The sequence below is a fragment of the Melospiza georgiana genome, chromosome 4 (assembly GCF_028018845.1).
Source record: "Melospiza georgiana isolate bMelGeo1 chromosome 4, bMelGeo1.pri, whole genome shotgun sequence".
NCBI classification, from domain to species: Eukaryota; Metazoa; Chordata; class Aves; order Passeriformes; family Passerellidae; genus Melospiza; species Melospiza georgiana.
Window position 1 is genome coordinate 57,320,667 of NC_080433.1, and position 144,179 is coordinate 57,464,845.

General features: G+C 40.1%; 2 protein-coding genes and 1 long non-coding RNA gene across 7 annotated transcripts; 2 read left to right on the forward strand and 1 right to left on the reverse strand.

Moving 5' to 3' along the window:
• Positions 1 to 11,490: 11,490 nt before the first annotated feature.
• Positions 11,491 to 15,797, forward strand: LSM8 (LSM8 homolog, U6 small nuclear RNA associated). Its single transcript, XM_058023497.1, has 4 exons — positions 11,491 to 11,589; positions 12,402 to 12,442; positions 13,812 to 13,939; positions 15,541 to 15,797. Exons 1-4 carry the CDS (start codon positions 11,559 to 11,561, stop codon positions 15,629 to 15,631), a joined length of 291 nt encoding a protein of 96 aa, XP_057879480.1. The 5' UTR covers positions 11,491 to 11,558; the 3' UTR covers positions 15,632 to 15,797.
• A 6,907-nt stretch (positions 15,798 to 22,704) lies between these two features.
• On the reverse strand, positions 22,705 to 70,387 carry LOC131083129 (ankyrin repeat domain-containing protein 26-like). Of its 5 annotated transcripts, XM_058023491.1 has the most exons (39): positions 70,043 to 70,387; positions 68,189 to 68,303; positions 67,780 to 67,953; positions 67,546 to 67,652; positions 66,896 to 67,033; positions 65,966 to 66,117; positions 63,055 to 63,105; positions 60,237 to 60,270; positions 60,086 to 60,158; positions 58,822 to 58,882; positions 57,443 to 58,461; positions 56,788 to 56,917; positions 55,205 to 55,266; positions 54,003 to 54,114; positions 52,482 to 52,510; positions 52,315 to 52,381; positions 52,186 to 52,230; positions 50,000 to 50,082; positions 47,283 to 48,266; positions 46,251 to 46,459; positions 45,538 to 45,687; positions 44,563 to 44,596; positions 44,272 to 44,410; positions 43,631 to 43,844; positions 43,156 to 43,339; positions 42,610 to 42,756; positions 40,526 to 41,479; positions 38,833 to 38,985; positions 37,703 to 37,878; positions 37,413 to 37,506; positions 36,237 to 36,311; positions 34,950 to 35,084; positions 33,936 to 34,048; positions 32,773 to 32,914; positions 31,901 to 32,182; positions 30,949 to 31,184; positions 29,971 to 30,217; positions 25,259 to 25,304; positions 22,705 to 24,183 (listed from the first exon to the last, which is right to left on the reverse strand). In XM_058023491.1, the coding sequence occupies exons 1-39, from the start codon at positions 70,243 to 70,245 to the stop codon at positions 24,062 to 24,064; spliced, it is 7,491 nt and encodes a 2,496-aa protein (XP_057879474.1). In that variant the 5' UTR covers positions 70,246 to 70,387; the 3' UTR covers positions 22,705 to 24,061. The 5 variants fall into 5 exon arrangements, with proteins under 5 accessions (XP_057879474.1, XP_057879477.1, XP_057879475.1 ...); XM_058023494.1 differs by lacking the exon at positions 63,055 to 63,105 and having other exon boundaries at positions 60,086 to 60,155; XM_058023492.1 differs by lacking the exon at positions 63,055 to 63,105.
• Positions 70,388 to 70,546: 159 nt separating this feature from the next.
• LOC131082845 (uncharacterized) lies at positions 70,547 to 72,906 on the forward strand. The gene is made up of 2 exons (XR_009114383.1): positions 70,547 to 71,144; positions 72,678 to 72,906. It is a non-coding gene; the product is annotated as an uncharacterized LOC131082845 (long non-coding RNA).
• The last annotated feature ends 71,273 nt before the right edge of the window (positions 72,907 to 144,179 follow it).

Sequence of the window (144,179 nt, forward strand, 5' to 3'; positions counted from 1 at the left end):
CCATCTAAACCATCACAGCAAGGAAACTTGGGAATTGCTACTTTAATGAAGTGACCAAAAAGTAAGAATGACCTCTAATCTTAGTTTAAATACTGATTCAATGTAGTGCCCTCAGCAAGGAATTGGTTAGATAGAATTAATTACATCTATCTACCTATTTCAAAGCACTGCTGCAAGGATTAATTAGTCATTGTTTGCAGATTTCTTTGAAGATGAAAATGCAAAACTGTATAACGAAATGAAATCATTAATCATAAAGTTATGTGACTTTGATGTTTTCAAAAAATACATAAATTAATACCATAACATCTACTTCCATTTCATTCTAAGGCATATTTGTAATCCTGGATAAGAATTAATAGTGCCTGTAAAACATTACTACACAGTGTTAACATGAATGAATTCCATTTTCAAAATAAGGCTAGATTAAATTAAAAAGTTTAAAGCCATAAGACTTAGGTTTATATATAAAGCTTCCTGTTGATATTCAAAGACTTAGTGAATCTGCTGTTTTAAACTATTGTTTCATCTATAGAAATCAAATTTCTGGTTGCTTTCCAACAGTCAGGAATTGTAGCTGATATTCCTCACAATAGCAGTGAAACCCCACTGAAGAAAGGGAATTACTGATATACATGTGATAAGGATCACAGTCTAGCCTTGGAGTTGTGCCTCCTGGGGTGACACAACAGCCAATGTGCACACATCTCACTGTCTTCTCCTGGACAAGCTGGGGCCACAGCACACAGGGAAGGGTGATAGGTCTCCCCATCTGACACTGAATGAACTGAAAGACAGTGACACTCTGTTTGGCACACAGCTTCAGAAAGCATCAACTATGAAAGACCTACTAAGTTAAGCTGCACAATTTTATGTCATCATCTCAGGCTAGATGGGGTAATACCTTTGACATTCAGTGAGGTGTTTTTGGGTTCTGCACACCTATTCACACAAGTATAACAGAAGTTCCTGTGTTTTTTCACCATAGTATCACAGTTCTATCATTGTGATATCACACTGAGTCACTTTATACCTATGAAGTCACAGTTTCTGCTGATATTTGAATTTTTCAACATAAATTACACTGAAACCATCGTGGAAAGCTGCTGTGGAAAGTTTCTAGGCTAGACTTGTTACCAAAGAAATTTTACTTTTTTATAATGGAACTCTATGAAATGTTTCTGAAAGGGCACACCAGCTTCTCCACTGTTTGCTTCACTGTAGGTGTTACTTAGCATTCATATAACTACAATGACACACCAAGTTTTGTTTTGAATTGGCTGTTTTCCAAACAGCCAGTGTTTTTGTGCACTGGTTTATTGAAGCTGACAGGCAGGAAGAAGTGAAAGGGAGTGTTAAGATTCCTTCAGGGTCCAATCATCCTACCTAACTTTTCACATCTTCTGGTATCCATACCACCCCCGAGAGGGCCCATCTGCTGGTAGGAAATTATGCCTAGGGCACTATACTTCTCACTTAACATTGCTGAATAGAAACAGAAGTTACCAAAATGACTGAATACAAACAAAAGATGACTGTTTTTACTTACCTATCTTTAGATCACATGCAGCCAGCTTCCTTTGTTATGTCAAACCAGTGCCTTGACCACGAAGCTCAGAATTATGTCCTTATTTAATTCCATCATATCCTATGGAAGCAAATCTAAAGAAGATCTCAGCCAGAGAGAAAGTACTTCCTCCTTACCTTAGGACCTGTAGGGATTAACTCTCACCTCTATTGTTTTGTCCTTCTCACCTTGACTCCTGCTCTCCATCAAGAAACGTATTGATTCTTAATTTATTCAGGAGATAACATCAGTACTCACTCCTCTCAAAACTTCATTGCTTTCACCTCATCAAACACACCTTTATAACACAATCGTGTTATGTTTGTATTTCAAGACTTTCAGAAAGTCTTGAAATGTGTTTTAAAAATCACTGTCTGGCAGATTCTTGGAACAAAATTTTCTTAACCAATGGCAATGTGCTGTTTTTCCATACCAAATGCATTTTGGATATTAACAATATGATGAAGTTTTAATAAAAGATCCCCATTATTTATGAAAGTTGCTATTCAAACAACACTGCTCATTTAATCTAAGTAATCACAGCTCCTAGAGTGAAATTGGGAAGTCATGTTGTACAACATCTGAACGAGATGAGACCATATACGTGCAAGAACTTTGCAATTTAATAGCATGCTTGCATTTCTAACAGTGATAATGCTTCCGAGGTACAGAACAGAAATCAGACTCAAATCATCACGGGTATGTACATGAACATAATGAACACTGAGTATGTTCTTTGAGAAATAAACATAACATCCTCTTGCCAAAAAATAGCAACGCTTTTTAAAATGATTTCCTCTTTAACACAGCCCATTTTCCATGTGCAGAACAGATCATCTCCTGTTTAAATACCGCAATCGTGACTACAAAATACCAGAGTCAGCCAAAACTAAAAACACTTACATGCTGTATATGTTCATAATAAAGAGCAAAAACACGAAAGCACTTGCAGAAACAGATTGTGCACATTAGCTTCAGGGCAGCAGAGACCTGCACAGTGACAGCCTTATCTTGCTGCTGATTTAATTTGCAGTGGCCTTCTCTGCCTAAGAATGGTACCTGCCCCATCACTTATTTGGCATTAAGAAATCGCAAACCATTTTGAAAGATTTATAAAGACCCTAAAATGTCATGCCAGTATCACCAGGAATGGCAATGAATATTCTTTCCATTCTAATTATTTCTTTCAGATGCCTGTAATTATCTTTTTGTTTGTTTGTTTAATTATTTAAAGTCACACAAGTAGGTGAGGCAGATGATAATAGTTACTAATGTCACATGTAGCATCCACATTCCACTCTGAAACTTCTCTTTGAGGCTGAAAGAGGATGAAGGTGATTAGCAAAGTCCTGAAGTCTCTGGAAAGGACACGAGAAGGGGCAAGATGGGAAATGATCTTACATATTCTGTATCAAATTACATGTTGAGGGAGAAGCAGAAGAGCCTTCATCAAAAGACCATAAGGGTGTTGTAAAATAAACTACTAGAAATTGCCTAGAACATAGTTCAGAAATTTGATTTGTTTTCTATGGGTAGAACAGAGCAGCCCTAGGCAAATTATTTGTTTTGCATTCTCTCTGTAAAATACTATAGAATAAAACAGAATAGATTATTTTCAGGTGGAAGGGAGTTTTAATGATCATGTAGTCTGTCTAACTACTCCTGGGCCAAACAAAAGTTAAGGCTTAAAAATGGAGACATTAACACCTTCTTCCCTTTCTCTTGACTATTCACTATGCAAAGTACTCATAGCCAGAACTTTTTCTCTCTTTTCACATGCCTGTGTAGAGAGTTTACTGTTATCATCATATTGCAAAGCTCTCCTACCTTCTTGGTGATTTCTCATGGGCAGCTCATCACAGCACAGGCACCTCCCTCTTCACAACACAATCAACAAACCCCACCTCTCCCCTCACCCAGCTACCCCACTCTTTTCTAGCACTCGTCTTCTCATTGGGCACAGCTGTGCCCCATTAAGGGCAGGCCTGTTCCTAATCCTTGGTGATTGGTACAGCTGCAACTCCTCAGGTGTGAGACTGCCTTCTGCACTATTTTTATGTTCTTACATTCTATCCCTCCACAGTTTACCATAATGAGGCCCTAATATTGACTGATGCCTTCTGGAGTCATTGTAATACCAATATTTCAAAAATAGCTAATTTCTATTTATAGTTCCACCACTGAATTCAAGAGAAATTCTGCTATTTCAGTGAACATCTATGTAGTTCAACTTGCAGATTAGTACATGATTAGAGTAATATTTACTAATCATTTTGAGATATGGTAATGCTCAAATAAATGGAAAGAATAATTTTACCCTCTACAATAAATGAAGCATGTGAGTCTTCAGAACATTAACAGCAGCACCATATCCAGCAGAAATTGAGTAAAAATACATAAAATAACCATTCTATTTGGAAATTTTATGCTTTCAGGATGGGTTCAACATTCAGTGACATAGATATTTTTGTCAATGACTATAAAGGGAGTGCTTATGAATTGTATTTCACTCATTCCTCTTGCTATTCAATTAGATGTGGCTGATATATTAAGTGTTTTTCAGTAAGAACATGAGAGACCAGCATGGATGGCTTTCAACAGCATTAATCAATAATGCAATAGCACAGTGGAGGATAATGAAAAGGCAGAAGTTACCAGTGGTTAGCACTGTGCTCTCTGGGACATGCTCTTCTCTCATGTGAGACACTGTGCAGTGATGGTAACCCCTCCACACCAGAGCCAGGTGAGACTCCAACAGAAGGACACTTCTCAAAGCCTTTTGTCATTGCCCCCCTCAGCTCTGACAGCACTACAGAGCTGCAAAACTTGAGTAGTACTTTCAGGTCAGGTGTTAGTGTACCAATTCAAATAGCCCAAAAAATTCACAGAGTTTATCTGCGCCACCCATCACTCCAGAGTTACAATCAGGCCTTGGACATGTGATCATGGTAATCTAAGAACAATTTTTTTTCCTGCAATTAAAAGGGGGAAAAATCCTTAGCAGTGTGCAACTTGCCATGAAGCTGATCTGCCTCAAACAAAAAGCTTTACCCATGACACTATTTCTTCAAACAAGAAGTTACAACAAAATTCCATCTTGTTGTGATCCCAAGCCCCGGTTTGTTTTTTTGGGATTTTTTTGTTTATTTACAAAGGTGTTCCCCAATTTAGACCAACTGTACAAACAGAAAGCCAACCAAAAGGAGTTTTCCTGCTGTCACTTGCTTTTACATCTATTAATCTCTGCAATCACAGCTCCTCCTTCCCCTCCAGATCCCCCTGTGCTGGCTGCAGCACAGTGTCCAAGGTGCAGCACGTAGAGTTCTCTTTCTCCCACCAAAGGCCTCAGTGCTGAGCCTGCCATTGGTGTCAGCTGCCCACCTGAGTGAACCATGAGCTACCACAGCTGGGACAAGCAAGGTCCTCAGTAAAGCTCAAATATCTCACTGAAGCTGCTTTTTCTCCCCATCCATTAACCAACCTCAGTATCTCAACAATAGCAGCTAAAAAGACTCATCACTAGAAGGTGTCTCAGGTGCCAGCTGAAACATGAACCAGAGGACATGAAGAGAGTGCCTAAAAGTACAAGCACCTACTCTGGCAGTGAACAAGGATGCCAGCTGTGATTACCACGGAGATCATGGAAGTAATAAGAGAAAATACCCAGCTGAAGCAGGAGCTTGTAAAATCCTAGGCTAGAAATAATGACAAAACAGACAGCCTGCCTCAAGGCTCTGAAGAAAGAATAGCATCTGCCATCCTTGTGTGCCACCTCTCTTCATTCTGTTGGTGAAATTCCGTTTCTTGTTCTTCAAGGTTTGCTTTTCACAGCATTGCCTACTGATAAGAAAAATAGCCTTCTGCTGCCCTCTGGCCTTATGCCTTTTATCAGAAAAAACACAGTGCCTATTAAAGGAGAGCGTGTAGTCCTATTTATCTTCTGCTCCTGTTGATCATTTTTCATTGGGGTTTCCAACAAGGATTCCAACACAGCTTCTAGGCAGGACAAAATCTGCAGTATAATCTTTCTCCACTTTCACAATTGGTTCAAAGGTCCTGGTGCCAAAAGACTGCTCTGTGGTACAATGGATAACCTACTTCAAAAAATAATGATGCTATATAAATTACAAAGCAGAAATATATTGATTTTTTAGTGCAATCTACATTATATCTGGCAGCAGGCAAAATGTAAGTCACCTCTGAACAGAGCCCTTTGACAATGTGCTGTTCCTTTTACATGGTGATTATGTGCCACAGAGCATATGAAACAAGAAGTGGAATGGGGTCAAATGGGCATCTCTGCAGAGTATTAAGATAAAGGGCTTTATAATTAAAACTGGAAGATCTAGTCATCTTAACGCAGACTAAAGATTAGGATCAGTGCTTGTACAGGAAGATGAATTGTACTCTGAGGAACAGGGAATCTATCAGAAGGAAAAGCCTGCTTCATGAAAGCAATTTAGCAAATGCAATTTCAGCTATAACTGTAAAAATGATTCTATGACATGCTAGTAAATGTCAGTGACTTGAAGCTTATTATTTATTCAAAGTTCAACAGAATTGTCTTTATGTTCTGCTTAGAGCAACTGAAAACAAGAATCCATTAGCTCTGTTATTTTGTAGTAGGTACACAACCCATTACCAATGGCATTTTTCCTACCACTAGTTTGTAACATCCCCTAAAATGATTAGCTAAGAGGATAATGGTACTGAACTTCTACAGCTGTTATCCATTTCTTCAGTAAACAAAAAAAAAAAAAAAGGAGGAAAATGGAAAAGAGTTTGTTTTCCTGCCAACAGAAACATGCAAAGTTATTTTTTATGCTAACGCATAAAGTAGGGATATTCTCATTAAGATTGCTATGGTATTTTGAATATTTTAGCAAAAATTGTTGGGGAAAATATGCACTTTCTCATATAAAGGAGCACTTGGAATAAATTTTTCTAATGTTTCCCATAGCAGCAGTTGCTATCATAACAAAATTTAGATCAGGTGTTTGTTAATGAATTTCTAAAGATAAATAAAAAGTACTTTGAGACCTCATGCTACAGATTTGTTTCTAATGCATTGTAACACATTCAGTCTACCAACCCTTTTCAGACTGCTAACTTTCTATATTTTCCAGTTGTTTAATTGCAAACCCGTCATTTGATATAATAATATACATAAAACACATCTCAGCTTAGATTGCAGCTAGTCATGCATGAGATGAGTGAGATTGCTACTTTTCTCCAGCTACCAGAAAAAAACAAATCTATGTCCTTGCATTGCTGATAATGGGCTCTAAAGTATCTACAGATTCAGAGGAATAAAGTGGAGGTGAAGGGATGTTCCTGTTTTTCCTGAACACATAACCAATCATGTTTGCCAGCTTGGGTGTGTATAAACTAAAGACAAGCTAAAGGCTTAAGCTCTTTCTATGAAGTGATATTCTGGGCATCTGTAGGTGAAAACCAGAGATTTAAAACTTTGAGTCTCAGAAAGTACTAGAAAGGTTATCAGATTAAGTAAATTAAATATGTGGGATTTGGGGATGCTTAGTTTTCTTGCCTGATTCTTCTTCTTCAGTATGCACCACTCCATTATTTCCTACCTTGGGTGCTATTTTTCTCTTGGGCAGCAATCAAGGGATGCAATTCTTGTTGAGCAAGCTGACAGATGTTACTAATTTGGGGAGTTTTGTTAAATTAAATTCTTTAAACCTCCTATTCCCACAGTCATGAGGTGATTATACTAGATTTTCAGATTCCAAGGAAGCTGGAGGAATAAGTCTTGCATCTTTCTCAATCTGATTTGACAGGGACATGGTTTGACATGCCATAGCACAGCAGTGGCAGTCAGGGCCACTCTTCTCATGAGGCCATCACAAAGCCATTTCACCCTTCAGCATGGCAGGCTCTATAAAACCTGGCTGCTTCTGAGTAACTAAGGAAAGCACAGCCAGCAGCAGCTAGCATGGTTTAAAAGATGTAAAACTGATAAGCATTATAGTGACTAGCAACAAAACTTTTACTGAGGCATTCTACCAGCCTTAGGCTAGATAACAATGCTGCACACAGCTGCTTGCACACACACCTTACAAGTACCATTGCAGGGCTTCCTCCCTGCCCTGGCAGACTTCAAGGAAAGTGTGGAAAGCAGAAAGTGTGCAGGCACTACAGGCCATGATTAGTTGGTCACATATTCTGCAGAAAGCATAACGTGGAGCAATCACTTGCCATAGCAACCTTAACGTTTGGAGAATCAACTGCAGAAATAAATTGATTCTAATTACTGGAGCAAATGTAATTAGCAAGTAAGCTATATCTAAACAATGCAAGAGAAAAGGAAGCTTTTTTAAAAGGGTCTTTTGTTTCTTCAACTGAGAGCTTAATGGGCATTATTAATACTTAGTATGTCCCCAAGGCCAGTTCTGCAGCAACTGAAGAGAAGGAAGGGGCAAAGCGTCGCTAGCTAGTTTTCTGATCCCAAATGTTGCTAATGTTACATAGTCACCAGAAATAAAATGTGTCTGGTCTAATGCAAGCTTGAACCTGTGAAACGTCCCTATGTGAGTTACTCACAGTAAGCTCGCTATGTAAGCACCGGAGAAACCCAGGCATCTTTAGCGGGCAACGCAGCTCATTCTCGGGCAGAGCAGGGCTTTTCTGCGTGGAGGAGGCGGAGGTGCCTTGCCCAGGCTGCAGCCGGTGGATGCGAGGCGCGGGGCCGCTCGCTGCCCGCCCTCCCCTCAGCGCCCTCCCCTCAGCGCACGGGCCGCGCGCGGGGCGCCCCCTGCTGGGCACGCGGCCGAACCACAGCCCCGGCCCTCCCTCACGGATCCGCGCGCTCCCCGCACCGGCCACGACTTCCGCAAAATTACGCAACTTGTGCCTCCAAGTCGTAATTTAGCCTGCCAAACCTTGCTCCTGAAGGGGAGAGGCAGTATATTTTTTTCCCTCCCCAAAAGATACGGGTTTAAATTAGAGCTCTCCATCTCCTCTGTGTGTGGGGGTGTTTTATAAGAAGAGATTAAGAGTGATGGTGGCTTCAAACAGAGGACAGAACCTCAGTCACGGCTGTGGGAAGAAGGGCCGAGCCGCCTGTCTTCAGGGAGAGCCTAAGAGTAAACGAAGCCAGGAATTCTCTTTTCAGAGTTCCTTTATACTGAGGGTGCAAACTGCTTTTAAGCACCTGGTTTGGCAAAGCCTGGGCACCAGACTTCAGGAGTCTGGCCTTACTCTTTGGATTTTAATATTCCTTTGTAAAATAAAAACAGTTTTTTAAAAAGCCCTTCTCTGGTTTTCAGGGACACTTGTAATATAAACAGGTGGATCAGAGATCCTTGACATCAGGTCTTGTGGCAATGTTCTGCAAGTATTTTAAAATTTCATCCTACATCCTTGTATCCCAATGATCTCATGCTCTTGGCCTTTGAGAATGTCTCTTGACAGAGAGAAAGAAGAGTATGAAAAGGAAAATGTCAATCTCCCCCCAAAAAACCCTTTAGCCTCTTACATGAAATACAGAATAATTATTGCAGTCCTGGTCTAACCATTAGTGGAAATTGTTAAGCTTCTTATAATAAAAGCTTAAGAGGATGAGAATTATGTAATGCCCAATTCCAAAAGTATTTTGTTCTCTCACATCTCTTGTCATGTTTCTGATAAAGGCTGAGCCATTGGACAAATTCTTCAGAGACTATTTTGGTGTAGGTACCTTCATAGGTGCCAAAGAACTTCTTTTTTTTTTTTTTTTTTTTCTGGCTAATTTACCTTAAAAAAAATTTTGCTTTCCCTGTGGTTCAGATGGCTAAAGAATGCAAGAAAAAAATTGGCATGTTAGGAGAATAAACAGAATTCTGTTCCCTGCAGAATTAAACCACGGGCTGGACACCAAGTCCTAGTTTGGTCCTCTTGCCAATTTGTCTCTTTTACTGAAATAAAAGGAAGTGGGACTACTGACAGGGACAATCTAAACTGCGAGGTTGGGAGGAGACACAGCTGGGACAGGTGACCCAAACTGACCAAAGGTATATTCTGTACCATGACATCAAGCTCTGTACATAAAGTGGGGAGGAGGAGAAAGGGGGGATGTTCAGAGTGATGGCATTTGACATCCCAAGTCACCATTAGGTGTGATGGGGCTCTACTGGAGATGCTGGAATACCTGCCTGCCCATAGGAAGCAGTGACTTAATTCCTTGTTTTGCTCTGCTTGTGTGCATGGCTTTTGCTTTCCCTATTAAACTGTCTTTATCTTAACCCAAGAGTTTTCCAGCTTTTGTCCTTACAATTCCTTCTCCCATCCCACTGACTGGGAAATGAGCAAGCAGCTGTGGGGGACTTGGTCAGGCCTCCTTCCTGCCTACCTCACACCAGCAGCCCACAGGAAACCAAGGAGGATTACATGGCTCCCACACTAGCAAGACTCATATGAATTTACAGGTTGGAAGGGATCTTCATGATCATCTAATCCCAACCTCTCCTGCAATGAGTGGGGACACCCTCCACTAGATCAGACTGCTAAAGGCCTCACCCAGCCTGACCTTGAAGGCTGCCAGGGCTGGGGTATCCACAGCCTCCCTGGGCAACCTGTTCCAGTATCTCACCACCCTCACAGTAAAGAATTTCTTCCTAATACCTAACTTAAATTTATCCTCTTTCAGTTTGTCCTGTCACTAAAGTTCCTGAAAAGCAGTCCCTCTCTGGCTTCCCTGTAGAACCCCTTTGGATACTGGAAGGCTGTCATGAGGCCTCCATGCAACCTTCTCTTCTCCAGGCTGAACGTTCCCAACTGTTACCCTGTCTTCATAAGGAAGGTGCTCCAGTCCTCTTATCAACTTCATGGCCGCCCCTCTGGACTTGCTCCAACAGTTCCATGTCTTCCTTTTGCTGGTAGAGCCTGGTAGACACAGGTAGGGTCTCACAAGAGGAGAGGGGAACAATCTGCCCACACTGCTTTTGAGGCAGCCCAGGGTATGGCTGGCTTTCTGGGCTGCACTCTGCTGGCCCATGTTGAGTTTTTCATCAACCATGACCCCCCAAGTCTTTCTCTGCAGGGCTGTTCTCAATGAAGTCTCCACTCAGCCTGTAGGTGTGTCTGGGATTGCCCCGAATAGGTGCAGGACCTTGCACTTGGCCTTGTTGAACTTCCTGAGATTCACATGGGACTTCTCTCAAGCCTATCCAGATCCCTCTGGATGGCATCATTTCGATGGCACCACACAGCTTGGCATCATCAGCTATTTTGATGAGAGCAAACTCAGTCCCACTATCCATGTCGCCTATGAAGATGAACAGAGTTGCCCCCAGCACCAGCCCCTGGAAGGACATCACTAGTCACTGATCTCCACGTGGAGAAAGACCGCCTGACCTCAGCTCTTTGCCTGCGGCCACTGAGAGGTCAGTTGCTGCACCAGGCGCTGAAGCCGGGCTCGGCTGCAGGGATGAACCTTCCCGCCCCACACCACACCAAACCGCGGCCGCTCGGCTGCAGGGATGAACCTTCCCGCCCCACACCACACCAAACTCCGCTCCAGCCGCTCGGCTGCAGGGATGAACCTTCCCTTCCCGCCCCACACCACACCCCGGCCGCTCGGCTGCAGGGATGAACCTTCCCGCCCCGCCCCACACCACACCACACCACACCAAACCAAACCCCGCCCCAGCCGCTCGGCTGCAGGGATAAATCTTCCCGCTCCACGCCACAGCCCGGCTCGGCTGCAGGGATGAACCTTCCCGCCCCACACCACACCAAACCCCGCCCCGGCCGCGCCTCCCGGCGTCCCTGCGGGCGGTGCCATGTGCCGCGGAGGGGGCGCCACAGCCCCCCCGCGCGGCTCGTTCCTTGGTACGGCCCTCTCCCACCTCCTGGCCGCCTCCTGCCCCCAGCGCTTGCGCGCTCCCCGCGCTCGCGGCCGGCCCCGCCCCCGGGCTGTGCGCCTGCGCGGCGGGCCGTACGTCAGCGTGGCGCGCCGGCCGTGCGGCGCCCGCGGGGAGAGTCGGCCGCCATGACCTCCGCGCTGGAGAACTACATCAACCGTATCCTCCGCCGCGGGCCCCGCGCCACAGCGCGGCTCTGCTGCTCGGGCCCGACGCTGCGCGCGGTGCCGGCTTCCCTCACGGCAGGTTGGCCTGGCAGGCCGAGGTTCCGCGGAGAATGGGGTCCCCTACAGGCAGCCGGTGCTGCCGCGCTGAGCTGTGCCCGTGAGGAGCGGGGGTCGCGGTGGGCCTGCTCCCTGAAAGGGCTGTTAGATAACAGCTGGGCAGCACTTGCTCAAAACCTGCCAGCTGGGGGTCTTGCAGCGCTTTTGGTGTTAATTTTTCTGTGCTTTTTGTAACCCGTTGACATTTTCAGTTTTATTCACTAACAGTAAGCTAGTAAGCCAGAATTAGTCAAGATGATGAATATGTGATCGTCGAATGGGGATAGTCAGATCTTCAGGAAGAAGGGATGCAGAATACTAGCCTCGAGATCACCACTGCAGAGCTTTTTAAGGACTTTTAAAGTTTTTTAAGGCCTTAAAGTGTTTATGAAACGGTTGTTTCCATTTTGAGGCAGTGTAGTTAGTAATGGGAAGAGAGGTGAGCTCAAATCTGTATTCTGTTTGTAAGGCTTTTTTCATGTTTGTGTATGACTGTCCATATTTAGGTGAAGAGAGACTTTTAAGGAGGTGTTAATGAAAAATACTGCATTGTCACATGTTATTGTCAACCATGCTGCTTTAAAAAAAGTGCTGAGAGGCTTTTGGGGCTCTGAATGGCTCATAAAACCTATATTCCATATGAATGCTTCAAAAATGTTAATGGTTCTATTCCAGATATGACTAAATGTTTCCTTAATGAAATACCAGGTACTGTTGCAGTAATTACTTCTGATGGAAGAATGATTGTGGTAAGACTTATTTTTTTTTTTAACATTTTATTTTCCCCCATAAAGACTTCCCATCATGGCAATAAAGAATCTCTGTTAGGATAGTCTCACGTATTCACACAACCTAACTATATAGTATAGAATAATTGCCATAAAGCTTAAAAAAATAATTTTATGACTACTTACTGTTTCTTGCATGTCATGTCAGCTTTTTGCCATTGATAAATTTGTGTCTGCAGATGCTCTGGCCTTTTTATCAAATGGCTTTTCCTGTGGGGATGCACCAGAAAACACATTCCTCTTCTGTTCAGTAATTTAGTTTCTGTCTAAAATGCCCACTTTTTTCTGTATGCTCTTCAACTTTCCTGCTAAAACCATTTCTTCCCTATGGTAGAAAAACATCAGCTGGAGAAGTGTTGTGGGCTTCTGTTTGTACCTGAAAACCTGAGGATAGGCTAACTTAATACATTAGACTGTATAATATTTTTGGGTTTACTGCTTCTGTGTTCTGGGGCTTTTTTTCTTGCATTGCTTCCCCCCATCTTTTATTCTTTTGTGTTTTGAGTGTAACTTAGTATGATTGTTGCAGCAGGATTGTATCTCTCTGTCTGCACTTAGCTTTGTGCAGCCTCTGGAAAGAGAGAGCAGAAATCTGTTGGCTTCACCAAATCTGCTTGGCTGAAGTCAGTGTGGGTCAACTTTGTGTGTGTGCTACAAGATACTTCCTATCAATAAAGATTTGAATGGAGTTGGTGTTTAGGACTCATTGTTAGATGATACAAATGCAGATTATGGCTGTTTGAAGGGCTGTTTTATGTGAGTTTGAGTTTCTTAAGTAGTGATGGCAAATTTATGTTAAGAATTTTCCAAACATGTACTTAAGTGCCACAAAATACTGTATTTTTAAAATTATTTTTTATATAATTTAGTAAACACAAGGTAATCTTCTTCAAAGAGATACCACTTTAAATTGCTTGTTAGGAATGGTTTCAATATTGTTGACCACAAGAATCCAACTTTTCTGTTCTTTGTTTATTTAATTTTTTTTAATTTCTGGAAACATCCATACAAAAAAAAACAGTGTAGAAATATTAAAATTGGTTGTCTTGAGGATCATTGATAAAATGAAAATTTATTTTTTTAATAATAAAGCTTAAGCTTATTGTCTTTTAGCATGAACACACAGTAACACATGGGTGCTTTTCTTAAATTGGTTATTGCTTTTAAAATTGCATTCTTTAGCTTTTGTGTTTAAGCCCAAGAGTAAAACCTGAATAGAACATCTGTTCTCCAGTACCTTTATTTTGCCACTCTGTTTATGATATCCTTGGCAGCAAAGAGGCAGTTTTTAAGGGCAATGGCAGTGTGCTTTTTTTGTGGTTTTTTTCAGGGAACACTCAAAGGTTTTGACCAGACCATAAACTTGATTTTGGATGAAAGCCATGAACGAGTATTCAGTTCTTCACAAGGAGTTGAGCAAGTGGTGCTGGGCTTGTACATTGTGAGGGGTGATAACGTGTGAGTATGGCATGCTCTTGTTTAAATCCTTCCATGCAGACTTTGTGTGTGGGTGCACATGTGTTTGTGTGTATTTATATATCCATAATCTGTATAAATTGTGATTGCCCTGCACACCTTGCATCTTTGTGGGTGGCACTGAAAGTATTGTCAAAGCTGAAGGTGCTAAAACGATGTATGGAGGTGACACTTGGGGACATGGCTTAGTGGTGGACTTGGCAGTGTTAGGGCAGTGGTTGGACCTGATCTTTCCTAACACACAGCTGTGATTCTGTATTAAATAGCAAATGTCTACACTTCTTTTACAGTAGTGATTGCCTTGCAATGTTGAGATTGAAGATGATCTCAGTGCTGGAGCATCTCCCCTACAAGGACAGGCTGGGAGATGATAAAGGAAAAGACAGAATAATCACTAAAAAATGAGCTAGAACTTGTGTCTGCAAAAAGTCAGCAATCTGGTATACAAAGTTGACTTGCAACAGTTTTGGTTTTGTTGGTTTTTTTTTTTTTTTACTTTAGAGCAGATGTTCACAGAGAGCACTTTATAATCTGGAAAATCCTTGAAGGTTCTGACTTGACAGTGTAGCAAGTGTTGAAGCCAATGTAGTGATGTGTCAAGTATATGAGTTGGTGTTTGATGCAAAATTCCTTTACAAAATGAGGGTGAAAGCTCAGTGAATGCAGAGGGAAGTAGCTGCTGTGCCAAACCCATGGGAGGGTTACAGGAGAAGTGGAAGAAGGCCTGGTAAGTGGGCCAGCTAGAAGATTACTTTTGCAGCAGCATTGTGAAACCAATGGCAAGAGTAAGGTTATTTTTTTATCACAGCTGGAAAAAGAGTGTGTTGCAGTGACCAACACATGAGCCTGGATGGGAATTTTCATCTTTAATTCTAATGGATGCTTCTGTACAACAAAATGCCAAGGCTTAAATTGATATCTAGGTGCATTTATCTAATATTGAGAAATTGGATCATTCTGAATGCTTTCATCACTTTGGACTTAAAATTTTAAGAAAAACTAATTGGACACATTGTATGCCACTCTACCAGTAGCTTTTCATTCAGATACTAAAAATGTGTCTAAAACAGCAGATAATTGTTTATTACTTCACTCTGTGATCATACAGTTGAAATGTATGATGAAAGATATCATCATACAGCCACACTACTGAAATATATTCAGAATATGCTTCTGTGATGCAGAATTGTTTTTGCAGTCTTAACAAATTCAAGCATATTTAATACAAGTAATAATTATGTATTCATGCAGCTCTTCAACATGCTGAAATTCAGTGTCCTTATAGGAAGAAGTAAAAGGAATCAACAGCTAAGTAACAGTAACTTCAAAATAGGGGATTCTCATGAAATAGGGAAGCTGTTGAAAAATAAAAGGAAAGAAAGAGTACATGGTACAAAGCACTTTGAGCATTCCAGTGTGCAGTGTGCATCACTAGAGGCTTTCATGGAATAAACAGCATCTATCAGAAGTTGGTATAGTTCAACAGGATGTAGGGCTTGTTAGAAGATAAAATACAGCTTCTGTTTTAAAACTGTGTGATTTGATTTCTACAATAATAACCTGATTTTTTTTTTTAATTGCAGTGCTGTGATTGGTGAAATTGATGAAGAGACAGATTCTGCTCTTGACTTGGGGAATATTCGAGCAGAACCTTTAAACTCAGTTGTGCACTGAAAAGATAAAAATGCACTGGGACTTTGTAAATCTTTGGTTGTACAGACCTATTTAGCAATGTGGACAGTTTTTACAAATTGTGTTTAATTTGTTTAGTCACCAGTTTTTTTTATTATGAACATGTTGTAGTTTTGCATGTAAATTAAAGTTTCTACATTTTGCTAAAGATACTTTCATTGCATTTCTTTTGAATTTCAGGCTGCATAATTTCACTGGGAAATGCAATCAGTATCAGTGATGGTCCTGGTACTGTGTATATATACCTTGTTCTTAAAATAAGATCTCATTCCTAAAGGTAAACCAAGGTTTTTTTCAAGTTAACCCAGGATTATTTGAAGGTAGATGTGTGCCAGTCAGTTTAACCATCTCTAAATGCAGTTGTGGCTGTATGTAGAAAAGTGTTCTTTGTAATTTTTTTTGTCTATGTGTGTAGTGCAGAAAGGAAGAATGTTAAAAGCTTTCACAGTCTAATTAATGGCACATGCACATAGTACTTTTTTTTTTTGTGGTGTCAGACCTTGACTCCACTGGAGGTGCAGGAGTTTGTAATGCCTTAATCCTTGCAGACAAATTGGAGAAACAGACTTTTGAGCAGGAACAAAAAACCCAAATGCATGATTTATTTGAAGCCCATTAAATTCCAGACCAACTAATTCTCTAGCTTTACCTTTCAGCAGCTGTTGTGTTGCTCAAAATTTGGGTAAGACCTACAGAAAGAGAATTGTGTGTTTGCTAATGTGTAACCATTGTCTTAAAATGTAGTTTAGAAGATGCAGAAGTACTTTTGGTAGGAAAATTACTTATTTTGAAAGAAATTTGGCTTAATATTGGATCTAAGGATCCCAAGTAACAATGGTCACATACAGACCTCTTATACCAAGCTGAGTGGGACAAGCTTTGTGCAGCATGGTGTGTTTGATGCCATATCAGCATGAAATCTGTACTCTTGAACAAAGCTCTTGTATTCCCCAGTGTCCCACAGGTCCAGTATTTTCCCCCTGTCTATAAATGTGCTGTCAAAACAAACAAAAAGGAATTTCAATGTGCATATTAGGGGGTTTTATACTAATTTTACTATTAGATGGGATTTTTTTCATTGCAAGTTCACTGTTTGGAAACCAAATACATTGAAGATATTTGTTTTCCATAAAATGTCTCTCAAGTCTTGTAGTTTCCACCTTGTTTTCTAAGATTGTTCTTGGTGGAGCATGTGAAGCCCAGCAAACCTTTTTTTGCCTTTATTCATCTGGTGATCTAGTACTGTGTTGTGTTCTGCCCACATTTTTTTTTGGAACTGCCAAGCAAACATTGAATAAGTCAAATAATGTTTTTCCTGTGATTACCAGAAGTCAGTACTAATCCTGGCCATAATTGATTATGTCGAGAGAATCAGTTTCATTTAACAGGCAAGAAAAAAGCTACTGAATTGCTGATACCTTCACAAGAGAAGAGAAAGTGTAGGAACTGAATTGTATTGATAAAGAAAAAGCAGGTTATTAAATTAGGTATTTCAGAGCTCAGCAAAAAGTGCAGAGGCAGAGTGGAGTCAGGATGCACTAATGCACTACTTTTTGTTGGATGTATTAGGAGAGTTATAGTTGAAGTACATGGGTTGAATACTTGTAGTAGCACTGGAAAAACTATGGAAATATGTTGTCTTATAGCTGAGAAATTATGTTTGAAGATTAGTTATGGAATGCTAATGCATTATGGGGACCATTTACCTCAAACACATCATTTGCAATGGTGAAGGGATCAAAGCCAGGAGACCTAGTCAGAAGATATTTATTAAAATCAAATGTAGGACTTGATAATTCTTTAAAAATTTTAAGATGCAGTTAAAGCTTTCTGAACTTTCAGGGACTCGAAGCTATAGTGGCTAACTAGGTACCTGTAAGTATAGAGAAATCACTCAGTAAAATAGTATTTAATGTATGAAGTTGAATTATAACCAGTCTGAAAGAGTATTTTCATTTAATCAAGACTGTAGCACAGTAGACTAAAAAACAGATCACCAATGAGAGTAATTTATGTCATTGTTTTCATAAATGAAAAAAGATGGGGAAAATCAGTGCAATTGAAACCACAAAGTGGCCATAGACCGATGGCCTAGTAGTAGTGATTCTGAAGAGAGTGTTAGTCCCCAGAGGAAGAGTCGGGTGGAAGCTCAGCACAGGTAAAGCCTGTGTATGTGTTTCACACTAGGGGAACTCTGCAGTCAGTGTTGCAAGCACATTGAAGGTAGTAAAAAGGTACAACAGAGCAAATAAAGCAGAGTTGAATTTTAGAGAGCAAAACCCAGATGCTGAAGAGGTGTGAAAGGACTAAATGGAATGAGAAAAGAGCACCACAGGTTCTCCTGTGTTGAGAAGGGGTATGTTTGCTGTGTGCAGCTGGCTGGGTTGAAGGTTCTCCTGTTTAACACTGATTGCAGAGATGCAGCAAAGCAAATTTCTCCTGGGAGATAAGTAGTATTGTCTGCAAAAAGCCTTTGATTTATTCTTCCTGGAGAGAAAAGTACTCTCAACAAAGAAGAGTAACTCTTTCTGGAACTGAAGGTGCTCCCTAAGAGTTCTGACTGCTGGTGCCTTACGGCTGTCAGCTGGTTGCATGGGGTACATGAAGAGCCCTGCTGAGATCATGAATACTTTCTTCCTGAAACTGTCTCCCTGCAGTGAGCCTAGATTAAATATTCAGTAAATAACAAGGATATTCAATAAAATCTAGTGAGTCCTTGCAGAGTAATAAACATGCTATACAAAAATGAGAAGGGCAGAAAAAGGTGATACTAAGGCCAAAAGGAAGTAATGCTGAATTGGAGGTAATTGGCATATGCCATTAAATTTCCTGCATTGTCATAGGTTGGTCACTTCCTCCTTTTGTTTGGTTAATCGAGATCTTGGAGTGAAAGGACAACTCTTGACTAGTGAAAAAATCTTGCAGTGAAATGAATGAGCTGGTTTATGAGGAGATTAAGTGGTGTGCATGAAGAAACAGAGAAACTACCTTCTGTGGTCCAAGGGCAATTTCTCTAACTGCAATCCACATCAAAGTGCTTCAAATATTGCATGGCCTACAAGTTACTGGCTGTACTGGATTGAACACGGGTACTGGTTTGAGGTTATAATCCCACAGTGGACAATTTCTGTATAACTTCACCTTTCCTATCAACTATAGCCTGTTGTCCTTAGTCCTGGAGGTAGTGTTTATTCTCCACTCCATTTTATAAGTAAACAGCTGAGGTACACATCAAACACTCAGTGCTAGAACTGAAGATGAAAGTGCAGGTCAATGGTATTTATCTCATGGCCACTACTACTTTTGTAGCAGATGTACCAAATCTGTGTGCCTGAGTAGGTGTTTTGTACCCATGGCAACATAATTCCACCAATTGGCCTCTGCTGCACTCTGCTAAGAATTTTATTCTGCAGATGGATATAGAAATTATCCTTAAATACCAGAGTTGTATTCTCCATGCATTGGCATGAAAGGATTTCATTTATTCCATTGTTAATATGACAAATAGTAAGTAATTTGCTGTTGCTCCTTTAGGAATTAAATTACCATGACCACAACAGCACTTCTGAAGGAGAAGCCTCAGTTGAAGAGACTTGGAAACTGTGAGTGCCAGTTAGAACACCAAGGTGTGTTTGCTAGTTATATTTGGTCTATGATACACTGGTGCCAAAAATGTATGCTACTCTACTGATTTTTACTAATGGATTCTTATTTCTACTTTCCACTTGATGGAACTGCAGCTTATTGATAAGAATAATGAAAATTATTTAGTGGATTAAGTGGCACTTGAAGTAGCCAGAAAAACTGTGTCCTATCAATCAGTTTGAACTTCTGTGTTGCTTAAATAATAAGGCATTATAACTTCAAGTATCAGGTATTCATGGACAAATAACTATGAAACCCAGATGTGCCAGAAGTTCAAGATTGTTGAGGTGAGGGAGGGAAAGCTTGTACAACACCTAGGTTGAAAATACATGACAGAAGATAGTAAACAGCCAGGTATTTGTTCTGGAAATCCTGTTCCTGATGGCCTCTCTCAGAGTGCTGTATTTTGCCTTCAGGTCCTTTTCAGGGGCCTTTTTTTTCTGTAACTTTTACAGTAGAGGCAGAAATGCTGACATTTCTTACATCAGTAGCATTTTCCCTGAAGGAAACAAAAGCTCCACTGACGCAGGTGAAAACCAAAGCTAAAAACACAATAGCATTCAGACTTTTGCCAAAACCTGCTTACTAGCCATAAAAGCAGGACTTATCTACTTGTTAATGTTCCTTCCTGGAGCATTGCAGCACGTTCCAGGAGCTCTGGAACTTGCTTGGAACAATGTGCTGCTGCCAGTCAGCCTTACATCAGTAACAGTGCCACCGGATGCCAAAAAATTTCACTCTGCTCAACTTCTTTTCGGCTCCTTGCACTTTTAGATGAAAGGCTTTCATTGTTTTAGAGAGGACAAGCACATGTGCATGTGCTGCTTTTGTCTGCTAAAACCTCTTTAATGGCTTTCCTGCCATACTGTTTTATACTCTAGGTTTATTTTATCTGTAGTGTCGAATCCAGTGATGATTACAGTGCATAGAAATGGGAGTGGAAATTATTCAGTGGAGAAATTGAAGAAGTTGGTCCTGAAGTACTCTAATGCATAAAAAATAGAAATAACTATTTTGGAAACCTGTTGAATGTGAACAATGTTGGGCTTTACAGCAGTGGTCATTGTAGTGAAATTCTCTTAAACACAGGTACAGTTATTGTATCTGTATAAATAATTCATCTTATAAGAAATACTGAGAAATTGTGAGAAACCATTTTCTACTCAGAAGTATTTTAAGGCACTGGAATTTTATATGGAAGCTTCCTATTCTAAAATGGTACTTTTTAGTTATGGTCATTGCTTTTTATTTTTGTGCTTAAATTTTTGGTAATTCTCACTTGTGTAATTTTCAGACTTCAACTCTGTTAGTGATGCAGATGGAAACTGTGTGCACATAAATGCTGTCATGTTTCTGCAAATTGGCCAGAGCTGCAGGGGGTGTATGGCTGGGATCTGCAGCATTCACACTGATGAACATGTGTGATGTAGAGACCTTGGATACAGGGGACAGGCTGTCAAGCCTGTATTCACAGCAGCATGCATGCAAAAGACCAAGAATAAACATGCAGCATTAACCCCCCCAAGCTATCTATAAAAGTTTCAAATTTGGTTTGTAGCATTTCCAATTAATAAAACCATTTCTTCCCAAGTGCCACGTAAATACCACCTCATCTGTACCATTTCATGCATGCAGACCTAAGGTACAACTCTGTTTTGCACTGAGTTACAAGACTGAACAGAAGCCAAGGCAGGAAGTGATTATGGCTAAGGAGCTGAGGCTGATTGAAAATGTGTGATGCTGTGGAGGAAACATCAGACAATAGAACCTCAGTCAGTTTGGAAACAGATTTAAAAACCGGCACTTAGGATGTAAGCAGTCAATAGGACTGGGGCCAGCCTTTCTCCTAACAATCAGATCATTAGCAGTAGGAGCATGCAGAATGATTTCCATGATTGAAGTGCAAGTGCAAAATCCATGAAGGTGTGTGCTCATCAATGCTGAAGGGAAGCAGCCTTCTTGCTTTTTGCTGTGTTTCTTCTACAGGTTATCCTAACTCATCCTGGATACAAGAGTCAGGTGTGAGGTTTAAATCCGGGAAGGGCAACTTCTGATTTCACCATTTTACAAAAGTCCAGCCAATGCAGAAAGGAGTAAGAAAAGCAAACAATATGTTTGTATTAATTTCATCGATGGATAAGACATGTACAGTGTTTTATAACTACACTGTACGTGTCAATAATTTTGAGTTTGGTTCTAATTATGCTGTTTCTGAGTTTCAATGGCAAAGTGCAGATGGCAGCAAAATGGCCCTTAGCTAAAAGGGAATTACTAGGCTACCCTACTGTTAATGCCACTCTTCAACACACAGGTGTGCTTGAGCAATGCCCTGTATTGTCTTGGGTCTTTAGGCAGCAGAACATTAGTTATGAAAGTACTGAAAGGACTGAAGTTCCTATGCTCTCTGCCATGGGCCACCTGAGCCTCAGTAATTTAATAAAGTGAGAAACTTCTAAGAAGCTTCTACCACAGGACACATTTGCCTGGCCTGTGGCTGTTAAGTTCTGACCAGTTATTAAAATTATTAGAGACAAGCCTCTGTCTGACTAAATGTGCAGGCGAGACCATATGCCAAAGGCATTAGTACAGATTTTTATTTATCAGTAAATGTGAGGTAGAGAGAGATAGGAAAAAGACAAGTGGAGGAGAAGAGGGAGAGGAGACTGAAAAACAGAATGAACATCAGAAGCATCACCACCCCGCAGGTTCCAATGACAGCCTCTTGGTTCTCTTGTCTCATTGGCAGCTGCAGTCCTGTTGATGTGGTGGTTGCAGCCTGTACCCATCAAGTGGGCAGCAAAGAGCCCACATAACACCAGGTCCATGGGGTTTATATTAGCTGAGGCCAGGTAGAAAGGCCCCTCTGCTTCCCCTGGATGATGCAGTACTGGATCATGGGACACTCCCTGAGGCATTGACATCTTCTAAGGTGTTGCAGCAGTCTCTTACCCATTGTAGCTCAATTAATCATGGCTCACCAGCTGAGATAAATACATTCATGCTATAGTACTTCAAAGGGGAGTTCTCACAACTGAGCCATTATGTAAGACAAGACCTGGCATGGTAAGAAGGACTGTCCCACTTTGCAGGATTTGCCTGTTATCAGCCTCTTCTGTTATGTGGAATGCCAGTTTGCAGCCTGAGGTGTGCACACCCACCTGCACTGGGGAGGCCACTCTGTGCACCAGTGGCCAAGCACCCAGCTGATTGATTGAGCCAGTCCAGTGTCCTGCAGCACCTGGGCAGTTACTGCACATGGTCCAGTGTCTGAGTCACTCATCTGCAGCAGGCCAGTCTCTTACAGAGGGACAGGCAAGGTGCAGCTGTGAGCACAGGAGAGTTCTGGAGAGTTCTATGAGCAGGGAAGGGGTGGAAAGCAGTGTGAAGAAAAAGGAACAATAAAACAAAGCCATGTTCTAGACTGCAAAGTTTATTAAATATCAAGTTCAATTAAATACAGTGTAATAACTTCACAAAAATGTATTCATATAAAAAGGAAGAGTGTTACAGCAGCATTTAATGCTTTTCTCACTATCTGTTAACTCAAGTCCTCAAAATAGTGGGTAAAATCCTAAAATTCTTTCAGTCTTGATTCATCTCAGTACAATTATTCTTTCTTTTCCAGACCTGTGAATTTTGCAGATGGGAGATGACAACTCACATCTTAATTAAAAACCAGTAAATCTCTGAAATAAGTAAAACTGCGTATATGGTTGCTATCAATTTTCCACCACATCTGTGCTACAGACACCACATCATTAGCTGCTAGCAGCAACAAAAAGATTGGGTATGCTATCACACAAGTTCTGGAGAGTACTGAGGAGTGTTGATGATATTAATGTTCCTTTTTTATCCCTCCCACTGAAGGTGTTTTCAGGTGTACCGTGTTTAAGCAAGAGCTGCAAAAGTCTGAAGCTGCAGCAATTTTTCATACAGAAATCAACACCAATACCGTGAGAGGTACTGAGTTTGAATACCCCTCATGATATTCAAGTGTATTGTGACAGTGACTCATCATGAGGCCAGGTTGCCTATGGAGGCTTTGGAGTCTCCATTTTTTAATTAAAAACTAACACAGATCTGGGAAACTAGCTAAAGGTGGTCCTCCTGGAGCAGGAGGGCTAGAAAACATAGCCTCCAGAGGTCTCTTGCAACCTCACTCATTCTGTGATACAAAATAAAAATACCAAAAAGACCATAAAACAAGTCTTGGCACTACTACACACTCAGTCATTTTAAACTTATGTTGCATAAAGTGACAACAATGTAAAGTGCCCTTTTCTCCAGCCTGAACACCACTACAAGTTAATTAGCAGAACTTAGTACTGCATCAGGATTGAAGCACTGTACTCAAAGAACATCACATGATGTCCTAAGCATTGAAATAACACTGGAGAACTTACATTGGGTGAAAGGAATAAACAGAACAAAGGGAATGCTTTTTAAAAACACAGAACACAAATAATGCTACATAATGAAACTACTGTAAGAGGAAACATTTCTGACAGTTTTGTCAAGCTCAAGGATCCAGATCAGTCAATCTCCTGGTCAGAAAAAAAAAGATGTGGTTCTTAATGTGAGTGCAAAAGAAACCAGCTATGCAGAAAAACCCAACAGATGGGTGCACCGTGCTTGACATCCACTTAATAGAGTTTATATTCAGTCTGCAATGAAAAAGTTTTCACATCTGAACTGGGGAGAAGGGAAACCATAGATGTGCTTTCTATAAAAGCAAAAAGTCTTCAGAGCCTTTCCACAGCACTTCATTCAAATCATGTAATTTTTGGTTAAAACATCACGGTACTCCTCTATTGCTCTGGAAAGGGGATCCTGGTCCACATGAAGGTTTTTGGAAGATCCAGCACTTCCAGTTTCAAGTTCAGCAGTGGCTGAGGGGAAAAGAGACAAGATGGGTTATGTTACTTCTGCAGGAGACATGGAGAAATAAGGCACTGTAAGAGTCGAGGGCCCTGCATAACTCGAGAGTCTGCAAATCTGAACAAGACTTTAACATTTCCAAGGACACCTAATAAGGGAAGAGCTGGGCACAAAGGAAGAAACACATTTTGTGCACATGTGGTTATCAGTCAACAGCATTTCTAAAGCTACTGACAGACATTCCAGAGGCTACACCCTGAAATCTTGTGGGACTCCACACGACTCCAGTGGCCCTTAACAGGGCTTCTTAATGGAGCCCCTGCAGAGCTCTTCAGCCTGAAGTCTTTGCTTTCCTTAAACGTTCAGAGCTGTGCTTGATTACAACACTACAACTGCACAGCTGCAGTCCCTGCAAAGCAGTGACTCTGCAGGACCAGCCATCATGAAGCAAGTGGATTTCCTCTTTGGATGCCTGGCCTCAAGTTACAGAGGGTGTTTTAGGCTCCATGTTGCAAGCATTGAACTCATGTTTGCCTAAACACTACTGAACCATCTCTTCCTAAAGAAATGTTGTCTTTTATCCCTGATCAAGTTCTTCTTAATTATTCAAAACAAGACTGCAACACCTAAGCTACAAAGACAAGCCATGAATCATAGCAAAAAAAAAATCAAGATCTAAGAGTAGAGAATATGTAGGGCATGGTTTAGTACTGAATGCAATCCATGTACAGGGAAGAAAGGGATGGCTGAAGTCTATAAAGGTCTGTAAAAATCTGGGGGCTTCTTTGATGTCTTTGCTGGAGATTAACTCTAGTGAGTAGCAGTTTCATCCTAAGCTCAGTGTTTCTGAGTGGAGCAGTGGATGAATTTTCTTTTTGCTTGTGCATGTTATGTTATGCACTCCAAGGCAAGTGCATAACATTCTATGCAATGTTTTGGAAAGCAGGAATTTTTTGCATTCAAGTCTAAACTGGAGAGCTTGCAGAAAAACTCTGTGCTTAGCAGAAGTTGAAAATAATGGCTTGAAAGCTGTTAGAAATAGACACCTTTTCCCTTAATAACCCTCTAAATTGAATGACACATTACCTTCTTTCAGTTCCTTAGTGATTTTTTCATCCAGTTCCTGTCGTACCTAGAATTATACATCAAAAATATAGTTAAGACATAATATGACCCAAACGCAACTGCTAAAACTTCTAAAACATTCTTAAACCCCATGGACAACATGATTAAACCTAAAAATATCATCCCAAATGGAGGTGATGGCCTGTGATGGCCAAGAAGATGCTGAAGGCCACATGAACTATGTGGAAAGGCTGAGAGAGCTGTGACTGTTTCTTTCCTGGAGCAGACAAAGCTCAGGTGACCCTGTCTGTGTGTATTAACTACCAGGGGTGGAGTAACAGAGATGGAGCCAAACTCTTCTCAGTGGTACCAAAAATCCAACTGCCTCTAAGCTGCAATTTTTTTTTTCAAGTGCAGAAATAAAGCAAACACATGGATTTCTCTGAAAAGGAAGGAAAAGGCCTTTGAATGAAAATACACCTTTGAGGACTGACAATGTCTCCACTGTTCTCCTGCCCCCTCTGGAAAAGTCATGAAGTACCAAGGACTGAACAACAGGCCCTAATGAGGCCTCAACAATAGACCTGGAGGCAAAGTTGACCTTAGATGAACCTTCCAACCAAATGTTATCTATATATATCTGCTCATTAACAAAGTATTGTTATATGTGTACATTTACTGGCAGAACACGTATTTACCTTTCCGCTTCTAGAAACTCATCTGGCCTAACCCCCTAAGGGGGTACAGGATCTAAGACTTGATTCCTCCTTGAGCCCTGGCCAGGCTTTGGGAGAAAGCCAACAGGTGCATGAAATTACACATTATGTCAGCTTGTTTGTTTAACAGTATAAAAGCTGGGCTATTTTCACAGCAAAGCTGGGGGAGCCTGGTGGCCTGCAAGGTGGATGCACCACAGGAGTTCCCAGTTACTTCAGTTCTCCAGTCCTTCACTGTGACACCTTTCCCTGACAGCTGAGGTGTCCCAGACTTGGATTATAGCAAAGTACTGGAGTAACTGGTGATGTATCTTTCTTTATCACTATAGGCATTCTTTTGTAGTAATCATTAGGAGCATTACTTAGCTTGTCCTTTATAATTATTTGCTAATGATTATATGCTTTGCTTAGCTTAGCATATCCTTCCAGAACTCAATGCAGTTTTACATTACAGTAAATTCCACTGCTCCTCAAGTCGGTGTCTGTCTCACTGCTTAGCTCTTCAGGCAGTAACATACTGGGTCACTTGCAGCAGTCACCATCTCAGTAATTCTGTTTCAGGAGGTGATGTTGACTTACTACTTACCTATGGGGCTTCTTGAGCACAGAGTAAGTTGGACCCTCCAAGACTCCATGAGATGATACTCAGGGTCTAGGAACTCAACTTCACAGCAGCACTGCTACCGCACACACAACTGCTGTTGCTACCCAGAACTTCCTGACTGTCAGAACAGGCAAGGGCAGTAAAGAGCCTTCTCCTCTAGTTTAACCAAGTTCCATCAGCAGAGGTGAAATCCATACATACGGTGTCATCTCACAGAAGCTGAGCTACCACAGAAGCCATAACTTCACAAAGACATAAAGCACAGAACTACTGGGCAGGAGTCACTCTTTTACTCAAGAGAAACCAGCAAGTTCAAAGTGTCCCCAGCTTTAGGCCAATGTGAATGCATCAGTAAGTTTGAATCAAACCTAGCAGCATAAATAGACAAAACATTTGCAATAGCAGCCAAGGTTAAATAGTACAGGCTACAAACCTTGTCATATATCTGGCTGCAAAGAAGAGAAAGAAGATTTTTGATTAAGGATCTGAAGAAAGAAAAACAGCCTGAAGTTCAAAGGTCTTCAGTAAGACACAAGAACAAGGCCTACATGTACATGAGGCAAGGAAAAAGTCTCAACAGAAAGATCACTAAAAGTACAAGGAGGCATTTGGAAAATAAAACCAGAAAAGGAACAGAAGTTGAGAGAGAGTGTAGGGAGCTGACATTCCCTCTCTCACATCATGTAGGGAAGCTGGTTTCATAAATCCACCAATTCACACTGGTTGCAGCTAGCAGAGTTCACTATTCTTTTCTACACACCCACATTCATTTGCAGCAGCCTTTGGCACAGCTGTTAGGATGGAAGCTTGACAGTTTGTAAGTATAACAAGTGGCCTCGTGTCCCAGAATCTTCTTGCAATACTTGCAGCAAGTAGTCAGACATTCTCTGCCTTGGGCTATGCACTACATTTCCAAATTCTGGTACACAGACCACTGACAGTACTTCCTATTTATGACTCAGAGAGGGAAGACCAAGTTTTAAGACTTCCCTGAACACATTGAACATTGAGGTACTTGAGGCTACAGGTGGTGCCATGACAGTCTCAGTTGTTCCCTAATTGATGATTTCAGGAAGACTTATCACAATAGAATGTGCAGCTCAATTTAGTATGAAGGCAGATAAATTCACAGCAGGAAATCTGAGTCCCAGACACCACCCTTTTGTTTTAATTGAGTGAAATCTGCCATGCTGAGATTTCCATCTTTCTCTTAAAAGAACCTGGTGGAAATGGTAAGAAATAGGTATGTTTTTAGCAGTTGCTTGTCTCACCTTTATTCAAGGGAGAAAAGCTTCAGAATTTGATACAATATTAGAGTTCAAAGGGAATCCTAAGAAGACAAACTGTGTATAGTGAGAGTAAATTATCCTCAGCTCCTCTGGTGACAACAACCATAGGTTGTGATCAAGAGCAGAGAGACTTCAGGGGACTAAGTCCTATCAACAAAACTGTACTAGGAAGGAAAAATGTTACTATAAAAGAAAGCCCCCAAATTAATAAGAAAATACTGGACATCAGTAATTGAAGACTGGGGAAATGTCATACATAATTGTTCAACAACTTCCTTGAGAGTATGCTCAAAGCTGTGAGACACATGCTCTGGAAAGAAACTCTATGGGTGCTCTTGAAGTCAGGACACAGAGGGAACCGTCTCACCATTCTCAGATCTAATGCAGACTTGTCTTGGAATCAGCTCAAATATTTTTCACAAGTGGATTTGGAAGCATGTTTCAAAAAACACTGAAAAGGCCTGTACAGCAGTTTGAACTATACATCTGTATTTATTAGCAGCTGTATAAAACAATGAGCCACGAAATAGCCTGAAGAAATGTTTAATTTCTGTAATTAAATTTCCCTACTTAGGGGAAGGCAGAAACCCGTGAAGGTGTCTATCTTGATATTGACAAAACTGTGAGATTCTCAGAGAGTTCCAATGTGTTCTGGAAAATGAAAATGGAAAGCACTACCTGAACACTGTTGCTGTAATTGAGTTTTAAGAAGCACTGAGTACTTCCACTTTCTTTCCCTTCATTATCTGTTTTCCTCATTCTTCTCCAAAAAAGCCACAACTGTTAAGCTTTTCCTTGTAACCTACGTCAGCTTTTTTTTGCCAAGAAGAGGAATGATCTCCTCTTTTGCCTTTTTTTAATGTCTTGTTTCCATCTCTCTGTCCTTTCTTTCCCTCTTTTTTTCTGTGCTCCCTACCCTCCTGGTCTTCTCTTTATTTCCCTTTCGCAGTGAGTCCCTGTATTTTCCTTCCTTTCTAGTGCTTGTATGCAGAACAGCCCCTGCAGATGATACAGGATGAATGACTTCATGAGTGCTTCCAGTAATGTCTGTCCACCTCTGCCCTCAAAAGAGTGTTCACAGCTACACAGGCAAGTTCATCTCTGTAACTGCCACAGCTACACATTTCCAATGCTGCTTTGGTTCCATCTGTTGTCTTGGCTTGTTTTTGTAGAACAGGTGCTCTGTGTAGACACATGGTTTAAATGGGTTCTTTCCAATTAGGGGGGACCATCAAGCTGAGATGGACTTAAAAATGAAGAAATACTTGTCACATTTCCTTCACAGCAGAATACAATAGCTCAACAGAGAAACTCAGCCGTGTTAAGTGACTCTCACTGATTACAACTATTGGCATGGGGTTTCCATGGCATAATGTTCAACCTTCTGTGAGGGATGTGCTATCACAGGGACTGCTAATTACATGGCATACTTAGACCAGAGGCATTGCAGAGGTTGCAGCATTGCTGTAAAATAAAAAAGCTGTGAAGACTTGCCAAAGAGCAGGTAATTTTACCATTTCATAGAATAACACATGGCAGAACTACAAGAACAAGTGTCTCCTATGCATAGTATGTATTCTGCAATGAAGTGTGAGAGCAAAGTTATGCCATCTCATTCATATCATCCTATTTTTGAAGCATCCTTTTGTTGGTAGTAACATACTAATGCAAGTTCTGTGAAGAAACTGCTGGAGTGAAGATCAAGGAAGAAAAGTGTCTCAGAGATGTCTGATTGGATTTGTCACTCAACGTGATGTTAGCCACTTTAAATAGGTTGGCCAAACCATACACTGGAATTTCATTATGAGCTTAGCTGGGAGCTCCCTATGCCACAGTACTCCTTGTCACAGTTTCTCTTGTAAAAGAATGTCATGGCACAGTTCACTGCTTTGACTTAAATATTTTATGGCCTTTACCCTCTTGAAAACTTTTACAACCCTGATGGCCAAAAGTCTTCAGCCTTACAACGTACAGCTGTGCACTGTTCTAATGATTAGCAGTTGCTTTGGCCTATTATACAATATGGCATGGAACAATAAATGGATTCTAACTTCAGGCTAAAAGGGAGAACCTTGCATATGGCTGCTCTTCAGCAGGAGTTGAGGAGTATTTCAAAATGCTTACCTTGGCCACAAAGGCTGCAACCCTGTTTCTTGAGGATAATGTGTTCTCAGCTGGGGTGAGGAAGCTTCCTCCTAGACTGAGACTTCTGCTCAGTCCCAAATTGTTGCCAAGCTGTCCCAGTGCAGTTGAATACAGAACTGGAGTTGCAGCCAGACCTCCGCTGACAATGCTGCTTGTGATTAACGATTTGCTTTTATGGCGCTCCCGGAGGAGCTTCGCATTGGCTTCCTCGAGTCTCTCATTGGCTCTGAAACATTTGCAAGCACACAAACAGTTACCTTCAGTAGCAACACCGTCCCAAAGTTACTCTCCGGGTCCTCAACTATTATTTCACTTCTGAGACGAAGAGCCTCCCAAAGCAGTACATCATTTGACCTGAGCTTGTTTGGAGGGCCTGTTTCTAGGACGTCACACTCGGTGCAAGGAGCAGCGTCACCAACGCTTAGGAGTGCTCAGCATGAGGGCTTCAAAGCCTGCTGTGAAAGCCAAGTGTTCACAGAGCTTCTTCTGGAAGGTACATCACCTCTGTCACAACTCTGGGCTGATCCCCTTCCCAAGGAAGGCTCAAAGCTCAGAGCCACTGCTTAAACAGAAGCCAAAACAGATAATTCCTATATTTCCTTCACAGAACAGAAATCTGTTCTCTGAGAGGCCTACTCTTATTCAAACAATAAAGGACATGAAATTATTTTTTTCTGTTGTACAGAGGATGAGATTATAGAAACTGGCAAACAAAGCTGCCAGTTAAAACAACATCAACTTGACAAGTCTCCTGTTCATGCTATGATCAGTTGTGTTCCTGTTGAAACACTAGAGAAATGAAGGCCTGCTAAATGGGAAGGGTCTTAAGGTACTTTTCCTACAAACATGTCATCATAGGCTTTCAGTGCTGGCCAGGTGCAGAAGAGAAATTAACAAGAAATATGCATGAGGAGAAAGGAGTCTCTTATTACTAGTCCAAAGAAAGCACAGACTTACCTTTCCAGCTTCTTTGCTAAGGATCGTCTAGTTTTCACTTCCTCCAGATACAGCTCCTTGTACTTTTCCACTTCTGCCTGTACACATTCTTTTGGAAAAGTATTCTCTTGTTGAGTATTTTTTATCTTGTCCAATTCACATTCAAGATCTCTAATTCTGTCTTTTAGCTGGTTTCTCAGAGAAGCATGATGACTTGCTCTGATGTGTTCTAGTCTGTCCTGGGAGGCTGCCTGTGCCTGAAAGAGACAGTGCACCTTCAACCACCACAAAGACCAAGAGAACTCTCCCCACCTGTCAGTTGCATGCACCCAAGATCATGGGCTCAGCTGAGCTTAGAGAGGCAGCTGTGCCTCTTCATTACCATCAGCAATCAAGGCAGAACCCTGGAGCTACCACGAGGGTAAATAATTCTTTTCACTCAGGATGAAGTCCAAATCAGCACCACTGTTCAAAGCTACTAATGAAAGGGCATTATCTCTGTAGGACAGGGCATGGAGAACAGGATTCCTCGAAGACCTCAGCAGAATGCCTCACCTCCTTCCCCATCTCCACACCTGCAACTTCAGTCACTTATTTTCTGAGCACTGTCCCTTGTACAAGGACAAAACTGGACCTGTAGGTCTGGCTGTGACAGCTGGAAGGTGCAACACCTCTTCAAGCATGAACAGTGAGAAGGAGCAGACCAGTGGACAGAGATAGCCCAAGCACTGCAAAAAGGAAACCTACCTTGGGCAAGCTTTTGATTCAGGGACCTGCCTTCAGGGACATTGCTCGTATGGTGATAAGAACACTCCTGCCCAGCCATATCCCCTTCTCCCACTGCCCTTTGGCACAGACACAAGTACAGCACTGACACACAGAATCAGGCACCCAAAGCAAAACACTAAAAAATGGTGACCACAACCAAAGTCTGTACAGAGTGCCTACAGACACACATCAGAAAGTCACTCACTTGCAAAAACAGATTGACTTCTTGTAGTTTTTGTCTTATTTCTTGGCCTGCTCGTTCATCAACCTCTCTTTTATACTGCTCTATTTGGCTGTGCTCCACCATGTTAGTCTCTAAGTGATGTTGGAGTTTTGCCACTTCTTCTTTCAGCTGGCATTTGCTCTTCTCCAGTTTTTCACAGTTCCCATGCAGGGTAGATAGCTCTTCTCGCAAATCCCGGTTTTGGGCTTCTAGCTGCATGCTTCTTTTAGACTCCATGTCCAGCTGCTGGGAAAGTTCAGCAACCTGTATGTGGGGGAAAAAAAAAAAAAAAAGAAACTCAGAGGCAACTAAAGGCAGTGAATTCTGTTAAAATTGCTAAAGGGGTTGTCCATGGAGACTATTTATCATCTGCACACTCAGCCTTGACCCTCACCCATGGACATGACATCCTGGTAGGACAGCAGAACTGCTGATCCCTAAGGCCCTCCCTGAGGATCTGCACTCTTGGCTGACCCTGCCCTGTCCTGTTCTTCTTGGTGAGTGCCTGGGGGATGGCTCCTTGGCCCATGAGGTCATGGACCCTGCCAGCCTTGCTGCCACTCTTGGCTTGCCCTTCCTCTGCATGACAGTCTGCCCTTCTGGTGCCATTGCAGATGCTGCTTTGCACTTTCAGATTGCATCTTTACCCATACTGAACTACATCACTATTAGTTAATAGTCACCTGCTTCTCTAACTGTAGAAAAACCATTGAGAGAGACCAATCAAATCAAATCAAAAATACAGCCAAGGAAAGCAAATCATCAACACGGCAAGAAAAACTGGCAAAGCTTCACACAGGGTTGAAAAGTAGTAACACCACAACCAAACAAACATCAAATTAAGCAGAGCTCACCTTTGTTCTCAATCTATCAACTTCACTGACCATTTCAGAGTATCTACTCTTCATTTCTCCCTTCAACTTAAGCTCTGATTCCATTTCTCTCTCCTCATACACCTTTATTTTCTTCGTAGCTCTACTGAGAAGTCTCTTCAACCTAAATAGCAAATCAGTTCAGGAAACAACGAAACACAGGAATAAGCAACCTGCTTATATGCTCTCCAGTAAGGCATGCAGAAATAGCTTTCTTCATCTTTAACATACTTGAAAGTACCAAGAATTGATGATGAAAACCTGGTCTTCCTGTGCCACAAACCATCTGGCACATCTAAATTTCAGCTGAAAAGATGAATTGAAGACTATGTTCCCCATCCCCGGAGAACTGCAGGGCCACCTGGATTGGCAATTCTTCTTGCAGCTATAAGTAAGTACAGGCTCATGCACAGAGGTACCTTGCAGGAACTAACAGAAGACTTCAGTTTGCTTGCAGAGTATGTGTACCTGTTCTTACTTTGCATTGTGATTTCAGGATTTACCTCATAACCTCGGGTTCCTCCCATGACAATTCCCTGCCAGGTGTGTCAGTCACCTCTCCTTCCCCCTCCCTTGCCCCCTGCCAAGTACTGTCTGGAAATCCTGGCATTCCAGAAGGGCATGGAGTGATTGGCTGAATTCAAAAGATGCCATCTACCCCTGGGGGTACACTGGGCCATCCAGGTGTCCTTTGTCCCTTGAGACCTCCTATCATGTACCTGGTTGGTGGGATCCCGACCCCTTCCCTCCCCCTGTGCCCAGGGTTAAAAGAGCCAGCAACCACATGGTTCAGGGAATTCTGTTGGAGCTGGATTCAGAGGCCTGTGGGCCAGAACAAAGCTTTGGATTGAAACCCTCCATCAGAACCGACTCCTTTCCTTCACCATTGCCTTAAAGCTTCTCCACCAGAGGTAAACCTGAGCTCCTGCATGCCTGGACTTGTCTCCAGGTGCCCAGCTGCAGCATCCACCCAGCCAAAGGTGTCTCTGGGGTGAAATCACCACAGTTGCCACTATTTGGTCAAGCAGCAAGGACCAGACAAGCTCAGGCACGTCCTGTCCGGCTATATTGCTAATTACTCCAATATTCTTACATTACAGCTCACTAAAACTGCACTTCTATTCAGGGATATCTCTCCACCATACCTCTTTAAGTCTTTCTGCAATTCTACGTTTCGTCTCATTTCTTGGTCCAGACGGAGTTCAACTGGGCGTTTTAACTCGATCAGTTTCTTCACTTTCTTTCTTTCACTCTCACACTTCCAAAACAGAAAAGACACACAACATACACAAAATGTAAAAACAACAGCTATGTGCAATATGTGTCTCTAGCATTCTCCATGGAGAAGCTGCAGTCCATCTCCATTAGCCCAGTTACATGTTAGGTTTCACAGCAAACTGGGCCAATATCGAAGAACAAAAATAGAAGCCTCCACTGAAACAAAGGTGGAGAAGATGCTGGACTACTTCTAAGAGTTCTCAACTCATAGTAAGGATTATTTAGGTATGCTTATCATGGGAGAATACAAACTAATCTAAAGCTTTTACAGAATCTTTATTGATAAGCAGGCAGAGGAATTTGATCTTTGGGAATTTTTTCAATAATCTATTCCCTTCCACCCCTTCTTTGTGGCTACTTATGTGCTAGTTGCTTTTTACTTCCTTTATTCCTCTACAGACAAAGAGGGAAAGACTGCCCCATTGCAACTGTCAGTCATTTCTGATTTCCCAAGCACTAGTTCATTCCCCCACTATGTTTTTCTGCAAGGATTTTAAACGTCCACTACCCTGAAAACATGCTGCTACTACTCCCTGCACTGCACTGGAAAAATGAAATACTTCAACCCTGCCCAGAAAACAAGGGGTCAGAAGATAGCCAGAAGGAATCCAAGAAAGACCTGGGGAACTGAAGCCCTGCTTGATGTGTTCAACTGAGGCAAACCATACTGGGAACTCTTTCAAAGAGAATCACTCCAAAACTTACACAAGATACCCAGATAACTTTCATTTGCTTCCTGGATGATCCACAAATCACGACATATCCAGAGCCTTAATGGCAGGGATAATAAAAAAATGCTCTTCACCTAAGAACTCGACCAAAAGGTTAATGTGGTACTCTCAGGTACTGGCTTAGGTCTCTGGAGAATTTTCTGGATTTACCTGTTCAAAGAGGTCTGCCTTTTCCCTGTCAAGTTGAGCAACACGCTCTTCAAGGTTAGATCTTGACTTAAACTGCTCTTCCCACATGTTCTGCAAGTCCTTTGATGTCAGAGCCAGCATATTCTGCTTTTGCACCTGTAAAAGCAACAATAGCAGAAGAAGAAACTAAGGTGACCGTACAGAATACACTGGAACAGAAAGCTGTAACTTAAATGGAAACTCTCTCCTTCCCATGTCTGTGGTTAGTGTTAATGTGGGATGTAGAACACAGCTTGGGAAACATAACCAAGAAGAGAAACTGAAGATGGTAAAAAGAATGAATGCTATAGGGGTGGTTTAGATGAGGTGAACTTTGGGGAATAACAAACACACACATAAAATCACCCTGTAGCTTTCTTCCAAAGGTTCTCCAGAGTTCATTACATATTTTCTAATGCAGTCTTTTCTAGTGCCCACCACAGAATATACCCTACCCTCATGGCTTCTGTGACAGATGAACATCTCCTCACAGCAAGAAAACATTTTGAAATTGACAATGGTATTGATGGTTCTATCTGAAGGGACAAAGATTTGCCCAACAGATGCATTTGAGTTGAACACAACTTGCTGATTCAGTTCAAGTATAAAGACTGGAAGTTTACTAGAGGCTTTTAGTGGCATTTTTTAAGGAAAAAAAAAAGAAAATTACAAAAGCAAAAAAGGAAAAAACAAGAGATGCTTACTGGCTACAGAAAGTGACAAAATACTTAACACAAAGTCTCAGGTAAAAAAAAAATCCTTAGGGTGTATGGCTTTCACAAGTCCTCACAGAGGAGGTAAAACACTGGGGTCTCACGACAAAAATTAACATGGCCTCAAGACAAGCTCTGACAAACTCACAAAGAAAATATGGATCTGTAAAGTCTGCTCTCCTCTCTCAGCTTTCAACCACAGATCCCCATGCTGTCCACAACACCCACTCTATCAGTCATCTGCTATGGCTTAACCCTGCTAGGCAGCTAAGCACTTCACAGCCACTGGCTCACTCCCTGCAGGTGGCATGGGGAAGGGAATTCATCACATAAATCACACTGATGAACACAACTATCTTGCACACCACTACACATAGAAAACACAGCAGTAGGAAAATGAGGAAATTTACAGTCTTTTCCCTTGAGGGTGCCTTGCCCTAAAACCAGGACATTTAACAGCTGTGTGCTTACACAACCCACATGATCTTTTCATCAATTACCTATACACAAAAAATTCAAAGACTGAAACAGTCGTTCACAGAAGCCCATCATGTACCTGCTTGTGGTGGTCCTCTGCAGCTGCCTGTGCTGTCTGTAAGCTCATTATCAAGTCTTCCAGGCGGTTATGAACCTACAGAAGCATTACAAGAAGCAAGAAGGTACACTATTACTTTCTAGATTGAAGTTACACCTCACTGACAAAAGTATTACACAAAACCTCTTAAGCTCTTTATTCCTACACTATTTACACCCAGCAACAACGATCAGAATGGCCTTAGTCTGATGCCACTGTAAAACTGTTAGCAACCATCACTCTGGCATTTGATGCAGAGTGAGAGAGAGAGAAAAGACCATGTGGGATATAAAGAATCTTCAGGGAAAACTAGCAGGAGTAGCTTTTCTCATCCCCAGTACACTTCAAAATCATGCCCTATTAATCAAAGTAGAAGGATTTGCCCTTGCTTTCCCACTGGTAGTTACAGTATCAGTACATCACAAAGTTTGATTATCACATTTTCAAAATACCTTCAGCTGTAATTGATAACTACAGTCGTAACAAGAACCCTAGTTCAGTGGCTACAATACAAAAAAACAACAATAACAATAAAAAAATCTCTTAATTCAGGCCACAGATGTTAGCACCTTATCAAAGCTAAAATTAACCACTGTGTAGAAGCTGTGGTAAATTCCAAGGCTGAAACTGAGTTTTGCAGATATACCACAAGCAGTCCTCTTCACTGTTTCATGAGAACAGACAAACAGCAAGTAGCCAAAGAAAAAGCAATTCTGCACAGCAAAAGCTCTGGGACATGTAATTTTTGTTTCAGTCTTATGATGTCAGCCAGATCTCAGGCATAAAGGGCTTGGCATCAATATACCCTGTGGAATTTCTACCAGTAAACTTGACGAATACCTTAAATGGAACACACTGCAGTCCCCAAAGCAGCATCTGATGTTACAAAGGGTCTAAAGCAGACAATAGTTACACCAGATATTGCTGTCAAATCCTTACCTTTTTGAGTGTTATGTTTGACTTGCTATAGCATGGAAAAATTTTCAAAGCTGGATGGCTGGAAAGTAGAGCAGGCTGCTTTCTGAGCAGCCTCTATTCAGAAAAAGCAGGCACTGAGCTCCCCTTGGCACTCCAGGAAAACCTCACCATAAAATTTCCCCACAGAAATAGGTAACCAGGCTCAAGAGACACCAAAAGAGAAATTTATGAGCAGCTTACTGAGGCAGAGGCTTGCAGGTCTCTCTGCAGGGCTTCAATCCTATTGCTTTGTTGCTGGACAGTGGCTTCCAATTTGGTGTTTTCAATTTCAAGGCTTAAAAAAAAATACAGGTCTTATTATAAAAAACTGCCAGAGCACAAATTCCCAAAGAACAGTGCAAAATAATAAAAAAGAACATTCTTCATAATCTTCATAAATTGCTGTGACACAACAAAGCTACCTATCTATGCTGTGGTTTCCAGCCAATCCCTGCAAGTGACAGATACCTCGCCCCACTGTGTTCTCTTACTGTTGCACGTGTTCTTCCAGTTGTTTTATAGTAGTGTTAGTCTCAGAAGATGCCAACAGCTGGTCCTGCAGTTTCTGGGCAGAAGCTGTTGCTTCTCTTTCCTTACCATCCAAGGCAGCCTTCAAGTCACGAACACAATGCTCAGACTGAAGATACTTTTCTTCCATCTCCCGCAGCTGTAAAATGACAGAAAGAATCCACAGTCTTCAGTGAGCTTTTATACAGGGCAGTCAGCTGCTGCCCAAGGACTCACCTGCTGCAGATATTGCTCATAACCACTGCTCAAAGAACTGCAATCATCTCAACTTTCAAAGCTTCTACTAGCAAATGAACACAAGCTGTGTTACTTCCTAATCTTCTACAGTGGCCTCTCCCATCCCTCCATGGATTTCCCAGAGCACAGCTCTAAGCACTGACACTGCTGCCCTGACCCTTTTAGGGACTAAGGATGCTCTTTGTAGTCACTCATTTGCTTCTCTGTGAAAACATGAATCAAAAAGTTCATCTGTCTGTAGTGACTTCACAAGTCCCTCATAAGGATCAGATTTTAAATTATTTTCCTTTCAGAACTCCAAGGCCTCTCTACGTCCACACCTTGAAAAAACACTGTGAAAGGTAGTCCCTAACTAAGAAAGAGCTTACACTTCCCTTGCAGGAAAACCACTTAAGGATGGCAAATTATAGCAGGGCCAAAGGGGAAAATGCAGAATAAGTACAAAAGCATTCAAAATTTGACATGTTACCTGGGGGCAGGGGAGGGTGGGGGAGTGGGGGCAAGGGGAAAGCAAAAGCATAAAAATGTCCAAATACAGCAGTCCAATATTTCTACTGAATATTGTAGGAATTCAGAAATCAGACAATCTGCTTGGCTAAACCAAAGGTAACAAGGCATAAATACAGACACAAATTTATTGTGAAAAGCACCTTTGCAAAAAAAAAAATTTGTCCAAGTTAGGGCATAATGTCCACGTGTCAAAGACGTGGACACCAAGTTTATAAAACAATGCAATTGATTCTCACATCATTAAATCTATCCTGTTTAATTTTTTCCTGGGGTTTTAGGATGACATCCAATCCTACATTTAACAGCCACCATAAGATTTATTCATATAATTACAGACATGCTGTACCTTGGTTTTAGCCTTTTCCAATTCCTTTTGCAAGCGCAGCTTGTCTTCCTCCAGGTCACTGCGGTAGCGCGCAGTAACTTCGAGTGAAGCTTCTGACATCGATTGCTTTTTAAGTGCATCTGCAAGCTCCTGCTGCAGCTGTCTGACCGTGCCCTAATGAAACAATTAAATAAGCATGAATAAAGTTGTAAGAACAAGAAAAATGCCTTTACTTTGACTTATTTCATTACAGAGTTAGACTTGTCTTTGGATTGAACTCAAGTGTAATTGTCTGTCACCAGCAGGCATGTGCACAGACAATCACCTCTCCATCTTCTCAGCTGAGCACCCCCAAACTGTCAGCAGCTGTTCATGAGGATTTTTGTTTCCTAACACATAAAAAAGATCCAGATATTGTTCTTCTTGAAACCATGCATAAGCACACACTGCAATCATGGGAATTTTACTAACATAATCCAAACAAATCTGTTGTGATGCAAGAGCCATAATCTGACTGCAGATACTATATTGTTGACCAAAGCCAGGACTTGATATCACATCATTCTTTGCTCTATTCCTACATTTTACAAATATAATTAAATGAATACCTATATCTAAAAGTTCTTTTTTAGATATACTCTAAGAATATGTTGAATCACAACCTCTTACAGCCGTCTTAATAAATATGGTTTATAATAACAACTGCCTTTATACTGACATATTAAGTTTGCTAAAACCTGGTACAGTTAGACAGATCTAGTATTTTCAGAGGGAACCCATTGTTTTTGTATGAAGAATACACAGCAATTCACAGATTAAAATGACTGATAGTATTCCTGGAGTTCTCTCCCCACACACACCTTACAGTAACTGATAAATGAAGAATAAAGCAGTTATCTCACACACGCCTGTATTTATCTCACTCAAAGATTCTGGACTTGTTAGGAAGAAGGAAGTGTAATTTTAAACCACTGTTCAAATCATCAAAGGCAACAAACCATACATCAGTGTGTCTAAATACTGACTTTTATTAGTTCCTATTTTCTAGAAAGTAAGGGAGATTAAACAAAACAGGTAAGGCACTTTTTAAGTCATTACTCTACCTGAAATTGGCCAGAACATTCTATCACAGAGTACCCTACCTACTCCTGGGAACAGATATTGATGCAGTCTCTAGGCAGACCCCTTAGAGCCCCCAGAATATTCATAAATAGCTGGACACTAAAATACTCTTCAATTTTGATAGCAACTTAGGGAGAAGCAATGTTTTTCCTCTGTAGGAACTCAATATAAGTCCATCTCACACAATTCATTCATCTGTATTTTCATTTCTCAACTGTCATATATTAGATCATTCTTCCTTTTACATCACTTACTTGTATCACCAGTGCAATACTAAAAAAAAAAAAAATAAATCATCAAATACCTAAACCAATTCTATAGGGCAAAAAATGGACTAAGGAAAAGAGATGAAGTGCTAGAGAAGAATCACCTTTCTTGATCAAAGCAGACTTGGATACCTTTTTTCTGTTCTCTGCTCAGATCTGAGCAGTAACATCCCATTTACCAAACCCTTCCAGTTTCAAGAGAAACCAACCAGAACAAATAATCATTATTTGGTCCCATGCATATGGCTTTTATCTGATACACTTTAGAAACACAAAATAATTTCAAGAACTGCAAAACTTTAAATTGCTGTAAGTCTGTATTTTACCTCTCTCTCTATTTTGTCAGTCTCATATTTGAAGACTTGTTCTCTTAAATCAATACATTTGGCATTTAATTCCTTGTTTCTCTCTTCCACTAGGTAAACTTGCTTTTCAGTATCAGCTCTGAGTTTGTTGAAAATATCATTAAAGCGATCTTGCACATCAGTAACTACTTTTTCTTTGATGATCCCCTTGTTCTGCAGATCTTCCAGTTGCTGACGGAGCAAAAGGTTTTCACTCTGGAGCTGGGCCAATCGCTCCTGCATGGATTCCTGCTTTATTATAAGTTTGTTTACTTGGTCTTTTTCAAGCTGTCGAGCATGATCATATTCCTTTGCCTGACACTGGCTTTGACTTAATTCTTTTTGTGTCATTTCTAAAAGCAACGTTTTCTCTCTGAGCGTCTGTCCTAACTGGTGAAGCTCATTTTCTAGACTATTAGCTTTGCTTTCAGCTTTACTCAGCTGCTGGGACAAGCTCTTGTTGGCCTCTCGCACATCCGCGAGGTCGTGATGGAGCTTGTCCTGCAGGCGAAGCCACTCATCGCGGTCTCTCTGAAACGCGCGCTCAACGTCGCTTCTCGATGACTGCTGACGCTCAAGCTCCTGAACCGTAGTGTTCAAGCGGGAACGGAATGATTCAATTTCTGTCTCTAGCCTGTCTTTGCTTTCTTTTGTCTGCTCAAGTTTGGAAGTTAGCATTGCAGATTCTGTCTTCAGTAAGTTCAGCTGTCCGTTGTACTGGAAAACCGTTTGCGTTAAGGCTTCCTCGTTCAGCTTAAGTTCTTTTTTGAGATCTTCATTTTTTTCTTTCAAGGTCTCATTTTCCTCTAAATATTTTCCTTCTTCCTCCTGGTGTCTAAGTCTTATTTGATCAAGTTCTAGTCTTAGCCTGGCAATCTCATCTTGCAGTAACTGATTTTTGTACAACAGATCCTTTTCTCTCTCACTGTCGGATTCCTGAAAGACAGAGAACATGAATAAATATCCAGGAGGGAAATAAATCTACAAAACCACTTCAGCAATAAACTGCATTTTAATGTTTCTAACACTGCAACATGACTGCAAAGATGAGAATGAAATTTCAGATAAGACATATGCTACTCTATGAACCAGTGCATGTGTCCAAAGCAGGCATAGAATGAAGGCGTAACACATCCATAAATATACAAGCCAAATACATAATGCCTTTTTTCCTGTAAACTAGCAACTAAATAATAAAATTATTTAAAATATTTCAGGTATAAAGGTTATAAAATAACATTGCTTTCTTATGTGTGCATGCCTTTAAAATATTCCCTTTTAGATTAATTTAGCTGTGTTACTGATCTGATAAAATCTCTGCTTACCAGGCTAAAACAGGTATTTTCCTTTTTAAATGTGTTCCTGACACTTTTTCTGGCATTACTGAAAGTTTGCTATATAGCTGAACCATCCCTGGAATGCAAGAGTCTTGTATAGTGCCTGTTTATTATACAAATTATTTTCCATGTAAACATACTCACCCTCTATTTATTGGGCAGTACAGCCAAGAACAAATAATTCTTCCAAGAATTTCACATTCTTAGTAAATTCATTAAACTTTTCAAGACTTCTTTATTTTTTTTTTTAGTGTCCATGATTCTTTATTCTCCTTCAATTATTTTAACTAGTATTGAGAGTTTTATTGCTGATCTTCCTTCCTAAAACTTTAATATGTGGAGGTGGAACAGAACTTCATACTTCAAGCTTGACAAGGGAATAAATAATTTAAAAAACCCCAAGTAATGGGAACACAGAGTGTCAACTTCCTTCCTGGCCAGTCTGGATGTAGGTAGCTAGGTGTTTCACTGCTAGAAACGTTAAAAAGTGGTGATAACATGTCAAGGAAATAAATAATGTTTTCTTTTAGCTTTCTACTTGCACATACAGCACTGATACTGCTTCCCAAAACTTTTAAAGACATAAGGGAAAACAGAAGAGGTGTTTGCACAATAAAATCACACTGTAAATAATCCATCAAGAAGCAAAAAAAATTTGTAAATTTTATTATAACTATAGAACAAACACAGTGAAATTGAATTAATTAGAAAAAAAAAATATCTCCTTACATCTGAACGTTTTCCTATAGTTCTTCTTGTCTCTTCTTCTAGTTCCTTTTGTCTCCAAAGGTGGTTGTTCAAAATGCCTTCTTGCAGGGCTCTGGCACTCTTTTCCTGAGAGAGCTGTCTCTGTGTTTCATCACGCTCGTCTTCAACCTACAATAATACAATTAAATACCCTGCACCTTCAGAAAAATCAAAGCTAGCAATATTGTTCCACTCTCCCTTTTATTCTTTTAAATATTTTTGCTTTCCAGAGTTACAATAATCCATCTATTTTCTTCTGAAATTTAAGAAGAAATACAGAATCATTTAGTTATTTTAATTATTATTTCGTAATAATTCTGAAAAATAACTCAAAGTTAGGCTTTGAAATACAAACAAAAAAAAGGGAACACACTACTTGGAAACCAGCTGTTTGCAAAATCTGGCAATAGTTACCCAATGCCTCTTGCATGAACAAAGTACCTCTTCTCTAGGCATACTGGAATACAACATCAATTAAAAAGAAGTAGAAAATAAGAAGACAAGTGTTTAAGTCATTATCTAACATACCTGTTTGAAGAGCTTTCTCAGTGTTACTAACTCCATTTCTAAATTCCTTGATTGTAACTCAAGTTGCTGTTTCTCCTCCATCTCTTTACAATATTGCTCTTCTTTCCTTCTGAGTTTTTCTTTTGTTTTCTCATATAGTGTTTCTAGTCTGAGTCTCTTTTCTTCTTCTTGTTTCAAAGTAAACCTGGGAATTAACAGTATAGTTGAGAAACTAAAGCACTAATAAAAAAATTAGATATTCTACACTATGAACTTGCAGAAACAACTCAAACCATAAAAATGTTAAATATTTTCAGATTTTATATTTTTACTCTAATTTTTAACTTTTTAAAGAATTCTATCATCATTCCATTATCTATGGTATCACATTTACAGTACATGGAAATAAACTATTGACTGTTTTATCACTTGTAAGTTTATATAGGTAAATATACTGTTACAAGGTAACACATTATCAGAACACAAGATTACATACTTAAGGCTTTGGATATCACTTTTCCATTCCACTTCTTGATGAGCCAATATGGATTTCAAATCTTGAGTCTCTTCTGCTATTAATTTTGATTCCTCCTTTTCACTTTTCAGTTTTTTTACTTCTCTCCAGACTGCTGCATACCGATTTTTCTCATGCTCTATTATTTGTTCATATTTAAGAAGTATGTTTTGAATTTTCAGTAAAATAGCAGAACCTATTTTGAGATAGAGAAGACAAAGTTGCACATATGCATAAATACTTTCTAATGTGTAAATTATTTGATTTGGTGCAGGTGATAAAAGTTCTGGTAGTGGGAAGATTGAAGGAAGGCAGTGGGAGTTCTCCATGAGAAGAGGCCAGGGCTTGCCCCATTCCAGACACAAGACAATGGATCAAATGCAAGGGCACAACTGAGCCTTTCAGCCATGCTGGTGACACCTCATAAAAATATATTTAGGAGAAGGCAAAACCACCACTGAGGCAAAGGCAAAAAATAGGAAAAACAGCTGCCCTGTACACACATGTCAGCGATGAAGGGGGTGGTGGGGAGGTGCTAACCTAAATATAAATGAACCAAGTGTACTAGGAGTGTACACAAAGAAACTTGTTACATCTGAGGAAAAAGTGACTTTAGAACATACCTGTATGATCCACAGTAAGCTGTTCTAAGAGCAACACAGCCTCTTTGTAGGTGGATGTTGGCAATTTGACGTCCTCTGATGTTGTGTCAGATGAGTGAGTTAAATCGAGGTCATCAGTTACATCCATGTGTATGCTGACCTACAACAATACAGTATTTTCTGTATACAACTATGTAATATTACAGATGCATGAATGACTGATTCTTTCATTCACAGTCCATATCTGATCAATCCCATATGAGTGATTAAAAGCTGATAAAACTATTTATCAAGAAACTAATTTTGCAATACCTTGTTCTTTTCATTCGCTGTCTTTGCTGCAGGTCTGGAAAACAGAAATATATTTCAGTTCTGGAATGTTTATCTTGCATTAAGAGCAATAGCTAAAGTTGCTTTGAAAACGTGATTTCAGTAGGGAATTAAAGTAAAATTTAATACAAGAGTATTTTTAGACGTAGGTGAATACTGGAAAAAATTATAATTCTTACTGGAAGATTATTTTTTTTACAAATATTAAGCAAATGGTTGAAGTAACTGTTCACTTAAAGTGACAGGAATCATATAGCTACAGACATGGAGATATACAGATACATAGTTATGTGCGTTCTCTGTTTAATACTAGAGGTTTCGTTCCCTTCAGTATTTAGACTCTTTCCCTTAAGGTCAAAGAACTGTAATTTTTAGATTCTATAATGTACTTAGGCTGACTGGAGTGGAGTTATTTTTCTTCAGAGCAGCCCACACAATACTGTGTGCTACATTTCTGACCAAAACAGCGCTGACAACACACCAGTGTTTTAGCTATTTCTGAACAGTGCTTGTACCCTGTTGACAATTTCTGTTTCTCATTTTGCCCCTCACTGTTAAGTCTGGGTAGGCAAGAAGTCAAGAAGATACCAGGTGAAGAAAAAAAAATTAAAAGAAAAAACTCAAACCCTAAGATGCATGTGATGAAATAGCAACTTTCTTCTTGCGTAAGTCTCTCTTCTCCCTTCTAAAAAAATATATGTTCACATATGCAGTGACCTTCAGGTACTTTCTCAGCACTTGTGCACATTTGTCTTTATAATGAACTTGGGTAAGATGTTCAAAGCACATAAAGCAAAAAGGTTGTGTTTTGGAACCCAAAAGATATCAAGCCATATTGTCACATGAAGGAACAAAAACCACTGTGCACATCATGCTTACAAAAAAACTTACCTTTAGCCTTAGGTCAATTTTTATCATTAAGTAAGTTTTAGTCATAACAGTTCTTATATTCAGTACCTTCCTTCCTCTTGAGATGTTTCACTGGAAGTGCTATCATCTGGTACTCGAAAATGATTCCCACTGGAAGAGCTCATCTGCTGATTGGCCTTCAGCTTTGAAGTCTGTCCTTTATTATTCTTTGCAACATCATGATTCAGGGAAAGTTCACTGCATTAAACAGAAAAAAAATACCACTTGAGTAACTTTACAGAAAATATTTCTTTGAAACAGACATAAGATGATGTCAGAAACTCAGACCTGTCAGATCTCAGAAATAACTGAGATTAAAAATAGCTCTGATAAAAAACAGACTTAACTCCAAGGATTGTGGAGTATTTAAAAAACCTTGCCCTAGGAATGAGGGGGGAATGTGGAACCTGAACGAGATTCAGGCAGTATCTTATATTCACATTAGAGGAAGTATTAAGAGCAGAGATCTTTGAAGGACAGACAGAAAAACCCTCCTGCTTAGGACTTCATAAAAATATCAATGCCTCCGTCAAACTTTTAATATTCATTTGGTAATATCTTTTCCCTCTTCCTAAAAAATAGTGTTTTTTTTAAATGTTTGTGAAGCAGTGGTGTGCTCAATATTGCTTTCAGCATCAAAGAAACTGCTTCAACTAGTACAGTATTAGAAAATCTGAAATATACATAAGCATTCCTACAAATATGAATTAGAGATCATGTCTTTAGTTTCTACTTTCATTGGCATTTTAATAATTTCTGACCTTTCCTCAGGTGAAAAATTCTTGTTGGCTTTTTCTTCTGTAGTGTTTTCATCCTCCATTTTCAAAGAGTCATTCTTCTTTAGTGTAAGCTTTTCTTTCATTTGCTGATTAGTAATGTTGGCTGGTGGTGTATTTAATTTATCAACATTTTCCTCTTTCCCCACTGTCTGTGTATTGAAACTTCTTTCTTTGTTTTTTTCCTTCTCAACCTACAAAATAAAGTTTCAAGTATTAATCAGTCTTTCCATAAAAGAGAAACACAACATCCAAGACTGAATAATTCAGGGTTTACCTCTGAAGAAGTGTAAAATGAAAAAAAATACAGATAAGTATTTTCACAAAAATTACATTACAAAATGTATTGCTATTGAAAGTCCTTCAAATTCACTCATGATTCTATGATATAACAGAAACACGGTCCTTAGAAAAAAACAACAATGTATCTTAAACCATGAACAACAAAAATACAAAAGCGTTACTGATGGATTAAAGAGTTAGAAGGACTGCACAATGTTTGTTATAAAAACAGAAATAAAAAAAATCAAATGGAAGTGTGCTTGGTTACTGCTTCCTCCATGGAGGGTAGGCAGGGTAGCAGGGAAAAAGATGCCAAACCCACAAGTAGAAACAACTCCACTCACAGCAAACAGGAATTTAAGTGAAGGGCAATGAAGACACACCATGCAGAAATCACAGCAAATGAGAAGTTCAGTCAAGACCCTGTTCAGAAGCTATTTTCATTCTTTGTTTCAGAAACAAAACTGATTTAACTTCTTTTAATGTCAATGAAGTGATAACTTCTTACACTGGAAGTGAGTGCCACATAGTGTTAAAGTGGAACAACAGTGCATTCTGTGTTTTCTGAAAAAGGGGAAAAGGCAACTCTCCACTGCTGTCTTTATTCATAAGTATTGTATTTTCATTCAAACAACTAATTTGCACAAAGCTTCTTCATTTAATGATGAATAGCTGAAGTGAACAGGACCATTGATATGGAGAAAGACAAAGAATAAGGAGTAGCAGGTGAACTACCTCTTTTTGCAGCTGTACCTTCTCTTTCTCCAAAGCCAGGAATACTGCTTGCAGTATTCCTACCTTACTCTTAAATCTTTCCATATCTCTTTTTAGCTCTTCATCAAGACTCCCTTCCAGCACGTCACACGATTCCTGAGCACTAACGAAAAGACTTTCAGTTTCTCCTATATTACTGTTGATACAGCAGTCCTTGGGAGCATCATCATTAAATCCAGAGTGCTTTTTAAGTTTTGTTTCTGTTACAGAATGTACACTTTCATCACTTGCACAAACAGGTCTTATTTGAGGAAGAATATTAGAAATGTCACCCAAAATACTTGATTCTAAGCTATGTCTCAGGCAGTAAGCAGGACCTTCCTCTGCACTTTTACTATTTCCATTATCATTCTCTTCTATTTCCATAGTAGGCATTTTCTTTTTCTCTCCTTTAGCTAGGGACACCTTTCTGTTATTTACATTGTTAATGACAGCTTCTTCATCTGTATTCCAGGTATCTTCTACATTTGTCTTTAAGCTATTTTGATCAGGAAGAACATCATGACTTGGAAATACAATTTCCATTTTGGGTATTTTTCCACCTAGTGTAGTTTTAATATCCCCAAATTCACCTTGGCTTTCTAAATTATTGCTTGATTCTGTCACAGGAGATGAAAAAATGTGAGAACTTCTCAATTCTTCACCAACGTCATCTTCTGGTATTTCTTCCACAAGTGAAGCTGTTTCCCCAGCTTCATTTTCACCAAACAACTGCTTCAGCTCTGCTGTAATGTTTTTGAAATTTGTTTTCAATTCCCTTTTCTCATTTTCAACCCACATTCTTTCATATCTTTCTTCCCAAGGTTTTAGATTTAACTCCTTGTCAGCACTGTGCGATTCCTCATTTTTTGTTAGGGCTTCTTGATGTGAAACTTCTGCTTTGTCAGTCTGATTTTCACATGCTGTTTTTTCTATCAAGTTAGCAGATTCTAAAATATATTTATCCTTAAGTAAACAGGTACAGACAAAAAGATTACCAAGAAAAAGGAAGTTAATCTAGGTAATTTCCATTGCAAACTCATCCTTCACGTAACAGAAATAACAGCATCAAGATATTCTGAAAGCAATTTTTACAATATAAATCAAAGGATACTAAATTAAAGGTTCACTGACTCACCTTTTTCTTAAAAATAAAGGACTTACTAGCTACTAGGACTTATTAGAGATAACAGCTTTTCCAGGATTGGAGTTGTCTAGACGAGGGTTACTTTCACCTTTAGGCCCGCTTGCTTTCTGTAACCAGCGGCCTTTGTTAGCAAGCAATTCATTTTTTCATGTTTGCTGCTTTACTACCACTTTTCTTTGGAACTGCCCATGTTTCCTCACCTTCCTTCCTCCATACTGTCTGGCATTTTACAATCCCCTGCCAGCTAAGCTAATACAGTGTAAATGAACATGACAACCTTTTTACTGTCCACAACATGAACAACTGGGCCTATTTCTTCACCCAAGGCACAGATATGTTAAATTTCATTCCAAGATCCAAAGAAAAGCATTTATGAGGGAAACCTGTCCATTCTTTGCCTCGTCCCAAAAGTCAGGAACCCAAACTTATGTAAAAACCATACCATGGCTCACTCAACCCCCTCCAGTCTCTGACCCCACACTCTGGTGCTCACAGGCTCCTTCCCCATTGCTTCCTAGTGCCTTCCATACAGGCCTGTGCCTCAGGCCCCAGGGGCTAAAACCATTCACCTCCTCTCTCTCTCTCTAAAACCCTCACCAAGCCCTTCTCTGTGCCAAATTGCTGCTTTCAAGACAGGGAAGGAGCACCTCAGCCAGCTCCCATCTGTCTCAGCCTCACCATCCCCCAGGTTCACTGCCCAGCCACCGCCACTTTCAGTAGGCCTCAGTTCCATGCTCTGCCTGTCAATATTAAGCATATTCCTTTGTCATCATACATGGGTGTGGGGTAGAAGTCATTTGTTCCACTGTCCCTTGAGGTGCTACAGAAGACTCCAGACCCCTCTATCCAGCCCTGTCCCTCTCCTGTTGTAGGCCCAACACAAACAGGATGTCTCCCTTATTCCTGTCTGAAATGCCCTCTGAAAAAAACCATTTTGAACACTTACTAACATGGCCAAACAAGCACATATTTTGCAGAGACAGGGAAAGCACTGGTCACAAAATTTAACTTTTTTCTGTTTCTTCTTCTGTTATGAAGTGGAAGGCCAGGCATACTTAATCAAATTGATCAGCATACTGTAGACAAATTCCCTTCTTTACTTGAATGTGCATGTTGCATAGGGAAACAAATAATTTGACTGCGCTTTTTCTCAGCACTGTGCAAAAGGAAAAACACTGAACAAAATCTAAGCAAACCAATCTTGAATGTGCATGTTGCATAGGGAAAGAAAAAATTTGACTGCACTATTTCTCAGCACTGTGCAAAAGGAAGAACACTGAATAAGGTCTAAGCAAACCAGCTGGAAACAAATTAGTGTAACAGCAAGTATACAATATAACAATAAGGATTTTTCCTCATTATAAGAAGACTATTCCATTTTACTTCAGGCTGTTATACAACCTTTATCTACAGAATTCTCCAGAATTACTTACTCCTTGACTGGTAAGTTTCCTTCACTTTACATGTATATAACATATAATTCTTTGCTTTACAGTGTATAATACAATTTACTGTTTCAGGCTCCTAATTCAAAACCTTTGGTGTTACATACCCACACTCCATAGTTTTCAATGGCATCCTTATCTTCTTTTTCAGCTGCTGATGACATATGAAAAGTAGATCCTGAGTACTCACCTACAATGAGAAAACTACATTTTGATAACCAGCATGACCTAATACTACTTACATTTAGAGTGCATCTTGAATCATATTTGTGAGAAAAATCTTAACACAAAATAATGCATTGCCTCTAATTTGTAAACTCTTAAAGACAAAAATTACCCTAAAACAGATTGAAGATGTATCTGTGTACATTGCTTTCCTACAGGGCATTTAAAGGAAACTTGCTGAAAATTGCTGCAAGTGGTGACAAATTAACCAATGCTCTTTCTTAAAGGTGCATTATCTTGATCTTTCTCTTTGAAACACTGTGAGCCATAAAGTAAATAGCTACATGGCTCCAGCAGCTGTAATTCCCCTATGTGTATATGTGCAGTACACAAAAAATCATGAAAAAAAAAAATCACAGCTTTGAAATATTTTAAGGCCCTAGCTTTACTCTGTCCATGAAACAAATCTGTTTCTAGACATGGATCTGGACTGAGTATTTCAAACTGCTACCTTATCTGTTGCCAAATGGAAAACTGAAAGACGGACTTGTGTAATGCTGAGAAACAATCCATGATCTGAACACTTTGCTTATATTGTTGAAAACTGGATTCCACTCTTCCCTCTCTCAGAATTTCTATATAATATGGGCAGGTCACAAACTTCTCAGATGTATTCACTCAGTCTGGCAGCCTACCCTGAATCTCTGTTGCACCAGAGAGCTGCACTCCAGATACTCCCAGACACAATCTAGAAAGAGCACCTCACTGTCATTGTTCTTGTGGAAGTCATATTGTACACTTTCAAGTGACAAGCTTTCAGAAAGAAATGAGTCTTAGCAACTCAACTGGGGAATCTAAAAACAAGAGATGGAGGATTTCACCCATATCACTCTGCACCTCCTGTCTTGCTCCATAAGGTCATGGATTCTACACAATAGCATTTCTATATCCAAAGCTTCACTGCTAAAGAGGGACACAATATCCTTCCTACAAAAAAATGAGCAAGACTGAGAAAAATACATAGGTATCATCATAAAAACACAAAAGGGCACAACCTCACTTCTTGGCATCTTTGCTTTAGGTGAATACTTTTGCAAGCCTTCCTTAAAGAGTTCTTCACATTTGATACAAGCTCAGAGTTACAACTTTATGTCCGAACTCCTCAGTCAGCCAAAGGTCTCAAGAGGTCAATTCTGACCCCAAGTTACACAGTGTGAAGTAACAATCTTTTCCACCTTTTCCTCCCATCTCACTGCTAGGTAAAAATTCTGAGATTTTTTGTAGATTTGATTGTTGGATATTTCAGTACAAGGCATTACACAACAGTCATTAGTGGATTGACAGCACTTCTTTCACAGGGTTGCTATGATGATCTCTTGGTGACTGATGCATTTCAGATAGTCTGATAAATACTAAGGACAATAATAACAGCAATAATTAGGGATCATGTTCTACAAGGAACACAGGCATTTCCCGTTTTCCTTGTTTTTCAGCAAGAGGAGCTTTAGACTTTACTCATGCTTAGAGATATCCCAGTACCAAGCTGTTTGCTGGTACAGATGAAGGCTCTAGCCATCAGTAAAACCAGACAGATGCTGGTGGTCAAGGAACATCTGCAGGTAGCCCCACAGAAATTACTGTGCAGAGGGTATTCTAAGTTACCACTATCAAGACTGCTGTAATCAAAAGCAACTCTAACTCCCATTTAGTCTTGCTCATCAGAGAAGTTTTCAATAGCAACTACGTTGAGTTTGAAGTCTCAGTCTTCAAGAAAGATTTTAGGATCTTTGGAGCCCATAAGATCTGTTTCACATAGTGTTTAACCAATCTTGAAATTTCTGTGTAACTGGCAGAGAGCAAGGGAAAAGACAGGAAAGACACAAGGCATCAATGTTCCTCCATCTTCAGGACTGCCTGAAAAGGGGAATGACAACATGTATGCTGGAGGAAGCCATCATCATGGAAGGGCAGACTGTAGGAGGGAGCAAACATGTACAGGGGCATATTTCACTAGTCCTTCTGCTTCCAGAACACCTTGTTAGCACCATTCATTTAAAATTAAGAAAAGATTTGCGGTTACAATGTGTCTGTCCATGAAAGAACACGACAAAGAGACGGTCATGAATACCTTCAATATCCTCAACATCTTCTATATCAAATTCCTGCAATAGATCTGCAAAACATAAAACAGATGCCTTATTAAATACTCCTAAAAGATTATGAAGCTAAATCCAGAACCACTTAAGGCAAATATTACCTGATTTCTGCTGCCTGTTTTCATGAGAAGTTTTGTTCATTTCCAAAGAAGAAATGGGAGTCTTCAGCTATGAAAGAGAATTCAGTGTTAAAACATCAAATTCAAAGCAACTACTAACTATTTAATGAGCAGAATAAGTAGTCAGTCTTACATGAAGAAATACTTACCTGTGAATTGTTGGGTTTCTCCAAAAAGCCTGGAAGTGAAAAATATTTTATGAAATGTTATTTTCTTAAATTGTGGGTACATTTTAATCCATTCAATATCAGTAGTTTCTACAACTAAGTGTTAGTCACAAGCATTATTTCATCAAGAGTACAATACTGAACATTCCATTTACCTCATCATGCAGCATGTGTCTTAGTATACAAGAAAAGAGCAATGCATACTTCCCATCATACACCTTGGATTTAAAAAATTATTATCACAGAACTAGGACAATATAGGTGAAGCAGTAAGGTCATGCTTGTTAACAGAACAAGATTAAAATATTTAGTCCTTTTGAGGAGCTGAATCCTGCTTTCTAAAAGGATTATTTCAAAAGCCAAAGCTGGTCTGCTGCAATAAATGATCATCAAACAGCCCTATGACTGTGATTATTCTACAAGTGCTTAATATTGAGGAGCATTTTCTTTTCTGTTGCTGGAACTAAGAAAGCATGGGTGCAGACAGAGAAACCTCATATATGTCTAACAAGGTAAAATCAAGGCAGTGCTCATCAGATCGTTGTGGTTTAGCTTGCAGGGGAACAACAGAAACAAATGTTGTCTGGTTTTAATCTACATTTATAGTATAGTTCCAAATATTTTTTAAAATTTTGTTCAACACTAAATAATTTCCAAACCCACACAATCCCACCTATACTTCTCAAATCCTCCGCTTAAGTCATGTTATGGTTTGAGTCCTCTCACTAAAGAAGTATATGGAAGGATACTTAGAATTATTAAGAATGGCTCCATGGCAAGAATTCTATATTTAAATAAAATTGTTTATACTTTATATTTTAAAAAATCCAAACCAGCATTAAAAAACAAACAGTATTCAATTTCAGTAAACCTGGTGGTCCAGCAGTATGGAAAGACCTTAGAAAGATTACCATAACCACCTTTCACCATCTTTTCACACGGATCCTAAACCTGTCTTAGTAGAATTCTTGTCTAAGCAGAATTCCATGACAAATAGTTAACTACATTTGAAACTTCTGGAAGCTTGTAAAGTTTTGCTCAAGACACTCAAGAGACAGTGTCACGAACTCCAGGCAGAAATCCTCAGCAAAAATCCCTGTACTTGTAGTCCTACTTTAGCTCCTAGGCAAAGCACAACATAAAGTTATCAAAATGCTATCAAAGGTTAAGCTAGGGGAACCAAAAATGCTAAGCCAGATCACAGCTGTCTTCTGCTGCATTATCATCTAAGAATGGTCAGTCCTAATAGACATACACTGTCATCACTATGAAACAAGAACCCGAACTAGATACTCACTGGAGGAACACAAGTAATGCAAAGAATTTCCTTTACAAACTGGCCAGCAAGTGCTGTGATTACTGGCATTAGTTAACAAACAATAAAACCTTCATTGGTATGATTCACACTCATATCGTGACAGCATTTCTAGGGCAGACACTGATAAAAGTTTACTTTAAGCTTATAAATGCTTACAGACAAACATTAGCCCACCAGGAAGTTACCATTGTCACTTTCCCCTGAAACAAACTGGGAGCATGTTCCATGTCTCTCTGCAGCTGGGAGCAGCACACCACATGGTATCTTATCTGGCATTTCGGAATCCGCCTGCGTAACCTAAAACACATGAATGAAAATTAGTACAAATGCATTTTCAATGCTTTTCTATATAATAAGTTCCTGCTAAACCAATTCATGTAGCATGGTATGTAAGTATATTCTAGATACAAAAATGTTTTTTAAGGCCCTTGGCAAGAATCCATCAGAACACAGTATATTGGAAAATCACAGCAATTGTATTTGTTTTCAGATCTTAAGCAAAAACTTCATGCCACGCTGACAAACCTGGACAGACTGGATAACCACAAACAAGAATTAACATGGTAACTCAAGATACAGGTTGTGAACCAACAGCTACATGTCTGCAGTGGTCCAACATTAGTACTGAACTTGTATATGACATTCAAGCTGGTACTGACATTCCCTGCAGCAGTGAATGAACACAGTGCTGCTCTCAATTGCAAGAGCCATTTAGATAGAACTAAGATTAGCAAGGCAGAGCTTAAAATTACCTTGAAACCAACAATGTTTGAGCCTTGTATTTTTAAGAAGGGGATGGGAAGAGTTCTTTTTTTTAAAAGAAGAACCAGAGGGATTTAGCTACAGACCTTGCTGATTGTCATGGACAGAAAAAATGAAAAAGGCAAATGGGGCTAGCATGTGCAGTGTGCCTCTGTTAAATATGATTTTAAAGAAGGCCAGAGTAACCTACAAGAGGTGGAGAGGATCTGTTCAGAAGCAGCAAACCATCTAGTTTCTAGAGCCCAAGGGCAACAGCTAACCAGGTCAGCAGACTGGGGCAGTATGGTGAAAAAGCAATAATCCTGCCAGCCTCTGCAAAAAGGTCAGAATATTTTAAGCAGCAAGGAACTTCACTGTTTCAGGACTATACTAGAAACCAAACTCAGCCAGTTGCTGTGACCCAAGCCATCAGCTCACCCTAACTTCATCCCAATCCTAACCAAGTAGCTGGCCTATAGCAGAATTATTTCAAGGGCCCCCAGTTACAAATATACAGCAAAAGGAAGAAAAGAGGAAATAAGCCTTATCAACAGTAGTGTCCAAATGAAAAGGAAGCTCTCAAGTGATTCTGGATCTTTCTTCTACTTCCTGCAGTGGAAACCCTTGTGTCCTTCACAAAAAGTACCTCGGAATCCCAGGGAGATTCAGCATCTTCCTCTTGCTCTGCTCCCACTGTTGGAAGGGCACCTACAAATAAGGTAAGAAGTGAGATGCTTGATTGCTTGTACATCCAAAGATGCAGGTTCCACTGATGAGGACAAACTAAGAAGCAAGTTTTATTCAAGCACTTCTTCCCACCCAGACACATCATGTTATCTCCTCTACACTTCCAGTTTCTTTTGCTTCCTTTCTATCAGAAGATAGCTATGCACAACAGCTAGCAAAGCTACAGGCAATATCCAACATACTTGGGTAACATTCAGGAAGATACTTCAGTATCCTGCAGTTCTGCTGTATACAGAGTTAAGGTCTCCAGCCTACAGCTCCAAAATTTGACATTTGCTATCACTTTCCATTGTACAGGGGGCACCACAGAAACACTATCCAAAACCTCCTCAATCTAACATGCACAAAGTCACCAAGAAACAATCCTCCCTTGGTTGTGCTACTAGGAAAGATCTTCCCTGACAAAGCTGTTACCTGGCCCCTTCCCAGAAGCTATACACCTAAGCATTGTCCTTTAAAAACAGAGGCTCACACCTCAAACACTTAACCTAAACACACAAAAGCCATTTCTGTCTTGGGGGGGTGGAATTAAAACCCAAACCTCTTCCCTACAATTTTAAGGGTCAGTCTCAGGAGGTTACTAGCCAGATTTTACTAAAGTATTTCTATTTGAAGCTACTCCATTAGGAAAAATTGATTCAGGATTTAGGATTCAATTGTGTAGACACATACACACAAAGCAGGAGCAAGGACCTGGATGTCTGTGAGGGCACCCAGTCCAGAAGAGGCAACTGCTGGTTCCAATCTGACCTCTGACTACTTACACTATGCCAGATACATACTTACAGTAAACACAAAGGCAGATGAGCAGGTACAGGCACAGCACGACAGCAGGTTCTGCCAGCGCCCCCTGTGCAGCATCTGAGCAGCAGCTACACATGCTCTAGCAACATCTCTGGAGACAGACAATGGAAATGGTGCTTTGTCTTCCTACTGTCAGACCTCAGGTAAGCACCAAAGTGCTCTACTCTGACTAGGCTGGTAATGTTTTCAAGCACACACATGTGGTGCTGGAGAGACTTTCTACATTTTGAAACTGGACAAGGTGAGGCACTAAACAGCTTTCTCTCAGCATGACTCAAATCCTTCCCTGGCTTCCGCCAAGAGCAATTACAGCCATTCAATGTGACAGTACTCGTGATAAAAGGGAATACTGTTGCCACTCAAGACCTTTTAGTCCTCCTTCTCTTTGTTATCTGTGCATTTTGTTCACATCACTTCAGGAAGAACATAGCAACAAATCAAGAATGGCACTTGCTTCGTACTGCATTGCTTCATGCCCAATGCTTCAATTTCAGTTCTTTAAGAATGAATGAAAAGCAACACAATCTGCTTTCCTTTTCTGCCAATGCCCACTTGAACTCACAGGAAAAAGAAAATTTTGCTATTGTAGGAGACAATCACCATTTTAGCTCATTTACGATGCATTAATATTTGTAGAGGAAGAACTTGGGTCAGGATTTACAAAGTCATTTCCCTCACCAGAATTGTCCATTGAAGCTTTGTGGACTTCGTGCCTATCATTACAAACAGAATTTTTCACATCCTCAGCAACTGTAATTTGTAGCTTTTTGCCAGCACCCTCCTTCTCTTCATGTTCAGATGATTCTTCCTAAAAGAGACCAACCAAAACAGCTGAAAATAACAGTAACACACATTATCTTTGCTGTTCCTCCATAAGCAATTCCTCATGTCAGTCTAACTCCAGCTACATTTAAGTTCCAGCATTCCAGAGCATATTTCTTTTTTTCCTCTACTTAGCTCCATGGAAAATCATTAGTTTCCTGCTCTCAATCTTATACAAAATTCTTTGTTTCCTCACTTTCAGCTATCATAACATGAATTTTCCTAAATGGTAGTAAAACTTCACAGATAAAAGCTGTAACATAGAACTTAGAAAAATCTAACTGATTCCAGAGTGTACTGCCTATTCTTTTTCCATACTATAAATGTATTACCACACCATAGCAAAGAAACTGTTTTGACTCCAAGTAAGACACTAACATCAAAAATGGATGATCAAAAGATGCATATATGTGAAAAATAAGTATTAAGAGAAATCTGGTTTAGTATGTGTTTCTTACTTATCTGACCCTTAGAAAATACCCTTGTGATTGAATCATCCTTATAAACTTACTTCGCTGCTTGAATGAAATGCTGCTCTCAAATTTTCTTCTTGCTTATTTAAGTGCAAAATTTCACCTTCTTTTTTCAGTGGTTTATAGACTTTATTTTCTACTCCTTCATATTCCTCTTCTTCAGTATCTTCACCATCCGTATGTTCAAGTATGACAGACGTTGGTCTTTCCCTTTCAGGTCCCGGGGTTTTTTCTGCTAACCAAGAATTATTGTCACTTTCAGAGCCATCACTGAAGTTTGGCCTTTTCTCCTTAACAGCACAACTATCTGAGAGAGGCTGAGGTATCTCTTTTTTCCAGTCTGTCCCTTCAGAGTTTGGAAAACAGGAGTCAGTGTTTCTGTGAAATTTCTCCTCAATCATGCTTTTTCTGTTGCAGCTTTCTTGCATATCTTGCAGATTATTTAGATTTTGAAAGACAGCTTGTTTAGGTACTGACTTGCAAGATATTTCATTATTCATGACCTTTGGAGAAACTGCTGCTATATTTTCTTGAAACCTTTCACAAGACCCAGCTATGAAAGTCACAGGAGTATCAACAGATTCCTCCAGTTTTTCATCATGCTCTTTATTTATTTCATCATCATCACAGACATTTCCTGTTCCACATCGAGCATCCCCTTCATACTTGGCTTTACTCAAATACTCTAATTTCTGATTAATTTCCCCTTTAGGTTCTGTTTTCTCCTCTTTCAGTATTTCATTAGACTGAGTTTCTTCATCCTTCAACTCCTCCTCCTCCTTTTCATCTTCAGTAAAATCTTCATCATCATCTTCCTCCTCCTCCTCCTCTTCCTCCTCATAATCTTCATCACCATCTTCATTGTCATTTTCATCCTCTTCTTCTTCCTCCTCCTCCTCCTCCAATTCTTCTTCATCCAGGTTGCTTGCAGCTGAGACATCTTGATTAAACAATTCTTCACTGTCCCCTTTGTTCACATTTGCACCTGATGGGATTCTTTGTTTGAGACTTTTCTTTGGTGACTTAGGACTTTCAACTCTAGAACCACCACCATCATCTTAAAGTACAAAAAAAAAAAAAAAAAAGAAAAATGCATGTGATCAGAAAGAATTAGGTAAACAGTAATAGGGATGTTCTCAGATTAATGTACAAGAGAGGAGCCATTTGGGAATGTCTAGAAATAGAGAGGTTGGGCAGGATGGAGGATGAACTTGATGAAGGAAAGGGGCTTAAGAGGTAATTAATATCTTCATTTTAATGACTTATTTTATTCTGAATTATTCAGTGCCATGTTTACAAAACGCTACTTTTCTCATTTACTATTAAAAAAACAAAACACCAAATTAACAAAAAAACCTACTTAGCAAGTCCAGGTTATGTATCAATATATCATTCAACCTTTTGCAAATTAACTTACTGTTTTTCCTGAACTGCTGTGATGCATTCATTAACAGTGTCAGGTTTGGCTTCTGTAGCTTCTGTAAATGAATATTTAAGATTTTTTTTAACAGTAACAACAACAAATCCTTTGTTCACATCAAATCTTGAACAGTAAATACAATCACTGTCCTTATGATAGAAATGTAGGATGGAGCCAGCACTAACTACACAAACACTCCTCTCATATCTAATTCAGTAAGTAAGTGAAGACACACTTCTGCAAATTGTTTCCAAAAATGCTTATGTGCATAACTGTTCTAAAAATCTGTTTCTAACATGTGCAATACTTAAGTAAAATTCAATTATATTTAAAAGTGCATTTTCAGGATGCTTACTTGCAAATGTACACAAGGTAACTGTTAATATCCCCATACTTAATGCATAAATTTAGTCCCTGCAAGTACACTTAAAAAATACCCCTAAATTTCAAAATCATGGCAGATAAATGTATCATTTCTATTTAAATCAGTGCAAGAAAATAAAATCAAGTTAACACTAAACATGCTTGCATCTCCAGCATTACAGAGTGGGTTGAACTACCACACTGGTTCTGCATCACAGCACAATGCCAATGCAACAGATGATGCTCCAGACATCACTCAGTAGTTGATAATTCTACAGATCATTAGTAAAAACAGTAGGCATAAGAGCTTGTAACTAACAAAAAAAGAGTACTACCCAAGCATTAAAAAAAATGAGGAAAAACATGCAGTGTGAGATCACATGCAAGAACTGAATGTCATCTTATAGAAGAAAATAGATGACCCATTTGAGTAACTCATCTGCTCATTGAGTACTCTTGAGGAACCTGCTGAGGAAAGGAGAACTAGGTGATGAGGATTTTTACAGATCTTGATAAATAAATGTCCTTTATCACTTAGGAATCTATCCCCAAATTTACAGAAAACAATAACAATGATTGGACAAGAACAGGATAGGTTATAATAATAAATTACAAATTTTTGAAGTCTGCAAATCTGACTCACATGAACAAGAAAAAATATAAAACTATGTGGTTATCTTGTCATCTACTGCTTTTTGGCTTCAAATTACAAATCTACTGCATATTCTGTCACAGCTACAGGTCCTTTAGGAAAAACAGCAGAAGGAAGGCTGGCAGGCCAAAGATTACTTTAAAGAGAAAATAATATTGGCTAGAGCTGCAGTTTCTTTCAGTTCCAAAGAATTTGCCTTCAAACCCCTTATTTTTACAGGATATTTTTCCTGTAAATGCACCATACCTTGGGGGTAAAATCAAGTTCCTCTTCCTCAGAGGTATGCCAACTGTCATCGCTCCCCTCTTTCTCAGAGCTTCTTTAAAAGCAAAGCAAAATGAGTACCGTGTCTCTCAAGTCATTCCTCAGGTAAGTGTTATTATTTTTAAAGTCTCACCTTATTGAGTCTCCTTGGGAGAAGTCATCTATTGCTGTTCAAACATTAATCAACATGTTGAAATTAAATTTAGCATGCTAAAAATTAACCATTTAAAAATTAAATATTTTACATGGACAACTTTGCACATCATAATAGAACAATGCTTTGGGTAGTAAATTCAGTACAAGGTGGTAAAAATGACTGCATTTCCAAAACAAAATTGCATCTCAAACAACACTGAATTTTAAAAAAATAAAAAAGGAAATAAAAAGACCAGAGCTATATCTCTTTTGGAGTCTTATACCTAGAAGTTTAAAAAGCATAGAAATACCCCTAAACTTAAAAAAAAAACAAAAAAAAAACAAAAAAAAAGCATAACATTAATATCCTACATTAGTAAACAATTAACAAAATGGTGGTGGTTTAGGAAGACATTAAGACTTCCAAAGTTCTCATCTTACACACAAGTACACACCACATGCAGAGATTTATTATTTTATGCAGCATTATGTCTAACATTATGCTAACATTACACTATCCACTGCTCTACCCAGGTACAGATTGTTTTGCAAAGGTATGAAAATCAAGCTCTAAAGCTCAAGTAGAAGAATCACCAACACTTCTGTACACTGCAGCAAAAAGGGAATTCAGTAGACAAGTGGCAAACCCAGGGCACTCTATAGGACACTCCAAGCTTTCATCAGTGTTACAAACACGAACTTGCATGTAGGATAATAGGATAAATCAGGTCAGAAGGAACCTCAGGAAGTCTCTTAGCCAGCCTTCTCAAAGCAGGCTCAGTTATGAGGTCAGAGAAGGTTGTTCAGGGCTTTATCCAGTCTGGTCTTAAACACTTCCAAGGAGGGAGACTGTACAGCCTCTCTGTTTTACTGTTCCCACATCCAATTTGAAACTATTTTGTTGCCATTTACGCCTCTTATATCTCTGCCTCCTGGCAATGTACCACTGGGAAGCACCTGGCTTTGTCTTCTCACATATACCAGAAGCTGCTGCTAGGTCCCCTGCAAATTCACTTCTCTAGGCTGAAAAATTACAGTTTCTTCAACCTGTCCTCAAAGGGCAAATACTCCTGTCCCTGATGAATCTGATGGTTTTCCACTGAGCTTGCTCAATTTTGAAAGACAAATCTCTCTTGAACTGGAGGCTCAAATTACACCCAGAGCACTGGACATAATCCAGAGTACCAAGTAGAGGTGGATAATCACCTTCCTCAATCTCTTGGCTATGCTGCTCTTAATACAACTCAGGACACTGTTGTCAGGGCACCCTGCTGCTGGGTCATTCTCAGCTCACTCTGCCAAGACCCATCAGGCTTCCTCAGCAAGGCATCTCTCCTGCCAGGCAGTGCCAGTATGCTTTTAGCAAGGGGTTGTTCCTTTCCATGTGCAGATTTTCCATTTGCCCAGGCTGAATTTTGATAGAAAGGCCTGAGAGTTCATTTACACAGTATGTCAGAGTAAATGCCTCTCAGTGACAGCATTGCCCTGAAGTGCATCCACTGATCCTCCCAACTCAGGGCTATTTGCAAACTTGTTGAGAGTGCACTCCAGCATATCACTGATCCACTAAAGAAACCTGACCTCTAGGAATCCAGCTTCAAGAGTCCTAGAACCTTCTCAACTATCAACAGCTCAGATCATATAAAAGGGCTCTTCAATTCCCAAAACAGAAGGGGAAAACAAACACAATTTCCACAACTTCCAATAGCACCTATTTCGGCGTTTCTCGATTCTTGATAATTAATTCTGGTCAACTATCACAACAACCAATCCAAGGTCTTAGGCAGAATCATTAAAGGGAAAAGAAAACAAAGGCATATCATATGCCTGAAGATATTTCCTCCACTAGCAGTAAACACAAAAGAGCATGGGAATTTTGTCTGTTTTAAAGACAGGGTATGTCTAGAAATGTTCATGAGTACATCTCCAGACCTGCACTGGGCTTTTGGACAATGAAATACAGTGTGCATGTCATGTAGAGAAAGCCTAGAAACTGAAACAAGGACAAGCTAACAGTTAAAAATACCAACACAGTCTCTAATTTTTACTGTTTCCTTTTGTAAACACACAATATTTAAATAATATTAATTAGTTGTGCATACCACAGTTCCTGTTAACTCAATCAGTACCAGCAGTCTAACCTACCTGCTAATTTCCCAAGCTGGGTAAAAATGCCTTCACCAGTGTGGAGCAGTGAGTTATCATGCCTGATGGGTGACTTCAATTATATTTTCAATTAGTACTCAAGTAATCAAACAAGCTGAGTAAGTTTTCTGAAATTTTGCTGCCAATGAATAGATTAGCTCAGTTGGGTAGAGCTAGTCACTTAACAGCTGGACTTGATGATCTTTGTGGGTCCCTTCTAACTCCAAATATTCTGTCATTCTGTAAACAGTGACTTTAAGCAGTGATCAAGAACAAGTTACATTGTCCTTTAGAAGGCAAGAGAGAAAGTTCATGAGCCACCTCTCAGACAGAACTCTGATTACAGCAGAAATGGGATCTAGAAAAGCAGTCTCTGGGGATTGCTTGTTTCCACTTTAATTCAAGCCCATTTCCATTTCAGAGTAAAAGAAGGGCGTACTGAAAAAAAGATTTACTGTCATGAATGACACAAAGCAAACACTAAATTCAATAATAAAGAACAGGCAAAACATGCAAACAAACAAAAACCACACAAAGCCTGCTCTCAAACATAGTTCATAAAACCAGAAGCATCAAAATAGGAGCCTCCAGGATAATAAACATCATAGATGTCTTGATATCTGTATACTGTACAACAGATTTCATATTCTAAATGCTACTGCACAAAATACCTTTCCTTGATTTTCGTGTTCTTGATGTCTGGTTAGGAGATGTTTGCATTTCTATATCCATTTAGGAAAAGGCATGGAAAGGACAGATGGAACAATGACATCAGAATAAACTGAAATTTCCAGAAACTTGGAAAACACAAGCAGTACATCAAAACAGCTACAGCAATGGGAGAACACACTGTGACTATCAGCCTATTCTACAGTTAGAAGTGCTGGAAACAACCCAACCAGAGTCTAAAGAACTCTGCTCTCAAGGGACAGCGTCAAACAGTAACTTAATGTACTCACTCCAGGTAAAACATCCATATTTCAGTATTTTGAAACACTGAAACATATTTTCAGAAGTATACTCTCCTGACTTTGTATTTCCCTCAATTTGACTACTTGTCTAGCAGAGATGCTAATTCAATTCCTTCATGGTTGTAGAGTGCCTTACACATACAGCACACAAAAGTCCTTATTCTAAGCATCTCAAAAATCCTATGTGTCAAGAACCAAACTTTGGAGACTATCCAGAAGTTTCAAGGAAATCTTGGCTCCCTGTACTCAGACCAGCATGCAACTTTGAGACATTATGTTATTTACACACACTCATCTTAAGTTACAGTTTTAGCATGTTTATATCCCTTGCTGAAAAAGAAACCCAGTAACTTGTTGCCTTAAACCAGCTTATCTTAAAAGTTGTGTCAGTTGGTGCCTGATACAAACATAGGCCACTTCTACCTCAGTTTGAAGAGTCCTGCTTACATTCATTTGACCATGCTGAACCACTCAGACATGACAAGAGAGCAGCATGCTCCCCCAGGGCTATAGAGCAGGCCATAATTGGACTGAAATGGGTGCATTGACTGGTGTATCACACATGTGTTTGTGTGTGTACATGTCTGTGTGTTGTGGAACACTAGCTCAGAATCACTATGCATCTGCTCTACTCATCCCACCTAATAAAATGCAAGAATTCATTCTGTGATTGCAGCTAACTGACACCAAATTCCTTCATGATGCAGTATTTGTGTCAGAACAGAAGGGAGACCTGCTTCTATCGATTTTACCACAGGGAAGGAATGTACTTGTATCAAAACAAGATACATTTAAAGAGTAAAGAAAGGACTGCATCATGGTTTCTCATGTCTTCTACATTTCTCAGCTTTCTGAAGGGATAATACAGGACAGCTTTTACTGAACTTGGGAGACAGAAATCACTGAATTCTTTTCAAAGAGCTCTATGATGGAAACACAACAGTTTCCATAGGGACCCAGGAACACGAAAGGAACAACACATCACACAGTAAGTATCCATATAAACAAAAGCCAACTTTTGAAGTAGGCTGAATTACTCACTAGAGGAGAGTATTTTGAAAAATATTCAACAAGTGCAAAATCAGCAAAAGGAACAAAGACAACACTGAAGATCCCAGAAAAATTGTATAGAAGAGCAACAGAAACAAAATTAATTCCAAAATAGGTTTCTCTGTTCTCCTGAGATCATTCCAAGTTCTCCTCTAAGAGAGGCTTCAAAGTCTGCTACTGCAGCATATGAGAAGAACTCTCATGGTACAGGACCTGTACTTTTTGTGGGCAAGTTAGAGACTGCAGAATTAATGCAGGTGAATATTTTCTTTATGTTACTAATATCTAAGAGATAGTCACAGTGTGCGCTCTTTGGGCAAAAGCAACAAACTACCTGTATCAAAATCTTTAAAGAAGAAAAAGATCTCTGCAAACTATCAAGAAACTTTCCAAATCTCTGACTAGGTCAAATCAAGTGTTCCTAAGTGAAAGCAACAAAGCCTGACTCTAAATTAAATTCCTGTATCTAGGAAAGGTCAGTGAGGAAGAACAGCCCATATTTTGCTCTTTTTTCTAGACATATTTAAATATGGAGTAAGGAAGTGTATTTAAAGGAATAATGAATTGTGCTTGAGCAGTGTCTTCTGTCCATTTGCCACACAGTACCTAAGTAACGCCCTTAAAAATTCGGAAAGAATAAAATCTCCCACTTGTAGGGCTTGCAATGTAAAGAACAAGACACACTATTTCATTTATACTAAGGCATTCATTTTCTAAGATTCCTCTAGGACTCTGAGCTCATAACCATTGACTGAATTTTCAAAACTCACTGAAGGAGTTAATTTTTTGATCACAAGGCAATTTATTTTTTCTGGATCACAAGGTAATAACTATTTTCTTGAAAAAATTCATAAAAATTACTGAAAGTGGAAGAAAAGCATTATTTTTATTGTAAATCAAACTATGCTCTACCCAATGCAGCAGACACTGCATTGTTACTGCCAACAAAGTTACTTTTCCAATATAATATTTGCTAAGTGAGTCTCTACAGCACCTACATGGAAACAGCTATAATTGATTTTGAGAAATAGGCCAAGCAAAAAGGACCTTAGTGCAGACGGAACTATTAACATTAAAATGAAGACACAAACTCCATGAAAATCAACAAGACACATACCTTTCTGCTCATTTCTCTGTTGCTTCCCAAGTACAGAAAGAGGAACAACTACTCAGGTGGAACCCACTGCTTTTGTAACTGGATTTTCACAATCTGAGTTGCCATGTGTAGGTAAAAGTATACACTTGAAAAGTAAACACTTTTGCCTAGTTCCTTCCCTATCCTCCTCTCTCTCTTAAGGAAAACCCAAATAGGTGGACAGTCTGACAGACAGAAAGTAACAGCACTAAGAAGTGAATACAGAGTGCAAACCAAATGCTTTCACAGCCTGACAAGCAGCACTTCCAACTATCATCAAATAAGCACATTGACAAAGCTAGTGCTACTCCATCTGATGCCTCCACTAAAGCCAATGGTGAACACAGGAAGCACTAAGAACACAAACCCCTAAGAAAAAGCCACACTGATTATCCTTGTGAGCTACTCCCTGGTGAGGGGTCTTACCTCCTCTGTCCACAGCAGGTGCACCCAAGGTGAAGCCAGCAGCTGCTGCCCTGTGTGGAGTGCCAAGTGCTGTGATGCCTCGTGCACCACCACCTGCAGAAGCTTCTCCTGTGTTTTCCCAGTCTGCATATTCTGCCAGTTGTTTGCTAAGGCTGTACAGTAAAGAGAGGAAATGCATTAGGTAAAAAATAATCCCATACCTGCATATACCATTTAATAGAAGAGTTAACAGCCAGTACTTATCCAACCTATTCTTATCCTATCCACAGCCATTTAGATTTATATACTCATATGCATTTACTGTGTGACTATTACACACATCAATATTCACTACAGTCATGTTCACTCTACAGCCATATTCAAACCAAAGAAGGTATTAACTCCTGCTTGGTACCTGTCAAGATTCACCTCTGGAAAACTGTGGGATACAGATATATTTTAAAGTTTATATTGCGCAAATGTGAGCTTGGTAATAAAACTTGAAATCTAACAGAGAACTCTGGATAAAAATTTTCCTCAACTTCCAAGTTCACACTAGACACTGGAATGATACATATTAGAAGACAGGAGGACATGACCACAAGTTGTGCTGGGGAAGGTTAAACTGGATATTAGAAAAAATTACTTCAGGGAAAGGGTTATCAGGCATTATAACAGACTGACCAGTGAAGCTGGTGAGTCACTAGCCCTGGAGGTATTTGAAAGATGTTGTAGATTGGCACTTAGGGATGTGGTTTAGTGGTGGGCTTGGCAGTGTTAGGTTGATTCTTAGGGGCCTTCTCCAATTTAAATGATTCTATGAAGACATCACTGAGAGCAGCTTCGACACAAGTCTCAGCACACTATTAAACCTTGGTGCTGTTATCAAAAATTATCAAAAATCACACTAATAAATGACAACTTACTCTAATGATACAGTTTAAAATTTACCTAGAATATCCATGAATAACAGCATAATCCTCAGCTGTCCATCCATTAGTGTCTTTATGGGAAACATCAGCACCATACCGAAGAAGAACCTTTATCACATTAAGCTCTCCACCAGAAGCAGCAGTCATAAGTGGGGTTCTGAAGGATCCAAGAAATATGATATGAAATAGATTGATTTACAGTCACCATAAATATTTTTGTTTCCGTTTGCCCTCAAAAAAGTTTACTTTAAAATGAACAAAAGAAAAAGCATTTTTCATTAAGATAAACAATAAAATGGGAGAGGTCTCAAAACAATTAAATGTTTAATCTTAAAACAAAGCTTTCACACAGACAATACTTAGAAATTCTACTACTATGCAGGAGATGGCTTTTCAATGTGAGGGAATGCCACTGAGCCAGTGGCAGGCTCCCTTCCTGCCAGAAAGGCCATCACACAGAGTAACATTTTGCAACCGTCAATGTGGAAAGCATCGAATGAGATACAACAGCAATCACTGAAGGACAACAATCTTTCACAAGTCACGCAGAAGGAACTGCTCCTGTGGGGCTCCTTGTTCTGTATTTTTTCAAACCTCACTCCCATGTCTCTCTCCAGCCAAGCTGAAGAATATTAAAGAGACCCATGTAAAGTTTTGACAGCCCCTCACCTTTCACATTGATCTCGAGCATGCACGTCAGCTCCTTTTTTAAGGAGAAACTCCATTATTTCTCCATGATGTTCGGAGATAGCAAGAATAAGAGGGGTACATCCCTCCTGAAAGGGCAGATAAAAGTTAAAAATCAAAGTTAAAAAAACAAAGAAACAAAAAAACCCAGCCAAACAAAACTTTATTGTGAATGCAACTTTTGGAAAGCACTTCACTAACAAATATAAAATTTACCTTATTTTGGGCATCAATATTGGCATCATGCTGAAGTAACAGCCCTGCTACAGCAGTACTGCCAGACAGAACAGCCAGGTGAAGGGCAGTGTTGCCATCAGCATCTGCCAGATTGGGGTCAGCACCATGTTCTAGAAGAATAGCCACACATTTTTCTTGCTGGCATTGTACTGCCTGGAAACAAAACACAAAAACCTTCCAGCATTTACAGTTTCACTTTGTAGCAATTCCTCCATCTTCCCAATACAGGGAATTAAGAGCACCTTCAAAGATAGCTAACATATGCCCATTCCACAACAATCACAATATGCGTGATTTTACAAAAGTTCACATAAAGAATACTGAAAAATACACATTTAGTTCAAAATCAATAAGTCTCACTTGCAAGAACATACCATAGTCCACGTACCTTCATCAGTGGTGATCTGTTATCATTGTCAAAAAGATTTAGCTTGCACTTGTTTTCTACTAGAAAGGTAACTACATCCACGTGGCCATTTGCACAAGCAAGATGCAGAGCCGTCCTAAAAATTAAATAAATTGAATTAGCACAGACAGGGATAATTTCAGGTTTTTTTGATAAACAGACATGACCACAAGTTTGACTTTGCAAATCTCAAGCTTAAGAACTCACTCCATTAGCTGCACAAGAGCTGCACACCAAATGCTTGGGAGTTGCTAGCAAATACCTTCCACAGCATCTGCTTAGTAAGGGGACATTTCCTTCAGTGTAGAATATAATCTGCAGAGATTCCTGTGCCCAGGCACTGGGTATTGTCCTCTGTAGTGTGGGACTACACATGTGGCACAGCAACAGAGACCAAAGCCAGGGAATCTGAGCTGGAAAATCAACTTCTAAGTTTTTCTTTGATCATTCATGGGCCAGAAGTGTACTGGAGATGTTAGAGATGGGTTGAATTGCAAGAATATTAGAGCTTCCCCTCACTTTGAGAACTTTTCCTTTTTCTCTAGCTTTTTTACTACTGAAGCAAAACCAAGAACATATTTTCACCAAAGTGCCTCTAACAACATGTAGCAAACCAGAGAGCAGAACACTCTGATCCTGACTACAGGAAAGTTGTTTTTTACTTTCCTGTAATGTTTAACTATCATAGTCATAAAAAGCCTACTACAGATTAAGTCCTCTCCAAGGAGGCAATGCTGTGTTTCCACAATATATAACCAGCACAGGAAAGCTGAACTTTCTTCTTCAATTTAAAGCCTTGCCAGAAGGAAAAGCAGTCCTTCAAACCACATCTTAGGTCTGATGTCAATTAACCAGTCCACCTGTACATAAAGACACAATCACCGTGGAAGTCCCTGCATGTGATTCCTCCTACAAATCTAGTAGGTGTTTTTAGGGCAATAAAACTAGATGAGCTTTATTGCTGCCAGAAGTCCAGCCTGGAAGCTGAGCTACTCTGCTAAAACCAGACCCTCTTCAGAACATCACAAAGGATTTGGCTCTGAGTCTTTTGAAAAAAGGTGATTCCCTTTCGCTTTTGATAGATCACCAGGAACTATGCTGCAGCCCAGGGCTTCTCCTGAAGGTAGAACTGTGAAGTGCTTGCTGTGCTTGACTCAAACCCACACACAACACTTGCCTGAAAGCAACAGCTTCTCCTGCAAGTCACTGACCAGATATTCCAGTCCAAGGCACTGATCAGCTGTACCAAAGCCTCAGAGCAAAAAACTACCTGCCACCTAAAACCACACTGTGGCTTAGGCTGCCATATCACACTCAAAAAAGGCTACTATGCGTGCAGCATCAATAAACAACATGTTTATTTTGCGTTATAAATCCTTCCTAACTGCAGCATCCACCTTTCTTCAAGTTGCTCCCAGCTGAAGCAGCAGATCCTTCGGGCTCAGCTACTGAACCTGCAGGCTGAGCCCTCAGAGGTGCACAGAGATGGAAGCGATTGCACTCAGACCTCAAAGCCTGGCTACAGAATGGCCACAAGACTCCTCTTACAACTCTTGTTTGCCAGGCTAAGAGCTCGCTTCCACCCCCGCGCCCCTGGGCAAGGACACAGGAGTTCGGGAATAAGGGCACTGAAGAAGCCGGGTCAAAAACTGGTAAGGCCGAATTCAAGGGGGTTTTGGCACCCCACAGCCAACCAAGGGCTGCGGCGCTCGCACTCCCACTCCTCACAGCGCCGCTGCCGCTCCGCTCCTGCGCCGGGGAACCCCCGGGGCTCCTACAGCTGCCCCCGGGGCTCCGAGACCTGGGGCTGCCGAGACCCGCGGATCCCGCCCTTACCGCTCCGCCTTGTCCCGCCCGTCGATGCCGTATTTCTTCAGTCCCTGCCGCACCTGGGCCAGGTCGCCGCTGGCGGCCGCGCGGTGTAGCTTGCCCAGGTCCTTCTGCCGAAGCTCGTAGGCACCGCCGGGGGAGGGAAGGGAGGCGCTGCCGGCCGGCGGCTGCCCCTTCCTCTTCCTCCCGAACCCGAAGATCCTCTTCATCTTGCAGCGGGAACGCAGGCACAGTCCCGTCTAAGGAGAGCGACGGCGGGAAGCACGGGCGGGCTGTATCGTGCCTCAAGCAGGGGCAGGGGCGAGGAGCTCCCGGGACCCAGCTCGACTCGGTGCGGCTCCCGCGGAGCGACCCCCGGGCGGGGCGGGACCCGCGGGACCCCCGGGCAGAGCCCGCGCCCACCGCCCCCGGCAGCCCCGTCCCACCACCCGCGCACCGCGAGCTCCGCGCAGGCGCGGGCGAACCCGCGCAGGCGCGGCTGCGGGAGGCGGGGCGTTAGGGAGGGAATAGTGCTCGGACGGAATTAATGGCCCGGAGCGCTCAGTGCTGTGTGGGTGCTGCTATCCGGCTTGGGTCAATGGGTGACGAAACAGACAGCAAGGATTAATGAAAGAAGAAAGGGGATGGAGCTGAGCTTCAGACATCATCTACTTACGTGCCAGATGCTGAGGAATACGTCTGGTCCCGATAGCTGAGATCGCAAGCTGCTGACTGAGATTAAGCAGGTTAAGCTTTGGGTGGGAGTCCGAGACAAGAGACCGTGAGCTGCCAACCTTCGGGATATCCAAGGGCGCGAAGATGGGTGACGCTAGTCATGCGAACAGACTGTGGGAGACCCAGCAGGAGCCTGGAATTGCCGACTTTTTGGGTATCAAAGGAGGTGAAGAGCGCCAGCTAAGTCGTTGAACATGGAGAGTGGGACAAGAGCCGAAGACTGGAGCAGGACTGGCTCAGGGAACGACTGAGGCTGTAGAAACCCGGAGGTTCTTTATGTAGGTGCTCTCCTCAGAGGCACCAGCTCGAGCTGTTTCTGTGTTACTGCACAGGAATAAATTGCTTTATGGAACGAGATATCTGGGACTCTGCTGTGGGAAAGCGGGGTCGAACGGTAAGGAAAGCTGGTGTGACCGTGTGAGGGTCGGGCTGCGGAGAGATGTGTCCGGCGAGGCGCCCTCACCGCGCTGGAGCCGAGCGGGGCCTTTGGCGCTGTGACACCTGCGGGCTGTGACTGTCAGAGCTTGGTGAATGGTCAGACCGGGAAGCTTCCCTAACATCCATGACAGGCTCAGAAAGTTACTTTCTGATAACTTCCCTAACATCCATGACAGGCTCAGAAAGTTACTTTCTGATAGGTTGTTGAAGTGAGGGGAGAACGACCAATCCTTTGATGCATCGAACTCGATTTATTGATCGATCAGCCAGTTTAAATAATAGTGTTAACGAACTTCATGCATATTCCAAAATCCAGGTTTATGATAGGCTAACAGAGAAAACTCTAACCACACCTTTTGTTTTACTACACCGTTGATTGTTTACACAAAACAAAACCAGTGTTCCCACTGTGATATGAACGGTTCCCAAAACTTCCACATCTGTTCTCAGGGTGCCATCTTTTCCCAGAGAGGGTGTTACACTTGTTATGGGAAGACTGCCTGAGAACCTTATTGTTTATAAAGTGATGCCTGAGAGAGTCTAATTGTTTATAGAAGTCAGGCTGGGAACTGCTTTGGAACTGCTTTGCAACTACCTTTTACTTTTCTCTCAATTGTATGGCTTCATGGCCTTTTTCTTTAAGCCATGCTTGAACTAAACTCCCGACAATAGGTGGGGCTAAGTTGGCACCGACACAGAGGTATACAAATATGCATACAGACGGTCTGTATGAAACTGTAGTAGAGAAAGCAAAATATTTGGTAAGTTTGGAATAATTATTGATATTGTACTGCTACAGTGATGCCACTGGGTAGTTCAGATACCATACGATTTGGGGATGATGCCATGGTACAGTATACCCTAGGGTATTTGGCTAATGGAACGCCTTGCCAAAACAATTCTTCATATTTTTAGAAACTACTTTTTGCATATGAATTTCTGAAAAACAGATGGCAAACAAAACCTAATTCAAACAGAGAAATGCATTTCACTATGATAAGCAGTAAAAATATTTATTGGCAACTGGACAGGAATATAGCACCACTTTGTAGGGAGGTGATTCAACCCTTAGAAATAGTTTCTTTTCCTTCATCACTAAAAATGGTACATACACTAAAATCTTTATTTTCCTTTCCAGAATGAATCTTCACAGCTTTATCAAATGTTTGCTTCTGGCAATATTCTCTTCTACTGCGGTGACTGATGTACAGACACTTTCATTAGTTGATTTTCAGTGTATTAGCAGTGTTCTGACTCTAGAAAGAAGACCCAAAATAATAATAACAATAATTTTAAAAAGATGAAAAAATATTCTTTTGCTGAAACCTCAGCTAAGTAGATTCAGGCTGCAAAACCTAACTTTCTATGAGTATTAGGAAATAACTATTAGTAACCATTTTGAGAGTGTCTCTATAATCAGTCTGACCATTTAATGGAAAAATGGGGAGCAAAATGCATTTTTTAAGTGGATATATTTGTTTTCTTCCAGCCATCTTAGAAGAAAGGCAAGTTTTTATTTACAAGATGGCAACATGGGATAAACATGAGTCATCTCTCTGCTCTTCAGGAGGAAGTGTTTAATCTCAACTTTTCAAGTGGACACGTGCTCAGCCACAGATAGTTTTATTTTTACAGGTTACTCCCAGCTAAGACCAGGAAACCCTAATTCTATGTCAAATATTTCAGAATGGTATTAATAAAAACCCCTGTGATTACAATGTCAGTTTCAGTTGGTGACTTTGATAGCTGAATGGGCTAAAATTTGGTTTCATGCTTTTGAAGATAAGGGGATGCAGATGGGGTCATAGAGTCATATGGGTACAACAGGAGCTGTTCATTCCTTACTAGCCAAGAAAGATGCAAAAGAAATAGCTAGTCTGTCACTAAAGCAACTGCCAACTGTTTTATCAATACTACTTCTTTAATTGTATTGGCTTAGGGTGCTGTTGAAGATACCAAAATATATGTTTTTAGTTTTGATCCATTTCTATTTTAAATTTCATTTTTATAGTTATTTTTTGGATTTAGGTTTGGGGTGGTTTTTTGTTTGTTTTTTTTTTTTTTTTTTTTTTTTAATTTTGGTATTTCCTATTCTGTTCAGTGTTCTCTATGCTTATCTGTAGTTTTCTCAGTATCATCTAATAGCAGCTGTTTCTTTTTCTGTCTGCATGAAATGTTTTATTCCTGTTCCTGAATTCTTGTTTCATTACAAGACTTGTGTACCACAGGGAGATTTCCAAATAGGGCTTAAGTGTGACTTAAGTGTTGCATAAGCACTGGTATTTGGATTAGTCTGCTGTAGGTACACCTTTCCTTCAACATGATTCACTGTAGCTGGGTAATTTAGCTCACAATCTTTGTACAGCTGAGGTATAAAATGACAGTCTGAAATTCCCCTTTGCCAATATGGCTAATTCCCCTATTAGACCACCTGGTGCATTTTGTCTACCAGGAAGGAAAAGTGTCAGTAAGGACTTGGGCTGATAACAATATGCTGCTAAGAATCTGGTTTAGTACACCTGCTTTGCAACTGCTGTATTTATAGAAGAGTGGTACAGCTTAGAAAAGCTGCCTGGGAGGATTGCATGTCTCAGTAACACTGACTCTGAGGCTTTGAAGGGGATGGGGTAGTTAGAACACATCCTGCAGACAGTGATTTCAGCAGCTTTTGCTCTAAGGGCAGAGCTGCAGCTGTTGGAATGCTTCTGGTGCTGCCTCTGGTCTGGAGCCTTCCAGAGTCATTGGATAGTTGTGAGTCCAGTGGGGGCAGTTTACTTGCTCCCAGTCCAGCCTTATACACCATATCCCAAGCACATGGTAGGATTAGCAGCTAGCTTTCCATTCAGAATGTAGAAGGGATTTCTTTTGGCTTTGTCTAACTGATGAGCAAGAAAATTAATTTTCTTTTCTATACAGTAGAGGAGTTACTATATGGTGCTAACACCACCAAGGTTATGGGTTCAATCCTTTTATGGGCCATTCACTTAAAAGTTGTACTTGATGATCCATCCTTGTAGGTCCCTTCCAATCCAGAATCTTCTGTGATACTATGATTCAGAAGAGGCTTATTAGAGTATTCAGAACCACAGAAATTCACTGGCTCACACTTTCTGGGCTACCAATATACAGTTATCAATGAATGAACTCTGTGTTATTGTGGAGTCAGGTAGGTCGCAATTGGATTTGTTAGGTTTGGTTCATTTTAGTTGAGAAAAATGCAAAGTAGACCTTTGTCTTCCTTCTTTTTATTAAACTACTTGGAAATTATAAACCACAAGAAAGGGAGAAATGTCTGCTGACAGTAGGACTGCAATGCATTGAGAACTTATTCCAATTCCTAAATGCTGTGGCTTAACCCTAGACCCAAACTGAGGTACCACACAGCTGCATGATCACTATCCCCTGCATACACACCACCATCCCCCCAACCCAGTGGGATGGGGAATAGAATTAGAAAAGGTATCAAAAGAACCCTGACTTGTGGGTTCAGATAAGAACAGTTTAATAATTGATACAAACAAAAAGGTAAGAATTGTAATTTCTAAAAGAGGAAAAATTAAACCCATAAGGAACAAGTGATCCACAATACAGTTACTCACCACCCACTGATTGATGCCCATCCTGTCTAACTTGACCCAGTTTCTATGGTGTGGAATATGCCTTGGGCCAGTTTGGGTAAGCTGTCCTAGCTTACTCCTCCCAGCTTTTTGTGCATCTCCCCACTGGTTGAGACATGAGACATTGAAAACTCCCTGACTTCTGGTAAGCACTGCTCAGCAACAGCCAAAACAGTGTGTTATTGTGCTGGTGGGGCTGTGGTAGAGTTAATTTTCTTCTCAGTGACTGGTATGGGGCTGTGTTTTGGATTTGTTCTGAACACAGTGATGATGATGATGATGTAGAGGTGTTTTTGCCATTGTTGAGCAGTGCTGTTGGGTCCTAAGAGTGAAGTCCTGGGCCACCTGCTCTGAGACAGCCACAAAATGTCAGGTCCTGAGAGCATAGTCACAGAGCACCTACCCAGGTAGAAGATATTTGGGATATCCCTGGGCTAAATTAGGTAGAAAAATGCCAAACAATCAAGTAGAAAGCTTTATTCATGGCAGCAATGATGGCAGAACTAATCTTAATTTCCAGCCTTACTCATTCTGAAAAGTGCTGAATGTTCAGAACCCAACTGCATTAAGGCTGTACATTCCTCTTCAGTGGAGAGTCTATCAGTGATTCCAGTAATGGCAATGAAATAATTTGAGCTGAAATGCTTTGTAGGGTTAGACCTATGTTTGGGTTTGGTGCATCCAGACAGTGAACTTAACACATCAATTATTCTGAGTCTTCAGTGCAAATATCAGCCCTGCCCAGAGCTGTGCTTGAGTACAGAGACTGTGTGAGAAACATTTTGATGCAGAGGTATGGGAGCCTTCATCCTTCCAGCAGTGAACAACTAATAAGAGAGTAGGCAGAAAGTTAATGATGACATTATTCACTTTGTTGTCTGATGAAATGTTTTGTTGTCCTTACAGTTTGTGCCAGCTGTGTCTAAGATACTGATAAATTTGAGTTTAGAATAGGCTTAGACATGGTTTTCAACAGACACTGAGGGAGAGAACCATGATTGTTCCCAGAAAAAGCTTCCCTGAAAGCTTCGGTTGATAAATGATTTTTCTGTGACCCTCACATACTGATTATTAGGCTTTTTTTCAAATTCAAGTTAGTTTCAATTTCTTGAAAGACTGAGACTTTATGAAATAATTATGCATACTTGGTGTTTAAAATCAAGCCAGCATCAAACAAAAAGAAATTAGTGCTAAATCAAAACACACATGCAGTGATCAAGCTGCTAAATAGCCAGATTTCATCAGCTTACATGGCATCACAGAGTTTACTGCTGCTTCTTACATCATGTGCCTTTACTTAAAGTTTACAGTACTGTTGCTGCTCTCCTCCTCTGAGCAGAGGTCTCATTATCAATTATGTGAAGAACTCATGCAATGTACTGTTTAATTAAAATTGTTAGCCTCCAAAGGGCATTTAGGATTTACAACCCATACATTTGCTAATAAACGTAACTTTCACAGGGATCACTTGGAGAGGAGGTGGAACATTATTTTAATGCACATTTTGCCAAGTGTACTTTGGTGTATGTGTGGAGAGTGATGTCTCAGAGTTCTAATGCCTGCCTTCATGAATTTGAGGATATGAGGAGTGGTGAGGTGGACTTCCATAGATGTCTACTTCCCAGCAAGACCTGGGAATGGTTTTACTTCTTGACTTCCGGGTCTCAAACATGTCTCTAAGCATTAAAATAACACTGGAAACATTCCAAACACATTAAGGGAAAGGATGAGAAAGAATAAAGGGAAACTTTGGTTTAACTTTTGTTTAAAAAAACCAGAACATGAATAATGCAATATAATGAAGCTACTGTAAGAGGAAACATTTCTGACAGTTTTGTCAAGCTCAAGGATCCAGATCAGTCAATCTCCTGGTCAGAAAAAAAGAGATGTGGTTCTTATTGTGAGTGCAAAAGAAACCAGCTATGCAGAAAAACCCAACAGATGGGTGCACCGTGCTTGACATCCACTTAATAGAGTTTATATTCAGTCTGCAATGAAAAAGTTTTCACATCTGAACTGGGGAGAAGGGAAACCATAGATGTGCGTTCTATAAAAGCAAAAAGTCTTCAGAGCCTTTCCACAGCACTTCATTCAAATCATGTAATTTTTGGTTAAAACATCACGGTACTCCTCTATTGCTCTGGAAAGGGGATCCTGGTCCACATGAAGGTTTTTGGAAGATCCAGCACTTCCAGTTTCAAGTTCAGCAGTGGCTGAGGGGAAAAGAGACAAGATGGGTTATGTTACTTCTGCAGGAGACATGGAGAAATGAGGCACTGTAAGAGTCGAGGGCCCTGCATAACTCGAGAGTCTGCAAATCTGAACAAGACTTTAACATTTCCAAGGACACCTAATAAGGGAAGAGCTGGGCACAAAGGAAGAAACACATTTTGTGCACATGTGGTTATCAGTCAACAGCATTTCTAAAGCTACTGACAGACATTCCAGAGGCTACACCCTGAAATCTTGTGGGACTCCACATGACTCCAGTGGCCCTTAACAGGGCTTCTTAATGGAGCCCCTGCAGAGCTCTTCAACCTGAAGTCTTTGCTTTCCTTAAACGTTCAGAGCTGTGCTTGATTACAACACTACAACTGCACAGCTGCAGTCCCTGCAAAGCAGTGACTCTGCAGGACCAGCCATCATGAAGCAAGTGGATTTCCTCTTTGGATGCCTGGCCTCAAGTTACAGAGGGTGTTTTAGGCTCCATGTTGCAAGCATTGAACTCATGTTTGCCTAAACACTACTGAACCATCTCTTCCTAAAGAAATGTTGTCTTTTATCCCTGATCAAGTTCTTCTTAATTATTCAAAACAAGACTGCAACACCTAAGCTACAAAGAGAAGTCATGAATCATAGCAAAATAAAAAAAAAACAAGATCTAAGAGCAGAGAATATGTAGGGCATGGTTTAGTACTGAATGCAATCCATGTACAGGGAAGAAAGGGATGGCTATAAAGATCTATAAAAATCTGGGGGCTTCTTTGATGTTTTTGCTGGAGATTAACTCTAGTGAATAGCAGCTTAATCCTAAGCTCAGTGTTTCTGAGTGGAGCAGTGGATGAATTTTCTTTTTGCTTGTTTTTTCCTAGGCAAGTGCATAACTTTCTATGCAGTATTTTGGGAAGCAGGAGTTTTTCACATTCATGTCTATACTGGAGAGCTTTCAGAAAAAAATCTCTGTGCTTAGCAGAAGAAGTTGAAAATAATGGCTTGAAAGATGTCAAGACTTAGAAATAACTCCTTTTCCCTTAATAACCCTCTAAATTGAATGACACATTACCTTCTTTCAGTTCCTTAGTGATTTTTTCATGCAGTTCCTGTTGTGCCTAGAATTATGCATCAAATGTAGTTAAGACATAATATGACCCAAATGTAACTGCTAAAACTTCTAAAACATTCTTACACCCCATGGACAACATGATTAAACCTAAAAATATCATCCCAAATGGAGGTGATGGCCAAGAAGATGCTGAAGGCCACATGAACTATGGGGAAAGGCTGAGAGAGCTGTGACTGTTTCTCTCCTGGAGCAGACAAAGCTCAGGTGACCCTGTCTGTGTGTATTAACTACCAGGGGTGGAGTAACAGAGATGGAGCCAAACTCTTCTCAGTGGTACCAAAAATCCAACTGCCTCCGAGCTGCACATATTTTTCAAGCATGGACAATAAAATCCTAGGGAAGAGGGATCCCTCCAGAACATGAAATTAGACATGGATAGTGGAAGGAAGCAGGAAATCTCAGGCCTAGACCAAAAGATGACCTAAACAGGCCTAATCCTAAGCAAAGCCATAGAAGTTGAGCTGTTGGAAGAAAGCACTTTCCCCAGTTTATGAAGCCTTCACAATGACCAGAAGAGGTCCACAGGACCCTCTGCTATATGTGCAGATTAATCAAGAGAAGAAAAAGGTCTTTTTTGCCTCTTATTTATTTTAGTAACCAGCAAGTTCAAAGTGTCTCCAGCTTTAGACCAATGTGAATGCATCAGTAAGTTTGAATCAAACCTAGCAGCATAAATAGATAAAACATTTGCAATAGCACCCAAGGTTAAACAGTTCAAGCTACAAACCTTGTCATATATCTGGCTGCAAAGAAGATAGAGATTTTTGATTAACAGTCTGAAGAAGAAAGAAAAACAGCCTGAAGTTCAAAGGTCTTCAGTGAGACACATGGCCTACATGTACATGAGGCAAGGAAAAAAGCTCACAATAGAAAAACCACTAAAATACAAGAAAGCAGGAAAATAAAACCAGAAAAGGAACAAAAGTTGAGAGAGTGTGTAGGGAGCTGACATTCCCTTTCTAACATTTTGTAGGGAAGCTGGTTTCATAAATCCACCAATTCACACTGGTTACAGCTAGCAGAGTTCACTATTCTTTTCTAGACACCCATATTCATTTGCAGCAGCCTTTGGCACAGCTGTTAGGATAGAAGCTTGACAGTTTGCAAATATAACAAGTGGCCTTGAGTTCCAAAATCATCTTGAAATACTTGCTGCAGAGACACTCTCTGCCTAAGGCCCCATCTTTCAAATTCTGGTACACAGACCACTGACAGTACTTCCTATTTATGACTCAGAGAGGCTTTAAGAGTTTAAAATTTTTACAACCCTGATGACCAAAAATCTTCAGCCTTACAACATACAGCTGTGCACTGTTCTGAGGATTAGCAATTGCTTTGGCCTATTATACAATATGGCATGGAACAATAAATGGATTCTAACTTAAGGCTAATAGGGAGAACCTTGCATTTGGCTACTCTTCAGCAGGAGTCAAGAATGGTATTTCAGAATGCTTACCTTGGCCATAGAGGCTGCAAACCTCCTTCTTGATGATAAGATCATCTCACATTGGCTTAGGAAGCTTCCCCCTAAAATAAGACTTCTGTCCTGTCCCAAATTGTTGCCAAGCTGTCCCAGTGCAGTTGAATACAGAACTGGAGTTGCAGCCAGACCTCCGCTGACAATGCTGCTTGTGATTAACGATTTGCTTTTATGGCGCTCCCGGAGGAGCTTCGCATTGGCTTCCTCGAGTCTCTCATTGGCTCTGAAACATTTGCAAGCACACAAACAGTTACCTTCAGTAGCAACACCGTCCCAAAGTTACTCTCCGGGTCCTCAACTATTATTTCACTTCTGAGATGAAGAGCCTCCCAAAGCAGTACATCGTTTGACCTGAGCTTGTTTGGAGGGCCTGTTTCTAGGACGTCACACTTGGCGCAAGGAGCAGCGTCACCAACGCTTAGGAGTGCTCAGCATGAGGGCTTCAAAGCCTGCTGTGAAAGCCAAGTGTTCACAGAGCTTCTTCTGGAAGGTACATCACCTCTGTCACAACTCTGGGCTGATCCCCTTCCCAAAGAAAGCTCAAAGCTCAGAGCCACTGCTTAAACAGAAGCCAAAAATTCCTATATTTCCTTCACAGAATCCAATTCTGTTCTGCCTATTCATATTCAAAGAGTAATGGACATCAAATTAATCTTTTGTGTGGTCCACAGGATGAAGAGATTATAGAAACTGGCAAAAAAAGCTGCCAGTTAAAAAATCATCAACTTGAAAAGTATCCTATTCATGGCATAATGTTGCTACTGTGGTGTTGCTGTTGGAACACTAAAGAGAAATGAAGAGAAGGCTGATGAAGAGCAAGGTCTTTCACCAGAATTATGCCATCTCATGCTTCCACACAGGACTCTAAGCAGGTGGAGAAGAGTGATTTGGAATGAAGATGCAGGAGGAAACAAGAGCCACTTTTATTACCACTACAAAAAATATGGACTTGCCTTTCCAGTTCCATTGCTTGCCATTTGCTAATATTCACTTCCTTCAGATACAGCTTCTTGTACTTTTCCACTTCTGCCTGTATACATTGTTTTTGAAAAGTACTCTCTTGTTCAGTATCTTTTATCCTGTCCAATTCACATTCAAGATCTCTAATTCTGTCTTTTAGCTGGTTGGTCAGTGAGTCATGATTGGCTCTGCTCTGTTTTATGAACTCCTGGGAGGCTGCCTGTGCCTGAAAGAGACAGTGCACCTTCAACCACCACAAAGAAAAAGATAACTCTCCCCACCTGTCAGTTGCATGCACCCAAGTTCAAGGGCCCAGCCTGGCTCACAGAGGCAGCTGTGCCTTCTCACTACCATCAGCAGTTAAGGCAGAACCCCGGGGCCAATACCCTAAGTCTTTTCACTCAGGATGAAGCCCAAATTAGTACTACTGTTCAAATCTCCTAATGAAAGGGCACGATCTCTGTAGGACAGGGCATAGAGAACACTCAAAGGCCACTTGCTATGAAAGACAGATAGGACCTCAGCTGCTTTCTGAGGAGCCTCTATTCAGCAGAATGCAGGAACTGAGCTCCCCTTGGCTCTCTGGGAAAACCACACTACAAAATTTCCCTATACAAATAAGTAACTAGTCTCAGGATTCATCAGTAGGGAAATGTATGAGCAGCTTACAGAGGTAGTGGCTTGCAGGTCTCTCTGCAGGGCTTCAATTTTGTGGCTTTGTTGCTGGACAGTGGTTTCCAAACTGGTATTTTCAAATCCAAGGCTTAAAAAGAAATATAATTCTTACTATAAAAATCTGCCACAGTACCAATTCAAAAAGAACAGAGTAAAATATTGAAAATCAAGTACATCATTCAAAACCATAATGATTTCCTCTGATGCAACAAGGGCTCTATTCTGTGGTTTCCACCCAACTTCTGCCATCACCAGACACTTTGTCCCACTGTGTTGTTCTCTTACCGTTGCACGTGTTCTTCAAGTTGTTTCACAGTCTCCAAATATGCTGACAGCTGGTCCTGCAGCGCCTGGACAGAAGCTGTTGTTTCCCTTTCTTTCTCATCTGAGGTAGCCATCAGGTTCTGAACACAAGCCTCAGAATTTTGGTATTTTTCTTCCATCTCCCGCAGCTGTAAAATGACAGAAAGAGTCCACAGTCTTCAGTGAGCTTTTATACAGGGCAGTCAGCTGCTGCCCAAGGACTCACCTGCTGCAGATATCTGCCCATGCCCACTGCTCAAAGAACTGCAATCATCTCAAGTACCTTCAAAGCTTCTATAGCAAATGAACACAAGCTGTGTTACTTCCTAATCTTCTACAGCAGCCTCTCCCATCCCTCCATGGATTTCCCAGAGCACAGCTCTAAGCACTGACACTGCTGCTCTGACCCTTTTGGGGACCTGTGCTGACGCTCTTTGTATTCACTTTATTTGCTACTGCAGGAAAGCATAAACTGAAATGCTTTTAGTCATAAAGAAGGAAGGAGTCTTGCAAGTGTCAGAGGAAAACTGCTCCAGTGGACCTACTCTGGAGCATAGCATGGCACCAGGGAGAGTTTTCTGAAGTGGCAGAGACCTCAAATGCAGCACTGAGAGAGGTGCCCAGCTCCCACTGAGCGGGAAGCAGTGGATTCCTGAGGAATGGCAGCTCTCCTCTGTGTGGTAGGGCTGGGAGGGATGGCAGCAGTTCTATCCTGGTGAGCACCATTTCTGCAAAGGCTCCAGGTGAACTAAGCCATCAGACCTGCTCTGGAGTTGGGAATCATGCCAAGGTGCTTGGAGAGTGCTCTTAAACAAGGAAGACCTCGAATGTAAAGCAGAGAGAGGAATCCCACACCTCTGAGTGAGGAGTGTGGAAACCATGAGGAGAGGCAGCTCTACCTCCCCATGGTTAGAGGAGGAGGCAGGAGGGACAAAGGCACATCAAAGCTCAATGTAACCACCACTTCCTAGGTCCCTCTCCTTCCCCCTGGAATACCATCTTGCTCTTTTTCAAGATGTATTGGAAGAGAGAGGCATGCACAGCTTGATTCTAAAGGCACAGGCTTTCCCTAACTCTGCTCAAACCCTAGCCAACTCCTTATGCAAGTACAGGCTGCCCTTCTCCAAGTCAGCCTCAAGGCTCTGACAGTAACTGACAGTGAAGCTTTGGATGTAGATTGCTCTAGAACTGCACTGGCAACCTTCTGCTGCAGGTGTGAAACGGAGTCCTAAGGAAAATGTGTTCCACAAGCATGAAGTTTTTGCTGAGCATATCATGGGTGCTTTGACTTCTTCAGTTGCAGAATTACACCTGTCTTCAGAGCGAATTCAATTAAGAAATGCTGCTGGCCACCAGTAGGTAGCCAAAAAAACCTAATGAACTCTCACTTCTCTTTTTCCAGACAAGCAGCCCAATGCTGCAAGGCAAAACAGAGAAAACTTCACTGCTTCTATTCAAGAAGAATAGAACTGCCACTCAAAGGCCACTTGCTATGAATGCCAGGTGCTCAGCTGGCTTCTGAGAAGCTTGCATTCAGGAGAATAAGAACACAGAGCTTCCCTCAGCTCTTCAGGAGTAGTCCACAATATAATTTCCCCATGGAAATGGGTAACCGGGTTCAGGAGTCTTCAAGAGAGAAATTTATGAGCAGCTTACTGAGGCAGAAGCTTGCAGGTCTCTCTGCAGGGCTTCAATCCTGTCGTTTTGTTGCTGGACAGTGGCTTCCAACTTGGTATTTTGAATTTCAAGGCTTTAAAATAAATAGAGGTCTTACTGCCAGAAAATGCACCAGTACAAGCATCAGTCCCAGCATGAAGTAACAGAACTGAAAAGTGCCCTTTACAATCAGAGAATCTATTCTGTGGTTTCTGCTCAGCCCCTGCAAGCAACACACACCTCACCCCACTGTATTGTTCCCTTACCATTGCACATGTTCTGTCAGTCCTTTCACAGTAGTCTGGTTCTCCAAATATGCCAACAGCTGGTCCTGCAGTGCCTGGACAGCAGACAGCTCTTCTCTATCCTCCTCATCTGAGGTAGCCATCAGGTTCTGAACACAAGACTCAGAATTTTGGTATTTTTCTTCCATCTCCTGCAGCTGTAAAATGACAGAGTCCACAGTCGTCAGTGAGCTTTTATACAGGGCAGTCAGCTGCTGCCCAAGGACTCACCTGCTGCAGATATCTGCCCATGCCCACTGCTCAAAGAACTGCAATCATCTCAAGTACCTTCAAAGCTTCTATAGCAAATGAACACAAGCTGTGTTACTTCCTAATCTTCTACAGCAGCCTCTCCCATCCCTCCATGGATTTCCCAGAGCACAGCTCTAAGCACTGACACTGCTGCTCTGACCCTTTTGGGGACCTGTGCTGACGCTCTTTGTATTCACTTTATTTGCTACTGCAGGAAAGCATAAACTGAAATGCTTTTAGTCATAAAGAAGGAAGGAGTCTTGCAAGTGTCAGATGAAAACTGCTCCACAGGACCTGCTCTGGAGCACAACATTGTGCCATGGGAGCACAGGGAGTTTTCTGAAGTGGCAGAGACCTCAAATGCAGCACTGAGAGAGGTGCCCAGCTCCCACTGAGCGGGAAGCAGTGGATTCCTGAGGAATGGCAGCTCTGCCTCTGTGTGGTAGGGCTGGGAGGGATGGCAGCAGTTCTATCCTGGTGAGCACCATTTCTGCAAAGGCTCCAGGTGAACTAAGCCATAGGCCTGCTCTGGAGTTGGGAATCATGCCAGGGTGCTTGGGGAGTGCTCTTAAACAAGGAAGACCTCGAATGTAAAGCAGAGAGAGGAATCCCACGCCTCTGAGTGAGGAGTGTGGAAACCATGAGGAGAGGCAGCTCTACCTCTCCATGGTTAGAGGAGGAGGCAGGAGGGACAAAGGCACATCAAAGCTCAATGTAACCACCACTTCCTAGGTCCCTCTCCTTCCCCTGGGAATACTGTCTTGCTCTTTTTCAAGATGTATTGGAAGAGAGAGGCATGCACAGCTTGATTCTAAAGGCACAGGCTTTCCCTAACTCTGCTCAAACCCTAGCCAACTCCTTATGCAAGTACAGGCTGCCCTTCTCCAAGTCAGCCTCAAGGCTCTGACAGTAACTGACAGTGAAGCTTTGGATGTAGATTGCTCTAGAACTGCACTGGCAACCTTCTGCTGCAGGTGTGAAACGGAGTCCTAAGGAAATGGTGTTCCACAAGCATGAAGTTTTTGCTGAGCATATCATGGGTGCTTTGACTTCTTCAGTTGCAGAATTACACCTGTCTTCAGAGCGAATTCAATTAAGAAATGCTGCTGGCCACCAGTAGGTAGCCAAAAAAACCCAATGAACTCTCACTTCTCTTTTTCCAGACAAGCAGCCCAATGCTGCAAGGCAAAACAGAGAAAACTTCACTGCTTCTATTCAAGAAGAATAGAACTGCCACTCAAAGGCCACTTGCTATGAATGCCAGGTGCTCAGCTGGCTTCTGAGAAGCTTGCATTCAGGAGAATAAGAACACAGAGCTTCCCTCAGCTCTTCAGGAGTAGTCCACAATATAATTTCCCCATGGAAATGGGTAACCGGGTTCAGGAGTCTTCAAGAGAGAAATTTATGAGCAGCTTACTGAGGCAGAAGCTTGCAGGTCTCTCTGCAGTGCTTCAATCCTGTCGTTTTGTTGCTGGACAGTGGCTTCCAACTTGGTATTTTGAATTTCAAGGCTTTAGGAGAAATAGAGGTCTTATTGAAGAAAATTCTACAAGGAGAGATCCAATTCTAGATAAACAGTGTGAAGTAACAGAATCAGAAACAAGAATGTATTTCAAAATGAGAGACTGTGTGCTGTGGAAGCCCCTGTCCCAGCCCCTGCAAGCAACACACACATCATCTCACTGTATTGTTCCCTTACCATTGCACATGTTCTGTCAGTCCTTTCACAGTAGTCTGGTTCTCCAAATATGCCAACAGCTGGTCCTGCAGTGCCTGGACAGCAGACAGCTCTTCTCTATCCTTCTCATCCAATGCAATCTTCAAGTCACGAACACAATGCTTAGACTTAAGATAGTTTTCTTCCATCTCCTGCAGCTATAAAATGACAGAAAGAGTCCACAGTCGTCAGTGAGCTTTTATACAGGGCAGTCAGCTGCTGCCCAAGGACTCACCTGCTGCAGATATCTGCCCATGCCCACTGCCCAAAGAACTGTAATAATCTCAATGACCTTCAAACCTTCTACTAGCAAATGAACACAAGCTGTGTTACTTCCTAATCTTCTACAGCAGCCTCTCCCATCCCTCCATGGATTTCCCAGAGCACAGCTCTAAGCACTGACACTGCTGCTCTGACCCTTCCGGGGACCTGTGCTGATGCTCTTTGTATTCACTTTATTTGCTACTGCAGGAAAGCATAAACTGAAATGCTTTTAGTCATAAAGAAGGAAGGAGTCTTGCAAGTGTCAGAGGAAAACTGCTCCACAGGACCTGCTCTGGAGCACAGCATTGTGCCATGGGAGCACAGGGAGAGTTTTCTGAAGTGGCAGAGACCTCAAATGCAGCACTGAGAGAGGTGCCAAGCTCCCACTGAGCGGGAAGCAGTGGATTCCTGAGGAATGGCAGCTCTGCCTCTGTGTGGTAGGGCTGGGAGGGATGGCAGCAGTTCTATCCTGGTGAGCACCATTTCTGCAAAGGCTCCAGGTCAACTAAGCCATCAGACTTGCTCTGGAGTTGGGAATCATGCCAGGGTGCTTGGGGAGTGTTCTTAAACCAGGAAGACCTCGAATGTAAAGCAGAGAGAGGAATCCCACGCCCCTGACTGGGAAGTGGTGAAACTCTGAAGAGAGGCAGCTCTACTTCAGCATGGTAGGGCGCAAAGGCAGAAGGGACTGCGGAAGATCAAAGCCCAATGTAACCACTACTTGCTTAGGTCTCTTTTCTTCTGGTCCACAGGATACTCTTTTGTTCTTTTTCGTGATGGACAGGAAAGCTTCAAGCACCCCATGTTTTATTCCTGTAGGAACAGGCTTTCCATACCTCTGCTTCAACCCTCTCCAACTCCTCCTGCAGGCGCAGATTGTCTTCATCCTCATCAGCCTCATGTCTTGTAGTAACAGCAAGAGCAGCCCTAAAGCATCCAAAATTTGATAGGAAAGGTCCAATTTGGCATCTTTTTTCCCTGCCTGCTCCCAAGTCTACTCCTTCCCCTTTCCTACAAGAACAGTGAAAGGATAGCCAAGTACATGGAAGTCTGGAGAATTCAGCTTAGAAGGAACCTCAGGATGACTCCAGTCCTACTGCCTCTGCAGTGCCGCCTCGACTATGGGGTAAGGCCATGCTGTTTAATGCTCCTTCAACTACTCTTTAAAATCCCCCTGGATGCAGCTGCATGAACTCCTGGGGCAAGCTGTTCAACTGCCTGACCATCTACACAGCAAGATGTTTTCTCTTCATGTGTGGTTGGAATCCATCAACTGTGGTTGGAACCCATCAGTTCCCCTTGGACAAGTTTCTTCTCTTTCTCCCAATGCTCCCATTCATAGCACTTAGTTCCTTTGCTTAAAACCCCCTCTACTGCAGAGCAACCTTGCTGCTGATCTAATGGCAAGTTTCCCAGTGAGTTGGGCTCTGTGTGAGGAGAGTGCACCACAGACAACACGTTCTGGCAGTCCTCAGCAGAGGACAAAATACAAGACTACCGAGGGTCTAAGAGCAGCCAAGAGCAGACCTGCATTTATCAGTCACACTGGAAGAGCCTCAGGGCACAAGAGAATGGGTGAGGTCTAAGCAGCTGTGAATCAGCCCTGCAGAGACAGCGGCAAAGCCGGCAGCATGCACTTCCAACAGTGCTCCAGCTAATCAGGCCGCTCCAAGCCGTGAAAAACCCTAGAGTTCACTCTCCAGCTGACAGGACAAATCTCGCTTTTCAAGCCATTCGCTTGAATGCCATCCCACACAAGGCCTTAAGGGCGAGGGCTTCCATGTGGCATCGAAAGCTGCAGAGGGGTGCTGATCACACCATGCTGATATTCTCGTTCTGCCTTTTTCTGAGGAGAAGGCTGCTGAGGACTAGTGGAGCTTGGCTCACAAAATGTCGCGGCAGCGCCTGCAGAAGCAGCCAAGGTGTCCCATCAGTGGCCCACAAACTGACCGCCTCAGCTGCACTCGCGGCTCGATGCCGACTCTCTTGAACCCCCAGCGCCACGGCCTCAGCCATGCCCGGTCGCGGCGGGCGGCCGTGCGGTGCAGCCGGCCCTGGACCTTGTCCCTGCGCTCGGAGGCACCGGCGGCGGCACAGGGCTGCCCAGACGGGCTGCTGGACGGCCACTGCCGCCGCCTACTGCCGAACAGCCACCCGACTCTCTTCTGCGGGGCGTGCGACGACATGGCACTGCTGGGGGCGATCAGCAGCTGGAAGCACCCGGCGGGCTGATTGGCCCCGGGTGTGGATGGGCGATGAACGACAGGGCGAGGATGAAGGACAGGGAAGCGAAAAGGACCAGAACAGGCGCTCGGCACAAGGCAGACAAGGTCGCCCCGCGCAGTGGCGGCGGTCTGGATCCCCCCAGAGGGCGGCAGGGACGGGCAGTGCTGCCAGCGTGGGACGCGCTGCGGCTCCCCAGCGGCTTGGGCAGCTCTGAGCGCCCGCTCCGGGCACCCACAGAACCTGCGGCGCCACAACGGCCGGCGGCACGCGCGGGGAGGCACCCGGGGCGTCACAGAGGCCGGGCCGGGCCGGGGGCTGCGGCACGCGCTCGTGCAACTCCCGCCTCATCCGCCCTGGCTCTGCCCTCAGTGCACGGCCGCCGGGCCGCTGGGCTCACGGCCCCGAAATGAAGCTCAGGTGGGGTCGGATCCCAGTCCGAGCGGGCGGGGCCTCCGGAGCTCTCAGGCATCTCGGAGGTGATCGCTCCGAGGCTGTAACGCCGGAGTTCCAGGACAATTCCCCAATCTGTCTTGTCCCTCTTGAAGGGCAGACAGAACCTTTATCCCCCTACACCACTTGCTGCTATGCCAGCTGCTGTGGGGGCCTGAACATATGTATTGTTATGGAGAGAGTCCCTGTTAAGATCTATGTATTGTAAGATCTGTGTGGGTCCGAGTTGCTCCAAACGAGCTACAGCTGCAAAGTCCTTAGTTGGGCAGCAGCTGTAGCTGGTGAAGGTAACTGGAATAAATAGGGGCGGGTTGAGAGCCCAGGAGGAGCCCCTGAGAAGGCAGGAAGGACTGTGCTGCAGAGAATGGAGCAGAGCCCCAGCAGAGAGGCAGGAACAACACTGCAGTGAAGATTACAACAAGCTGCCAATGCTGATTTTGTACTGCTCCACCTGCCAAGTGACAGCCTGTGACCCGCTCCAAACACGCTTGAAAACACATCCCTGTTGGTCCCAGTCACAAGAGAGTGTGAAGGCCCAGAGGTTCTGCACTTGCTTTCTGGGTGGCTTCAGTTTGCTCTTTCTTGAGTCATCGTGCTTTGCATGGTGTTGTGAAGTCTTCTAAACTGAAGAAGCATTGGAAAGGGGATTTCGATGTGAAGAAGGTTAGTAGATGCAAAAAGGGGATAAATGGGCGTTGTCTGTAGCACTGTGCCAGAATAAATGAAACTTGCCAGTAATATGGTCCTTTGTTGCAGACTTGCCAGGATGTATAGCACAAGTTCTTGCTGCCCTATTAACCTGTGACCCTTGCAGTCATTCAGCTCTCAGGGACATGTCAGTTTTTATTCACAAAGATGCAGTGACAGTAAGAGTCACTTCCCAGTCTAGTGTTAAAAGGAGATGATGCTGTGTAGATGTGGGAAGTATGCTGGGGGATCTGTTCCCCAGTATGTTTGGAAAAGAAAACTTACACCACTGTCAGTGTGATAATTAGTGTTTGGTGCCAGTGCTTTCTCAAGTGACTCCCACTGTGTTGCCTGTCCCCAGGTCTAGTGTAGGTGAGATAACTTTGTAATGTTTAAGTCTCTGTTCATATCATGTGGCATGTCCCATAATCACTCCAACAAGACTTCTGGAGTAAATCCTTTCAAATGGCTCAGGAATTTCCTATGTTCCCTCCTCTTTCACTATTCTCCCAACTTCATAGTCTCTTGCAGCCAGAGTTCTGAACTCTATTGTATTCTGTCTTTAAAGCTCCCCTGAACAGCCTTTGGGGCTTCAGCTACAACTTTGTTATTGTATTTGTCGTTGTTAGCTAGCTTTAAAACACAGCTCGATGGAATGGGAGGTGAAGAATTAGACAGTGTTGGGATACAATACAGCTTTTCGAAAGGAACAGTATATACTCAGGCAGGGCTTTTGTGCTGCCCTGTTGCCTTCCTACCTCTGTTTCCCCATGTCGGAGAATACTCCTCGAAGTGAAGAGACCATTAGTTGTGCTCTCAGAAACGTGTTACTGCTTTTCATGGGCACTTTATGCCATCTAGTGGCAGCCCGTATGTCTTCGTGTACTGTTTGCCTCACAATTTTACTTTTTAGGCACGATGCAACTTTTTTGTGTGACTCCTCCATCAAGCAGCAAGGTGCAACCCTCCATCCATGCTACTGACTGTACTGCTGTGGTGAAGGGTCAGCAGACTCGATGGAATGGTCAGATTGGGTGAAGGATCCAGTGTCAAGTAAAACCACAGGAGTGCTCAAAATCAGTGCTTTTCTGAAGCTTAATGGACTAGTCAGTTAATGAACCAAATACTCATTATGTGATCGTATGGAAGCCTAGTTGCTGATTTATGGGTGTATCCTGGAAGCTAACAAGTCTTACAAAGAATGACTGAGGGAACTGGGGTTGTTTAGTGTAGAGAAAAGGAAACAGCAGGGAGACCTTATCACTCTCCAGGAGGATCTGAAAAGGAAATTGTAGCCAGGTGGGGGTCAGTTTCTTATCCCAGGTAACAAGTCATAGGACAAAAGGAAATGCTTCAGGTTGTACCAGGGGAGGTTTATGCTGGATAATAAGAAAAAAATTCTTCACAGAAGGGTTTGTCAAGCATTGGAAGAGGCTGCCTAGGGAAGTGGCTGAGTCACCATTCCTGGAACTATTTAAAAGGCGTGCAGAAGGGGCACTCAGGGACATTGTTCAGTGGTGGACTTGTCAGGGCTGGCTTAACAATTGGACTTGACAACCTTAAGGATCTTTTTCAACCTAAACAATCCTGCAATTCTACGACTGTAGAGCCTCTTATATGTAAAGCTGTATTTTGATGGGAGTGTGTGTTTCATGAGTGCCTCCCATAATCATTAGGTATGCTGTGTCTCTGAAATGCAGCAGTTGTGTAGGACATGTAGGCACTTAAAACAGCCCCACAACAGTGATGCCAAGTTGCTTTAGAGGAATTTGCTTCACTGAAATACAGTTCTGCACACCTGTAGGGATTGTATGTGGTCATTTTCCTGAGCTTCCATCCACTTTTGAAATGGTATGAACTGGAACTAGGGTGTCTTTATTGATGACTTCTTCTAGCACCTGATATGAGGCTATTAAAATATGTGTCTTTTCACATCCAGAAATTAGAGACCTGCTATTGGTTTCTCCATATCTGAAACATGCTATAATCCCACCAGTTTGCAAGTGATAGGGATAATATCCATCCATATTACTGCTGAGGACCTGAGTCACTGGCATGGGTGGTACATGCAAAAAGTCCATAGCACATAAATTTGTGGTTCTTTGGGATAGTTGTTTCACACAGGAGTAGACATGGCATAAAGTGCATATATTTGTGGATTATTTTGGGCACGTTCTGATTTCTCCAGAAATAACTTTGATAAAAAAATTCCAGATAAAAAAAACAAGGGGCAATGCCTAGGAGCAATTTTGCAAAACCTTACTGAAATTGCCAAACAGGTTGGGCTCTGTCACTGAGATGGTAATTTTCCCCAAACATGTGATAAGGGCTGAGATCTCATCTCTGACCCTTTAGCTTAGTTTTTTGAAGATCTCAGATAGTTAATTACAAGTTTTTTTCTGCATCAGTAGATCTCATAATGTCTCATGCAGCAACCAGTGGTAAACTATAGAAATTTGTTCCACAAACCTATTCCTTGTAGCCAGAAAAGAGGGAGGATGGCCACAGCTGATCAATTGGAAGGTGAGAGAGGTTAATTATTTTTGCCTGTTTGCTCAATACCAGCCTTTTCAGGCCTCTGGAAGGAGAGGCTGTAGAAAATTAAGTGACACAGAAAATAATTTCCCTGGTGAATTAGTTTATTTACACTCCGTGCATATGCTCTGTAATGAAGAGAGAGGGGTGAGGCTCAGGGGCACTGCTTTGTCTCAGTGTGAGCAGTGTGAAGCCTTGCTGTCCATGGGGACTCTTTTCTCAGGCTGGGGAGCAGCACTGGGTGACCTGTGAGCCCAGGCAGAGCCCACAAAGTTGGCTAACACAGTGCTGTCAGCAGCAGAGAAATCCCTGGCAGGAGATGTAAGCCAAGCCAGCCTGGGGCACCATTCCTGTGTAGAGTGACAGAGCCATGTCTGCTCCCACTGCCCACAGGTCTGCATTTAACAAATATGGTTGTGTGGCTCCTGGGATGAGCCTGTTCATGGCTCAGTGGTAGGGCATAGGGGAGAGAAGCCCAAGACAGGTCCATCTGTCTAGACATCCCCCACTTGATGTCCATGGGCTCAGCTTTCACTGAGAATTTCCCTTTTTTTGGTGTGTTTCTATAAGATATAGCTGCTAGAAGAGCAGGTAAATTCAGTGGTGCATTTCCTGTAGAGAGAGTTATGCAGTGATCATTGGAGCTCAACATTCTTATTTAATTAGCAGCTTTTGGCTTCCTATTTTATATGTATAGTCTCTTTTCTGCCTTTTTGTTATCATGGCAGATTATCAATCATATTTTGGGAAGAAGTGTTAAAGCAAAATTTTACAAACTTGCATTTTATTAACGTTTTGCATTTTTTACATACAAGTGAGTTTTCTTCTGGATTTCCTTCATATTCAAATCCCTCTGGAAGATATATTTCCAATGAATACACTATCTGGAAGGTAACACAGATGCCTGATGCCAGATGGGAGCTGTTGCCTGCTCCAGTATATCCTTCACTATCCAGCTGGTAACGTTAGGGATACTCCTAAGGGAGAAATGTAGAACACAGCCACATGAAGAAAATTCAGGTTTTCTACAATAGTAACTTTAGTTTGAATTTTAGGGCTTAAGTGTACCATTATTATTGTAACACATCATGCATGGCAGCTCCTGAAATCCTATCATTTAATGAATTAAACAAAAAAGGAATGGATTTTCAACAATTTCTATGGAAAAAGAATTAGATTAGAATTTTTCAGTTTAGAGAAATGGTAATTAGCTACTCTGCTAATTTTAGAGTGGATGAAAGAGTCCTGATCAGCCCTATGGGCAGTACATGGGGCCAAAACAGATGTGAGGAAATCCTGCCATCATTATACACACATAGTTACAGTAAAGGGATGCAGGAGATGCTTCCAGGCCTTCCCTAATCTCTGCTGGAGACTTGATTAAGAGCTGCCAGGCTGCTGGTTGTCTCTTGGCATGAGAATGTATGGCACAAGGCTTTTTTGAACCAGCCACGTTGGGAACCTGACACTCTAAGGCACTCAGAATTGTTCAGGCTAATGTGCATGAGCAGAGGTTTGTGTAAGTGTGGGCTGGGTGCTGCATATGGGACCAAGCAAAAACCTGGGTAACACTGACCTCTGCTCTGTGGGAGCAGCAGTTTATCTGAGATAGACTCAGTGTTTCTGCCTGACACTCATTTGAACAAAGCAGTGTAACCTCTAGTAGGATGCCAGAGAGATAGGGAGGTGTACACCTTTTCTCTGTGAATTTTTTTTCTTGCATTCAGATGTTACTACATGATGTCTCAGATTTAAAAAAATGGCATTTGACACAAGGAAAGGTTTTTTTTTTTTCAAATAAATAAAAATAATTATAAAAAGAAAGTTATAATTAACTGATCATAAATCCTTGCATTAAAAATGAATGAAACTGTTCTGAGAAAACATATTAACAGACTTTTGTTGCTACATTGACTTGCTTTGTTATGTATTCATCCATTAGTCACTAATTTGATCCTCCTAATCATTACTGCTAATTAATGATGTGGGGCTGTTTCAGAATGTCAGAGAGATGTAAAATTTATAATTTATAATTGGTGAACAACTACAGGATATTTTCAGCAATACTGAAACTCTGTTTTTATAGAATCATATAATCAGAATATCCAGAATCCAGCATTCATCATGTTGATATGCTGTACTGTCTTCTTTTTATGCCAAAACACAATGACACAAGTCATGAAGGCTTTTTACCACAGATGATGTGTATGGGAGTGGAATTTTTCTACCTTTTAAGTCATTAAAAAGAGCAGTTTTATAACTTCATCACAGGTGATAGGTGAGTTTTGAGACAGAGAAGGAAAGCAGAAAATAAGGATGACATCTTTCTCCATCTCTCTTTTGGGCAGTTACATATCAGCTACTAATCTATAATAAGCAAAATTTTATGCTTCCTTTCTCTTCCTCTTGGTGTGCTCCACTGTATTTTTTCAGTTGGGTTTTCATTATCTCAGGTGATGAAAAGCAGGTAAGATAAAATCAAAGGCCTTGATGTTAATATTTCTGATGCTGTAATTTGGTTGCATAGTAAAGGCAATGCAAAGTTATTTGCTAATGTAGGAGGACTCTAAACAGAATTGAGTTCTTTAGATTCTCAGTCCTTTTTTTAGAAGGCATATGAGTGGAAGTTCTCAGATTGCATTTTCAACTTCAGTAACTTGCAAATGACTCCTGAGAACATTGTAATGTCTTACACAAAAATTGATGGATAGAGAGCACAAGGAAGGCTTTAACAGAGGTCAGGAAAGTGCACATGGGAAGACAGTGGGAATCAGGCAAGACCATTATCTGAGATTTTAGGAAGTTTCCCTCCAGAAAGTGATTTTTTTTTTAAGGTGACAGAGTAATTTACTTGAGAATGGAGACATTTTAGGATTTGCTAATATTGGGAGTGATTCATTTTACAATAAATTTTTCTATTCAGACTGCTTCTTACATTAATGCAGTTAAATGTTTTGATTCTTGTTAAATAACCCTACTCAGTATTAGCTATCTCTTTTATTTCAAGCTACAAAAGCATAACATGGAACATGTGCCCACAGGACAACTTCCTAAGATGGAGAACAAGATTATATTATGCACCCTTCAAAATTCTGTAGTGACGTAATTTATGATGCAAATTAGACATGAGTCTTATTGTTGCCTTCTAGTGAGCGATGTGTTTCTTTCTTTACTTATAAAATCTTCTGTATAGATCAATTTTGTCTGATTTGGCAGACAAACAATATAATTCTATTCCTTCTTTACTCCTGCTGTGTGTAAACTATTAACCCTAGCAGTATACAAAGGCAGATTTTTTTGCATTTAATTATTACTTAGTTGCAGCCTGGAAACGGTATTAATCAAGACAAAGTCTGGTATCACCCCTTTCAAATGTATGTATTTTGTGTGCTGTATTGTTGAGATTAGGATTATATTGGGATAGTGCTTCTCTATTAAACTCTTATTTTGCATCATCTTCTGTATTTCATGGGATTATGAAGAAACTTACTGAAGCCAGGCAATCTTAAAGAGAATATGGTCTAGATGTGCTTCACTGTGGTGCATAAAGAATTTTAGCCCTCTTATTAGCTCTTGGTCCTCATTTTCTGGTTTTCTTTGCAGTGCTGACAGCTGACCCAACCTTTGCTGCCCCTCAGGGCGAGCCTTTTCTTTAGCTTCTCTTATGTGGACATGCATAAGTGGATGGCATGGCTCTCTTTTGCTGGGTCTGCTTCTATCCCTGCATTCCAGTGAAAGTGGGGAAGGGACCATGTGCAGTGCAGGAGATGGGTACTTGGGATGGGTTGCAGGATTGATACACTTCTATATAAAAGAAGGATGATGTAGTGGTTTAAAACCTAGCTGGAAAATTAAACACACTCAAGCTTCTCCCTTTCCCCTTCTCCTTCTGATAATGGAGGAAAACTAGGACACATTATGAATAGGAATAACAATTTACTGAAAATTACAATAACCACAACAATATTAGTAACAAAAAGTGTACAAAAGAGAGAGGTGTTTTACCCACAAAAGGATATTCACCACCAAGCAAACAAGAGCACTTCCCTAAGGTAGTGCCTTGTGTGGTTTCCCAGATGAAGACAATATGGCAACTGGCCCTGTGCCGGGGCAACGTGGTATTTGGGAAGACAGGAGCAATATGGCTAATGGGAGTTTCCACAGCTTAATGCTCCCACTGCTCTGACAAGGCAATGGAGATCTGGGGCAAACAAACCCCCTCAGAAACTAGATCATCAGCTCTGTGCCATGCTGCAGCCTCAGACTGTTCTGAGCAGCTGCCTCCAGCACTGGTGTCATCCACTGGGGCGTGTGCTCTGCAGGGCTTGGCCCTGTACGGGCACCACTCTCTTGCTTGGGGCAGTGTCTTGGTTCACTATCATGCAAATGCTATGTATAGATCATATTGGAGCAAAACTAGCTTGGAGGTTAAGTGCGTGCAAATAAGTGTTGTGAAAATCTGTACGTTTCAGAAATAGATTTCTCATTTCAGTTGTCTTATGTCATGACTTCAAATACATTATATTGTACCAGCTTTTGGAAGATGGGTAAATATTGCAAGAACCCATACCTCTTAGTCATGACAAGTTAATTGCATAAGATGTACGTGAACCACAGGGCAGATGAATTCGTTGTGTTGATATTTCTGTGGAAATCCAAGTAATAACCAGACATAGGTATAGCAGCAGGGATGAAGCTTTATTCTTTCCATTAGGATGAGCTGACGCAAAATATATTTTTCCATTGATGTCTGTGCTGTACAGCTGCGTGGCTGCCCCCTCCCCTCTCCCTCCCCCTGTTTGGATCAGGACTCTTTCCATCCCTTTTATAATGCTGCAGGCGGCCATGGCCTGTGCTGAAGTTAAGCACGTTCTGGCATCAAGTGTGAGAAATGGATGAGGATACTGTCAGACATATTTAATTTAAGACATTAGTATTATCCATTGCTGTAATCAATCTGCTGGGTTGGTTTTTGTTATGCTGCAGTTTGCTGCTTTTATTCACTGGCCCAGCATAACATTGGATTTGGTGCAGGTGCAGAGCCCTGCTGCATTTCCCTCACTGTGCCACTCTGACATAAATTGATGGATGGCTTGGAAGACATTTTAAACAGCAGGGAAAAGGCAACAGCTACTGCAGTTTAGGAGATATAAATGGGAGAAAGGGGCCAAAATATAATATTCTTCTGTGAGAGGGGGGAGGAAAGGAGATACTGTAAATTGAAAGTAGTCAGGGAATATTAAACACTGTACAATTATATACAGTATATTTAAGCTGGTAGGCTGCAGTTAATGAAGAAACTATTTTGGTGGGGACAGGGAAATTTTAAAACTATTATCTATCAAAAGTAATAAAAATTAGAAAAGCAAATACTTTAATATGCTATCAGACATCAGTGACAGTCACTAGGTTCAGTAAAACTCTCGCTGATTCACAAATTAGGCCACTGAGAAATTTGATGTTGGTGATTTGCATGAGCTTGAAGCAGATCAATTCACCAGTGATTTTGCCTTTGTTGATTCCTACAGCTGAATCAGACAGAGTAATACACTGAAACAGGCAACTGAATGAAATTGGATCGCCAAGTTATGTACAAATAGGACTATTTTGAAGTTAGCAGATTTAGTTTTAATATTAAACAGTTTCTTTTAGTTACAAAACAAGCAATTTTGTTCCCTTGTAACAGCTGTGGGGCTAGGAAGTGACTGCAATATCCTTCCACAGATTTTCATACTGTAATTACAGAATGTTCATACATCTGAAACATCACAGACATGCATTACAAAGCTACTGGCTACTTTGAAGCTTAAGTGAGAGAAGAGTAATAAAAAAAATCCAAAATCTTTGTTCACACAAAACAATCAACACAGGTCAAAACAATCAACACAGGTCTTCTTTTCTGAAAATCCTTGCTCCTAAATTACTGACATGAACCTTCACTTGACACTCTGCTCTTCCTGGGAGCCATGAGTTGCCGGAAGGCTCAGCTAAGCTTGATCACCTCCCACCTGGCAAAGGCCCCCTGACCTACCTCTGAAAACTTGTGCTCAGATTTAGCCCAGTCCCCCTATCTGATTTATTCTGAAAATGCTGAAAAAGATCAGTTTTAGATTTAAGCTGCACTTAGGAAGTTTACTAAAGGAGGTTCTAGATGACATATATAATAGTGATGGGCAAGTGTTCTCGACCAAGCTAAAAGGAAGAATGTTAAATTCCTCAGCTTCTTTATTAGAGACTGTCTGGATCTCAAAGAGCCAGGAAGCGTGTATTTGCAATGTTAAAAAAGGATTGACTTATACATTCAGGGCAGATAGAAGTCGTTTTTCCAACATAGAGGACTCAGGGAATTTAAGTACAGAGCTCTGTGCCTTCTTTTTCCCAGAGCCAGTAGCAAATGCCATAATGAGACTTTGTGTCACTGACAAAACACCTTTTCAGTCTGATGTCCTTGTTCCTATCTATACTAATGATGGTTGTTTTTCCCCATAAGTAGTCCCAGGAAGGCTTTCAGGGGCACAAGGGGCCTTTCTTCCCTCCCAAAGGCATCAGGCCCAGCACCATGTAACCAAAGCACAGCTGTGCTTCAGCAGCCCTGTCTTCCATGCTGCAGTTTGTTTCCTTTGCCTGTAATGGCTCTAAGATGTGTGCTTGCTGCACCAGCTGAAGCAGGATGAAAGAAGTAGAAAAAGCTTGTGCTGAACCTGCCTCTATCCCAGAATTGCTTTGGGGAAGGTGCCTGTGTAGTTTCAGGAGACATGCACTCAGCAATGTGCATCAGAGTCCTTGTATTCTTACTCCATTTTATTTGGGGTAAGCGTTGATTTCAGTACTTTAATGGGTTTTATCCTGTCTCAGCCCTAGAACTTCTGTCCACCAGTGGAGTGCTGATGGATATGCCAGGGACCTGTGGAAGAGAAGACTTTGTTCTGCTGTAAAGTGGTTTGTGAACTCGTTAGGCATGCATGTGCCCCACATCAGACTGATGCTACCCAGGCACTGCCCTGCTTTGCTTGTTCATCAGTGACTTTGAGAGTTCAGGAGTCATTAAGTTGACTAGAGTGTTTGTAACTCAGACTTAAACTGTAGAGGAGCAGGAATTTGTTCTTTGATCCTGAGCAAATGATTTAAAATACTTGTGTCTCATTCCACCCACCTGTGAGAATAGGAGCAGTACTAGTTTTCACACCACAAGACTTTAAGAATACATGTTCCTCAGATCAGAAACTATATCAGTAGGAGCCAATAAGTATGTTAAATAGATACTGAAGAGATTGGACTAAAAAAGTGCTGGTGGACCCAAGACCTACCCTGGCAGCTCAGCATTTTCTGCTGTAAATAAAATCTTCCTTCCCTACAGGAGACAGGCCAAAGACTTGCTTCTTCTCAATGGGTGACAGATAAATCACATAAAGGAACGCTTTTTGAATAAGCCAGATTATCCAGTCATCTGAATAATGCTGACCTGAGGGGTACATTTCTCCTGTGCTTTTCATGTTAAGTTATCAAACTGCATTTGCAAGGTACAGTATAACTAGGATGCATATAACTTGTTTTCTGTAGCCATGTCATCTGTTTCACATGGATTTGTGAAAAGGGGTGCTTGCTTCATGTAAGGAAATGTTCTTTCGCTAGCAATAAATCCTCAATGGGCTGAGACTAGGTGATGGAGAAGAATATAGAAAGAAAAGTAAATGAAAGGAAAAGAAAAATTCTTAAGAGTGCAAATGCAGTCATTGCAGAGTTTCTTGCATATAAAATTTCAGATAGCAGTAAATGGAAGAATGCAGTAGATGAACCTAAATGAGTCATAAAAAGCAATCTCAGTGACAGGAATGCATTAAAAAAATTTATAAAAGTAACTAGTTACTTACCCTTTAACAAGACAAACTAAAACGTGCATGACACCTAGCCATGATTCCAAGACAAAAGAAGGAAAAAGGAATTCTTGAAATTGCTTAGTTTTTATCAAACCCCTGTATATTTTTCTATTTTACTTTTTCCTGGTACTTGTTTTATAGTTTAGTCAAAATACTGGGCAGCTAGGAAAAGAAAGCAGCATGTAGTACTTGAAAAATTCTTGGTAACATGAATTCCTTTGTTCTAATGCTTTCTGTCACAAAGGACTGCAAACACCTTTTATGTTTTATTACATTTTCCAAAGATTAAAAAACTATCTTGCTGTAACAGCTCATTGACCCATTGCAAGTGAGGTCGAGATCTGGATGTTTCAATAGCTCAGTTGGGAGAGCATTAGACAACAAAAAAAATACATGCTGCATACTTCTTTCAGCATGATAGATGCAAAACTGAGTTCTTATCTAAATGAGTTTATTAACGTCAATTTGATTTTTATAACTCAGTAGTTTATAATGTTATTGCATTTATAATTTTGTTAGCATTTGTTGGTTAGGTTTAAGTCTTGATGTGGTAAGTAGCTATTTAAATATTCAAAAGATCTTTTCAAAGTTACTTGGACTGCTTGCAGACTTCAGATTAAGAGGAAGAAGCACTTGGGCTGGTTTTAGCCCCATTCCACCGCAGTCATTTCTCAACATGGAAAGAATAACTAGATTATGTTTTGCAGTTTCTTTCCAAAGCACTTTAGGTTAAATACTGCAAAATGTCTAAGTTTCCAATTATAAAGCTAAAGTTGCTGTTAGATTAAAACATTACCTGTTCATTGACAAAGGCATACAGAAAAGTTGCTGTTCATGCATTTCGATGCTGTTTTATTTTTTCCTCATGATTTTAAGGTGTATGATATTCTGAATTATTGAGTGGAAGTCTATACAAAGGACTTCCATTATATTAGGTGTTCATACACTTAGAGCTATTTTAAGATGCTTTATGGGTTTTATTACTTCTGTTCTTACCATTATTTCTTTTTCCTGAGTATTTACTCTGCTGTCTCTCACTGGTGCCCAGGGAGACCTGTAACCGACTATTTAATATTTGTTGCACTCTAACGAGAAAGTTGTCAGAAGCTAAATTCATGATAGCTACGGCCTGAGATTTGTCTTGTCACTATCATTTGAGGAAAGACTAATGCAGAATGTCTTCACTAGATTTATAGACTCATGTTAATCTCTCTTACTAGTGTTTCAAGATTTCTAGGAGTATAATACTTGCCTGATAACCAGAGAGTGGTTATTGCCTGTCACAGTTTGTTGTTAAACACACTCCATTATTGCCTGTCATAGTCTGTACTTCAAATATATTCAGTTCAATACTATAAAACAGTGAATTATAACACAGAGAGATAGATCCTGAACTCAACTCTTCAGGTAATGAAATATAGTGTCATCTCTACAGTGTTATGATTAAGTGTGAATTCTTGTTAAAGCCATGACTTTACCAAACATGTATTTTAAATTGTCGGTGTATTTTGTAGCCAGCTTGTAGCTCAGTGTGCTGGTTTTGACACCAGTAGGGAAATTAAACTCCAGCTAAGCCATTCCCTCTGCCCCTTATTTGTAAGTAAGGGACAATAAATGAGATCATGAATTGAAATAACAATTTATTAAAACCACAATAGCAAAATCATTTACTGTACTTGTATTCTGCACTCCAAGTGATAATTTTGCTTGAAGATAAAATTTCCCTACATGATGAAGGGTAACACTGTGTTGAATACACAGTAAGGACTTAACAACAATTTCCATTATAAAGCTTCACACTAAAAAATATTTTTCAGGGAAGTAATTTAGGCAGGTGGAGAATTAAATGTACAAAAAGGGCCAGATTCTTATTTTGAAAAAAGTATTATTTCCTATTTTATATAACTCATGGTTTAAAAGAAAAAAATGTGCATGTGTTTCTGGACATTCAGCTGATAACTAATTGAGATGGAAGCCGCAATGTGATGTCATCTACTTGCAAAGTTTCTGGCCCCTACAACTGCTTGCCCATTTCTGAAAATATTGTGAAATGTTCATGACTTAATGTCTGGATTCAGCAGTGACTAGTTAGTTGCTGTTGCAGGAAAGATCATCCATTGTTCACAGAGATAGCAAAGAAAGTGCATTTCATTCCTTCCAGGCACAAATCTTGCCAGTAAAAAGTCCCTTCCATTCAGTTCTCTGCATGTAGATGGGTCATGTTACAAGGGAGATGAAAGGGACAGAAATGACAAACTGTATGGGATTTATAACATCAAGCAGTGTGTCCCCATCACTGTATTGCCCTTGGACTAGCATCACGTCTTCTGGAAAACCTGATAATAATATTTTAGATTTCAGTTAGAAAATCCATTTAACTGCCTCAGACTTTGTGTACTTCTGTCATTGGAGTATCAGAGTGCCTCCCAGGGATTTAAAAGTAGTAAAGGTAATGATCAGCTGACTTTCCCAGCCTCAAGAAAAAAGTGCTGAATTAACTGATGTCATGGTTTAACCCAAGCCAGCAACTAAGTACCATGCAGCCATTAGCTTAGCCCACTGCACATGCCCTCTGCTGCAGTGGGAGGGGGTGGAGAATAGGAAAAAAAGTAAAGCCTGTGGGTTGAGATAAGAACAGTTTAATAGTTTAAATAATATTTATATTAATATTAATATAACAAAAACCCAATAATGATGATGATGATGATGTAATGAAAAGGGAGACAACAAAAAGATAGAAAGTTAGAAAAAAGGATGAACAGTGCAATTGCTGACCACCTGCTGATGGATGCCCAGCCTGTCCCTGGGGAGAAGTCTGGGCCAACTTCCTCCAGCTTATATACTGGGCCTGGTGTTTTGTGGTGTGCAATATCCCTTTGTCCTGGCCATGCTCTCTCCCAGCTTCTTGTGCAGCTCCTTACTGGCAGCACATGAGACACTGAAAAGTCCCTGGCTTAGAGTAGCAACTGCTTAGCCACATCTAAAACATCTGTGTATTATCAACATTATTCTCATACTGAATACAAAACACAGCACTTTACCAGATACTGAGAAGTAATTCTATCCCAGCTGAAACCCACACATCTGATGAGTTTATTTGATTTTAATTACAGTGATGCTTAAGTAGATGCATTCTTGGACCTTTACAGGTCATCTAGTCCCACCACCCCTGCAATAAGCAGGACATCTTCAGCTGGATCAATTACACAGAGCCCTGTCCAACCTGACCTTGAATGTTTCCAGGGATGGGATATCCACCACTACTCTGGGAAACTCATGCCAGTGTTTCATCACCCTCATAGTAAGAAATTTCTTTCTTACATTTGGTCTGGTGTATGCATGTACATAAATTTAGGAGACTTCAGTTATTTTTGAGTTCACACACTATTATTCCAATATCATCAGAGCTGTGTTAAAATTTTCAGAGTCTTCTTTTAAATTTGATTATTGAGCTTAAACTGACTTCACATTCAAATCTGAATATTATCACTTTCCATGACTGTAAAGCATATTTCTCTTTGAGTGTAAGTGAAGACAGTTTCTCATTGTTGCCTGGTGTGAATTTGTAAACCAAAAGGGAACTGCAAAAAATTTGTGAAGCTAACAGGAATTCTCTGTATCCATACTGATTCCTCAAATCTTGAGAGCATCTTATGAACAAAAGTGTATTCCCTGCTGCAGACCTCTACCATGTAATGTTTAGCATGGTGTATTAAAACTGTGAATACAACCTGTATTCTAGAAGCAAAAATAGAGATTGTAGTAATTATGTGAGGCCAATATCAGGTGTATCTCTGAGGAACTGAATAGATCACATAAATAATTCTGCAATAACATGTTTTTCCCATCTAAGATACATGCCAGTGCAATGTGCACCAAAATTTATTCTGCTTTTAATGACATGATGCAACAGTGAAAGTGTACATGCCAGTAGTCGCTGCAGAAGAGGCTTTAAAGCCCACTGCATATTGCAGCACAGCAGCTATATATGATCTACTGGATGGCAGCCAAGAGGAACTTGGAGGAAATGGTAAAACTTGTGCTTTACAGTAGTTCAGTCAAAGTTGTCTTTGTAGGAAGATAAAACTTTTCAATTATGTTGGTAGCTGTAAGAGTTTAACATGGGCCCCAGTGGTAAGATTTTGTTCCAGGGCTTGGTGCAATAGAGATGTTCCTATTTTAAAAAATGTTGTTCCTTTCTCCCCCTTCACCAGCACTAAGGGCTGGAGCTTTTTCCAGTTGAAACATTAGCAATTTACATAGCAATAAATGTGAAAAAGCCCCTGAGATTTAAATCTCAGTTGATGCTGATTCTGTAATAAAAGCATAGAAACATTTCTAAAAGGCAATTTCTTCACTTACTTGATTTCCTCTCCTGTAACTGCATTGCAGTGATGGCTTTACCAATTATATTCATTGTGACCTTCAATCTCATATTCACTGATAAAAACCTTTTCTTCTCTTGTATTTTTCTTTATAATTGTTTTTATCTTCTCGTTATTGTTATACATAACACTGAATCGTAAATTATGTTCTCTTCAAATTGACATAGATGAGTGCAATGTTGCTTGTGCTTTTCCCCATTCTGACATCCCTGTGTCATTTACCATCTTGGATGGAATGCCAGTTTTTATTGTTGCCTCCTCCTCTGAATTGTTTGTAGTAAGTAGACTGACAGGGACTGCAAGTTTATGACCTGTGTTCTCAGAAGGGTCATGTGTGACCTACAAGATTCAGTGTTATCTGAGGATTTATAACATCTCTGTTGAGAACTGAATCAAGAATTTTAACTTCAGACCAGTAATAACCAACTTGGTTTGATAAAGTAGAGCTTGGGTGTAGTGGATACCAGCAGAATTGCATTATACAGACAATTTGCAATTAGACATCAAAGAGAGAAGTGTTGCTGACAGAACAAATGAGGGAGAGTAGGAGGCATGCATGCTCAGACTTCCTTCTAAAAATTACACAAAAGTACAATGTGACCTGTTTCCATAACTCAGCGCAGTAAACTTGTGACTAGTATATTTGATTAATACATTGCTTGTCACATTTGATGTGGTATGCCAAGTTTTTTCCCAGTTAGGTTCTTTATTTCTGATGTTTTCTTAATTTCTGATGTTTGCATAGCCAAGAATATTGCCATACAGAGTCCATTTATTTCTTCACAGAGTCTACCACTCTAGTTATTAGTAGCAGAGATGCCTGAAAATGATGCATACAGTAGACACAAAGTGTAATCAAAGCCAAACACACACCTAAGCAATATGCAATAAGCAATATGGCTTATTATTGTTTGATGTATTTGTCCAGTCTTACCTGGATTCTGTTTGCATGTAGTAAAGTAAAATATCAGTAATGTCACTGGTTTGTTTATTATGGAAACTTGATGGTCCATGTAACATGGAAAAGAATAGTTATAGTTCCAAATCCACACATTTTTCAGAGCACACATAGGTAATATATTATATATATATAGACACAACTAAAAATCTTTTAATATAAATAGTTTTCAAATAAAAAGAATTCTAAGGCTATCCTGTGTCCTTGTAGTATAAGTGAAGGGATATCTTTTGACATTTTTGAAGCTAGCTAAAGTAAAACTTAGATTTAGGTATATGGGTACCTAGAAGCAGTATATCTAAAGGTAATGATTTTTTGGGGTGTTTTTTTAGCAAAAAGAATGAATGTAGTATTTTGAAGGAATGAACACAGTATTTTGGAAAATGTTCCTGTTAGGTCTTGTAGTCAAATAATCACTAATTTAATGAAGCTCAGGGAATTTTTTTTTTTTTTTTGTAATACCATCTCTGTTATCTATTGTATTTAGGATGTGGAAAGAAAATCAGAAAATTCTTGCTTCAGAAATAGAGTGACAAAAATACTCCTGAAGGCTGATGTTAAGAGATTTCCAATAAAGAATGGCAAGTAAACACAAAACCTCCTGCATGTGGTGTCTGCCAATTCAGATGGCAAAAGAGAGGTTTGGGTTTTTTTGTTTCTAGTGTGTAAACTTCAGAGGAGTCATTAATTTTGTGCTCCAAAGGCATTTTAAAATTAGCAGGGATTTTTCTTTCTGCTTATATACATTGGAAAGCCAAATATCACAATCTTTCTCTAAGGTAAAAAATGAAATAAAGACTTTTTGCAAGCAAACATTAGTAGCCCCTGTTTAAATATCCTAGATCTTTGGCTGTTAAGGATGAGAATAAGTATTTTTGTGGGCAGATGCATTGCTGAAAGTCCTGGTAATTGTGAACATGAAAACTTCTCCAGTTTCTATTTCCTAATTTTTAAACTTTAAAGGTCTAGAATCCTGGCCTTGAAAAAAACAGAAATCAACTATAAGTGATTTGTAAATCACAGCATACAAATTGTATTACATGAAGAGCTGAGTTATGCCAACCTATAAACACCAATGTCCAATAAATAATTAAGTAGAGTTTTCACCTATGTTCTTAGCAGTTTCTTGGTTACATCATATCACACTCATCTTCAGGGATATAACTAGAACAGAATAAGTCTATGCCATCTCTAATTTAGTTTTTTTCCCTGGTATTAGATCTGTTTCCTCTCTGGTGCCTAATTGCTGTTAGAATAAGAAGGCATGATACATAATGAGGTATTGGAAAATAGCTCATCTCAGCTTTGCTAAAGATACTAATATTTATTGAAATATGCTTTATGTTTTCTAAATTATGTAAAAGTATCTTGGAAAGTACCTAGGCTCTGTACCACTGCATACAGAATGAGTTTTACCTTGTAGAAGTACCCATGAAGTCCGATAATGAATGCATTATTGCTCTAAGCACAATTTAAAAGAAGATCCAAAAATAGCCTCCATATTCCCCTGGAGTGACAGCTTTAATATTCAACCCCTTTTTCTTCAACCTCCTACTATTCTGTTCATGCCACTGTTAATGCATGGGCTTTATGTCCTCTGAGAAACTAACAGCAGTGCTTTAAGTTTAGGGACACTTACTATATACCATAAAATAAATCATTGGCCTTGTCATTTAAAATGAGCTATTGTATGTTAGCTGAACAGTAGTGTTGGTGGAGCTCTCAAAACCCTTTAAATATATCTTTCCTTAATTTTATGCTTAGCACTTCAAATATAAAATAGCACTGAAGATATACTTTTCTATAACTCAACAGAAATAGGACTGATTTTGAGGAAGGTTTATATTTTCAGGGATCCACATCCTGTCATTTCAATTGCTTCCATGGGAAATGTGTTTCCAGAAAGATGGTTTAAATGGTTGACAGCAAAATTTTTTTTAAAATGTAGACTAATTAGACAGTTCTTTGTCATAGATATTCAGCTTCTGTTCTCTACAGAGTGACATGCTTACAGGCATATTGCCCCACTTATAGTCTGGTGATAAAAAATACTTTTAAAACAAATTACAAGGGTTGGTATTTAGAAGATACTTCAATTCATCAAGGATTAATGTTACTTTAATTTCTTAGGGAAAACATGAACTGTGTTCCCAGGCTGGGCACTGATGGTTCTATTCACATGTATCAAATGACTATGCTACAGTGATCTGTGGGTGGTTCTCAGTTGTTCTGAAATAGAAACTACATTGCTGTATCTTCTTACTTTACCTCTTCTGTGAGAAGTACAATAGGAAGTCAACAGCTGAACTGAAGTTTTTGTATTTTACTTTTGTTTTGCTGCATTTTAGGATCACAAGGCCTCTCCAAACATGTGGTACATTTCTGTTGAGAGGCTGTTCCCTTGCTGAGCAATAGGCATCATGCTTCACTAAACAGGTGTAACATTTTCCTAGCAGTAGAGCCATAGGCAGTTTCCAGGAACTGTGCTTTACTGACCTACAGAGTGGGCTCGTAGGCTAAATTAGTATCACACAGTTGGATGCTATGGATACCCTTTCCTAATACTTTTATTTCTGCATTCACAAATCTCATAAGAACTGGGACCCTTTTGTCATCGTACTACATAACAGTTTGTACATGCTGCAGCTCATTAGCAGTGAAAGAAAAATGGATAAAGATACACAAGAACACAGGAAGTCAAGTTTGCACGTCCAGCCATCGCCAGAGCTAGTTTGATTCTTAATGCAGTATATTGCCTGCTAAAGTGCCTTATACAGAACAGTTTATATTTACAGAATTTAGGTTATGTGGTGAGACATTAGGGGTTGAAATAAATTCTATTTTTTCCTTTCAGTATATTAGCATTTTGTACAGACTTAAAACCCTAAGATGGGCAATTTGGGGCCACTGAATGTAAACATTATCTCCCATCTTGAATACATTCCTTGTTCCCATAGAAGAATCAGTGAAATCTGTAAATATGTTTGTCAATTAAAAAAACCCATTAGGCTGAATTATTTGCCCTCTTTCTTTATTTTCCAGTCTATCTAGGCAGAGTTGTTATTAAATAGCATGTTTTTCCAGTTCTTAATCAAACTAAATCAGGATCTGGACTGAATATGCAAATGCAAGTCATGGGGAAAAATGTTCAGTTTGAGCCTGGATCTGAACATATCAATTAAATTCTTGCTTCCAGCTAGTAAAACAGCCCACTGCCTGAAGTCATGCCCAGCTGATCTAAGGCAAGAGGATGAAGCTGCTTCCTTTCCACCCTCTTCCTTCCCCTCTCCTTGTACTGGATAAAGGACTTTATGATCCTTCATTTTCTCTCTCTTACCAACTGGCAAGAAAGATGGATTCAGACATAAGCAAAGTATGTGCTTCAATGGCCAACCTACATATGTCCTTAGTTTTAGCTTTTAATTTAGAAAAATTTAAATGTATTACCTTTAAGTAAAATGTAGCATTAGAACCTCTACATGTTAATGCAATATACCCATGGATGAGGTTCTGACATTACAGAATAAGAGCTGTGTTGAACTTGAGGGCTTGTGGGACATGGATATTTTTGAAGTTTAACCTGACTTGTGTAGGGAATATCTGACAGCAGCTCACTAGTGGAGCTTTTAAGCAGCACTGCAGTTTTCTGTTTGTTTACTATCGCCCCAGAGATCCCTTGCTTCTGTGCTTTCTACTCTTCAGCATGTTTTCTCTCTTTAATATGACCTGTCAAGTTTTCCTTTTTCTACTTCACTTTTACCATTTTTTGTGATTACTTTTTTGTGCTTTCTTTATAGGGTGGTCCATGTTTCTCCCTAATTTCTGTGTCTTGACACATATGCCAGGAATAGTTCAATCAAATACTCACAGGGATCTATTTTCCTTTGAAATGTCCTTGGAAACCTTACCCTGCAAGTCCAGGAATGCTCACTTGTGTTCTGTATTTCAGCTGCCAGTCCCATGGAGATGTCTAAAGTACTGTACAGGATCTCAAATAGCACTAAATACCTCTTTTTTAGGAACTGAATTGTACTTACCATTTCTTTCTCATCCTGCTGTGAATTCACCACTGTATTCTCCTCCTCTCCTAATCTTTCCCAATTTTTTCCATTTCCTACAGTTCCACCTTAAATTATCTCATCCTCTTCCTCAAAGCACTCCTTCTAGCACAAGTGCTTCCCTCAGGACCTCATCTCAGACTTCTGCCAACAACAGTCTTTGTGCTAAGAACCATCATCTCCAACTTCTTCCTTTCTCAGACAGTCCCTCAGTAGTCATCACAGCTGTGTGCTCCCATCAAACTTCTGTCTCCATGCAACTGGAGACAAATATAGGACAGAGAAAGAGGATTAAGATTTTGTTCAAAGTACAGAGGAAGCTGAGATTTTGAAAAAAAAAATTAGTGTGTGGAAAAACATGAGGAGGATGCTAAGTGAAAAAATAATCTTTAGTTACACAGCCATACCCACTTGATAGTTCTCTTTTGAAGTCTGACTGGAGGAAAGTGGATTCTTTAAGGAAATTCAGACAAGCAGCCTGAAATAGCATAGCCACAGGGGAATAGGAAGCAGACAACCAGTTTTTTGCTTTAGGAAGGAATGGAGGACAATTAAAGACAATCAAGTTTGATACTGAGAACAACAATCTAAAAACACATTGTGCCTCCTCTCCTCCAGGGATTAACTGCCCTTGGCTGATAACGAAAAAGAGGCCTGTAAATGTTTTAGACCTAAATGTACACAGCACTTCTTTACACTTCAGGAGCACTGAGCAATCAATGAAATCTGCTAAATGCAGCTGTTGTCCATATTTAGCATGCATAAGGGGTCAATTCATACAAGTAGGTTATGATTTCCACTGTGCTTAATGAATGAATGAATGAATGAACTGCTAGTAATGGGCTGTTTCAGTTTAAAAAACCCCAAAAGATATTTTGCAATATGCAACTCTGCTGTTAACAGGAACCAGATAATGTTCATGAGGAAAAGATTATGCATTTATTACCTTTTCCAACATTTCTTTCCTACAATGATGCTTTTGTGATTTTCCGTTCAGGTCAGTGCAACACTTCTGCATAGTCAAGGGAGGTGTTGAGGGGGAAATTTTAGCACAGACATTTGGGGGAAATAAATTTGAATCTCACACAATTTTAATTGCCAGACTGGGCACACCCAGTGTAAAAATGTAAACCAGAAAGAAATATCTTGGCTGTCTTAGTGTGTCCATGAAAAGTATGCAAAAGGAAAACTCATATGTCTTGAGGTTAAATCTGGTTTTATGCAGTTTTCCAACAAGTTTTGTTAGCAATTTTTAATAAGCTTTGCCTGCGACATGAGGACAGAAAGTTGTTAGGCCACAGCTGGGCCTTGTAATGAGCCTGCACAAGACTCACTTGTACTATGTCACAAACTCCTAGCTCAGGGTGGCTATTCCAATGCATTATTGCAAACAAAGCTAAAAATAATGCTGATAGTAGCTGTACTGGGTATGGTGTAAAATTTACTCATTTTTGGAAGCAAAAGGCACCTTGATTCCTTGGCCACAGTGTTCAATATCATCTGAGTCCAACTTGCTTACATAACTGAATGTTCTTTTTATTTGCAGTGACCAAGATAGCAGCCTGTGTATTAATTTCAAAATCTAGGGTAAATTTTATAACTGCTATGTTTGTTATGTGTTTTTATAGTATGAAATATATGAGTCAATTAATAGTGGAGTTCTTCATCTCTCCCAGCCTGTTCTAAATCCTGCAATGTATACCTTTTTCATAATTAATTAAAAATGTAATTATTTCTTGGACTATATAATCATTATATAATAAAGAAAATTTTTTACTTGACTATAAAAGAGAAATTGAGATACTAGGTATAATCTGGAAAATTTTAATATTACACTTATTACTCTGCTTGGCTACGTGTTTTCAGCAGATAAATTTACATTGCATATACATAAATAATGCTCTTCTAACTCATTCATATGACCTTTTATTCTCTGCTCATATCCATAATAAAAGGAACAAGAAGTTAGGCTTTAAAAACTGTTTCACTAACTTTAAATTCTAATGCACATCAAAACTCATGAAAAGTTCCCACTAACTTCAACACCATGTCCCTTCAGTCAGGTGGCCTTATACTTCAGGTAATTACTTTTCTTAGCAGAGCTTATTAGGGAGAATGAGGGTGTATTTGCTGGGCTGGCTTCTGTGGAACTGGCTGTGGTGTCGATGCTCTGTACCAGCACAGTGGTTTGCACTGCTGCATGAATGCCCGAGCACAGAGGTGCCATTGGCTTTGTGCCAGTCATGGACTAACTCCACACAGAAATTTTTAAACAGAAACATGCAATAAGAAAATTGTCTGATAATAATGGAAAGTTTCCATTTGCGGTCTGGTAGAAGGAAAATATGAAAAACCAACTGAAACATTTCACTGTCTAAATTATGTCTCTAAAGATTTTGTATGCTGATGTCCCTCCTGATTCTTCTGGCAGGCAGCTTATTTAAAAGCATTTGAGACTTTTTAATTCTTAGTTTATGGCAGCACTTGAGACAACAACCATAAGTAATTATGCTCACATACATGGATAAAGGCAATTGCCAGTCCTATTAGTGTCAGACAGTGATGCACATTTGAAAGAAAGTGGTGCTTTAGTTCATCTCATTTATGCCACTGACAAACTGAGAAGTTAATGGTTCCTGGGAAGTATTATGAGGCCTACTAATTGAGAACTCTACCAAGATTTAGATAATATTATTATTACTGTTGTTAGCATTAATTATAGTAGTAAAAACCATAACAGCAGCCAGTCAGGAGGAATGGCTGTATGTGACTAAGTAGGGAACCATCGTTGGATCCCCCGTCAGAGCACCTGTGCTCATGCTGAATAAGAAACAACATTTATTGCAAATGTCTTGTGGTTTGCAGGTTTTCTAACTCTGAAAGCATCAGATTTCAGTTATAGAGATGCCCCTCAAACCTCTATTTTACCCCCACCAACTTCTCCAATGCATCTGAGATATTTCAAAGAATTATCAGTAAAAGACAATTGACATGAGAAATGTACTGCTGCTACTACTACTACTGGCTAATTGAGATACAAAATGAGACAGCCTGCTGACCTGAAGGAGGCAGAACTGATGCTCAGGTTCTTAGCAATGCATCAAAAAAAAAAAAAAGAAAATGAAGTTGCTAGAAAACATTTTGTTATTTGGGGAGTGATAGGTTTTCTCTCCATCATGGCAGGGAAAGTATTTTCAAAAGGAAGAGGGAGCTCTCAGTTTTGGGGTGTGGTAGGAACTCCAGGTGAAACCAGATCCAGACCTGGATCTCTTATGTTCTTACTAGCACTGTGCCCCCAGACTTTTTCTATACCTTCACTTCCTGGCTGAGGGAAGGCAGAAGAATCTCATAATTTTTAATGGACTTAAGACAAATTTTACTGGGGATTTTTTACAGATGTGGATGTGTGTTTGCATGTTTATCTGTCTGCATGTGGAACTTAGAGACATGGCTTAGCATTGGACTTGGCAGTGTTATGTTAACAGCTGGATTCAATGATCTTAGAAGTCTTTTCCTACCTAAAAGACTTTATGATTCTATTATCTGTTTATCTTTGTTGTATTCCTGATTTTTTGCTATCTTGCATGAGTGCATCCATGGCAGTGATGAGGAAGATAGCTCTTCTGGGCTGGGAGCCAGAAATCTTTTGGTACACAGTGTCTGCACTAACTTTTGAGGTGAGTTTCCATTAGGCAGAAGAACAAGCAGCAGGAGGGGTCTTGCATTAATACCAGTGCACTGAGATGGAGACCTGCTGAGTGTGCCTGGCATTTTTCTGCCATGCTGCAGGGAAAGGAGTAGAACAGCTGACACGAGGAATGGTGCACCCCCAGCTGCAAATCCCAGAGACATGGTATTTGACTCTCTGTGGCCCCATTTCTATTTTGACTGTGTTGTTCCCCATCTCTATTCCTTCTTTTCCTCCCCTTATATCCCTCTCTGCCCACTCCCTCTTGTCTTTCCACTGTTCATCCCCTGTCAGCCCTGCACATGCCACTGTGCAATCACACTGTTTCTCCTGTCAGGAGGAGAGGATGTTCCTGAGATGCTGGCCCTAGTGTTGGTCTTCATCTTACTGTCTGCCATGAGTGCAGAAGGCTGTAGCAGCATTTGGAAAGACATTCAGAGAAATGGCTGGAGGCTGAGGCAGCTGCAGTCTTTTCTGTGGGACGTGCTGTGCTGGTCATGGAACATGCAGCTGGCAGAGGGTTGTGGGGTGAGATGCACAAAATGAGTCCCCTATTTACTCAGTGGCACACATGATGAAAGGCTGAGTGGACATAATTCCTGCACTGCAAAGGCTCAAGCTCTTTTCTGTGTGCATGTCACTGGAACATGCCAGTGTTTCCAAGAACAGATATACCTGTGCAGGTTTTGCTGGTACAGAGAGACAGATACCTTTTGTGAGTATACCCAGTTTCTCCTCTCATGTTTTTTGACTTTTGACCACAGTGAATGAGATTTAGCTGGGCATTCCCTACCTTTTTGACACTGATCAGACATAAGTTTCAAAAGTTATTGTTTAATGAATAAAACAAGAATACACATTAGACAGAATGGAGTATCTTGCCTCACCCAACTGGTAATAAATCAGTGTACTGAGAAGATACAGATAAGATACACTCCAGATAACATTTCTGACTGACACAGTGTTTGACATCCCAGAACACTGTTTTTGCCAGAATAATCATGATTTTTTATTCTTGTCATGTGCATGATGTACAATGCCAGTATGACTCATTGCACAGCTTTTCTTTGAACATTTTTGAACAGAGTGTTTAGAAAGTGTCAAATGGCCATATTTTTCCCAGAAGCAATAGTGCATATAAATTGAAAAATGATTTTATCATTTCTGCTAGAGGTGGGGAATATGATCTGCTTTGACACTTGAACAATTTTGCCAGCATTAATTAAAGAGATTTTAATTAGATTTTTAGGAATTACTTCAAGCTATAAGAAAAATGTAATTTCTTGATTAAATATTGCATAATTAAGTTGTATTTTGCAAATCTTTGTAACCTATACCTCTTCACTTGTAAGCTAGAAGCATGGAGAAATTGTACAAATAAGAAACTGAATTGGCTGTTGAAATGGTCTTACTAGTTTTGAATGTCCAGGAACCTGAAAGTACTACACCAAATATAAAGTCTAATCCTAAATGCATTCTGTTGTGTTCTTAAAGTCATTATAATGCTTTGGGAAATAAATGAATCAGTTCTGAAGAGCTAGTCAAGAGAAATTAAATGGCAAAAAGATTATTAGTGTAACATGTAGGCGATGTAATTCAGGACACAGATTGTTAACAGCACAAAGCAGAATTAACTTTATTATCCTTGCATACAAGAATTCAATCAAAAATAATTTTAGTGACATCTTGAGAGGTACAAATAACTGTAAGGACTCAAATTTTTGTGGGCATCCAGTGGAAGTTAACCACATCAAGTTAACCACCTCTTTATGTTTTTGAAAGATTCCCACAAACTTATAGACAAATCTGCCATCAGGAAGCAATACAAGATGGGAGAAGCTGAATGGGTGCAGCACTAGGCAGTATAACCCTTTCTCCTGCATTATTCCATATGACCCTGGTTTTGGGGATGAACAGCCTATATACCCATCTGGCCCCTCAAGTAGGACTGAAGTTGTATCAATCTTTGGGACATTATACTGTAGCTATCATTGTGGTAATTTGGAGCTGTATGTCTGAGTATTTCATTTTTATATTGTATCTGGCAGATCCTTGTAGTGCAAAGTTCACTTGTACTGCAGTGTTTTTGGAAGGACTCAGCAGAGGTTGTTCTCTGAAGCTGGTCATCCTGAGTGCTGCCTCTGAAGTAGGATGGGGTGCTTGGCTGCTAGCAGGAAGAAAAACCTTCCCTCTCAGTACTACAAGAACCAGAACCGTAGTGTACTTGAAAGAATTACTTAGTATTTTGTTGAAGTAGTCACACAACCTGTTCACACTGCAACCCTCTCTGTAGCCTTCTCCTGGCCCAGGCTGGCACTGGCGATGTCCAAGGATCCTTGGCTTTATTTTGCATGGACCAGATGCATAATCAGATGCATTTATGTTGCTGAAGGAATTGCCTTATGGGGAGAACCAGCTATGAGAGGTCTACAGAGAGATAAGGAATGTGAAATTGCAGTCAGATGTAGGGTTGTTGAGGCAGAGATTGAGAAGAAAATAAAATCCATTTTGAAAATATATAAAATCTCAGAGGAGAAAAATACAGGGGAGTCTTAGGCTTTTTTTGGTCAATAAGCAATTCCTTTTTAGTTTAAATAAGATATATGCTTGCAGGGTCTCTGCAAGTGGCTAAAGGTGTTGGCTGGCCTGAATGGGAGTGCTAACACTTAGCTGTCCTTAGGAGCAGTGACTTTTGCTGATAGTCTGGGTACCTCAAGCCATTCCTCCCATGGATCACTTCCAAAATGTTCCCATTGGTAGGCACTCTGTTACTATTAATCTTGGGACTTGGCACTGAAGTCCAACATTATTGTTACTGCTTCTCATTTGAACACCTGAAATTTTTAGGGAGCAAATGGATGATGAGTTATAGGCACACAGTTTGTGGTGATTGGGAGTGGGGCTGCTGCCCAGCCTCATCCCCAATGGGCACAGCTGTGAAAAGCAGGTGAGCAGCACTGACAGCCATGAGCCATGGAGTGCCCAGGGGCACTGACCAACCACCAAAGGGAGCAGAGGGCACACAGGGCCATGGCATGAACATGAGGGGTATAAAAGGTTGGGCTAAAGAACAAGGAGGGCAAATGCTTGCAGCCTTCTGAAGTGGTGTGATGCTGCTCTGATGTGTTTTGGTGTTACTCTGGATGGGTTGAAGCTTTCTGAAATTGCGTGGCGATACTGTGTATTGTGGCTGTCCCCACTGCAGCAATAAGTAGCTGGATTACTAAAAACAAGTCCTGTATAAAGAAGGATGAGTGTTCTTTGTTGAAGGCAGGTTTATTTTGTTAGCTTTGGTGAGCGTTTGCCTGGGGAAAACTCATCACATTATTTCTGAAAGTGTTTGGCCAGTCTGAGCTCATGTGGGATAATGTTTGCTTGAGACTAAGAATGCAGCCTCTGGAGTTTTCATAGAAGTTTGCAAATAATTTTCTGATTGTATCAGACTCTTCTACTCCTTCCAGAATGGGCAGTAGTGGTCCTTATGAATGCTATCAGGGCATCTGTACAGAAACTGATATGGTTGCAGTCAGTGGTTCCAGAAAATTTTAGTCATATCTATGATTTTTTTTTAAGCATGAAAAGTTCCTATGAGAGGAAGCCATAAACATGATATATAAAAAAAATTATATTTATTTCTGATCTCTAGTGCTTTACAATTTTGTTTTATGTGGAAATGCTTAGATTTCTTTGCTGAATTCTGAGCTTTTGACTGAGTTTATGACAGTAGTGGTGGTAAAGATGGGATTTAACTTCTAAGGGAATATCATATGTGACTTAAAATTAATTAGCCCAGACATTCATTAATCAAAGGGAAGCTTTAAAATTAATGATTTTCGTGTAGCAACCTTACAGTCAGCTAGGCCATCATTTCTGCAGTGAAATTCCACCTTTAGCAGAGCAATATGTCCATATAATGTTATGAGATAGTTGTAGTGATGTCAGCATTTCTTTATGGGGAGAGTGTCCATAAAGCAAAGAGAGCTTGTGTGTACCCACTGAGAGAATTGGGTACACCTATCACCTTCACTGACAGATTTGCTTCTGTATGCAATCCATTCCACAAAACTGTGTGTGTTGAAGTGTGATATTTTCCCAGATGTGCAACAGATGTTTTAAAACATCAACTAGACTTTTATAAATTATACAGATCAACACTAAATCATGTTATGAGCCCTATTACTGCAGTGCTAAAGCAGGATTTATATGACCAGGAGTAAATAATTAATAGAACAGTTGATACACAGGGAAGGTTACACTGGTAAAGGGTACATGAGTGATGATACCAAACTAAACTTTTCCTTTGTGTTGAGAGCCTTCGAAGGCTGTCAGGGGTGAATGGGTTCTGGGTTTAGCTCTTAATTTTTGATTACATCTACTTGTCTTCTAACAATTCACCTCTGTCAAATAGACATGAAAGGTGCATCATTAAATTGAAAATATTGGGAACCAGCTGAGTAAGTGTCTGACACAGGATTTATTTCCCTTTCAGAAATATGGCTTTATGTTGTTGTGATTCCACCTACAAGGCAGGGTTTGTGTAGTCTTTCTAACTTGTGTACACAGAAATGCTCCAGCCAAAAGGAGTATTAAAGCCTAACTAGTGCAAAGCATTGATGCAGATCTGTTTCTAGCTGTTCCCTCCACTCTTATCTCAAACCCATTCATGCTGCGGGAAAGCACTACAGGAAGAGATTATTCTTGAGACGAAAAGAACTAATTACCATAGTTTTTCTTCTTCTGTATTTCTGTCACATCAGCATATGTAAGAGTCTCGCTGAAAAGCTTTCTGTTCTGTGGAATGTTAGATAGAGGGCAGATGTAGTGCTGTCTTTACTACTGAGCCTGTCTTTTATTGATTGGTTTTGGAGCAATGTGTTCCATCATGGTTAAAAAGAAGACAGGACAGCTCATTGAAAACATAAGTTGTTGGCTGTTCTTTTCCTCAGGAGGCAGCTGTAATAGGTCTTGTTTGTTCAACCAAGTGTTTAACTTGTGCAGAAGTTATTATTCAGCTGGTGCAATTTTCACATAATACTTCTTGTTAGAAACTCTAGTAATTCAAAAGTCGTGAATAACAAAAATAAGTTTAGATATTGAACGAAGCTGCCTGCATGGCAGGTATATGGTACTCAATGCAAATTCAGTCTATATTCTAGCTATAAAAAGGAAATAGTTTTTGGGATACATCCAAGCATATTCTAAAGCTTGTGATAAGTTTTGCCTGTAACATTTTTACTTGAGATAGTTCTAGTACAGCAATTAATAATTGCTTTTTGAGAAATAGGGTTTGGACATATTCTGGCCTGTGAAAGTGGTTGATGATTTAATGAGCAGTTTTCAGCAAAATACCTGTCCTATGAAATAAAAGGCAAAGTTAATCTGGCGTACTGTTTTGTCTGCCTTCATTCACCATAATTTCAACAGTTAAAAAGAGTTATTAAAAACAGCTTAAATTACAGAGGTGTGGACTGGACAGTTCCTTCCACCTCTTTTTCTGTCATTCAAATGTTATTCAAAATGGACCTATCTCTGAGGAGAAAAGTTTTCCCTTGAAGCATTTGGTGATGCTGTATGCCAAGAAGGCCACCATATAAAAGCATAGCATCATGCATATCAATGAATGGCCTGTCAGACAAACTGTTCTTAGTTATAGAACAGATTAGATTACACATTGTACATATTTTTTTCATTAAGTTTGGTGAAAAAATGGAAGTATTTTCTATTTTTATAAATTAAATTGTAGCCTGCAAAGCTCTGTGTACAAATATCTGTAAAATAGGCATTGGAGGTGACACAAATCCATCTCATAGGGTTCCCTGTGCATCTGTTGTTTCTCAGCACTTACAGCAGCAGCAATGGCTTCTTTGCCTTTGTGCAGAGTCCATTTTCTCAGACTTAACTTCTTCCACCCCCAAAATAGGTGAGCTAAGGGATGTTGTGAATGGATACTCATGTCAAAAGACCTGTCAGGATCTCTGGTCTTTGTTGATGACCTCATGCAACAGTGTAACCTTGTGATAGCTTGATTTAACGCTGTACATTTAATAGGTAAAACCGAACTGAATTTTGTAGCTTGAAGCTATCACATCTGTCCTCCATTAAAAGTGCTCAATTAAATTACCAGCTATTTTCCAGTTAATGAGAGACAAGATGAGAGATAAAGATGGTCTGTTTTTCCATGTCATTCATAGACAGTGGATATGTACATCTTCAATACAGAAGAATGACATTCTCTTTCCTGTGATCCTTTACTTGGAAATTGTGCTACCAGTGCAATGGGAGACACAGAGATCTTCAAGGAATGTAGTAGTCCACTATGTAACTGAAAAATGTCATACCATGCTGACATAAGAGGAAGAAGGCATTGTTGTTAAAATAATTTTAGTTCTAATTATTTAGCTTTTCCATGACTACTTTTAGCTCCCTCACCCCAGTTTGTTCAAAGGTCTTCTTTCCCCCATACTTTGAAAATTGTTTCTTCTAAGTGTGAAATTTCTATGTTTATAATGGAGAGTTATTGGAAAGTGAGCGACCTCTCCAAAATTTATTATTCGTTTAGTCTCATAGGAGTCTTCCCTGAACTCATGGAATGAAGTGGTGTCCTGAATCTAAAATTAATATCTCTGAGTAATGTTGTTATATTCATATAATTTCATTAAAATACTTTTAACATTTCTGTGTCTGTCTGTCTCTTTTACTTAAACATGTGGACATAAAATTCCGCAAGTCAGGAGTTTAGTAAAAATATGCTTGATTTTTGAGTACAAATATTTTGATGAAACATCAAAGTATTTTACTTAAGATCTGATATATCTGTGTAGGTATCATCATGGCAAAAATGCTGATACACACTTTTTAAATGAAATTTCTTGCAATTTCAGAATAGTCTTTAAGAATATTTGGTTAAATAATTTCAGCCTGTTTATAACTCTGAGAATATTCTTTTCCTTCTGCTCTAAGTGTGGTACTAGCTATGTTCTTTTGAGATTAAAAAAATTGTTGCAGACAGCACAGATAGATGACTTTCCATTGTGTACTATTTTCACTGTGCTACTTAAGTTTCATCATAATTTGATATCATAGTTCAACCATGTAACTTTTTATTAAAAAAACAGGAACAACCATTTGTCCTTGACTGTCACCATATGGTAGAGATATTGATATGGAAGAAGGCATTAGTCAAATTAGTATTTTCTGCAAACCATGCTCATCTGTGTAACTGATTCAATAATTACATGTGTTCTTTCTTCTCTGCAATGAAACTTACCATCCTTGCTAATCAAAAAGGGCTGGTGTCCTTTTGGCTAATCCGTGAATGCTAAGTAATCAAGTTTTGGGAAGAAGCTTTTAGGGTGTTTTTTTGTTGTTTGTTTTTGCTGACAGTTGCTTTTTGGAGAGATAAGGGAGTCCAATAGTATAATACTAATATTGCATGTTACTATACAATGATCAAGAACTTTTTGTTACTCTTGGTACAGTGAAGGCTTTTTACTATTTTAATGCATTTGTTCAAGGATGAGGCTCCAAACCCTTTTAAATTTTTATGTTTAAAATGGAATAAACCAACTTTACTTACATATTTTGCCATTCTGCATTTTTTTAAGTTTTTTGTTTGATTTGTATGTTTTGTCTTGTTTTTTAAAACTAGCATCTTTTGAGCAGTCTGTCTTATGATGGTTGTGGTAACATGATGGATGCATGACTTTTACACAGTTGCTACTCCATTCATCAAAGTGATTTCATTACTTTCCATGGCAAATACTGTCCTTTTTTTGAAAATTTCTACTTTTGCTCTTACATTCCCAAAATCATCATCAGGAATATGGTCTGAAGCACACAGCTAGCAACTGAAACTTCTCAAAGTTTGTTCTGCTACTGTATGTTAAAAAGTCCTCAGCTCTTTGTCATTACTAAACAATGTTTTGGATTGGATTTCTGCTTTTAATTTTTTTTTTCTGTGAAGAAAGAAGATAAGAAAGTGTCTGTCATCTTGGGGTCAAGCCTTCACATTTAGCAGTGCTCAGCATTTATTGAATATAAGTGTCTGCAGAAACTAGTTCTGACCTGAGAAGGCTCAGGTCCTAGAAGGCTCCAGGGAGACCCCAGTGTCAGCACTCAGGTGTCTGATGGCTCTTCTAGATTCCTCATACTCCCCAGCCTATGGATTATGGAGGATCCTCAGCTGATTCTGAGGTTTAGCTAGGATGAATCTTGATCTGAGTTTATGTGGCTTTCAATGCACTAGATACATTATCTTTGCTAGTTTTCTATATTTTTATTTAAGGTTCTGATTCTAACACAAAACCTGGGTATTTTAATTTATATTTTGTGCTTACCTATGAGCCAAGACTGATGGCCACCACCTGCAGAGAATCTATGGGTAGTACTGTAAGTTAGAGACACATGAAGACACCATTCCCTCTGCTTTTGGAATTGGTGGTTTTAGGCTCATGTAAGAACAATCTTTATGGATTTGTTGGTGAGCAAGTCCATGAAGGTGGACTTCTCTATGGCAAACATTTATCACATCCATGAGTGGTCCCAAGGAAGATTGGACACGTTCTCTTTTGCTGTGAATTCTTGATTCCAAGATGTAGTGCATGCAAACTCCTGTGTGTCTGGGTAGTCAGTGTATTTTGCTTTCTCTCCCAAGCTAGCCATAAGTTAGGAAATATAGGAAAACCAGAAGGTGAGCTGAAGAGGATTCACAAACCTACAGGAGCATACAGTGTAATTCAAAAAGATACCTCTCTAGAAAGAAAAATCTGCTGTCCAAAGAGTGGGGTGTTTCTCAGTCTTCTTTTGCTATTTGAGGAATTTTAACTCTCCTGGCCTCCAAATGCCTGTATTTTGCATTGCCCTTTAGTGTCCTGCCTAACAGTCTCAGAAAATTACAGAATCCTTAAATGTAAGTTTGATGCTGAAGTCCATTTCACAAATACAGTTTTCCTCCTCTGGGATTGTGGTGAATTTTAAAATTTTGTAAATGCTTGTTGTTCTGCAACCGTGCTGTAGTTATCTGGAGTCTGTAACTGGCTGAATGGCATAAGTAAAGCCCACTTGGATATACCTTATTCCTCTTAGTAACAAATTCCTCTATTTCCCTCTCATTTATATTTAGTCCTAATACCTTGTAGTCCTTCCTTAAATGAATGGTTCCATTTAAAGGGCAGAACACAACATAAAATATAGCAGTCCATTACAGCACTTTGCTACAGATTTATCCAAGCAGTTTAGTTTCTATTATAACTCCACTCAGGAGCTTCGCATGCCCAGTTTCTCCTCCCTTATCTCACTTATCTTTCTGAGAACATAAGGTACAAAATGATAATTCACTTACCTGCTGTCAACCTCCTTCCAGGCTGTACCTCTGGGTGTACCCTTAATGGCTCAAAGAAATTTGGTGGTCACTTGCATTTATTGTATACATTACAATCATATTTGTTTTGTGCAAAACACTGGGTGTTGAATTCATTGCAACAGTACACAAATATTTGCTCAAGGTGGGTTATGGATCAGGCTGGGTCTCAGTGCCTGCCCCACCCAGGGTGGAGCAGTACTGGTAGCAGTTTTGCTGAGTTGGCTGCTGGAAAACCTCTGAAGAAGGTCCCTTATCAGATGATGATGCTACTTTGGGGCAATAGGTTGCCCAGTCCCTCCCTACCTCTGCTTCTCCTGACTGCAGGGTACTGTGCTGCTCTCTGCCTGCAGTTTTGAGAGGGAATGCAGGAGAGAGCCCCCTCTTCCTGCCCTTGGCTCTGTTCTCCTTCTGTCTCCTGTCCCCAGGAGAAAGGACTTCTGATGTTTGTTTGGCAGCCCAGTGCTGCTGCCCCTTATATACAGCATCCTTTACCACCTGTCTGTCCCTTGTGATGACCCTTCTCCATGGGAACCTGACTTTCTTTGCTTCCTAGCCCTCTCCTAGGAAACTCCCTTGTAGACCACAGGAGAGCAGCAGTGCACAGCCACCTGATTCACTTAACGGGTATGGAGCTGAAACATCTCATTTTCAGGCAGTGCTGAACAGTCAGAGCTCCTGGGACAGTCAACATGAATGCTGGCCTTAAACCTCAGGAAAAGTCAGATGTGTAATGATTCTTTAATTCTCAGGCTGGAGGTAGTTTTTATTATCTGTAGTAAACTGTGGCGTACAATCAGAGCTGAAAGCATATTTATCTTAATGGAAGGTGAAAAATATATTCCTCCCTCTGTTGATTAAATATCTTGTGTGCTACAAACCTTTCCATGGCAGCTACCCACTATTATTGTCATTACAGTTCAGGTGCTCTAGGACAATTAAAGTAAAATCAGGAGGTGTCTGCAAATCAAGCAGTTCTATAAACAACTGCTTGTATATCAACTCAGCTGCTTCTGACATTCAGTCAAACATCTGACAGCTGCAATGTGTAGCAAGGCTTAGTCCCCATTTCAAATAAAAGAAACTTCTGGCATGAATGGCTATAGCCCAGGGTTCTGAAATTGAACAGACATTACTTTCAGGTCCAGTTGTAGCTGACAAGAAGGTTAACTGATATCGCCATAAATCAACAAAACAAAAAAATAATAAAATTAACCATCAGTGTATTTTTGGGCAAGAAAATCCTGTTCATCTTTCTTAGTTCTGTTTATCTAGAGCACCTCATGCACAAAATTTTCCTCTCCATCAAAAAAGATAATTGGTAGGAATTTGGTGGTGGGTGTGGGTGGAGCTGAGAAGGTGGGTGCTTGGCATTTATGCATTGAACAAAAAAAAAAAAAAAAGAAAAAAAAAGAGAGAAGTGTTTTGAAACCTGCTAATTTTCAGTGTGCTCTGTGGGCTGTGGTGGCAGAACTGAGTGCTCTGGAGCTCTGCTGCTGCAGTGAGGCTGCGTCAGCCTGAGGACAATGAGGACATGCAACACCAGGGGACATTTTTCCTGCACCCCAACAATAACAACAGTCCAGGGAACAATAGTCTTGTGTCTTATGATGCAAAATCCTTGTGGTGTGACCTTCTTCATGTGTGTCATTTATAGGCAGGTTGCTGCTGCTGAGTTTTGACATGGAGCCTGGGATTTTTTCCGTGTGTCAAACACACTGCCAGTTCTCATCCAGACTGTAACTGAGCCTTACATCCTTGGGGCTGGAGATTGCATTGCTGGCTGGAGAGGTGCAGGCTTGGTAGTGAACAGCTGTGGGGGAATAACAGTAAGTCAGCAGTAACACTGTCACTCTCTGGGAGCCCAGGAGACTCCTCTATCCCATAGATAAATCACCTCTCAGCTCACCATAGATTAATGAATCCCCAGACTGTGAGATCTATCACCATATGCTGTAGCCTATCCATAATGAATGAAAGGTGTAGATTAAAGTAGTGACTGGAGGTGTTATTTGTAAATAAGAAACATTGTCCTGTTCTGAGAATAGATTAAAAAAAGTGTTATTCACCCAACACTGTATTAAAGATTGTCTCATGTAGAAAAATTGCCCGTGCTGATCTCACTCATACAGTACTTGCTGATCTGATGGTGGATAATATTGTATATGCTAAATTTAGGCAATATGGATGCTTACAAGAAGCTGTGCTCTCAAATACAACAGCACCTCCATACTCAGCAAATCTGTTCCCCTCTCTCTGTTCATAAACATGCCTGCGAGCGTTACAAATAATTTTTACTAGTTTTTCAGTCTTGCTAGCACTTCAGAAACAATATAACTAAGTGGTGTCAGCTGAATTTTATTCACCTGAGAGCATTGTTGTTAAAACTGTGCACTGCTTTCCATTACAGGGACAAACAGGACAGGGCTGCTGCAGTGCTGTAATGGGTCACAAAGCACAGGACAAATTCCCTCTAGCTAAACCTGTATGTTGCAGCTACGTGCATCAAGGACATGCTGTACTCTGACTTTTCACACTTTCCCTGTCCTGGCTTTGGCCCATGCCAGCTGTGCCACTGCAAACAATGCATGGGCACAGCTGGTAGCTATGCCTGTAGGGGAGGATGCCTTCTGTTCATAGCTGAGCTCTTTTGTTCATCAGCAAAGGAGAAGCTCTGGTGCTGCATGGTTGTGTGCAGCTGGGAAGCCTTGGGTTTTCCCCAGAGATAAGTTACCTGACCTTTCCCCAACTCAGAAACATTCCTGTAATAAGCCACTCATTGCTCTGAGAGATCAGATTCAGGGTCATGTAAGTTTTGTTTGGGAAATGAGCTTTAGGGTCACCTGTGACTTTTCCTCTCTGGAAGAACAATGCCAGTATCAATTGTTAACCAAACAGGTTCATGCCTCATGAAAACCCAATATTAGAAAAATGCAGTGGAAGCTTATGAATACCTGTGTAGCTTAGCATAACTTCTATAAAGTTTCTTACATGAAACTTTCCTAGAGATGCTCTGTTAGACCCTCTACCTTAGAGCCTGCACTCAGCTTTAAATATCTTAATTTTCCTTTGGAAAAGATTATAGGATCATAGAGTAATCATCCCTGCACATGACAAGAACACTTCTATTTTTTGGTGAAAATATATTTCTGGCCAGTTAATAGACAGTTGATTTTGTGTCTGTACTGTTTATTATCCTTTAATCTGGATAATTTTCCACCCTCTCAAATGCTGCTTTTAATGTGTTTATAAAAGCTTATCATATTCCTCTTCTAGGATAAGCAGATAAAAGTAATTTAACTTGTATCATGAGATATACTAAGGGTTCTCAAAAATTCTCCATTCTCATAATCATTGTGATAGGGCTTCTTTGAGTCTGTTCCCATTTGAATTCTTCTTTCTTAAACATAAGTGAAGGGATATCTTGCCTTTATAGAGGATTTTCTCTTTTTCTTACATCACTGTGAAATGAGATGCTTCTTTTCTCTCAACTACTGTTGAGCTCTTCTTCTTTTCTTCCTCTTTTTTAATGCTATTTTGACTTCTGCTTCTGTGCCCCTAATGATATATCCTATTCTGCTCCTTCTCTTTTTAATGTGAGGCATAAGCAAAGCATCTTATTTTGGGAAAACACTGCTGTAAAAAGTAAGAAAAAAAAAATCAAAGTGCTGCTTATTTGTGTCATACATGCAGTGACAGAATTAGGACAAAACTGAACAATTTCAAGCTTTTTTCACATTTTCAAAGTAACTTGAAGCATTTTGTTTTGGCATAGAACATCTAATGAGTATCGTCATGGTAACTATTTGAAGAGACTACATTGCACGTTATTCAGTTTTACTGGTATCACTTCAATGCAGCCATAATAAAAATAGAGAAAAGTCTACCCTCATTGCAAAACTTGAATCACTTGAATGATTCATGATGGAGTCTGGAAATAGTTTCTTTGCTTGCTGATCTGCACGTGCTTCCACTGAGAAGAGCAATGGGTTAGATGTGGGTGCTGTCCTGAGCTGCCTGGGGATCTAGATGATGGTCTCCCATTTTTGACTCTCTGAGTGTTTATTAACAACCCATTGTGTAACTCTGCAGAAGTTCTAGTGTAATAACAAGATTAAGATTTGGTGCTCTATCATAGAAAGTATCCTGGTGGCAGCATAGCCCTCATCTAATGTCAGAAACATAGGCAGAGGCAGAACAAGAAAGTTCAGGATCATTCCTAATTTCTGACTGAGCTCAGTTTACTGGCAAATTGGCCCAAGTGGGAGGTGGCATGGCAGGAAGTGTGGTCAGAAATGGCAAAAGCAGCAGATGGAGTGTGGAAAGAGGCAGTGGTGCGAGTCCATGTATTTTGACAGGTAGGAATTTATATGTTGTTGAAAGTATCAGCCTACTAACTTTGATAACAGCCTTGGAGAGATTACGTACAGAGTGGGAAGGTATAAAGGTCATTAGCTTGCATCAGACAAGATATACTTAAATGTCATACCCAAATTTTTGCAAAAAATGCACAGATGAATTTAAAACTCCACTGATTTTTCTGATCAGTGATTTTGCATGATGGGCAATTATAAGATGGTATGAAGGACATTGGCTACATCCTTCAAATTCAGGTGCACATGATGTCATAAACTCCCAGAAATCTGATATAAATTGATTACTTGATCAGATTTGCAGGATTGTGTCTGCATACAAATTAAAGCTTCATATCAGATTTGCACAAATATGGACAATGTTGTCATCAGGCATTGTGTCTTCATCACAGAACTGTTTTGCAGGTTTCTTTTATGTTTCATTATATCAGAGATTTCTTTGATAGTTCAAGAGCTAATACTAAAGCAACATTAATTTGTTTTCTTTTTCTTGAGAATAATGCTATACTTGCTATAATCTAAAAATATTTAAAATGTTTTAAGTGCAAATTCATTTCTGCCTTGTTTTATTCCTGGCAGGTGTAAGATTCTTTGTCTACTTCAGGCTCAGATGATGTCAGCTGGGGATTATTGTATGTATGAATGACAATAACAGATTGGGTTTTATGGGTGTGTTTGTCTGACAGGCTAGGTAAAATTAAAAGAAAAAATGGGGCTTAGTAATTGTTGGTAATAAAGAAGAGTTAGAGTCTAGTTCAACATGATACTGAAGTAGGTGCTTAATTTCAAGCACATAAGAAGCTCTGTAAAACTTGATTGCATGAATAGGTGTTTGAAAGATCAGTCCCTAAAAGGCTTTTAATGTTCAGGACATAGTGTGGAAGAGCACAAGCTTCTGATAACCTGTCCTATTTGGTCTGAAAATTGATCAATGAATGCTTTACATTCATGGCCATATGCTGTGAAAAAGTAGCTGAAAGTGGCCATAGAATATAAAAATGTCTGAAATGAAGGACAGAAGGGAATGTCGGTCTTTGCCAGAAGTGCTTAATTTGGACCTCATAACTCACTGAAAGAGGAGGAAGGAACAAATGCATCTCTGTTGTCAAAAACAATTTTATTATCTCCTTATGGAATTTAAATGCCTTCTTGGAACACAATAAAACCAGTCTTCAAAATTTAATTGCATGCAGATCCTATGAAGTGAAGAACTGGGACACTGAATTCTAGCTCATTCAGTGATTTTTTATAACTTTATGACATAGACTTAGCTGGAGACCTAAAATAAGAACATACTGCAATTTAGATAGTGTTAACAACTAGTCAAGAGATGAATTCTTGGAGAACCTGTCTGTAAATTTCTGAGAGTAATTGTAAATATTCTAGATGTATAGATGGAATAAAAAAACATTGTCTGATCCCAGAACTAGTAAGATGTAATCTCTGCAAAAGTTAGGTTGGAAAGCAAGGAATACGTAAGAAAATGGAAACTGAGGTGAGGAAAAAGAGCTACATAGCTTCCATGAAAACTGTCTGAAAGAATGTTGGGAACAAGTATGTCAGAGGTTTCTCCATCATGCATCTTGTAACAAAGATGAAGTGTTGCAGGATGACACCTCTAAGACATCTTCCATGTAAATTACAGTAATCATTGAATCAATATCTTAGTACAAAATTCTACTTTCTCTTTCACAGGATGAGATGTAATTAATTAATTTTATCCACTGATGTACAGAAATTATGGAGAAATCTGTGTTTCCCATGAGACATTAAGGCTATGCAGTACTCTCTGTTACATCAAGTATATTAACTAATGGGAGAATTACTAAAAGAAAACATCACAATGACTCTGTCTATGGTCACATTACATAGTTCAGATAAGTTTCTCTACTCTCTTAGACGTGTTACTTTAAAGCATCTGAAGTGGTATTCCTGCTCCTTGTTAACTGAATACACAGACCCTGTTGCTTTTGAACATCTGATTTTCTTATCAATGTTAAATATCAATTTTCCTGAAGAACTAGAGCAACAAGATCTCAACAGCCAGAATATTTTTATTTCCGTTTTTTCTTCTGCTTTTGCTTAAGAAATTCCACAGTGGAACTGAGACATCTCATTTTCTATCTTATCTGAATCAACATATATTTTCGTATGTGTTATGGTTTGGACAAAATAAGAGCTGGGATGACAGAAAGAATTGTAGTTGTTGTTTCTTTCATTCATACTGTGGGTTTCAATCACTTAGTTGGACTTTTTTCTGTTGATGGGCCAAGGACAGGCTGCTCATCTAGACAGTGATCAAATCCCATAACAACAATTGGGAAATGTCTTGCTAACCGCTATAAGATGAAATTTCTCTTCCATTTTGAATAGAGAATGATATATTTGAAAAGAACAGATTGAAATGCAAATATCAAGTGTCTTGTTAAAAGATCAGTGGCTATAGGATAAATCACTGTGAAATACAAGTATATAAGCCTTGGGATTTCAAATTGAAAACATATGATATCAATCAGGCTCTGACTACACTGAATACACCTGGAAGGTGGCATAAATGTCTGCCACAGAATATGTTTAATCTAGTCTTGACCCCTGGGTTTGGCCTGGAGAGGATCATCACACTTTCTTTTGTCTCTCTATGTAAGGCATAGGGCTTGTCATCTTCATCTCTCTTGCATGTATTTCTGACTGTGAAGTCCTCCCTTGCTCAGGTATTAGTCAGGCAGTGACCCTCAGCTCTTTCAGAAACCCTGGTTAGGGATTCTGTAGCTGAGTCGTAGGGGTTCAGTACAATGCAGGAAGAGCTAAGGGTTAAACAGTGTACATGGCATACAAATACAGCCAGAATGAGAACAGAGACTAGCTGAATGTAGGCTGGAGAGAAATAAAGCATATAATATGTACTGTATAATTAATTAGTATTCCAGACAGAGTCTGCAAACAGGTTTTATAAAATGGGAGCACTACATAATTAATAGGTACACGTATCACACTGAAGAGTTGATTCATTGCTAGAAAAAGGGACATCACATCAATCTCTTGTATACCCTAGACTGTGCTTATCAGAATTTTCCAGGTTTAAATGAGGAAAAAAGGATGCTACAGCCTGCAAAAATATATTCCTCTGTCACTACCTCTGAAGTGAAGGACAAGTGAAGGAAATGAAGGAGAAACCAGAACAAGATCTTATATTTTTCATACAAAGTGCACATGCAGTGTGAGATGTCCGATTAGGTAGGAGTGTATGTGCACATATGCACACATGTAAACACATGGGCAGGATTTCTATGGATTTGCAGAGCAAAGCACAGAGCTTTTGGCTTCCCTGTCAAAGCCTGCTGGCTCCATGCCATAGGTGCAGTGTTTTATTCTTGCTTGGTGCATTATCACTTTGCCATTTAGAGTGGGGTTTCTTTCATGTCTCTGCTGCCCACAAGCACACAAAATAATACTCTTTTTTGATGGGTTGTTTGGCTGACTTACTGTTCAGCTCCTTATTCATATATTGGAGGATGGAAGAACTTATTGGTTATGTACAGCAGTACAAATATGAAATTATAATTTATCATTTAATGGTAATATAATTTCTTGAGGATTAAAAGGTAGCAGGATACTTATTGTACTGAGAAGAAATGCCCCTACCAAATACTCTCACTCGCATGATGGATTTCTTAATCCTAGTTATCACTGCATTTATTAATTGACTTTATGTTGGTACCTACAAGCCCTAGAAACATCTCTTCTGCCATAATTAGGTTAAAACCTAAGATGAAGCAAAAGTACTGTCTGATTTTTGGTTTAGACTGTTGAAAAGCACTCTGAGTATTCAATACACAATATCTAACACAAAGTAAATCAGGATTAAGATATATAATTTTCCTGGAAATAGTTTTAAGAAGAATAAAAACCATAGTATGGTTCATTTTCTTATGGGTGAGGGTATAAACTTCTACTGCTAAGTTCATATTCATTCATGACTTCTGAATTTGACTACTGACATCTATCTTTCCAGGGCATGATTCTACTGTCCTTGAACTCAGTGTCAAGACTCATGTCCACTTGAATGGGAGAAAATTAAATCTAAGCACTGCTTTTTCCTACTAGCATGAATTCTAAGCTGTAAAACAAGTTTCAACTCTACTTAACCATAAAAATAACCCTTCTTACTTTGAACATATGTGCTAATTGTGCTGCTTCTATTACTGATTTTAAATTCTGGTTGCTGAGCATTGGATAAATATTAATGAACTTACTCTAAGAAATCTTTATAGTCAAAACCAAATTACAAATAATCTGCTGAGCAATTTTGGATAGCGACTGAGAATGATTTTTCCATGAACATGACCCTGTCCTGCAATGTTATTGGGTGACTGATTTATTGCACACTGAGGTCAATATATGGGATCGGGTCAAGTGGTGTGACAAGTAAAATAAGATCTTAGTTAAAATAATATTTTTGAATATTTTTATTTGTACATATTGTAGATGTAGAAAATGTTATTACTTGAAATTAAATTTAATTGGAGACTGCTTTCAGTCTCAGTGTTTCCCCTCAGTTCTCTCAGCCTGAGAAGGACCCAGTGGCTTATAGCAGTTTTGTACAATGGCTTTGAAGGGCTTACAAAGAAAGGAGATATTTGTTTTGGAGGAGGTGGTAGTCTGAATGTTCTTACCCTTCTTCTTTTTTAAAGGAACAAAAAAAATCACCAGAAGTTCCTAGGGGGAGACAGCTTGCAGAGCAGAGAGAGCACGTATTTAAAGGTAAGAGCAGATGCAGAGAATTATTAGAGCTAGCATCACAGATCAAACTCATGAGTTAGGCACTGAATAATTCTTAGACTTCAAACAGCTTAATAGATTTTTTGAAATGCAATGTTAATTTTTAGGCTTGTAGCAGAACCTTGGATTGATTTTAACTGGTTTATATTCTGCTTTATCTGTAGCAAGAGAACAGCTACCGTCTTGGTACAGACTCTGATATGTGGTCTGAGGTTGCTGAAGGGTGTATTTACTTACATGCCACTTGCAGCCTGCACAACTGAAGGAGTGACTGATGCCATCAAAATGACCACTAGATATTACAAGCTTCCCAGGAGCCTTGTGCTTGATTTCTGTATAATGTCTCATAGTCAGAGAGTTTTGTTGTTGTTATGGATTAATGATATCCAACTAAAAGCTTGTTTTCTTATTGAAGGCATCTATACCCACACTTTATCTTCCTCACACATTACTGTTGGCCATGGCAAGATGACAATGTCAGGAATTTCAGGTTCAGTGAAGATGTGAAAGAGTGCTGTGCAGTAGATAATTCTAGTGATATGGGGAGCCACGAGCTTTTCTCTTGTGCATGGGCACAGCTAAGTCACACTTACATCAAAGCAGGCACTGCTCTGCTGTTGCATGGTTGGATAGATCAAAATAAATCCAAATCATTCCCAATTGAGGTGAAATAGTTCAATGGAAAAAGATGTCCAAGAACCATAAAAGTATACATGGCTTCTGTTTGGCATCAATTAAATGGAATGTTTTAATCTTTTCTTTGATATATGGTAAGATGAAATGTAGCTAAACTTAATTGCAAAGCATAAACAAACTTGTGTGTTTTAGGAATTAATTAAACAGTTGCTGTCCATACATGTTATGAATTATTTCGGAGTGTGTATCTTATAAATTGAATAAAACACAATGAATTTTCATAAAACTTAGAAACATTGCAAATATTTGCAAGTGCAGAAACTTATTCATAATGTCTAATTGTAATTAAAAGAGTACTTAAAAAATTTTGCAGCTGGCAAAACAAAAGCCACAGTACTTTGTAGAAAGCTCCTGGTGAATTGGTCAGTAAACAGGCATAAATAAGATGCAGTTTGCTTGCTTTCAGAGAACTTAATGAGTAATAATGACATGTCTTCAAGAGTATTAGTATTAAATCTCTGCCTTGAATGGGCCAATAATTTACACTAAGCTCTGTGGTCAAGAACAATCTGTTTTCACTTTTCTCCATCCTCCTGTGCTCTCACTTCAGTAAATTAGATATTATCAGGACTGGTAAGACACAGTCACCTGAAATGCAATCTTATAAAGTTATTTGTTGCTCTTCTCCTGGAGGAAACACAATTGTAGGAAGGCCATCAGGTGCAGCTGAAAAAAGCAAGGCTGAAATGGAAACATCATATGTTTCATTTCTGACAAAAAAATCCTCAAAACACTATTTTCAAACAGTGCCTCCCAGTAGGGCTTGAAGACACTAATTCCATCACACCCAAATCTGTAATTCAAATGCATAAATAAAGCATGTAGGTTAATCTCTGAAGGTATCCAAGTTTTAAGGTATTTCAAACCCTTAAAACTTGATGCTGTCTTATTTTTATTAGATGTAAGTTAGTATCATGTAAAAGGTGATAATTAAAATTGAGAACTCTGACTTTTGTTTCCTTTGAAAAAATAAACCTGGTGTTAAAATAATCACTTCTGCTGATTTTTGAAAATCAAAATAAATGTGTATACTAGTGGACACAGACAAGGCTTCCTCAAGGAGAAGCTGATGAAGTATGGGCTGGATGAGCAGACAGGAGGTTGAAAGCTGCTGGACCCAGAGGGTGCTGACCAGTGGTACAACATCCAGGTGGAGGCTGGTGGTTAGCAGCTCCTGGTCAGCATCTTCACTGGTGATCCTGAGAATGGCACAGAATATACCCTCACCATGCATACCAATGGCACAGGAGGACTGACTTACATCCCAGAGGGTTGTGCTGTGGTCCAGAGTGATCTTGTCTGGCTGGAGAATTGGGCTAATGGGAACCTCATAAAATTCAACAAAGGGAGGTGCAACACCCTGCACTGGGTAAAACATAAGCATCAATAGATAGGGGCTGACCAATAGGAAAGCAACTTGATCCCAAGAGGCCCCTTCTAACCTCAGCCCTTCTCTGATATTGTGTTTCTGTAATGGCACTTCTTTAAACCCATTCTTTGAAAAAAAAAATAAAATAGAGGAACCTGAGAAAATTATTGATACAGGTTTTTATTCCTCCTTTTAAAAAAAGTGAATCCGTGGCCAGTTTTGCAAATTTGTCTTAAATATTTCTAATGTCCTGGTTCACAAAATGTAATAAAAGACAATAATATTGTTCATTCCTTCTTGAATTATTTATTGTTGGGAGAAAAAATTATCTTTTGCTAGTTATTTGTGTACATATTACTTACCCTCAATAAATAGAGACTTCAAAATTAATTCCAAAAGGAGCAAAACCCTGCATTTGTTGCATTCTTCTAGTGTGACAACCCGTGGGAGTAACACACATAAGCAAAATTGGAGAACTAGATAGAAAATGTTATATCAGATTAATTTTCATTTATTGCTGGTTTTGGTCCTGAATACACATGGAACATTGGTTCCCAATATTGTGTTTCTACAAGCAGGGGAAAACTGCTATATATCTAAAAGTGAGTACATTTAAACAGACAAAAGCAATTAAGACAATGCAGAGGTTAATGCTTTCCACTGCTCGGATTGAATCCCAAAACATTAATGTATACACCATTTTTTTCCCCACTGTTTTATCACCAATTTAGTGGATATATACATTTAGTAGAGTAAATTAGACCAAAATTTCATAGTAGGAAAAAGATTAAGGTGAAAAGAGATGCAAGGAAAGAGAAGGCACATAGAAATGAGCAGTGCATGGTGGCTGCAGACAAACTCGAAAGCAATGGAGACTGTGAGTTTCATGCTCTGTGGTACAGGCAGAAAAAGGAGCACAACAGTCATGACAGCAGAATGAGGCTTCAGGGTGGTTTTCAAGGTATTCTGAGCAGGAAGAGATGATACTTACTTTTCAGAGTTCAGGTTCCAAGGTTTTGAGTCTTTGAACACAGTGACCAATGTTTTGAGTTGCACTGTCAGATCAGGGAAGTTGTATGCAGACCTCAGAGCAGATGACCTGTGCCTGAAGGAATTTGTACTAGTCTAAATTTGGAGAAATGCACTCTAAAGCTGTAATTTTAAAGCGATCTAAAGTTGAAACCTTCTACAGTTCAGTTTGTAATGGGTAAGAACAGGTGAAACTGGAAAACCCTACGCTGGAAAAAATAATGAAGCTTTCTGTGAACTTGGAGGTTATGAAAATCAACGATGGTCGCCACTGGTGTTTGTGAATCTAGTTTAGCTATGGATTTGACTGAAACCGGACTCAGGGAATTACTTTAGTTGCATGAGTGGAAGCATTCTGGTTTAACTCTATTAGAGTTAATTCCACTTTTGTACATCTAGACTTTTGGATGATCAATTAAACAGAAAAAAATCTGACTTGAAGAAAGGTGTGCGTAGCTAAGTATTCTTGAATTTTGATAACTGTATAGACTTGAACCTCTCAGTTTTCTTTTTGTCTTGTCTTTGACACTCAAATGGAGAGGTGATGAAATGAAACCCAGTGAAATATTTCTGTACACAGGTCCTTGGACAAATTAATTATGCCAAGTCCTCATATTTGTATTGCAAAAAAGCACATCTGTTCCTTACCCACACATTTGCAATAAACAGACAAGATTTGTGTAATTGCATTTTTTGAGGAGATCCCAGAGAAAATGATTCCTTTTAAGACTGCAGTAACTTGCTTTATTTTCTGGAGTACAAAGACTGTAGACTACTGAACTGCAGCCATTGTTTTCATTCATTGCGTCAGATGCAAGTTACAAGAAGGAAAACATCTTCCCTTGCTTTCTTTGTTCCCCCCCTACCAAATAAAAGTGTGTTTTCTTTACTGAGATAACTGCAATGCATAAGTGGATATAATTTACAAAGAAAAGAATATTAAAAATAGTAAAATCATAGTTAAGAAAAAGAAAACCTCCATGAATACAATCTTCATATCTTGATGGCATTTCTAGACCTCCTCTTCATAAGACATAGAATACTCCTTGGCAATTTTCTGTGTAATAACTACAGTGACATTTACTGAATATTTGGACTAAATGATTTAGAAAATTATAGTGAAGTCGTCTTTTTGAGGCTGGATTATTCAGTGTGTCTGTCCAGCTCTTTGTTAGTTCATCATTGTTTCATACTGTTCATCACATAGTACCTGGTTTTGGTGAGGATATTTTTTTGTTCTGTTACTGTTGTTGGCTCATGTGTACTAGTGACATCAATAAATAATCCAAAGTATTGGATTGGAAGTCTGCCTCACAGGACTTTTCTCATTTTGGTTGAGCTGACATTGTGTCTGTCTTTAAATGCACAATCATCTTTCTATCTTTCTTTTCCTGAATTTTTGCTGCAGACTGGTACCTAATCAATGGGGTTAATTTCCTCGTGGCCTGGTTGACATGCTTCCATTTTGTTACAGTTCACTTTCCCTTTTAATTTTATAAATATTCTGATATTACATTCTTTAGCCTGAATATTTCTTAGAGATACGTGTCTGTATTTTAACATTTAGCCTTCATCTTGTTTATCTCAGTTGTTTAAATTTAAAATGTTTTGTATTTTATACATGAGCAATTAAGCACGTAAGACAAATAAGTTGTTGTCTTTTATAGCATTTTGTATTAATTCACAGGTTCTACTTGTCCCAGTTACACAGTTCATGAATTTGGAAAGGTTAATTCTTTTGGGAAGAATTTTTGCTTCATGGGTTGTCATCAATGTCACTGGTATAGAATATATTTGACTGTATAATTTCTATCACTTTACTCATTATTTTGCTAAAGTTGAATTGAAAGTGAAATGATTCTGTAGGAAACACTCTTCCCTTGTGTATGATACATTTGAGTGTATGGTGAGGATAAGGAGAAAACAACTGTTCTGTGTCAGGATGATTTAATGATGGATATTAAGATGACATTGCACAAAATGGCGGAACAAGAATTCATTGCTAAGAATTAGTATAAAGCAAAGTACTACACCTAACATAGAAAAGAAGGATTTGAGTGAATACAAACTGTCTTTGACTAAACAGCACAATGCTAAGCCATTCACAAGAGCTGTCGTTCTGGGATATGCTAATGCAAGTTTTGTACTGAGGGCATGGCAACTAATCATTCTGCTAAGTTGGCAGGCAGTAGTAAGGTTTCAGCTGGAGTTTCATCACCATACTGGGTATTTCATGCTAAAGCAGATGCTGAAAAATTGCAGAGAGAGGGATAAGAGAGCAATAAAAATAATCAGAAGTTAAAAGTATAAAATTTAGGATGAAAGGCTGAACATTTGAGTTGTTTTCTTCTAGAAGAGAAATAATGGAGATTAAAAGCGGTCTCAAAAGGAAACTAGAGAGTGGTCTTCACATGTCCATTGCGTGGAAGAATTTAACTTCCTTACTTTTCTCTAAGGGAGAGTTGAGATTGGGGGCAATTTCCAGTTATGAGGATTCCTCAGGAGCAAGCTACCAAGGCATGGGGTGGGATTCTCATTAATGAAAGTTTCTGAGAACAAATCAGAGTGACATCTCTTAAGAATGGTCTAAATATTTTTTCTCATCTTGGAGTGAAGGATTAGAACTGATGATCTAGAATTTTATGCCTAAGGAATCTAAACTGCTTTTGATTGTTTTCCTTTACATAAGCGACAGAGTACAGGCTAGATGGGGATGTGGCTTGCAAATGGCCTGGCTGCTTGAACAGCTTTGCTCCAAGTGCTCTGGTCAGTGGTCTGAAGGACAGGTGGAGGCCAATTACTAGTTCTGGAGGCCAATATAAGGACCAATTGAGTTTAAAACCTTCAGTACTGACCTGAATGATAGGACAGAGTGCACCCTTGGGGACTTTGTGGAGGTCCAAATGGCTGTTCTGCCATTCAGAAAAATGTTGACAGCCTGAATAAATACACAAATGCAAATTTAATGAAGTACAAAATAGGCATGTGGCAAGTCCTGTACCTAAGGACAAATACCGTATTCCAGATTGGTATACTCTACTAGGCTGATCAGCTGGGAAGGAACTTTGCAGAAAAAGACTTACAGGTCCTGGTGGCCAAAAAAATTGAACTTGAGCCAGCAACATACCTTTGAGGCAGGGAAAGACAGCAGCCTCTCCAGGGCTACATCGAGACACTCCAACCACTCTCAATCACTCTCTCAAGCACTCTCAATCATCTACCTACAGCCCTGATTTAGTGGAGAAGTTCCAGCTGATTGGAAATTAGTGAATGTTATGCCCACTTAGAAGAAAGGCCAGAAGGATGATCCAGGGAACTGCAGGCCTGCCAGTCTGATCTCAGTTCCAGGCAAAGTTATGGAAGAGATCATCCTGAGTGCCATTACATGGCACATGCTGGACTGCTAGGGGATCCAACCTACATGACGTGGATTTACAAAAGCTTGATCAACCTGGTCTTCCTCTGTGACAAAGTGACCCAATTAGTAGATGAAGGAACAGCTGTGGATGTCGTCTCTCTAGACTTCAGTAAAGTGTTCAGCACTGTCTCCCACACCGTCCTCCTGGAAAAACTGTCTCATCACAGCTTGGATGGGTGGACTCTTTGATGGATAAAAAACTGGCTGGATGGCTGGGTCCAGAGAATTGTGGCAAATGGAGTTAAATCCAGTTGTCTGCTGGTGGTCTTCCCCCGGGTTTAGTTTTAGGGCTGGTCCTGTCTACCACCTTTATTGATGATCTGGATGTGGAGATTGAGTGCAGCCTTGTAAATCTGCACATGTCACTGAGTTGGGTAGGAGTGTTGGGACTTGGGGATCCTGGTTTATAGCCAGTTGAACCTGAGGCAGTGCATGCCCAGGTGGCCAAAAAGGCCAATGGTATCTTGGCCTGTAACAAAAATAGTGTGGCCAGCAGCACGGAGGCAGTGATTGTCCCCTGTACTCAGCAGTGGTGAGGCTGCACCTCAAGTACTGTATTCAGTTGTGAGGTAGAACTTGGTCTCTCCTGCCATGCCTGCAGTAACAGGACTTGAGGAAATGGCCTTACGATGAGATGGGAGGTTCAGATTAAATATTAGAATTTTTTTTTTCATTGTAAAACTGTTGTACTACCTGAGCTCTTTATGTCAATATATAAAGCTATACAACACCAATTTAAATTTTCCAAGTATAAAAAATTGTTCTTAAATTGAGAGTGATAACAAATCTATCATGTTGTGTAAACAGAAATGCTAATAGCTAAGATAGTGTGGGGAGTATTTTCTAACAGAAACTATACCAAGGTTAATGCTGCTCTAACACTCATTATTTGAATTAATGGACTAATGCCCTGAGATAGAGCTGGGGCATATGTGTGCGCTTGCTTCTGCTACAGTGAAAGTGAACACTGTGAATATTAAAGTGCATTTTGGGAGATAATAATTTCTAGTAGCTAATATTTCTGCCTTATAGAGTAATCAATAAATGTAGATACACATATTAATTTCTTAATTTTTCAAGGCTTACCTCCCCTCTTCCACACAATTTTCTCTTACAGTATTCCTTTATATAAAATAATTTCTATTAAAACCAGCCAGTGCAATTGCTTCATGTGTGATATATTCACCTGGAGACACATATATTTTCTATATTCAGGAGTCTGTAAAAATGCAAAATTTTTCTCTTTCATAGAATTTACTTAGTCTTATTTTAAGGTTTATGTGCACACAGGAGTGTGGCAAACCAACTACACTGTAGGCACATTTTTTTGCATATTCTGTGTGAATGTCCTCAAAATAATATATTTTTTAAAAGTGGGAAAAAATAATTCCAGGGACTCAGCTGGTGCTCAAAGGTCTTTTACTCCTGCAGTCAGCTTTTGCTGTCATGGGTCCTGCTGGGCATTTGGAGTGACCCAGAGGGACTTGCTGTATTGGTGACTGACAGAAGCAACATGTCTGCATTCCATTGGCACCATTCCATATAGGTTGTAAAACAGAATTTCAATTCAATCATAAGCAGGAATTCACTACTTGGTGGGCCTATTCTGACATGCTCCTGAGTAATTCAAGAATTCTGCTGAAGTTGTGTTTTGAAGGGAAAGCAACATTATAAAGTAAATGTATAAATATCAAAGTTCAAAGTTCATGTGTGCAAGTTCTTTTGAGTATCCTTTCCTAATAACATACCAGTTAGATACAGACGACTATTCCTTGTGCTCTCCTACTGTATTTTGAATAGCTCAGTAATGCTTGACTAACTTGCTGAAAGTTTTCTGTCATATGTAGTTTCTCTTAATTAATTTATTTAGAACATATATGTATAACTCAGTTGCAAACATCTTCATGATCTTAAGAACTCCAGAGTGGTGGGCTGTCCTCAGTGCCCAGAACTGAGAAAGAACTTGTGGTGGTGAGGAGCTGAGATGGAGAGCAATATGAATTTCCTGACCAAGTCAGTATATATTTTGCCAAAAGCTTCTCTCCAGCAGTCTCTCGAGGCTGTGGTTGTGAAACAGATGTTAAACCTGCTTTCCACAACTGTTTCAATTTTGCATTTTCTTTTGCTAGAGGTTGGAGTTATAGGTTTTGTGCAATGTCTTTTGAGCTCTTATTTAAAAATCTCTTCATTATTTACAAGGATTTGGGTTTTTCAAATTATATTGAGGTAGTGACATACTATTACATCTAAGAATTGGACTCCTCTGTTTTATCAGTTTCAAGTACTTTTAGTTTTCAGTATACATTCATTTTTTGAATATAGTTGTGCCTTTGGAGTTCTCCAGGTTTGAATTATTTGGTTTTGCATCTGCTACAGCTTATTGAAGACTTGCTGATTTTATATTAATATAGAAGATGATGAATGTTCATAATAATTACAAATCTTCACAGTTTTCCTGTTGTGATTTAGGCTTTCACCAACAGTGGTAGTTTTGCTGGTTTAGCAGGCTAGGACATACATAAAACATACTTATTTTTCAAACCCACTGCACCTTTTAATTTAACACTTGCGATAATAACTTAAATTGATACTGTGGCTTTTAAATATACAGCCAGTGAACTGTACTGGTCAATAAGTAGATACTTCAGATGAATATGCCACAAAGGCTTTCTTATGAGTCCTCAAAAACATAATATCATTCTTGTTTTAAAAAATTCCCCTTAGAAATAATTCTCTATTGATAACCACATATCTTTATTATAAGTATCAACTGGGTAACGTAGCGCAATCTGCAAGATTTTAAAAGCCTGTGGATCAGTAAGAAGCAAAAATGAACTAAACTTTAACAGTTGGTGTGGGTGCTTTCTGGTAACATGAAATGTGATGTCCAACAATTCATAAACATTGGACTAACTGGGATATTTTATTGGTTTTAGGTCATTAGTCTAATGTGTTTGTTTCAGTGGGTGGTTACAATAAAAATTTCCATCAATATTTTTTATTTCAACTGAAGAACTGTGACTGCAGAGAAATCATAATACGCAGTCATATTCTGCCAGCTCATCAGCTTAGAAGGTTTCTTTTCCATAAATATTGAGAAATTAGCTCTTTACATCTAGATTGTATTTTTCTTTCAATGGCATGCCTCCTTTTTTTCTGGGCCTGTGTGCCTGAAGAAATTTTTTTGTTCTTTCAAAAGCATCTCTTCCTTGCTCACCCCTGGGACCATTTGCAGACTCTTTATGGACTACTGTCCCTAACAAAAACTCCTGAGGCTATTCCTCATCTCAGCTCCTTTGTTTCCTTTCCTTGCATGCATCCTTGGACTGCCCAAACCTGTCCTCACAAACCTGCCCTCACATATTCTCCCATCCCAGAAGCTGGCCACTTCTTCTGGCACTTCTCCATCATGAGGTGGTGGAACTCTGGATCCTCCATGGAGGAAGCAAAGCATTAAGCTGGACTTCTGGATGGACCACCAAAAAGTGTTTGTGCCCCTTCATGCAATGGACCTGTGGCAGCCAAGTGTTAGTGGGTGCTGGGTTTTGCAGCCAGAAGGTTCTTTCCTTTAATTGTGTGGATAGGAGCACAAGATGCCAGGCTTCAGGAAGCAAGTGCTGAGCTGTGACCATAATTTATTTGGATTTTGATATGTTTTCTGCCTGCTTCTGAAGGACACAGGGAAAGGATCTGGTAAGTTGGTAGGTTGCAAACAGAATGAATCATTCAGACAATATTGTAGATGTAGGCCATAAACCATAGGTAGTCTACCTCAATCTTAAAACATTGTAGCAGAAAAAAATGAACCAAAATGTCACAAAAACCCCCAAAGACTTTAACTATTATTATATGTCCTTCAGCATTTCCTCTGTGTGGGAAATATCTACACATTCCTTGAACAGATTCAGGATGAAGTTTATATCTTTTATTATCCAATTTCTGGTGGACTTTGTTTCTCTATGATGGAGACCCTAGTTCTTGATAATCTCTTGCAATGGAATCAGCAGCCTGGAAATTGACAGAAAAACCTTTGCTGATAGGATTTTGTTCTCTTGATCTAAAATGAAATTCTTGATGACAGCTAACAGCAAATGCTCATATGGTTTTCTTTGTGTGTTTTAATGCATGGAGGAGCAAATCAGATAACTTTCCCCTTCTCCAATGGGTGACATTTAGAAATATCATAGCAGACTTCACAACAGTGAGTGCAAAAGCACACAATACTTCTTGTTTCAGAGGGGAGAAGGCAATATTTTCATTCCTCTTTTAGCAGCAGTAGTGGTGCAGTGTGTCTCCCAAGACCTTTCCTGTACCTGATTTAGGGGAATTTCTCCTGTTACATAAATAATATCTTCCATAGATGATGCAGAGATATTTCCCCCTCAAAATATATGCTTTTTCAACAGGAAAGAGACTCTTACTACTCAGAATTTGGTTCTCTTACACTAACACAGGAGAGTTCTGCTTCCTTTTTTTTTTTTTTTAAAGGGTTCCTATTTAGTGACATTTTCTCAGACACTGGACTCTAATGTGTTGGCCTGTAGCACATTCAATCTTCTGATTGTTCCTTGTCTTAGAATTAGGCTACAGCCTATTATGGACAGGCCCATAATTTTCATGGTTTTTATAGTGCCTTTTGTGATGGAGTTCTGGTCCATGATTGGATCTACTAGATCCCACGATAGCAATATTAGTAATAAGATGCTTTTACTCCCACTGGCTCCAGTTCTGTTTAATAAAATGGGGAACTGAGAAATATCCTGATAACTCCTAGAGCAGTTGCAGAGTGGTAGTGATGGCTTTGGCACCCTTAATTGCTATTTATGAAAGCTTGTGGCTTTCTGATGTCTGCAGCCAGGGCAGCATCAAATGTGACTTAACATGGCAGCTAATTAAATGCCATACTTCAGCATGCTCTCATTACCTCTTAACTCAGGTCTTGAATAATACTTGCTAAATGTGGACACACAAAGAGAACCACAATGTCATTTTCATATTATTACTGTTCTTGCATTGAGTATTTAATGGGAGCAATTTTTAGTATCTCTAAAGGGCCGCCAGATGTCAGTATGACCTTCTGCAATTTACTGTGGCATAATTAACTCACTTTTTATCAAACAGAATCAGGAGTTTTTAATCTATTTTTTAAAGAAAAGTTCTATTTTCTGTGACTGAAAGAAGTCAATTATTAAATACCTTCTCAAAATTGCAGTGAGTCTTTCAGTTATTACAAAGAAAGGGCAAAAATAAATGCTGGAGAAATTCTGTGCATTTTACTGTGGACTTTTGCAGAAAATTCAGACTGGCTGGTAGAATGGTAAGGAGCATAAACATGTTGCTGTCACAAAACAGAAAGCTGAATGCAATTTTCTGAGCAGAAAATGGTTCATGTTCCTTCATCTACCCAACTTAGTTATGCTACACCACAGTAGAGCTGGGGTAAGGGAAGGTGACCTCCTCTTTTTAGCCCCTACTAAAACCACTGCTGGGCAAAGCCAAGTCAAAATACTGGCAGAACTCAAAAAAGACTTGCTTTGATTAAATCATAATTTTTGTTCCTTAATAATTCTCCTATTATCATTTTCCAAGCCAGATGTCTGTGCTTCTATGACTACACCTAGGTTATTTGGCCTTGGAGACCTTCCTAGGTCTGTGTTGGAGTGTTTATCTGACCATTATCTATTGGGAGATGTGAGAACTGGGTATGTATCCCTTTCACCTTTGTCTGTGCTACTTCTCATGTCAAGGAAACCTTACTTGTTAGAGCTGGTTTGGTGGATTTGAGGAGCAGGAACACGGGGAATGCCTTGGCACATTTAGGAGGCCAGTCAGGAAACCCGTCTCTTTGGAAACAAAAAGTTTGGGAAAATATGTACGGCTTTTTTTTTTCCATATGAAACCAAAACCAGAAATTGTCTCATTTGTTTGTGTTCAGTTCAGATGCCTTGGCTGTGTTTTGAAGTCAAAGAAAAGAACAAAGGTGCCTCATGATAAAATTGTGAGAGTTCACAAATCTGCTAAAGTTCTAATATCAAAGTAGACGCAACATGATTATATTTCCTTGCTCTTCTGTTGTTTCAGTTAGCATGATAAAAGTAGCCTATTTTCCAATACTAACTTGTCCATTGGATGTTTCCATCTCGAATTCCTTAACCAAGTGTTCTAAGCATCTTGCAGAGAGGAGACAAAAATGCTAAATTCCTTTTAGTGTACTGGAAAAAGGTGTTTTTACAGTGAGAAGCTTTAATTTTAACCAGCTCACTGACTTTTGCAATCTAGAACAATGGATTAACAATTTATTGAAACCAGTACAACTGATGATTTATTGTTATATGAAATAGATGTATACAGTTCTTTAATAATGGATAACTACAGTAGTCACATAAAAAAGGTAATGAGGATGAACCATTTCAAAGTTAAGGAGAAATTTTTGTAAAATGCTAAAGTGATAAAGATAACTTTATCAAAAACAACCACCTCTATGACAATATAAATGCTCAGTAATCTGAATTTCTCTCTTGTTTTTTTTCAAAGATTTTAAGTTATTTTTGTCT

Coding starts and splice junctions, on each gene's coding strand:
- LSM8 (XM_058023497.1), top strand. CDS start 11,559: ATGACCTCCGCGCTGGAGAACTACATCAACC. Junction 12,443..13,811: donor CTGATGGAAGAATGATTGTG/GTAAGACTTATT, acceptor GGTTTTTTTCAG/GGAACACTCAAAGGTTTTGA. Junction 13,940..15,540: donor ATTGTGAGGGGTGATAACGT/GTGAGTATGGCA, acceptor TTTTAATTGCAG/TGCTGTGATTGGTGAAATTG.
- LOC131083129 (XM_058023491.1), bottom strand. CDS start 70,245: ATGAAGAGGATCTTCGGGTTCGGGAGGAAGAGGAAGGGGCAGCCGCCG. Junction 63,106..65,965: donor ACCTGCTGTGGACAGAGGAG/GTAAGACCCCTC, acceptor AAATGGATATAG/AAATGCAAACATCTCCTAAC. Junction 60,159..60,236: donor TCCCAAGGAGACTCAATAAG/GTGAGACTTTAA, acceptor TTGCTTTTAAAG/AAGCTCTGAGAAAGAGGGGA.